Raw genomic sequence first — 142,404 nt, 5'->3', positions numbered from 1 at the left:
TCGTACGGATGTGATCTATACGTCGACGCAGCTGAGTACGAGGGCCGTCCGGCTATGGTAGCAGTAGCAGGAAGTGAAAACCAAGAGGTTAAAGCTACACTGTAAAAACAAAAACACCTTTTTGGGCATTTGTCTGATTCAAAACACACTTACACCCTGAGTCTAGGGTGTTCGTGCCATTGGAAATCACCTCTTGCATGCCAAAGGGGTGCTTTGGTTGGAGAATATGCCTTAGGGTGTTACGGGCAAGCAATATCACCTAACATGCTGGGGGTATATGGCTGCGTAACTTCGTAGCCTTTTATACACAAGCGGCGCTGCTAATATAACCCAACACCTGAATAAAGCACCAAAAGTAACGCTAAAATTGAAATTACACACGAATGCTTTCAAAAAATGAAACAGAAACTGAAACAAAATTTCACCGCCAGGAGGCCGCCGGTATGTATGAACGCTCTTTTCAAATTTCACAATATGGCCGTTAGCATTGTGGGGTGCGTTTCGACCACGTTTCAGCGAATGCTGAATGTGCTTCTTCGATTGTTTACCCTCGTGAAATGTGTTGCATTTCCCATGCATATGTGTTACAGAAGTGTGTACGCTTGTGAAGTGGCTTCTACATGTGGTGTTTAACGCAAACGGGCATTTATTGTGTCGGCAAGTGTCCGGGCTTCTTTTTGCTTTGCTCAGGCCGAAGGACTGCTGCACCGCTTTATGTTTGAGATGTTCGAAAGAAGAAGGCATGAACGATTTTTTTTTCTGCTTGACTAAGAGGTATATGCGGCGACTACATTGCATTCTCGCTGAAATCGCACTGGTTGGTTCGGTGCCGGTGATACGAAGGCGAACAGCGTACTTTGCGGCTGACGCAATCGTCTGTAAAGGTAAGCCTATTTTCACGCATATTGCGCTTTGTGGGAACAGTGTCCTACCGGATTGCTGCATTCTGTGTCTTTTTGTGCCGGAACGCTCCAGAATGTGCTGAAATGAAAACGTGAGACACGCGCTTGTTTTCACCTGGCTGCCAAAATGACATCGCACATGTGGTAGATGTCGCGGCGAGTTACGCAGATTTCGCGCAAGAACATGTCTCAACTTTCTTGAACAGAAATAATGTATGTGCTACGTTTCCTTGCATTTTGTACGCGCAGGAGGTTCACGAAACGATTTTGGTTTCTTGACAGTTTCATACTTGCGCTCAGTTCGCAACGACTTGGTTTTGTTCTACCGTTTCCGTTCGTGCGGCAAGGTCATGTTGGCGTATTACCTTAATTCTCCTAGCACTCTCGACTCCCCCCTCCTCCCTCCTCCCTTATCTCTTACACTTCGCGCTCGCTCTCCCGAAACCTCTTTCATGCTTCGTCATCTTTCACTCGGAGCGCTGCGACCCCCCCCCCCCCCCCCCCTTTTTTTTTTTTATTTACTCGGAGCATAGGCGCGCACCGTCCTGCTGCTCGGGGAGCGTCCTCCCGCAGCCCTTCTGTTTAAACGTTTTGTTCGAGGAGGCTATGTTCGTTCTCGGCGGCCGTTCAGCGCGGCACGGCTCTGCGCTCGTGCTCTCGGCATCGAAGTGCGCTGGCCGGCCGGCCTGGTTGCATAATAGTTTATTCCAAACTGCGTGAACTATATGCCATTATCATCAGCCTATGTTAACTTCCCCGCGTCTGGATTTGCCTTTTTTAATCACAATGGGAGCATTTTTCATTTTACGGGGACCATATTTTGCGGTTGCATGGAGTGTGAATTTGCATTTTTATTATGCTGCTTTTGTTATGGCGTTTACTTTCGCTCTCGAAGAATCATTTAGGTACGTATTTTATTTTCAGCAAGACTTCAATTAAGGCACTTGTACACGTGCTAAGTCAGCTGATGTGGTTCAAACCATTCAGTTTTCATTATTTTTGTGGTCACATTTCAACATAACTGTTTGACCGCATTACTTGATTTTTGTAGTGTCTTTAGACTAGAATAAATGGATATTCGATACTGATGCCTCAGCATTCAAGTAGAGGTCGACAGCTTGAATTCTGTGGCCAAATATTGTACAGGATGTTGCTATTACAGAGTTTGATTCTGACCAGATGTTTACATTTTTTTTGTCTTTTGCTTAAATGTACATATGAAGCGGTTATCATAGCCTTAGTCACATATGTTTACCTTCTTTGCTGATCACAGTGCGCATATTGCAGGCAAATTTGTGACTTACTGTTATTAAAAAATTTGTAATGTATGTGTTGAAAGCAGTTTACTGATTTAAAGGGTGCAGAAAACAATTTGACTTTCATATGCTAACGATGCATGTCTGTAGATTGTCTCTAAGAATTGAAGCCTACTTTTTAAAGCTTAGCGGGGACCCTTAGTTTAGAGATATATTACATATTTTATTGCCATTCAGCCGTGTGCCAAGTTGAGGGAAGGAGGATCATAATTTTTGCTTTGTTATTTTTTATATTAGACTTTCCTTAATATTGCTTGCAGTTTGGCCATGAGTGACAAAATACTGATGGTTTTTGCAGTTTTCTAACCTTAGTAAATATTTGTATTTGCTGTTTGCTAATGCCAGTTTTTTTTTTTTTTTTTTTTTTCAGATATGTACAAAGGCATCAATTGCCTTAGCTTTTGTACAATGATTTTTAATATTCTGCTACTTGAAACATTGAGTAAAATGAATTCTTTATGGCTAACATTCACACAAACTTGCAGTTCTTACGTGACGTCTACATGCTGATCAAGAAGGACGGCAAAGAGGCAGTTGAAATTGGCCTTAACAAGACATTTGTCTTGGTTCTGAAGGACACCATTCGTGCAAGAAAAAAGGACATTGCCCGGGTGCTCGAAGTATGTTCTGAGGGAATGCGTGAAAGGAGAAAGAAGCGTAAGTATTAAGCTGTTTCCTTCTGTTTGCTGCATGTGCTATCTAATTGGCAGTTTTTCGCTAAATGCCTACATTTTTGCCATTTTGCATTGCCTTATATATATACTAAAAACATGGCTGAGCATCAGAAAGAATAATAAAACCATAACTAGCCTGTGCATTTCTTCATATGTAAAAATTTTCGCATTAGCTAAATTTAAATTACCTATTGTTCTTCTCCATTGTAATGGTGCAGCCTTTTCGAATCTGTTCAACTAGTAGCAGCGAATTAGGTGATACCTGATACAAATCTTCACAAGCTTTGCTAATTTTTGCTGTCAGATGTTTGGCTTTCAGTTTGCGTGCCTCTACATGTTTTCAATTTTGTTTATTTGCCTTCCTAAATTAGACAATAAATTATCGCCTCAAAACTCGGCTATCTCTTTTTACCTGCAAGGAGGTACACCATTGTTGTGTTGCTTATTTCTATTGTAGATGTACAGACAGTATGCATTCTGCAACTCTTGGCAAACATTGGGAACCAGCCGGGAGCTCTGGATGTTGTTTGTATCATTTGTAAGTTTTATCTTTGTCATTTGAATATTCAGGAAGCCTACTTGAAACCGACATTATTAGCGAATTTTCTTTGTTTCTAAAATGGTTTACAGTCTAACTTGTAATATGTATTAGTGATTCATAATTCAAATAGAAATACTACACAAGTTTTCATCACAACTGTGAATTCTTTGCTGTGAAAGGATTATTTGCACTGTAAGTACAATCAAAAGCACTTTTAAAAGACTCCTGCCATCACATGCTTACCACGTCGTATTGCATACAAGAGTCACCTGATGAAGCACTGGTAATGTCAAGATTGGTGCAGTGTGCCATTTGACTAAGCACTCTGCTGCAGTGGACCAGCATTGCTTTATCAAATGGCTCTTGCAGGCAGCTTGGTGGGGTTTAGCATTTGCTGGAAAGGGGGTTGCTAGTTCCTAATATGTTCCTAATGTCTGGAATATATAATCTGAGACTGCTTCAAAAGAAATATTTGCCACATTGTCTTATCCTACAGGCTTCTGAAGGTGGGTAATGCAGTTTAATAGTTGTTTTAAAAAAATGCTGTAATTTGCTAGCCAAGTTTGAAATGATGTAATAATTTTAATTCTTCTGAGATTAGGTTTACCACATTGATTGGGAGAAAATAGTGCTGTGTTTCAAGGTTCATGCTGTATAAATATAATGCCTTCAACTACAGATGCTAACATTTCATGCATTAACCATGTGACACTGTCAAAGACATTCTCATTTATAGTAAACATTCTCAATAAATTCAAATTGTTATTTTTGCATTTCAAGTTAGTCAACATATTTTTAGTATTCGAACCTTTAGTATTTCAAAGTGCTCAGACTGCCTGCCGCTATAACCATTACAACTTCTTGAACACTTGAGCTTCCTGCCGCCTTTTGAGGCTCACCACTGATGTTCTGGATGCCTGTGCATACAATGTGCTATGCGTGGAAAATGTTTTAACATGCCATGCTTCAGTGTTGATATTTTTTAGAGCTTCTGCTGTTTGGTTGTTAGGTAATGCTCTGCTGTTGCACATGTAATTGTCGCTCAACTCAAAGTTCCAGTGTACACTTTCAATGAATAATGTGTGATGAAGTTTCAGAACTGCCACATAGAGCAGCGAGAACACTTTTTCCTTGTTACTAAACCTTAAATGTAAACACTTCAGGAAGCATTGCGATGACCTAGGGCTTGGCTGGTTCATACTTAGCACAAGAAGACGTGCAAAAGTTCAGAAATGCATTATGTGTTATGTATTACATGCACTGTTTTTTTTTTTGTACTGCCCCATCACTAAGTATGCTCTTTCCACGTTTTTTTTGTTTGGTTCTGCAGTATCTACTTGGCCAGTGCCTTCAATTGAGCCAGCTGTTATTATTTTAGTAGTAAACACCGTGCTCCAGAGCTGTTTATTGTTTATTTACATTTTTAACTATCGTAATAAGCATTCCAGTTCATGTGAAATGAAAAGTTCGTAGGGCAGCATAAAAGTTCTCTAACCCAGGTGCTTTTGATGAGTGTAGCCATTTTTGTTTGATAAAATAGCTTGCATAATCTAAAATTACCATGCAACAGCATGCTGCATGAATAAAAATGGGTTGACCTTATGTGCTCTCATTTATGACTTGATCAGACTGCTGGCTTTGTGCCTCCTGAACCAACCATAACAGCATACTCTGCATTGTTAATTGTGAGATAACCACCAGTGGTTTCCGATAGGGCCCTTCTCTAGCAAACTGCTGTACACTAAAGGGGCATTGGCGTATTCTAAATATAGAGTAGAAAATATGTTGAATTTTCTTTTTGCCAGGTGCAGTGCATATTTATACAGCTGCTCTGTTATGCACTTCTTTCACAATTTTATCAAGGAACAGGAAGAAAAGCCTGCCACGCCGTGCGTCGGATATACTGGGAGCAGCATCAAAGAAGCTGAAGAGCATTTCCCCTTCATTCAGCAGCGGAAGCTTCTTCGAGTCATCGACTCTACTTAGGGTATTGTTCCAATAATGGGTCGATTTTGGCTGTTCAATCTGACATATGACAAAGGGTCCGACAATTTGTGCTGCTTTATAGAGCACCTCTTTTTTGGGCGTCTGCGTGTCGAAGCCAAGATGCGCTGCACGACGCTTTATTTTATTGCTTAAGGCCGAATTTTATGCAAGCGCACGCGTTGACACTGACAAAGCATAGGATTAATATTGTGTACTGCGATTATTGTTGCATATGACTAAAAGTTTTGTTGTTGTTTTTTAAGAAATGTCACCATACTGCTGTGTTCATTGTTCGGTTCTGTTTTTGAAAAAAATTGTATACTTTGTTGTCTGCATTTGTTGGAACTGTTTTGCTTCTTTCATTTTTTTAGGTATTTACGTACATACCATGTATGTTTTTGCCCGTCTGCTAGGCTCTCGGTGGAGAGTGGCGGTATCGTTAAATAAATGAGGTTCCATAGCGCGCATCAATGAAGAAACAGAACCCAAGCGCCCCCCTGCCCCCCCCCCCCCCCCCCCTCCACCAGCACCCGAGCACCCACTAGCCCGAACCCTGACCCTTCTATGCCGAATAAAAGACTTCCAGTTTCCTTCTGTGTGACATTTTTTTGTAACATGCTTTGTGAATTTGAAAAAACAATCATACTGGCTTGGGCCATTCGAGATGTCAAAATAATGGCATGCAGCATCTCTTTACATGCTCATTTGGCATTACAGGTGGTTAAAAGGAATACCATTAAGCTTGATTGCAAATGTGCACATAGGAAAAGCATTAAGGAACGTGTAGTGGCAAAAGTAATTCCTAATTAGGGAATGCAATATATGGACGTTATCCGCACTGATTTTTATCAAGGGGTGTAAGGGTGCAATGCCACTGCTTCCACCCTGCAATAGGGTGTAAAGGTGATGAAAACACCCCAGTGCATTGGCCCCATAGAAGGGCGTTATGACCAACCGAAGCACCATCTTTGAGGGTGTACTGGCACTCTGAAGCCACTTTTTTTCAAGGGTGCATGGGTGTTAGTTATAGACATGCGAAAACACCTAATAAGGTGTTTTTGTTTTTACAGTGTAGCTGCTCTGTTCACACAAAATTTGCAGAAACGGCGGAATAAATGATTATAGCGCTCCTAATAACAGGCACAGAGGCAAACAAAAATAGCTGGTGGTTTAATTTTGCTTAAGCCTGGAGGGAAGCAAAAGCTTCATTACATATACATGGCTACGCTCACTGCAAAGCTTGGGTTAAGCACACTATGCGTTTATCCAAATTAAAGCCCGTTCTTCATCTGTCTGTTCGGCCCGCCGCCTTTTAGAGCGCAGCTCTTTGGCGTCCATTCCTGGGTTTCGCGTCGGCGTCGGCGTCGGCCTCGTAACCAGCTCCGCCCCCCTTTCATCCCCCCAGCTTTAGCAGCGACCGACTGATACCGCTGGATGCCGCTGATGCCGCTAGAGAGTCAAGATAACGTGACTGCATAGAACACCGTCGCCGCCATGCAGAAAGAGGAGGGGAGGGTCCCCCCCTGTTCCTGTGTGGCGGATAGGGTGCTCTTCAGTTGCCGACGCGCCGGTTATTTCACGCAGGCCCCGGCACGTCGACGAATATGTGACCACCTTCCCACGGCTAGACCTGGTTCTTGGCGCTGCGGAAGCGAGGGTATCATATTGTTTGCGTCGGCATCGGCGGCGTTGTCCCTGAAACCAACTCCGCAGCTGGGGTTGACTCACTATCGGCGTCAGCAGCATCAGTCAGTCGCTGCTATCTCTTCCCTCCTCCCTTTATCGCATTGTCCGCTTGCTGCGCGCGCTTCTGCCCCCATCGTTTGCCGCTGGGTGTACACGCCGCCCCCCCCCCCCCCCTCCCCCCTCTTCCTGCGAGTCTCCGGTTGTCGAAGCGCCGGCTCGAACTTAATTCCTTTCTTCGCTCCTCCTCCAATGCAACCCCTGTGCGGTGGCAATCAGAGAGCCAGATCGGTGGCGGCGGATCTGTATATGTGCACCGCCCGAGCCGAAATTGCCGCTGCCGTTCGCCACTGCGAAATTATCTGCCAGTTCTTTCTGAGCCATGAGCGAGACGAACCGGCGGCCGCGGCGGCGGCGGCGGCGGCTGCTGCTGCGGCTGCTGCTGCTGCTGCTGCTGCTGCTGCTGCTGCCGCCGCCGCCGCCGCCGCCGCCGCCGCTGCTGCTGCTGCTGCTGCTGCTGCCGCTGCCGCCGCCGCCGCCGCCGCCGCCGCCGCTGCTGCTGCTGCTGCTAAACGAGCTGCCAGAGCAGAGGCCCAGCGCCGTCGCCGCCACAATCCAGAGCAGTAAGCGAGGCTGAAGCAGAAGCTCATCGCCGCCGTCGAGAAGACCCTGCCGTTCGCACCGCCGAAGCGGAGGCTCATCGCCACCGTCGAGAGCAATCAGGTGTAAGCGAGACTGAAGCAGAAGCTCATCGCCGCCGCCGAGAAGGGAGTCTTTGTTAAAGGAATACGTGTGAAAAATAAAAAAAAAATTCTGTGATAGCGCATACATGTGTTGCTCGATTTCTTTGCCTCAATCTATCGAAAAGGTGAAACAGCTTATTTGCTGCGCTCAAATTTCGCATTAGGAAGTAACGTAATCGTCGGTAATTTTTTATGGCCTCATTCCGACATGCCTTCGCGTTCTGACGCGCTACTGTAGCAGGTTGTTCTTCCTCCTCCCTCTTGCGCAGTGTGTTGTAACCTAGGTAGGAGCCCGGGGGCTCCTATTTATATACGTATCGTCCCTATAGCGCCCTCTGCTTCCACGTCGCACTGACATCACCTCACGTGACCTTGACCTAGCTTGACAGTGGTAAAGTGCTCTAGAATAGAATATTCTAGAGCACTTTAACAGTGGTCACGGGCCACTAGGTGGCCTACGTGAAAACTCCCTCAAGGTGAAAACTAGTGAAAACTATGCATACCCGACGGCTCGAACTACCTGGCGACGTGACTTTGACCTTGACAGGGTCACGGGCTAATTTACTGAACTCCCCTGAATACCATCGCAGAGCGAATTACAGTTCTGTCTCTCCGGATATGACTTACCTTTCTGTTTAGGCCTATTTGGCTTCTTCAGTGCGATTAAGCCGTTGTCTTCATCTCTTTGTCAATGAATGTCTTCTTTTCCACCAAACGTTGAAGGTGTGTATCGACCGCTGGACAATATTCTGCCGTGCAGATGTTTTTCGTAAAGGCTTCCACTTCACCATTAACCCATTCCTCCATAAGCATGTAATAGCTAGGGTTACCTTCCTCCATCTGTCCCAGGATCGTGATCCTTGCGATAAAGAACCCCAGGTGGTCGAAATTTCCGGAGTCCTCCACAACGGCGTCTCTCATAGCCTGAGTTGCTTTGGGACGTTAAACACCACAAACCAGCCAACAAATTCGTATTTTGATCATGCACGCGTTTAAGCTTATCTCCAGAATAAGATGAAGTGATCGCTTCCCAGTTGCTGTTCGGTTGGTTGGTTGGTTCACAGGAAGGGAAAGGCGCAGTATCTGTCACACTTGCTCTGTGGACACCTGAACCGCGCCGTAAGGGAAGGGATGAAGGTGGGAGTGAAAGTGGAAAGAGAGAAGGAAGAGCCATAGTGGAGGGCTACGGAGTAATTTCGACCACCTGGGGATCTTTAACGTGCGCTGACATCGCACAGCACACGGACGACACTTCGTTTCGCCTCCATCGAAACGCAGCCGCCGAGGTCGGGTTCGAACCCGAGAACTCCGGACAGTAGTCGGGCGTCTTACCACTGCACCACCCCGCCGGTCAAACCCATGAAATCTCAAATCACGCAGGAAGCATATGGCCTGCTCAGCTCAGGAATTTCTTTATGAGGGAACCTTATATTGGCCGCCTGTCATTAGCAGGGCTGTAACAATCAATACGGATGTGCTCGTCGTTTCTCTTGGAAAGGGAGAATATTGATACAGCAGTGCGTAACGACCACGGTGGTAACGACTCAAAAGGGTCGTGTAGTACGGCACCGTATAATGTGTACACTGACGTAGCAATTAGCTGGTCATGCTGGTAAGTTACATACGTTTGGAGTTTAAAAGGTATTAGTTAGGGTTCTTGAATTAGTATAGGTGCCGTGGGTCCGATTCCTAAGATAGGAGAAGACAAGGAGCCGCGTGCTTTGTTTTGCATCCCCCGGCCAGCGCCTTCTCTTAGAGGAGACGCTGCCCCGACAATTCCATTGCCAAATATTTGCTCTATGTTCAACTAGCATGTCGAGTTCGCATCGGAGGGCTTGTCTACTTGAATTGTACGAGCAAATTTGGACATGTGGCTTTTAACCTAATTTTCCTTCCATAAGCGCAGAAATTGCTGTCTCCGTGTGTCGTTTGTTGCCAGCAATCTGCTCTCGAATTTCTTGGAATTGAACGCTTGCACAAATTGTAAACGCTTGAAACTCCTCCTTAAACGATCTGAGTTCGTGGATAATTTGTTAGTATACAGCCCGTCTAAGGCAAGCTGGGAGCTAGATACTATATGCTGCGTTTGGTTTGGTCTGATGAGTTACAGTACGTTATTTCATTAGTAGTGACTCGCTCTTGGCTTTGAATTGTTAATGCGCTGACCTGATTTTTACACTTACTGTCTCTTTTTTGAGTACTGCCAACTCTGTGTTTTCTGAATGGAGGACGAGGGGAGAAGAGGCTGCTCTGCAAAGCTCCTCGTCTAATCAGACAGCTGACTCGAAGACGCCTTCTTCGATACCCCAGTGACCTTGCAGATGTTCTTTTTTCTTTGTACGTTCGTTACCCGCCTCCACGCGACTAACGTGCTGGTTGTCCGGCGCCTTGAGCTCGAACGGGTGCGAAAACTGGGACGACATTGATGACGGCGACGCTCTCCGTTGCTGTGCAGGGTTCTTCCGTCTCGGCCTGCTCCTGCCTTCAAGTTTCGTCGTTGAGTCCGCCTTCGACGGCTTAGTACTAGAGTTCTTGTTTACGGAATATCTCCTTGCATTCCTTGGCATATAGGTCTTGTGCTTGTCCTTGCACAGCGCGAAGATGGGTGCGCACTCGTGTATCTCATCTCATCCTTTAAACGTGGCTTTCACGCGAAGGTACTTGCATTTATTTGGATAGATGGACTCCCCGGAATGTTCAGCTTGTGGCATCCCCGAAACTGTGGACCCTACATTATTGGTGTGCCCAGTGTTCGCGCGTGAAAGAAATGTTTCCTTGAAGCGTTTGGACAAGAGGCTTCTGTCGGAGGAATTGCTGCTGGGTGCTTGGCAGAACAAGGGGAAGGGTGTCCAGGCAGTGCGGGTTCTTTGCCACTTTTTGTGCGCCATTGGACTTGATTCGCGCTTGTAAAGCAAACTGTCGGCCTGTATACTTGTTCATAAGCATTCTTCCACATCGTCACCCATCATGATCCTCTTTCTTCTCTCTTTCCCCAGTGCAGAGCATCAGGCCATAAGTTAATCATTCCGATCAACCTCTCTGCTTTTCCTTTCAATAAATCCATCTATCTATCTGAACTCGGCGTTCCACTGACACGCGCACTGACATCGCTCAGCACACGGGCGTCTTTGCTTTTACCTCCATCGAACGCGGCCGCCACGCTCGAGTTCGAACTCGACGATTCAGGTTCAGTAGCCGAGCGTCCAAACCACTGAGCCGCGGGCCACGGCGGCCGGTGGATACCTTTTTAAGTTAGCCCCGCCCTGGTGGCGCAGTGGTTATGACGCCCGACAACTGTACCGTAGTACTCACTTCGAACCCGACCACCGGCTGCTGCGTTTCGATGGAGGCGAAACAGTGGCGTCCGGTACTGTGCGAGGTCAGTGCACGCTAAAGGATCCCAGATGATCGAAATTTCCGGGCTCTTCCACTACGGCGTCTCTCATAGCCTGAGTCACTTCGGGACGTTAAACCCTGCAAACCAGACCAGCATTTTTAAGTTAGTTTCAGTGGAAAGAAAGGCGCAGCATTTGTCTTCACTTACTGTCATTCAGATTCATCGAGGTGGTGGTGGTGGTGGTGACAAACATTTATTTACTCTTTGCACAAGGAGGTGTTTGGAACGAGGCCCTATTGGCCTAGGCCCTCACAAATCTAGGTGGTGCTCCTATTCCGGAGCCCCAATGGCGTCTAACGTAGCTCGCGCCCTGCGACCAAGGCCCGCTGGGCCTGTAGATCATGGCAGCTGAGCAGCAAAGCCTCCCAGGCCTCCCTAGAAGGGCGGGTAATGAATGATTGGGAACGGTGGGGATTGGATTGACAGGCCCAGACCATGTGGAAAACGTTCGAGAAGGTCGCTGCACACAGAAGGTCGCTGCATATATATATATATATATATATATATATATATATATATATATATATATATATATATATATATATATATATATATATATATATATATATATAAGCACATCAATTAAGGAGAAATGAGGGTGCTCGTTATAATACATGAAGGAAAGAAGCCAACAAGGAAAGAAGCCAACAGGTGGGTTCGGTTCCCACCATCGGCACGTTGTTTTTTCTTCTACTTTGTGTTTAATTATCTTTCCCCTAAACAGATTACATTGCTAATTTCTGTTATTATCCAAGTAAACATAAAAAAAAAAGACAAAGTACCATCCCCAACGCTTTCCTTGGCCTCGCCGACTGTTGGCTTCTTTCCTTCATATATATATATATATATATATATATATATATATATATATATATATATATATATATATATATATATATATGAGAGCAAGTAGTACGCGGACAGCTGTGGTCTGCTGGCCCCTTATCGATGGTGGCGCTTCTTGTAGTTTCCGATTTTGTCCCAGTGTAAAATACTACGGTATGTTTAATGACCATTGGAAAGTTAACAAGGGACTGTGGTGCTACTTTGCGTATGAATTTTGCTGCTTTTGTGGGCCTACATTGTGTCATGAGTGTGCTGCCACCGCTCTTGGGATGACATTAAGAAAAACAATTCTACAGGTTGAACTATACATATATACTTTACCAAAGTTTAATTAGCGCGTTAACCTATCGGCCGCTCGGCAACTGTCCTGTCTGGCTTCTCGTTGTTCGATGGTCTCGACAGCCTGTCTGCTTGACAGTCTCGGTAGATGGCGTATGTGTATGGCATATTTACCTAGGTTAAATTAAGGAGCGGCGCAAATAGGACTTGATAAATAAGACTATGGTTACTGCACAGCCCGAGAGTGCGTCGCAGTTTTACACGAGGCGTGACCGGCTACGGCGGTAGAATAATGTTTTCTTGCCTGGGCACGACGATGAAAATGTTCGGTGCACTGAGCAAGATGAAACAACGTGCGGGCGCGAGTACGTGGCGCCTACTGTAAAACGAATGAGGTCCAGGAATAACGCGAAATTGGAAAATGAACACACTGGTGCTAACGCTCTAACAAAGATGTATCAGTCAGTCTATGCTGCAAGGTCCGTATACAATTAAACTTGCATTGACAGTGTCTGTACAGTTCCTTGAAACATTGTGGGGTTTGTACGTAAGGTATACATAGCCCAACTTCGCAATCAAACGAGAGTATAAGAAATGAGGGGAATTGTAGCTGTAATAAACTCTGGCCAGCAGCCACATGTAGATAAGGAAAAATGCAAAAAAAAAAAAGGCTTGTAGTGAGCTCAGGCTAGTTGAAATTATTCTGCAGATCATCACCACAGTGAACCTTTACCCTGGAGAAAAAAATACAGCGCCTATTTACACCTTGTTTTTTTTTTTTTTTTTAGTCCACTTTAGTCATGTCCTCTGCTTTAACACATAGGGTAACAATTATTTGTCTCAATTAAAACAGGCGCTTAGCAAAGGCCTGCTTTTCCTATAGATGATCATTCTTTCCTATGTTACCATTTAGATAAGATCACAGAGTAGTGATTTTAAGAAAGGATAAAATCATCGTTTCCGTTTTTCGGCCTTTTAAAAGCATAACCAGCATAGCATGGCAAGAGTTGTTCGCTGCATATTAAAGTTGGCCAATATACCGTGTTGTATTGACAACGAATAGGTTACTTTACGTAGAAAATGAGTTCTGTGTTGGGTTTTGTGGCTTTCGTAATGTAGAAAAGTTGAAAAAGTGAGATACATATGTATTGATACCACCAGCAGTTTTTGCAGACAAACTTAAGCTAACTACAGGAGCGTGACTGTCGATATACCGTTTAACGTGGATTCCCGAGGTTGGTGAGGTATACTACACGGTATCTCAGCAATAGTTCACTGATAGGCATTTCTGATGGCTATGGGCTACAGCGCCATGCATTCATTTCCGTACTGTCCCTACGCTGATCGCGGGAATTTTCGGTTTTGACTCAAAGAACTATAGAGAATTGATTTTCGCTGAAAACAAAAAAATTGTTAGAATTATCCTTGTTACCCTTCTGAGTTTTCGGACCATAGGAAGTTCTCAGATCTTAAAGAAAAATAGATTACAGTAAACATATCGTGTATGCCCAAAGCAAGGGGAAGAAGCCTAAGCTCGGGCCCATGCATTTCTGAACGCCAGCCTGATCCTATCTCGATGCTTACAACAGTAGAGCCGGTTCCTGGCAATTGGACAGCTATCGACCACGTCCGGCAAATTGGGCGTCCAGTTGGTGCAGGTTTTTTTATTGTTCTGGCGTCAGAAAGCGCATGCTCTTCATGACTGCACCTTTCCTTGTCTCCAATCGTTTTTATCTTCCCCAAAGTGAATACAGAATGGGAAAGGATACGAAGGAACGTGATAGGACGAAGCGAATTATATCCTATTTTATTGTCCTTTATTTCCGAGCATATAGCTCATTTCGGGGGAGGGAGGGGACAGAAAAGGAAGTGTGCGTATAAAAGAGGGAATGAAAAAGCAAAACAGCTATATACGTAATTTTTGGAACAGAATAAGTAATACTGTTACGGACGAGGAAGAAGCTGGCAGTGGCGCGGGCAGCAGCACTCGCGCTAGGCCCACCGTGATTCATTATGCTGCTACAACGTGGCCTTGTGCAAGAGCAATTTCCATCATCATCATCATCATCAGCCTGATTATACCCACTGCAGGGCGAAGGTCTCTCCCGTATTTCTCCACTTAACCCGGTTCTGTGCGAGCTGCATCCACTTGACCCCTGCGAACTTCTTAATCTCATCCGCCCACCTAACTTTCTGCCGCCCCCTGCTACGCTTTCCTTCCCTTGGAATCCAGTTTGTTACCCTCAGCGACCATCGGTTATCCTCTCTTCGCACTACATGTCCTGCCCATGTCCATTTCTTCTTCTTAATTTCCACTAGAATGTCGGTAATTTGAGGTATTTCTCTGACCCACTCTGCACGCTTTCTATCTGTTAATGTTACCCCTACCATTTTTCGTTCCATAGCCCTCTGGGTTGTCCTCAACTTAAGTAGAACTATTTTGGTTAGCCTCCACGTTTCAGCCCCATAGGTGAGTACAGGCAAGATGCAACTGTTGTATACTTTCCTCTTGAGCGATACCGGTAAGCTGCTAGTCATAATCTGCGAGTACTACTTCTAGTATTTCGCTACCTAATGTAAACTGCTGTTCCTTCCCGAGGCTGTTGAACATTACCTTAGTCTTCTGCATATTGATTTTCAAGCCTACCTTTCTATTTTTTCTGTCTAGGTCGTCAATCATTATTTGCAGTTCATCCCCCGAGTTGCTTAGCAAGGCAATGTCATCCGCAAATCGCAGATTACTGAGGTATTCTCCATCTACACTTATCCCTAACTGCTCCCATTCCAAGTCTCTGAATACTTTCTCTAAACAAGCTGTGAATAGTACTGGGGAGATTGTGTCTCCTTGCCTAACACCTTTCTTTATGGGAATTTTGTTACTTTCTTTATGCAGAACTATGGTTGCTGTGCAGCCACTATATATATCTTCCAGCACTTTCACGTACGGCTCGTCTACCCCCTGATTTCGCAATGCCTGCATCACCGCCGAGGTTTCAACTGAGTCAAATGCTTTTTCGTAATCAATGAATGCTATGTATAAGGGCTGGTTATACTCCGAGCATTTTTCTATCACCTGATTGATGGTATGGATATGATCGATAGTAGAGCACCGTTTCCGGAACCCTGCTTGATCCTTTGCTTGATTGCAGTCTAAGGTTGTCCTGATTCTATTAGCGATTATCTTAGTAAATACCTTATACGTAACAGACAGTAAGCTGATTGGTCTGTAATTTTTAAGGTCCTTAGAGTCCCCTTTCTTGTGAATGAGGATAATGTTTGCATTCTTCCATGGTTCCGGTACCGTCGATGACACCAGGCACTGCGTATACAGGGTGGCCAGTTTTTCTAGCACGATATCCCCCCCGTCCTCCAGCAAATCTGTAGTTATCTGATCCTCTCCAGCTGATTTCCCCCTTTTCATAATTTCTAGTGCTTTCTTGACCTCGTCCTTCGTCACTGGTGGAACGTCTGACTGTTTTTCCCTACCGCCAATCTCATTACGGTCCTGACTACTTTGGCTGCTGTAGAGATCTGTATAGAACTTCTCGGCTACTTTGACTATCTTGTCCATATTAGTGATGACGTTGCCCGCCTTGTCCCTTATCGCATACATCTGGTTTTTGCCTATGCCCAATTTCTTCTTTACCGCTTTAAGGCTTCCCCCGTTCTTTACAGCATGCTCAATTTTCTCCATGTTATACTTCCTTATATCAGCCACCTTGCGTTTACTGATTAGCTTTGATATCTCGGCCAATTCGATCTGGTCTGTTCGATTGGAAGCTTTCATACTCTGGCATTTCTTAATCAAATCTTTCGTCTCCTTAGACAGCTTACCGGTATCCTCTCTATCTATCCTACCGCCTACTTCTACCGCGCACTCAGTAATGATATCTCTGAAATTATACTGTTCCTTGCCTCTAGGGTAATGTCGCCATCCTCAATTAGAGCTGAATACCTATTCTGTAGCGAGATCCTGAACTCTTCTGCCCTCCCCCTCACCGCTAATTCGTTGATGGGTTTCTTTTTTACTAATCTGTTGCGTTCTTTCTTCAGATTTAGGTTAATTCGGGACCTCACCATCCTGTGGTCACTGCTTCGCACTTTCCCGATTACCTCTACATCCTGCACAATGGCGGGGGTTGAACACATTATGAAGTCGCTTTCATTTTTAGTCTCTCCGTTAGGACTTTTCCATGTCCATTTCCGGTTCTTCCGTTTGCTGAAGAAGGTATTCATGATTCGTAAGTTATTGCGCTCTGTAAACTCAACTAGTAACTCCCCCCTGCTATTCCTAGAACCAGTGCCATAGTCACCTACTGCCTTGTCTCCTGCCTGTTTTTTCCCTACCTTGGCATTGAAGTCGCCCATTAGTACAGTATACTGCGTCTTTACTTTTCGCATTGCCGATTCTACATCTTCATAGAAGCTTTCAACTGCCTGGTCATCATAACTACATGTAGGTGCATAGGCCTGTTGTATATACCGCTTATTAAGCCTAATTACGATGCCTGCAACCCTCTCACTAATACTATAAAATTCATCTATATTACCCACTAGTATATACTTATTGACAAGGAAACCTACTCCTAGTTGTCGCCTCTCTGGTAAACCTCGATAACACAGTACATGCCCATCCTTCAGTACAGTATATGCCTCATTAGGCCTCCTAACCTCACTAAGCCCTATGACATCCCATTTCATGCCCTCTAGTTCCTCTAACAGCACTGCTAAACTAGCTTCACTAGCTAGGGTTCTAGCGTTAAACGTTGTCAGGGTCAGTTTCCAATGGCGGCCTGTCCAGCGGAGCCAGGCTTTCTTAGCATCCCCTGCTGCGTCACAGGTCTGACCGCCGCCGTGGTCAGTTGTTCCGCAGCCGCTGGTGACTGAGGGCCGGGGTTTTGTGGAGCTTATCATAGGAGGTTATCATAGGAGAGCAATTTCCGCCGCCCTCAAAATCTGCGTTGAGCTGGGCGGCCTCCCACTGGTTAGGGCTTGGGGAAGAGTTATGACGTGCACGACTACATAGCGTCCGTGTGGAGCTCTCCATGTAGTTCCTCGTTCGAGTGCATGCATACTTCCACTTGCCTAATAACCAATCCCTTAATTATGCGTCTGTCATCTCCGTCTCTTTATCTCACAAGGGCGACGCAGATACAACTTACGAATTAGAACACACGAATGGAGCCGAGAGACGTCGACACAAAGGAAAGCGTATAGGGAATTCTTTTTGTGCGTTCATCAGTGTGAAATATTAAAGTAATCGTGGAGATAATTGCCAAAAAGTAGACGAAGTAACCTCATGCCAGCGATGAGATCTGGAAGCCTCGATGTCATAGGTATACCACGAGGGTATAGTTACACACAGCTCCCACCCTCACTGTTAGATCAGGTTTCGCGTGACATTATAGCGGCAATGCACTACGTCTCACGTCCACCGCTATGGAGGAGCGTGGCGCTGGCGAACACTCTCCCGGATAGGTTGCGTGCAACATATATGCACAAGAAAGGAGAGGATTGAACAAATCCCAACGTACAGTTCAGTCCGTAGAGCACCGAACTTGAAATTCGTAGGTCGTGGGTTCGTATCGCACCGACGGAATGTGGCTGTTTTAATAATAAGCTATCTCCACGGTTACGTTAATATCCAACAATGATGAGCATACAAAAAGGATTCCCTACGCTTATGTTTGAGTCAGTGTCCTCCCATTATATGAATCTCCTAACAAAACCCACATTTTCCCTACATTTGTTTGCATATCCAAGCAAGAGCACGAATTTGCCTGCGTGGCCTAGGTGTAGCGCGCGTGAAAAAGGTTCCAAAGGTCCAGGCTTGGTTCCCATTATAGTGAACTAGAATACTATAGTTCCCATCTCACATTCTTAATGGCAGCCATTTTTGCCACGTCACGTGGTTCCATGACGTCACACAACCCGCCGAACAGTTTCTGATCATGTCACCTGCCGACTATGCCACTTGTTAGAGGATTGTTTTTCTTTTTCTCTCTTACCTCTTACGGTACCTCTAAGGGGCTTTATTAACAAAGAGCGATGCAGCCGACACAAGTGCTCCATCTGCCACGGTTGCAAAATACGCCGCCCCGAAGAGAGTAGCACAGCAGCGCCACCAGGCGCCATGATCACAGCGGTCTCACAAGCAAGGTGCCCATGTGCTGTGCGATGTCAGTGCATGTTAAAGAACCCCAGGTGGTCGAAATTCCCGGAGTCCTCCCCTACGGCGTCTCTCATAGCCTGAGTCGCTTTGGGACGTTAAACCCCACAAACCAAACCAAACCAAACCATACTCTCTTTCGTAATCCCTGCCACTGCTGTGCCGCCGTGCAGTGGTATACGTGTATAGAACTCGTCTCTCAGAATAAGAACTCTATCCGACACCCTGAACATATATCTTTCCACTTTTATTTAATGAATATTTGAGATTGGGAGGAAAACGCTAGTTCGAGAGCGACTGTGTCTGGAAAATAGAGTGACGCTGTTTTGGTACATAACGTGCACGTGCTTCTCTCAAATGTATCTCAATATGCCGAATGAAAACGCTTTATATATACGCTGAAAATTCTCCTCACAGAGTATACTGTAATCGTTCAGTGAGATTATTTTGTGTGTGTCGGCTATAGAGCCGTTAGGGGTGCAGCAGTTTGCGTAATTCCGACTGCGTGTTCGCCTTCCTTGCTTTTCGCTTTGTTCCTTTCTTTCTGCGTGTCCGTTGACGGCTTAACGGCTTCGTGGCACGCACTCAGTGCTGATAAGTAAGAAACCTCGTGAGCACCTATTTACCATTGGCTCCTTCAGTTTTAAAGAAAGGGAATCTGGAAATGTGGTTGACGCTGAGGGGACGGGGTATTTGGAGGGAACTCCGAGCATAATTGAACTCAAGCGCAGCCCTACAAGCCGAGCTGTCTCCGGGCTTGTACTACAGCCTCAGCGAGCGCCTACAACACAGTCTCACGACTTCAATATTTGCAGTTTTCTTTATATCGAGTGTCGTTAAAATGCACGATACCCTAAAGATGCATTTTCGATACCTATACTCCGATACTTTCATTTCCAGCACGCGGTGCCTAATACCGATACACAAAATGTATCTAAAAATAGTATCGAAAATACATGTGTCTTCGATACTTCCTATGACTGATACAATATGGTACCATCGAAATATTAAATGATTGTTACTTTTCAAGGCAAAAGCCTTTAATGCCTCATATTGTCGTTAGCAAATGTGTCCACGTTTTGGATGCATGATATATGGGCATATGCCCATCACCATTGAATCGATACTTAATCAATAGCAATCGGATGATATCGGAACATGATTTAAGGCATTTTCAAGATAATTTGATGATCATTTACGCCTAATAAAATAGTTAAGCAGATGTCCACAGGAACCCATGCATTTGGAGGTCATCGTAACTATCACTAACCATCACTTACTATTTAAGGGGCGTTTAATTAACACTAACCAGACATGAACTAGTACTCTGAAAGTGCAAGTCATGGTTAACTATCACTAACCAATAGTAATGGTTAGACGTTTCGAGACGTCCATAGCCGTCGCATGGTGACGCCATCGGCCGTGACGTCATGACCCCGCCGGGCGTTCGATCCACGCGTCCGCGCGGCGCTTTTTATTTGGCGCTTCCTCGAACGCCGCACTACAGAGCATATATAGAAATAGACGCAGTACAGCAGGCATCAGCGGCATTTAAAATTGGTTGACAGCAAAGAAAATGCGCAGTATCTATCACAATTCTAGACAAATCCAACCGGTTCCGCAGTCAGTGCCTAAGCAGCGCGGCGGGGAAGGCTTCCGTCTTGAAGCACTTTAGTGAGTCAAAGTGCCTCCTGAATTTTCAATGGGATAGCGTCAAACCCCGTTTCACCGAAAATACGGCGCCGGCGTTGATGTTATGAGCGAAAAATCAGGAGCACGGCGCTGTCAGGCGGTAGTTGGCAGCTGATAGGGTCACGCACTGACGAGTGACGATATATGGTTGCAGCGACCTGCCGCTCATCAATGAGCAGGAGGTGCCTCACTCGCTATAGGCAGCTACCTGATTTGCGTCGAAGCTGCAGCCGCGGACCTTGCCCTGGAACTAGCTAGCCACTACCTATCTTGGAACGTCCAACCCTTTTACGAGTACACAAAACAATTAACTCGGATTTTATTTCATTTAAATTGATTAGGAGGTGCGATCCTTTTTCTTCTCCCCTTCCCCTTCCCCACTGCAGAGTTGCAGGCCAGATTTTAATCATTCCGGTCAACTTTCAATAAACCCATCTATCTAGTGTTGCAGAAAGTTTGGCGAAGTGCGATTGGCTTGGCTTTTGGGGGAAATGAAAGGCGGCAATGTCTGTCTGTCTCACTCCTCTGTGGGCGCCGCCTACACTTACAATTAATTGCATTCGATTTGAGGTACATGCGTCATCGGTTCGAATTCCTATCGTATAACTACAATCGCCAACTTGACTAGAAGATGAATGCTAAATGAGAAGCGAAATACTATGACATTAACGCCGCACAGAGAACAGTTGCATCGCTATTTTAAAATGAATGGACATTATATTATTGCTGCCACTTTCGTTTCACACTTTCCTGTTCGCACTTCTCGTGCACGTCACTCAAGAGGCAAGTAAGACTCGCTCATATAGAATTAAGGTGTTGGTTTCCCCTAAGCTTCTGGCAGCGAAGCGATGGAAGTACGCCAGGTGCAGTGCCTTCTCTAGATTTTAGTTAGGCTGACTTCACTGCATGGTAGAGACGTGGCGTAAAAACTTTGAACACCGGCCGAAGCCCAGCCTAAAGCAATTCGAACGCTCATCTCCTCACACGGCCCGGCAGCACTGCCAGCAGAAACGTAGCCAGGAATCTGTTTCGAGAGAGGCCCAATGTGACTTGCCGCACTGGACGATATGTAGCGGGAGGGGGATGATGGAATGACATTCCCGAAAAGGGCGCTGCATAGATCAATGTAGAGGGTGCACTGGGTTTCTGGAAGAGAGTTATGTTTGCCCCTCATCGGAAGCCTGCCTGGATGCCAGCCCAAGGCTGTTGCGGCAGGACCGAGAAGTTGTTGAAGCCAGCCGTGAGAGAAGCGCCATATTCAGGTGCACCACGTCGTTAAATGTATTAGCTACTGGTGAAATTGTAATTCGATATACTACGCGGCGTTTCTGTATGTTTACAGCGAATTTTCAAGCGGACAATTTGTGTGTTCGATACTGGCAGTAATGCGAAGTACTTGGGTTCGCTAGAATAATATTATTTATCAATTTTTAAGATTAGAATCACATTTCATCGTAGCACAATGTAATTGTGTTTTGTTGACGATAGGCGATACTGAGATATACATTACAGGCGTTCAGACATAGCTCCTTCGTCTGGCTTGTCATGCGCGCGTGTAAAACTTGCTATCAATTGACGGCTCCCGTCGAATCTTAACTAAGCTACAGCAGAGTTCCGCCATAGTTTTTTTGTTCTTGGTCAATAATTTCGCAATCAAATTAGCATGTTTTTGACAAATCGCGCAGCTTACCTACTGCTCACATTCAGATAGTGAGGACGAAGAAGCAGAAAAAGCGCCAGGGCGTGCCGGCACGCGACGCACTGCCCAGAAGAAGAAGATCCTTGACAGAATCATCAAGCCCGGCGGCGCCGACAGCGACCGGGGCCACACACACTTCCCGACAAAGACGGTGTCCAAGAAGCAAGACAAAAAGATGGCGCTCCCACGATCGCCACAACCCAAAAAACGCTCCTCAAATCCACCGCAAACCTCGCGCCGATCGCTCTCTACACCGGCACCGAGTCCAAGCTACGAAGGACCCAACCCGACCACCTACCTGCCCATGGGCTACTTCATGCACTACGCGACCGCGCCTGGCGACCAACTACCGGTCCACTCGCCGACGCCTGGCGACTCTGCCAAGACAGCCAGCGCCAACCTGCGCCCAGCAACGCTGCCGCCGTTCTTCAAAACGCCACCACCGCCAGCTTTCCTGGGCCCAGCGCCTGTGTTGCTGAGTGCCTACCCAGCCATGGACCCCCGCTACGGACACTTAGAGGCCATTCCTGAGCAGAGGCTGAACAAAGCTCTGCTTGAGATCCTGAGCCGTGCCGCCGCTGCCTCCGACGAAGACGCCAGCAAGAAGAGAGAGTCACCCGCCAAACCAGGCGGATGTTGTCGTATGGTCTTCTTCATGACCACGGTAGCCCTTGCGCTAGTCGCAGGGGGACTGTTTTCCTTCTACATCGTCAGCGGCAAGCTCTCAGAGAGGGACCTATCTTTCCTCAATCTGACTCCCTTCGCCGTTAACCACGAAGACAAAAGGAAGTTGGCTGGAGCACCGAAGGAGGACCCAAGCCCTCACCCCACCACGCTGACCACCTCAAAGGACAAAACGCCCTCCACCGCAAGACCTGATGGCAAAGTGTTTTACCTGAATCCCAAGTGGACCGCTCCAGCGGAGGAGACGGAAACGACCCCGAAATTTAGACCGAAGGTTCCGCGCTGTCACACGCCTTTCTGTCGCAGCATGACTGAGCGCTTCAAATCAAGCCTGAACTGGACCATATCACCATGTGGAGACTTCTACGAATTCGTTTGCTCGTCGTGGAGGACAACGAAGAAAAGCGCGTTTTCACAAGATTCTCTGTACGCCGAAGAGGTCGAGAACAAGCTGAAAACTTCGCTTTTGGACTCTTTGGAGAAAGAAAACGAGTTGTACAAAGCTGGCGAGAAGCAAGACTACACTGAGAACTCCACATCACCGCTTCTTTATGCACAGACGCTTATAGATCTGTGCATGCATGACAACGACAATAAAAGTGACAGAGAAAAACAGACAGAGCAGACCGCACACTTGCGATCGCTTCTGACCACCGTCGGCTTGGAAAACTGGCCGTACCAAAACGATAGCGTCAGCAGGGCCGAGCTCTGGAGAACTGTCGTGCTTCTTTACAGACACCTTGGACTTACGACACTGGTTACGGTGTCGGTTGAAAAAGACCCAGAGAACGACACGGCGCTTGTGATATCAGTCGACGAGCCTGATATCGCAATCGGCTTATTTGGCACGAAGGATGTGTTTTTGCCCAGCTGGTACTCGCACGTGGTCCGAGGCACGATGAAGATGTTCAGTCCCTACAAGTACCTCAGCCAAGCGGAGAAGGTTCTTTCATTCTCTGAAAAGCTCGCGGAGATCACCAGTACACGAGGTGAGAGGAATTACGTGGAAGAAGCCAAGATTACCACCGTCCACAATCTTCCATCTTACGCGCAGTTCCTTGGTTTGCTCTTCGACGGCATAACCAACGTGAACGAAAGGACGAAGCTGCTTGTGAAAAATATGCGTTACCTGAAGGCATTGAGGACAGTACTCCACATGACAGAAAACCACGACCTTCTAAATTACTTGGGCTTTAGAGCCGTTCTTCACGTCTCGCCGCTAATGTTCAGTGAAGCTTTCATCGAATTGGCATCTGTGAGGATGCGCCAGCTGACAGGAAACAAGAAACTTGGCTGGCCCAGATGGAAGGCTTGTTTGAGGATGCTGGAAGACGCGATGCCTTTCGTTTACCAACGGGCTTTTTTTAAGGCCACAGATAAATTCCTCAGCGTTGAGCGGGTCACCGCGCTGCTGAACGACCTGAAGAGTACCGTGGTTCTGGCGGTGAGTAACTTCACCTGGATGGACGCTGCCGACAAGATAAAAGCCAGAAATATCCTATCAGACGTCGAATTCGAAGTGTTCTACCCGTCCTGGGTCAGGGAAGAAAATGGACAGGCATTCAACTCGCTCCTCCCGGCACTACCCAACGGCACCGATATAGAGCTGCTGAGCGCGTACTCAGACTTCGTCAGGAAGAAGACAGAAAGGAGGCTGTTGACCATTGTGGATGCCAGCTTCGCGCCATACCCAGAGTGGAAGGGTTCCATCTTCTCCACGTACCCGAAATTCGACTATGAGACCCGCTCTGTCTATGTCCCTGTCGCGCTGTTCAACTTCAGTGTTCCAGACACTGACGCGGGGCTTCTGTTCCAGACGCCACGAGTGGCGACTCGCATCATGACGGCCTTGGTGGCCTCGTTGCACCGAAACTCGTATCCACATCCGGAACTGCCAGTGATGCCCAACCCCACGGAGACATTGACGCTCACGACTAGATGTCTACAGTCTCAGTACAGAAGCATGTCCAACAACTTGCATGACGAGAAAGTCCGCTCCGTGGTCACCACGACCTACGACTTCCTCGACAACGTTGCCATGGAGCCCGCCGTGGCAGTGTTCTCAAAGTATGTGCTAGAAAGCGGCGTCGCAGTACAGCAGGAAATGTTGAACCTTCCGCTCAACTCTAAACAGCTCTTCCACGTCCTTTACACTGCCGACATGTGCGAGAGTGGATCATCGGAACAGCTTAGACAACAGTTCGCCGAAGACGCCATGACCCAGCCAAGGCTAAGAGTCGTGATCCCGCTTAGAAATACTCCATCTTTCGGTCAGGCCTGGAATTGTAGTCCGGAAGAGCCGATGAACCCGACACAGAAATGCAAACTTTTGGCGTGATGTGAAATTTCACTAACAGACTGCTGACTTTTTTCTCTTTTTGCTTTTATAAAGTGTGCTGCTGGGTGCAGGTAGTAATCGGTTCACTGTCCCAAAAGCAATGCAGGCATCTTTCTCTAAACGGGCACGAACGCAGCCAGGAGCGCGGGGAGCTGATGGCCATCCGCTTCTCACTCTGAAATCGCTCACTCTGAAATCGCGCTCTCCCTAACGCTTCTGGCAAGGCTCTCGTTTGGCATGCTCCACAAGCTTCGAAACGGTGCCCAAATGCGCTGTTTCAAAATACGCGTGCCATTAGGCACGTGTTCTTGTTAATGGCGGTTTTAAACGACACTTCATGGGGGATCGCGGGGCGGTCTCATTAGCAAAACATATTTTTAAAAGTATGGTGATAGAAAAACAAAGGGGCGCACAGGGAGGCGTCAGTGTTATCCATCAATGGAGAAGTTAACTGCCGCGATGACAGCGAAAAAAAATTTAAAGCGTCTTTTTAAATCCGTCCGTGTATTCCCGTTATTGCAGCTTCGGAGAGCCTTATTCGCGTGAGTCGTGTCCTTTAGTGTTTGTCTTGTTTTTGCGTTATGCTGCAATAATTGCGTTCCGCCGCATACGTTTCACACGTACGAGTCTCTACCACGCCGGCCATACGCGCCCGAAGCGGGCGCCAAGATGCAAAGACCAAAACCTGCACGACGGGTATCGTTCTCGGCACCGACACCAGATGCCCTCACTTGTCAGGCGCGACCTCTTTCTTTTTTCTTCATTTTTTTTCCTTCCCTCGCCTCGCGAGGATGTCAGTCGTTTTGATTGTTCCTCGCGATTTCAAAATGTAAAATTATTCGTTTGTTCCACGACGAGGGAGGAAGCGTCGGTAGCATGCCTGTCAGCAAGAAGTCTCGCTTAAAAGACCTCGGACCACTCGGATAGGCGGAGATGGCCACAGTAGCCAGGTGGGTAAACGAGAGCTTCCATTCTTTTCTAAGGCCGCTGGGGCCGCCGATCGTACGCCTGCTCCTCGACGCTGAGCCGCGCGCCGTATCATGCAGCTTCGCTTCGCTTACGAACAGAGAGAGCTTTTCGCGCTAGTTACTGGTTTGGCCTTAGCAAATAGAAGGCATACTGCAAAGCTAGAGAGGCATCAACGTCACGATCGCCTCCTGTTGTGCTGCGGATGCGGACGTGCTAATAGACACTGCCGCGATAGGTCGATGACATCATTAGAAGGCACTCGCGAGTCGCGGGAGAGCGTATCAACCCCGTGCGCGCTCTTGGAAGTAACCGCGCGACGTGGTTTTATCTTTGTCACCAGATATCACGCTCCTATCCATATCGTTCCACACCAAAACATTTGTTGCGTGGCCGTCATTTCTGTCACGCTCTCCTTTACAACATCTCGCGCGTAGAAAGTGAGCTTTTTATTGATATCTTTCCCTTGTCTTCGGAGCGTCCAGTTGACGCGAATGGTGCTAATGCGTGTTCTAATTGTCGCGCGAAGCGGCCTTTCGAGAGTAGTGTGAACAACGAGGTTTTGCAGCGTGGTTTCTTACTTGCTAAGTAGGCCGGCGCGCTGTTAGCGGCCGCGGGTAGCGGGCAGTTCTCATACAAGTTTTACTGGTTTACAAGGAGCTGGTTTCTGCCCCCTTTCTTTGCGCGTGCTCATGCGGCTCCGTGCGTACGTCGAAAACATCCGGAGCGTGGCTTCGTCGGCACATTTTTGTGTGTTCGCTAGCCTTGCTTAGCGCTTGCATGGTTTTTATGCGGCGCCGTTTCTTCATCGATGTCAACAAAGCTGCCTTTGTAGATGTGACTAGACCGCACGGAGCAGTAATTCTTTGTATGAGCAAGGAAATGAAAGCGCGTTGACTCGTGTGTCAGTTCGCTAAAGTCCTAGGCGCAGGACTTTGTACACGATCGTTATCAAACCCAGCGGGCGACCGGGCGCGCCGCACTTCCGCCGCGCGAGAGTCAATGCACCACCATCTGCTCTGCTTCAAGCAGCGGGCCATGGCAGCGCGCGACGTCGCACCGAAGGGAGGTTATGATTGGCTGCTGTAAAAGAGAAGCTCGATCTTCTCCGTTGGGCCGCGCTCTTCGAACGTCACGAGATCGATAATGAATCTGCCGGTGTCGGCGCCCTGGCCGCTAGCTGCCGCGATGTTGTGTCGTTGTATTTTGCTTCGTTTTGGCGGGAGACGACGTGTGTAGTGTACCACGTAGCGCATCAGCGAGCGTCTGCTGCTCTGCTTGGCTCTGGTCGCGCGGGCGCTTAAGCTGAGCGGACCGTGACCCCGTTTTCTACATTGCGTGATCATAATGGTTCTGTCGGACCGGGCTGGCCGGGCTGGGTTTAAACAAGGGCACCCGCCCCCCTTTTTTCTTTGCATTTTTGTTTCGTTTCGTCTGCCGTCCTTCTCTTTAATATTTGACTGCGTAATCCGCTGTGTGTGTCACGCAAGCCGGGTCATCTTTGTTTTAGCGTTCTCCGCTTGGGTTAGCTAGAAAAGTCTGCATGCGTCGTCGACGGCGTGCCTCGTTGCGCGTTGTTTATACACACACAGGGCGAGAGGGAGAGATAACATAGTAATTAGTATGCACAACAGAGTGTCAGGATGAAAGTGATGAAAACGCGAACGCGCGTGAATCTGTGGCTCGTCGAATGTCGTCGTGCGCAATAAAAATATACAAATAGCTATAGAGTAAAAGAGAAGAGAAGCAAGTGATGTAAAGTTGATGCTAGGCTATATGACGATTGATAAGACGTTCACAATATGGTATAGGGAGCTGATGGTGGCCTCGACGATTTAGTCAAGCGATGGAGTTAAGCACGTCGCAATGGTATACTGCTAAATTGTTTTTCGTAAAAACGAGAACTAGTATTTTGAAAAGTAATCGTCAACAACGTGTGCGGGAGGACCGAAAAATCATTAGACGAAGAAAACCTTACTTTCTAATCTCATCAGCCCCCGTTACGTTGCTTCTTTGACTTTCATTTTGATGATTTCCTTTTTCTGGCGCTTTATTGACCTTAAAAATGAAAAAAAAAAAATAAATAAAAGAAACATGCTTACCTTGCTATAGTGTGCACATTGCGCAAGTCAGCGCCATTATCAGCTGCTTGTGCGTTGTTGTTCGACTTTCATATCACTGGAACACCTCCGACATCGCCTGAGCCGATCGCGTCAGGTAGGTGAGATCGGCAGCTCGTCTCTTTCAGTTCGTGCTGTGGAAAGCAGCCAGAAAACAACGAATTACACCAGGAAGGAAAAAAGCGTGAGTGCTCTCGCATCACGCAGCTAGCGCCCATTCATCCATATGAATGTTAGCTGACACGCTTGAAGGCGAGTAATTATTTACGCGTTTTAACATCGCAAATGACCTGCTGGAGAAAAGTGAACATAAAGCTCACCTACAATCTTAGTGCATCCTCACCAGTCACGATTCAGAAATTAGGGGCTAAGCATATAGTCACGCGTATGGGGCAGCGCTAACGCCGCTCGTGGACGCGACAAGCATTTCGATTATACGCTCGGGCACCGAGCGCTTCGGCATATGCTTCGTGTGCATACCTGCTGGTGCGGCGGCCGTTCTTGTGACTTCAGGTATGTTTGGACAAATTTGAATTGGGCGCTCATATTTATTTCCGAATGCACGTTTAATTCACAAGTTATGTCCAGGATCAGATGGCTGGGAGAGCAAAATATATGCTGAGAGGTTCATTTGATGGGGGTAAAACGACGAGTGACATTGGAACACGTCATACCTTGCAATGTGATGACGTCATTTGATGACGCCACGGACGCAACAAAAGAGAAAACTCCCAAACGTGCGATCCTCCAAGGGGTCAGCTCCGCCGCGGTGGTGCAGTGGTTAGGGCTCTCGACTATACTGTGCCGAAGGATGTGGTATTGAATCCCGGCCGCGGCGCTCGCTTTTCGATGGAGGCGAAAAGCAAGGCGCCCGTGTGCTGTGGGATGTCAGTGCACTCCAAAGAACCTCAGATGGTGGAGATTTCCGGAGCCCTCCACTACGGCGTCTATCTCAGCCCGAGTCGCTTTGGGACGTTAAACTCCACAAACCAAACAAAACCTCCCAGGGGTCAAAGAATCGACGTGCGGTGGTGGATGTGTGCTATACGTCCAGAAAGTTTTCTTTCTGTGAGAGCGAAAGAATGTGTTGACAGGTTTATTTGAGAGGGTCACGTGATGAGTGAAATTGATCTGCGCTATACCTTGCAATGTAGTAACATCATTTGGCGATGCAACAGACAGCTGAGCGGACGCGACAAAAGTGAAAGGAAAGCTATCCCAAACTTGCGATACTCACGGGGGTCAAGGAATCGAGGTACTGTGGTCGCTGTGTGCGTACGACGCCCATGATAGTTTCTTGCTGTGAGAGCGAAAATGGCACTCCGTTCTTTCCGAAATTTTTGTTTTTAGTGGCGCATGGAAGCTAACGTCTGCGTGGCAGATGGTCAACGTGTGTGCGTTCCTCACTGTTGTCTTGGTTTATTTAACCAAACATATGCGGCTGGCGTGGATCGAAGCTCCGCTATGAATGGGTTTCATGAACGGAATTACACGTGCACAGTTTATGTACGGCGCGCGTGCCGAGCCGCTTGCTTTTTCTAACTGCTGGCGGCATGATCAAAAGCGAGCCGCCGAACTCTCCCCTTCTCTCTTTTACACACATGCACCGCATACGCCTTGTGGGAGGACCGGTCAACATACACATGCATGCATAGACTCGTTCACCCACGCAGCCGATACCAGACGCTGGCTTTAACGGGCACGTAGACGATGTAAACATATGACCGTATAACCGAAGGCGAAGCTTTAAACCCTTTCCGCCACCGCGGTAGGCAGCGTGTATGAGTCACGGCAGCGTTGGTCGGCCGGAGTTTGTAAACACCTCGGCCAACACGCAAAGAAGCCACACGGAGCTGCGCGAACGACCACGTGCCCGATACACGGACGCCTTCGCGCGCGTTCTGATGCGGTGAGTCCTCCGCGGTGTATGGCACCGCTCGGCAGCCACTTTGTATGTGTATACATACACCCTCCGGGGCCGGATTTTTTATTTTTTTTTTCTCCCGAGCTAGTACTTTTCTCCCCGGCTCCGCGTGTGCCATATAAAGCAACGTGGAGGGCAGGGATTTTCCGACGGAGGTTCCCCGGCGGTCGATATATCGGAGCATCAGTGCCCGGAGTGGTTAGGAACCAGGTCGAGGTGCCTCGTTTTCACGGGTGGGAAATTGTCCGCCTGGATTCAGTGTGTGTAAGCAAACGTTCAATGGTTATAAGCCGTAACCGCTGCGACTCAGCGTAAACAAACGGGAAAAAATGTTTTATTGCTTTTTTTTCCGCGCTCTGTAATTAATTCTGCGTAACAGACTCGCGATCGAGGTTTCCTCCTGCAAAGTGTCCGCAACGAATAACATTACTCATCAGGTGGCGTTGAAGAAAACACGACTAGAGAACGTGCACGTTTCCTGGAAGAAACGACGACGGGATGCGCCATATCGCCTCGGCACACTGTCATTTTCGTTCTTACCCGAGGACGCGTAGCGGCGACGCTGTCATTGACTCCGTCGCCTCGGTCATTTGGCTCCATTATGCAGTGTACGTCTGCGATATATGTGACCTTCTACGTACTCTCGCTGCCGTTTCTTTCCGTTTTGCTGTGTACGTGCCTTGCGCCATGTGTGCCGTATATTCACGCGTATTACATGCACCGGAAATTAAACTAAGGCAAATGTTGACCGAAAATATGGGTTGAGGGTTATGTGTTAATTTGGGGGGAAGGTTGGCTTCGTGGCAATGTGCGCCGCTTCTTGGAGCGTCTCAAATCCCAATCGCCATCGACTCACTGTGGTGCCGACGCATCTTCGAAGTGTAGCTGGCAATCATCTCTCGTGAGCTTCAAGTAATGTTTCATTAGCAGAAAGCTTTGTGTATGCGAAGGCGGCGAAATATTTTGCAGGGAAGACGAAGATGTGAAGAATGGCAGTAACAGCTATGACTGAATGTGCTCATACCGTGAGCATTGCAGCGGCACATGAAAATAAACTTCTATCGACAGACTGGGCTTCATTCGCGCGGTTTCGTTTATTTATTATTATTATTTTGAATTTAGTAGGGTGGTGATAATATAGAGAAATTGTGTTCCTTTCTTTTTTTCAAGTGAGGGTTCACATGAATTGTGCCGTTCACCGTTTATATGTAGCGGAGGGTAGTACGAGTGAAAATATGGTAAGCGCGAAAAGAAGAGGCCTGTCCTCAAAAATTGCGACCACGGTTCTTGCGTTTTTCGTCGTGCGTGTGTGTAGACTTGCTGATGTCATAACGGCGGTGTCACGGTGGACGCTTGGTGTAAGACTCGAATAAATTTGAAGCTGCATGGGGTCGTTGGCATGCGGGAGCCTGCCTCTGCCTACGTGTCGAGCAACATCGAGTTGTCAGTTTTCTCTCGTGGCCTCTTTTGTCTCCTCAAGGCTGGCGCGGTCGCTGAATTCACTCCCAAAGCAGGAAAACCGTCTAAAATGGTGGTCTCGACTTTTCTGCAGATTGTGACTCCACTCTTGGCATCGACGCGCACTTAGTCTCAGTTCATGCTTAAAATATTTTCTTTCTTGTACAAATGTGCGTTAGCGTGTAGTGAACCCTAAAAAGAAATGTTACATAGTCAGTATGCTAGGTCTGTGAAAGTTAATAAAAAAAAAAGAACAATAAATAAAAGGTGATCTACGAATTCTGAAAAGAAAACCGTTGTATGGAGCCTCAGCCATATGGCCCTTGGCTATTCGCCCGGAAAGTGCTTGACATTTTGGATACAATTAGTTCTAGGAAAATTAACGAATCGATCGACCAGTCAATCAATAGATTCAAAGGATAGAAAGATGTGCCCCAAACGTTCAACGAATATCCACATCAGGACATCCACTTTGGGTCATTTACTATACGTTCGATGGATATTCGAGCAAAGTTTTCGGAGCAAGGACCTTATCAGGATGACTCTTGAACATGATGTGTCGTCTGAGATGCTATGCTGGTCAACGTTACTAGATTATGTTTGGTGCTACGTTGGCACTGGCAGTACTCATGTAATGACAGGCCTATATTAAGTTTTAGACCGCATTGTCTTGCGGAGGGTATTTAGTTCCAGTAAAAGAGCACTAGCCGTAAACTAAGAGGATAGCGATGCATACGGCGGTGCTGCTGCCCTTAGTCGCTTTTTTTTTTTTTTTTTTTTTTTGCGTGGGTTAACAAGAGTTGCACTTTGATAAAGAGGCGGCTGATGGAAGGAAAGCCGTTACTAAGACTACTACCGGGGTAAATCCCTCCGAAAATAGGGGAAGTTGGCACAGTTCGTGGACTAACTGCCTTAAGTGCTGATGCGCGTGTGGCAAGACGAATGGATGAGAAGCACGTTCGATATATGGTGGCGTTCGACGTTGCGGCACTGCCGTCTAATCAACCAAGACGGCGTCGCCTTCTTTCCTACAGGTTTCCGAGGTGCTACACTCGCCACCACATGACACACGTGCGACAAATTATAAAGGGTGACAACCTATAGTGAGAATTCCCCGTTCCTCAAGGACACCAGATGAGACAAATCAGGGTCTTTTCTCGGTGCACAGGCAGCTCATAACATGCTGTTTTATTTTCCCTAGTCCCAGCGCACGCAGCTCGTTTGTCAGATGCACTTTTACTTGGTTTCTTCATTTCTTATGAATTCAACGTGACTTCCTATGGGTGGGGCATTGCGCCTTTGCTACGGCGGCCCCGCTGTAATTAAGTTGTGCTCTGCGCACAGGTTGTGAGGCAAGTACAGTCTTAGTCCCTTGGCACTGTAGGGGGCCTGAAAATCCACGTTAAAAAAAAAAAGAAAAGACTTTTCGGGTCTCATTGAGCTGCATACCTTAGGGCGTTTGATGAACTTTCACGCCACGGCATAGCGTTGGAGAGCGGCGCCTGAGCTATCTTCTGTTAGCGCTCAGTCCTTCTAACCAAGAGAACGCTTGTTCACTGGAACCTGGTTTTCTACCCTATTTGACATAAACGATAAACGAGATGTGTGCCCTGAGCGTGCTACGAGTGTATTGTCGCTGATCAACGCAGGGGCGTCCTGTACGTGATGCCGCCGCTTGAACCATCGGCCCCCCCGTGGACGCCCAACCTGGTGCCGTCGTCGCCACCGCCACCGCTGACGCCCGTCGGCTCGCCCAACGGCCGACAGCCACACGATGGGGCCAAGGCCGCCCTCTGCCGGCAACAGCAGAACGGCGGTGAGTGCTGCACTCTCCCCCTTTCCCCCGTTTCACCTTGACAGATAAGGGCGCGCGACATTTCGCGCAGTTATGAGCCAAAAATAGGACTAACTTGTACTGCTTAGTCTACTTGTAACGAACGGTGAATTCGTACGGAGACTATAGCTGTGGCTTACGCCCCTTCGTAGCTAGTCGCTAAACGGAATTGCGCTTGTTCTGTTTCGGGACTGATAGTTATGGCAATGCTGTCAGTCTTCTAATGACGAACACTTTGGTCGTTTGTTCCCTTCTGATTTAAGATTAGGCTGTGGGTGTTCACAAGTTAGAGGCCCATTCACACTTGGGGCTTGCAGAGGTTGTGCGACCGTTTGGTCGAAAAAGCGATGGAAGTAAACAGACGTTAGGCATACAGCTGGGTTCTTGTTGCTGGTGAAAAGTCAAGATTGACAAGTCCGAACGAGACCGATTCAGGGAAGCGGTCGCCATTGCGAGTGTGACAATCTGTAGAGCTGAGCCCTTGTCGTCGGTCGCTTGTCTTTCGTGACTCGCATGTGTCAATGGGCATTGTAAGCTTTGAGGGTAGGAATTCATAGCGGACACAGAATGCTTGGACGGGAGTGGATACCTCTTGTCTTAATTATTAAGGCGAAAGCCTTACTTGGCCATGTTTACGAAAACGTGTCCGCAAGGCGTGGAAGCAAAATGCAACGTGCGATATGACATCACATTATGATAGGACTGGTAATCATGAATGTGTATGTAAAGACAACTGATATATAAATGTCATGCCATGTTAGTCATTATAGTTTAGTCATGAGTCGTTGTGACCTGTCATGAATCAGTCAGATCGAAGGTCCAGTGTGCATGACTATAAAATCCATGACTTGTGTAAGTCAAAGTCATGATAATTGCCAGGGTCTAGTCATTACTCTAAAAAGTTTTGGAGCATGTCACTCAAAACGGCTGAGTTATGACACTCTAGGATCTTCTAAAAAGTAGACAACGAACATGTTTTCGCATTTCTCTAATGCAGATCTCTGCAGCGCACTCAAAGTTCTTTTATGCATGTATTCGCTTACAAGATGCTGCCAATATTAATCTCTGACTTTGGGCTGATGTTAAGTACAGTGAGGACATTAATTAATAAAATCATCAACCACTAAAGAAGTACAGTAAAAGGAACAAGCATAACAGCACAAAGATATAACACACCGCAGAAACAAAATTTGACGATACAGGTTCAAGAGAGAGTTTGACTGTCTAGCAAGAATTCAGCTGCGGTAATCAACAGCTGTTTGGGGTGGTTACTCTTGTAATGAAAGGTGCCTCTTCAGAAACTGCGTATCGAAAGGGAGAAAGATAACTTCCCCATGTACCGTACAGAGCGAATGAAAGAGAACTGCTTTAAGCACCTGAAGTAGGGGCGCTGTGTTAAGTAGGTGCTTTGCTTTGAGACATGAATTGTTCTGTGCTGGGGCCAGTATCAGTGGTCCACGCTAAAGGCGCTTGCCATGCTCTGCCCTATCCTCGTACTGACACTAGCAGACCTGCAGCGAAGACTAGCTGGTTGGTGCCGTTAATTCACTCCGCAGCAGATTCACTGCCACTGCATAAATCGGTTGTTGACGGGGCGGCGCACATAAAGAAATACAAAATACGAACACACAAAAAAGAACTCCTAAAATTAGCGCGCGACATGTTTGTTCACTCATTCTGCCCGCGAGCAAGTTTTAGCGGCACGAAGCTTCAGCCCAAGAACCAAGCAGAAAGCGCGGGGGTTGCGCAAGGCTCCAAATTAGGGTCATTTACAGCGGCGGCGCGACTCCTCGAGAGCCGGCATCCCGGATCGCCAGGAAGCGAGGGAATTCTGAGCAAGGCTGAGTTCCGTCGTCGCCAAATGCAACGACGACACAGTTTCTGTAATGGGGCACCAGTCGTACACACTCGAAAAAATTAATAATAAAAATAAAGAAGTTCCAAAATGAATGTGTGGGCTCTGAAATAGACACAGCGTGAGGCAACATCTCTGTGCGCGCCTGATGATGAAATCAGCGTTAAAATTAGGCGCCAGCTCGGAAGCGTGCTTGATCTCGGGGCACTTTTTTATGTCAATGAGAAAAAAAACAACAACTAGAAGAAACATGCGGACAGAACTAGCATTCATAGCGAAGCTTGGTGCTGCCTGTTTTCTTCCTCTAACGAAGCCCAGTGGGCACCGAATGACGGCTTCATTATCAGTTGGCAGAGCAGGGAAGTTAGCGAGTTTCGGTTAGTGTTATCTGGTACGTTTTGCTGTCACATTAAGAAATCGTCTGTGAGTATGACTATGTTGCAAGTGACGTAACTTTAACAGTTTGTATGATTTTTCTTGGCATACATGTGTTTGCGAGACCACACGCGTTTGCTAAAGCGTTTCGCTTTGAGAGGAGCGAAGTTGTAGAACGGGAGTCACGGGAGTGACCTCTGTTCACAGCTGTGTTAAGACTGGTTGATAACAAAATGAGTTAGCCGCAGCGGACGCCAAGGCTAGTTGTCTTTAGTTCCAAGTCAGCCAGAAACAGACTCACTCGGTTTTTGAAGTCTACAGCTTGCGTGGGCTCGTTCCGCATTCCTGTCTACCTCCTTATTTTCTTTTCATCTTACTCCACTACGCATTCGAGGGGCAAGCCATGCCTCAATATGAGACATACTCTTATTTGCACGTTTTAGTTCCGACACCTGAGACGCGGGCGCTTCGGTTCTCTAATATTGCGTGTCGTTTAGGTCACTTATGGTGCTAATGGTCTCCCATCGGCGTGTTAAAAACGATAGACAAATGTTTCGCGAGATCGCCTGCTATAGTGTTGGCGATTACACTGTTTGATTATGATGGTTTTAAAGAATGACAACAGACGGCAAATGTCCGCCTAGTTCAACAAGAGAAAATATGAGCTTTGTTGTAACACAAAATCCGACCACTGGCACTTTTGTTCCTGGGTATCTTTGTGTTGTGCTGCATATTTGTTTTATTAATAGTAGTAGTGAAGCGCAGCACGTTAAAACCCTGTGCAGTGCATACAGTATTGTAATGCGCTGTTATGTGTTTACGGAAACATATCTGCTCAGTAGAATATATTAGTGTGAAGTATAGAACTTCGTCATAAAAAAAAAAAAACATAAAAGTATTCGAGACAAGAAAAGTGATTATTACAAATATTGAATGCATCACTGTAAATAGAGTTATGGAAAGAACACGATTATAAAAGGCTGAACAGAAAACCCGTGAAATTGGCGAACCCGTGAAATAATTCAAGCGCACTTGCGTATAGTAACGTCAGTCATGCAGAACTGTGGAAGGTAGGAGAGTCGCTTTCAATTATAAAATATTCTTTCGTCCGGTGTAGAAGGATTTACAATTAACTCAAATTTGGGAAGTCTTGCTCACTGTTTACTCCTAAAGTTCTGACTTTAAGCAAAAGGTATCGCCTCTGTTACAATAAAATCGTGACATAATTATCTTTGTGTTCCTGAAATAGTACTCGTTCGTTCCCTTTCTCTGGAACATGTACTGTACAATGTTTTTTCTTTCATATCGTTTTTCTCCTAAATCTTTATGGAGCTGGTAACGTGCTTATATCTTTATTATAGCTTGCGTTGGACTTGTTATAGCGTTATTTATATGGTCGTGCTGTCATTTTTACCTCTTTCGCTAGATGTCTTTGCGAGAGGCACTCCATACATCAGGGAGAATACCCCCAATCCCCTCATTTCTTTCATTTTCTTACTCCAGTTGGCGGCATTTATTGTGACGAATCAGTTTATTATCTTCACGAATACAGATTAGCGTGGCGTTGTGAAATGAGCATGATACTGCGAACGAACGTCGAAGAGCAGATTCAGATTCACGAGAGCAGTCTTCGGGGGGCGAATCACTTTTGCGAGTAGCGGCGCCGTGCGAAAATGTGGCGCCGCCACCGGTGGGAAACGACACTTATACTGTAAGGATTCGTAGCCTATCAATTGCTTATAATATAGTAGTTTCTCCGTAGCCTCCATTCCATTTCTTCTTGTTTTGCGATCTCGTACGGCATGGTACAAGCGACCGTTCGTTTGGCCTGTAAAGCGTGCTTCTTGCATAGCTTAGGTGTATTGCGAAAAAACAAAAGTGAACCAATGAAGGGCAAGGTGCTCGTGGGACGGCGTTAATCTGAAATCCATTCTGGTTTTCTATTTTTTTTACGTCAATAACGCAAATATATTTTTATTACGTTATTATTCTGTCGATTAGAATAAATCTTGTTCCATTATTAACTAGAAAAAGTTTAAATCTAGTCACTCTTAAGGCCGAAATTATGCGATTTTTTGAGAAGTTCGTCGAATACAGAACCCAGGACTTGAGTTTGTAGATTGTATGTTGTACTTTATGTTTGTTAGGTAATTCATGCATAAACATCAATAATTAAGTAAATGTCATCGCATAAAGTATACATTATGATGTTAGTCCTATTCGTCTTTCTGTGGCGCACGATGGCCTTAGTTGCTTATGTGCCATAACAAACAAACAAACAAACAAACAAACAAACAAACAAACAAACAAACAAACAAACAAACAAACAAACAAACAAACAAACAAACAAACAAACAAACAAACAAACAAACAAACAATTTAATAGTGAGCATCTGTAACATCTAACACAGCTTTGTCTTCCTAGCTGCTGGCCACAAGAATGATAAAACTGTGTTCAAATATCAGCATTCAACATGTCTGGGCATTTTTAACTAAAACTGAGTGCCAAAATATAAATTATACTGGAAACAGCAGTAGTGGAAGCTCTGTTCACGGAAGAAAAATACAAAAAGCTAGAACAGTGTTAGTTGAAACAAGTGAATCGGCATCCAGAAAAATCAGTTCTTCGGTTCCATGCAGTCAGATACAGGCGTCCAAGCTACGCAAGCTACCTTGTCACTCATCGCTAATAACCTGTATTTAGAAAGCAGCTGGGGAAATACGCTTTAAAAATAATTAATCAGAGACCCCTAGTTCGGTGCTACCCCAAGTCCGGAGGTTCTTAATAAATAGAACATCTCGAGAAAATTGCGAATACTAAATAAAATTGTGGTGTTTCCACTGTGACGTTTCCATTGGGGTGCAGACAGTCGTTAAGAGGTAGTTAAAACTAGCATTTGAACAGAGTAAATACATGCACAGTATCGCGCTCTTTGTGGTGCTGGAAGATCCTAAACTGAAATGATAACTGAATATGCATGCCTCAGCCCTCAATTCAGGCCTTGTATATATTCTACAAAGTTGTGCATTATACGGTTGCAAGACTTCAGAGACAGATGCTGCCGAAGGCTCGGAATAACCGTTTCAGATCGGTGATGTTGTTTTACTTTGCATATGGACGAAGTTACTCGATCCCACTAACTTCTTCGATTGAAAAGCTTAAACTTAGTGACAATTCGATTATGTGAAATTAGAATGTGTATAATTGCGAGCAAGTGTAATGTGCAAGTGCCGAGTGACTGAGCTGAAGTGCATTGAAATAATCTGAAAAATTTTAGATGCCCTTTAAGCGGCCTTATTATTAATATTTTTTTTTTGCGCTGCTTTGTACAATAAATAAATTGCCGTTACTTATCTGTCATGGATATGCGAGCTTCCTCCATATTCACTTGCTGGCTTCCGTTAAGAGCACATTAGACTAGACGTCACGTGCCTCTTAAAGATCCCCTTCTTGGAACAGTCGTGGACATAGCTTGGTGGCCAGATGTGGAGAGCTGAGTCACGCGGAAAAAGAAATGTTTAGTCTGGCTAGTGTAACATCGTCGTCAGCTGCGGCATATACTTTGCTACAGCAGTTTTGTTAAAAGAGGTTGCCACTTTTACGGCCTAGAATTGGAAGTTTGTATATACACGAGGTTCTTCCGCGCGCCTTAATAGCACCAGGTGAAGAACAGAGAAGAAGTGCTGCGTGATGAAGAGAGGGTATAGCGCCGTGGTTTTGGCCCGGTTCTCTGGACTTACCCAACGGAACAGGGGGGCGGAAAGGTATCGTTAGTCGGGGCCATTTCTTTCCGCCTAGTTCTCGCCGAAGCTAAAAGCAGCCTTTCTGCTTCCCTCCCCGTATGCTGCCTCGTCGGGCACACGTTTCAGCAACGGATTTAACGGTCCCTTTCTGCTTGCCCCATTGAGCAACAACGCGGGCAGCGAGAACGTCGGAAATGGCTTCGAAAACAAACGAGCACACAACAGGCCAACTTCAGCCTCCGAATCCCCGTCCTCCTCTCTCCCGCTGGTTTGCATCTGCTCCCTCTCTCCAGCCCCCCTCCTCCCGTTGTTTCTAGATTTGTGCTCTTTCTTCGTACCTGACGTGGAAACAAAGAGAAACGGTTCAGACTCGGAGCTACTCACGGTCCTGAATCACTCTCGCCAAGCGTCCTGGGACGTGCGTGTGTTTTGCCTTCTAATCTCAGAACTACTGAGGAAATAGCGGGCGGCCTTTAAAAGCAGGAAAGGCGCCGAGGAGTTCGTATGATCTCCATTTATACCATGTCTACTATAAAGAAGTCGTTTTTTGGTAATCATCTGTATCGTAGATAAACCCAAAAAAGAACAGAAGCTGGATATAGAAACTGTGCGTCTCGTATGTTGCCCCTTAGCTACACCGTAATATCTCTCTTGGTTTTTCCAGCGATTAGTTTCTTTTATTTGTTGCAACGCATATTTTTTAATATGAACATATATTTTAGGAACGGGTGATTTTTCTGTTTCTTGGAATGAAGGAACATTTTAAAGCAGGACAAGTGTGGCCCGTGTCCGCGGGTGTCGCTACAGCACAACTGTTACACATATGGGCCGGCTGCGATGGCGTGGTACAAGTTATCTGTGATTTACAAGTGACTGCTGACGCCGATATCACAGAAAGAGCACATGACTTTTAAAAGCGGATAGATGCTGACTATAGTAAACCTTATTCAATACTTAGCATGATAATATGGTAGCGTTAAGTCGAGATTGTTAGGGCATTCTTCGCTACTTCAAATGTGCAATATGTTTTTAATGGAACGGTCCCAGTTCGAGGTCAAGTTGTAGAAGGCACTTAACTTAAAAATTAGGTGCAATTATCTACCTGCGACCTGTCTATGCAGAAAAGATTGAACAATATAAATGATGGAAATAGAGCATATTATTCAGCTCTTCCAAATCTCTGACTTAACGGGAGCCCTAAATCGTTCATAAAGGAGAATATATAGGGCAAGAGACGAGGCTACACTCACTCTCTGTAGGCATACAAAACGACATCTGAATACAGCTTGCTTCGCGCACATTAAGGAATAAAACGTAGACATAAGTACAGTGAAAACAGAAAAGAAAATCGGGATAACATGCTACGAAGCATTTTATGAAATAGCAGGGGAAGTATTGAATGCTGAAATGTACAGAAGATTCGTTCACGCAGCCATTGTCAGTTCTCTTTATGCGGAAGGCTTTTAGCAGCTCCCCCGAGATATTTTATGGACATCTTTGGCTGTAGGGCACTATAACTGAGAAATTTGCTGTCTTTGGCGTGGTGCAATGTTGCGAGGTGTCCACTTTCAGTGCGAAAAGCGTAGAGGGCGCTGACGGTCAGAGGAGTGTTGTCGCTTCGCTCACGGCTTGTAGTTGAAACACGTGCGGCGTATACTTCTCTACCTCGTTTTTCGCATTGTTTTCTATACCGCATCGCGTTGTTTTGTTTGCGATTGACCACTGGACTGCCATTACCCCTCTGTTACGAGCACAAAAAAAAAAAAAAATAAATAAATAACATAACATTCCGTCCCAGTTCGCTTTCTCGAATTTCGAAGTAAAGATCGGTTAGGTTGGATACATATCCGACCCTTTTAAGTAAATGTCTGTTATTTTCAGTCGTGTTGTAAAACACTTGGAACAGCAATTTGGTATGAAGTTTTGACGAGAAAACAGCGCTTCCAGTTTGAATTCACTTTTTCATTTTAGTGCATTCAGTTTTCTCCTCGCTGATACCGTCGCATCGCAAAGATTAGATGGAATTCCAAAATAACCGTTATGATACTTTTTTTTTTTTTTTTTGCATGTGATGCTGAATAAAAAATAGCTATAAAACCGGATTACAAATCTGTCGCAAGTACATACGCCTGGCTAGAGCTGTTCTCACTTTTGAGCAGGAACGGTATTTTTCAACGAGAGAAATTTGTTTCCACGATTTCGCTTATTAACCATTCACTATCTCATATGAGACCCTCCAGCTGACGCCGCGGTAGCTAATTGTTTTTAGCATTTGTAGCAGCTGTGTTTTGTAGTGCGTACGTCGTCCTCGTCACCGTTAGCTTGTCCGTGCTTATTGTGCCATCTCACTCTGTTTTCTGCGCTGTTGTGATTACAGGTAACCGTTTTCGGCGGGCTCTAATCTACTGTGCAGCTAGTTCTTTTCAAGTTCGTCGTTTATTTATGGTTATTCTGTAAATGAAAACGGTACGGACAACTAATTCGACGTGGAACAACGATGTGGAAAAGCAACGGAAGGCCTGCCCGGCCGGCTCCACTCCCGAGTGTTCTTAGTACAGCTTCCAGCGCTTTTTTGCATGCGCGAAGTGTAGCCCTTCCACTTTACCTTTCCTACCCTCTTTCCCGCTCACTTTCTTTTTAACCTAACCATTCTTGCGTACGTACGCGGAAGTGCCAGTAACGAAGACCTAAGGCAGCACTGGTCATTTTGGGCGGCGAAGACCACCACAGTGGCTCGCTTGTTCCGGCGTTGGTACAAGCAAACAACTCTCTCTCTCTACGAAAAAAACTCACGCGCCTGACTAATTCCCAAACGTCCGAGTTGTTAGTCAGCGTTCTCGCGCTCGGCCCGCCTTCCTGAAGGGTCCCCACTCAGCAACGGACCTTGCTATAACATGCTCGTGCACGGCACTACCGCACTTTCCAGGGCAGCCCAGCCGGCTCGTAAACCGTTGCGTACTCTTGGCTGCCGGAAACGGACTAAAACGGACCCACGTGGCGGCGAAGCCAGCGATGCTCTATCCTCGTGTACCCCGCAATGGCGGGCTACCGCAAACGCCGGCCGGTTCTTGCGCCGATTACTCACGCCGTCACAGTGTACGGGGCCGCTCGAAGCGGGCGTTCCCCCCGATCTGGACGTTCCTGGTGCTGCCGGCGGCGGGGCTAGCAAAATAAACGGTCGACGCTGGGTTTAAACCATTGCGCGGCCGAAGCCAGTGAGCCCGCCGCAGTGCGGTCTGCTCGTCTCCTGGCCGCCTGCGGGACCTTGCTCGAGCGGCCATGGGTGTTGGCGAGCGTCCTTAATTCTGATTGGTCGGAACCCGGAGTCCCTGGTTCGTTCGGAGTGAGCGAAAGGCCGGCGAGCGGATGGGAGAGGATGGAAGAGAGATTGCAGCTCTGCCGTTTAATTAGCAGACGAACGAGAAAAGTGCCACGATGAGTAATGGGTTGGCCGTTTTCGCGTACAGGAGACATATGCGGCTCCGTTCTTGGCTCGTCCAGGGTTGATGATATGAAGCGCGTTATTTTTGTTGGGAACCGGCGTGGTCGAGAGAGACAAAAAAAGGGAGAGTATAGGCGTGGCACTCATTTGTCCTTCTGGGCCAAATTGGGCGTAACGAGCTGAAGGAACGTTGCAGAAACAGTACCAGGCACTGCCGGTTTGCGCCTAACTTTAGCTGTCTGGCATATGTCCATATACTGTCGTGCTTTTTCCGCCCAGTCGTTTGCGCTGTAAACAAGCGTGATCAACTATAATCGTTTTCTTTCACTAAATTTTCGTAGGGTTCAGCCGAGCGACTGGGCCAGTGATGAGCACAATTGTGAGACATTCTTCCAGCGCACGCAAAAACATGGACAAAGGTAGACAAGACACACGAATGCCGGAATTCCATGCTGGAACGCTGGACGTCCGGCGTTCGTGTGTCTCCTAACATTGTCCCTGTTTTAGCGTGCGCTGGAAGAATGTCTCACAGTTGTGCTAGATACCTACTACCCCAGCTTTCTACGCCAACTGCCTATGCAGCTAAGTCATTTGATGCAAGAAGCAGAGATAACGACTGTGACGCAAGGGCCAGGACGCGATTGCTGCAGAGGTGACAAGGTGAATGCACACATTGCAATCGCTTCAAACACTTCGTTTATGTTAGAACGTCTGGTGCACGTCAGTACTACAGGTAGCTTCATCATCATCATCAGCCTGACTATATACCACTGCAGGGCGAATGCCTCTCCCATATTTCTCCAATTAATCCGGTTCTGTGCTAGCTGCATCCACTTGACCCCCTCCAACTTCTTAACCTCATCCACCCGCTTAACTTTCTGCCGGCCCCTGCTACGCTTTCCTTCCCTTGGAATCCAGTTTGTTACTCTAAGTGACCATCGGTTATCCTCTCTTCGCACTACATGTCTTGCCCATGACCGCTTCTTAATTTCCGCTAGAATGTCGGTAACTTGAGTTATTTCTCTGACCCACTCTGCACGCTTCCTATCTCTTAATGTTACCCCTACCATTTTTAGTTCCATAACCCTCTGGGACAGGTACTTAGAACAGGTTGTAACCGCAGATCCGGACCATGAAAAGGAAATAATAAGAAGAATAACATTGGGATGGATCGCATTTGGCAAACACTCACAGATTATGACTAGCCGCTTACCGGTATCGCTCAAGAGGAAAGTATACAACAGTTGCATCTTACCTGTACTCACCTATGGGGCTGAAACGTGGAGGCTAACCAAGAGGGTTTTACCTAAGTTGAGGACAGGTAGCTTGATTATCATCATAGGCATCAGATAGCGCTGCGTCCACAGCAGGACGAATGACTTTCCTATGCTATTGATATATTTCACAGTCCCATTTCCTCACCCGACCCTTCGGCACTTCAGAGCATTTTAGCGAAGCAAAAATAGCCTGTGCCCATGAGCGCTTCCTGGCCTCCGTCATATTCATTGAAGGACTGCTGTGCGCATCTTGCGCAAGAACATTGTAAGTGCATGTGCATATAATACATATATCCAGTGGGCTACGCAGCGGATTCCAGGTTGGTAAGTTCAATGGCGAATTTTGGAGCTGACAAAGCCCCCTGATGTACGCAACATTGGCGTCGGTGCTGTGAGACCTTTGCATCGGGCGAGGAGGTTGTCGAAACGCCTCCTCTCTGGACTGTTGCGAACCGGTTCCGCTGCCGCTTCCACCGTGCTGACGTCACGAGCCCACAACAGCCCAGCAAGCAATATGGTGACGCCCAAGGAGCTCTCGGTGGAATTGTGTTGAACGTCCCAAGTTCTCGGTGGGAATTTCGCTGCAACAATATATAACTTCGCAGACTTGGCGAAGTATGCCTAGGCCGCGACATATGCTCCTACCCGAGCGTCCCTCTTACAGCATCGGCCTTCAAAAGGCTGAAAAAGAAAGAGTAGACAATTTTGGCTAAAATTTCAGTAGCGTACGAAAGCGGTGTTTCACAGGTGTTGCTCATCTTTGGCCTAGCTTTGCACAATTGGTTGTATTGAGAAACATATTTGTCACCAATCAAATATCTTATTTTAGTGATTGGCTGCACACCTGCAGTGCCATGCTGTGGGATTTGCCATTGCCGCGGCAACGCGTTGATATGTAGCTGTTTCTATGCGGAGGTGCCAATAGTATTCCGCAGCTCCTCTGCATGGAAACAGCTGCATAGCAATGTGCAAAAATTCAGATTCGGCTATTAGTAAAAAAACAAAACAAAAAACAAAAAAAAAAAACAAAAACAGGTTATATGGGTGCCCGGTCACCAGGGGGTGGAGGGTGAACGAGACCGCTCACGCGGCTGCCCGAGCGTTCCTCCCCCGGGGTTCCGCTCAATCTTCCGGTTCTACCGAGGCAACCATACCAATCCCGTTCATAACCTGCGGGCATTACAAATGATTTATGCCTCTGCAGGAGGGCACTCCCGGGACCCGTCGAAGGTCTCGACAGATCTGAGGAGTGCCACCTTATACGGCTCTAAACCGGATGTTTTCTAAATCCCGCCATACTAAAACACGTGGACCCGACATTCACAGGTAGATTCAAATTCTGCAGGCAGTATGCTGACCTATAGCACATGGTGTGGACCTGCCAGCAAAATACAAAAATAAAAGTTATAAAACAGCCGACTAGAGAGGACTGGGAGGCGGCCCTGTCCAGCTCGGACATGGAGGCCCAGCGTGCCCTGGTCCAGAGAGCTCGGGCAACGGCGGCGGCCAATGGCGTCCCGGAATAGGGCCTGCCACTCAGCTCCACAACCACGCGCTCCTCCCTTCCCAAATCATTTCATTGTCAATAAATGTTTTCTCCTCCTCCTCTGTGCAGAGGTTAACCAGTCACAGTTGCTCCTCTCTATATCTATATACATGGAAAGTATGCATCTACGCACCTACGTCACAGGAGGCCATTTTGTGGTATATGTAGCACGGCGAAAGGCTGCAGGCATATCTAATCGCCTTTAGGCCTATTTAAGAGCTAACATGTCGTTTGTAAATTGTGCTAAAAGTTATTTGTCATGTTGGATGCAATTTTTTTTTTGTCTGCTTGTCACGCTAATTTATGTCCCTTTTTTGCTATGTAGCTATAGCCCTTCTCCCCTCTCGACTGCCGGGTACAGCTCGACAAGCCTTCTTGGGCCGATCCCTTACTTGTGTACTCCTTGGACGAATGCATCCGTTATTATTATTATTATTATTATTATTATTATTATTATTATTATTATTATTATTATTATTATTATTATTATTACAATCATCATCATCGATCATCATCATCGCTGAAGTTGTGCCCTGCATCACAAAACGGTACCCGTGGCATCACTTGAAATCCTCTTATAATCTCCGACTTGATTATTTTGCGCTCCTTGCCCTTCGCTTGTGTTGTGACGAATGGCTATAGCGCTGCATGATGCTTGGCATTGCGGCAAACAGCGAACATAAATTTCGACCAAGCGCCAGATATCTCATGCAAGGTCGGACACTTTGTTAACGGGCAGATGGAAGGAACGCCGTCATCATGGAGGAATTATCGGCTTGCATTGCACGGAAGAAAAAAAACGCGCGAAAAATAGAGTTACTTGAGCCTCATTCACGCAATTTCCTGCGTTGTAAAACCACAGCTCCGGTTTCGGGCACGTGACCGTGTTTTCGTGCGGAGAGGAAAAGAAAGCTGTGAACTCGATTTTGACGGAATATTCCCCGAAACACATTTCCCCGAGACGCGCGCCGGCGCTTTCTCAAAGAAAACATTTTTACGCTCCTGCCTAGTTTGTTTTCTCGTCTATCAGCTCCTGCTCGAGATAAGAAATAAAAAGCAAGGCTCGCAGGTGAGCGCAGCCAACAAGAGGCACGCCGGCTAAACGTTGTTTTCCCCCTCGGTGCACTCGTATGAAGAGGGGTATTTGTAATCTGCGTGCTTTCGCGCCCCCGCAACTCTGTGACGACATGTTTTCGAAAAGAACCAGTAGCTCATGTGCGCGCTTACACACTGATGCTGATGACGATTGCCATGAACCCTGTTTCTGGAGAAGCCGCGCCAACGTCCAGCGGCAACCTTGAGGACGGACACGGTCTGAAGGTCTTACTGTTAGAGTACCTGCTGTATTCCTATGTACTGGTCCAGGCTACAGGCTTGAAAAAGGATTCAGGCTTTAAGAACACGCAGTGAGGACGGAGAGAACAGAGTACGAGTGCTGCCACCAGCTGTATGCGGCCAACTTCGCGCTGCGTGGAGGTACCTATGCGGTTGAGGTAATTGGTAGATGCCTAGGAGTTGATAAAAGCCTTGGGATATACATATAGGCTTTGATGTGTGCTATGTGGAAGGGAATAGGTGTACAGAATGATTACACGAGGGCTGGATGCAAAGCTGTGGTGAGATAATTGGTGCATGGTTAGGCATTGGTACCCACCGAGGGGTTTAGTGCATGCTTCGGAAAAGAACATGCATAGGATTCACAAATGGAGTGAGGCGCACGGGCAGGAAGCATCGACAGTTTATTACATCGTCCGCATATAAAAGTCGAAAACGATCGGCGCATTTAGTTTTTCCTCGATCCCTCCTGACAGATTTGAGCGGATTATTGTGTGTATTGAAAACAGAAAAATAACCTCTTCCGCATTGTTGCTAATTAATTGCTGCTATATCGTCGGGGGCACTCTTACGAACAACCGATGTCTTGCACCATCATAGCCTCTTGAAACGCCAACAAAGCAGTTGATTTTCACTTAAGGGGTGCGAAGATTTCGAGCTTTAGTGGGCCCTGGGTAGGTATTTTTCTCCAGCGGATAATATTCTCTGCTTTTACACTGACGTTTCGTGGAACGCTGAAGATACGTTGTTTTTTCGACAGTTAAAACAGTTGGCATTGGTGCAGCGTTTCCCACTGTGGGTCGTGTTCCTTTGTTATGCCAGTCTCTTCCTCGGCAGGGGAGGCCAGACGAAAGGGACTCGAAGAAGGGCAGATGATGCGCGGACGGCAGCTGAACGGCTGCCGCGGCATGTAGAAGAAGAGGAACGCGGAGGCAAAGGCATCTGCTGGGGCGCGGGGGTGCGGGTGCTATTGCTGCCGCGTCCTCGTGGCAGACCTCTCCTTCAATGTGGTCGCTAGCGCCGTTTTGGCAGCTACACGCGAGGCCCGCTTCTTCGTGCGAGGCGCGCCGGCCGTCATCGCTCACGGCCGTTTTCGGAACCAACGCGGGATAAAGAGCAAAGTCCCCGCGGAAAAAGGTACCTTACGACGTTGGTCCTCGCGTCCCTTCGAAACGTCTTGGCGGCACGCGGAACGGGGGTGCAAGCAAGCTGGCACGCAGGGAGGAAGAAGCGGCAGCCACGTTGCTGCGTCACTTCGACTCTTTCGTTGTTTGCTCGTGGCGTCCTTTCCAACTGTCATAATAATACAGCTTGCGTGCTGTCACTTCATGGCCGGCATAAACATCGCGATCTGAATCCTCCGCTTCAAATAGCGGTTTACATACGCTTGCTTTTTCCCATTAGTTTTCCTCGAGGTCTTTCCCCCGCTCAAGTATAGCGCATACCCCAGATTGATTACGCTGATCACCAGGGATTAGGTAAGAGGAGGTGGTGAGACGAGAAAGACACGCCTTTACTTCCGTGAAAACTAAAGTATACATAGAATCAAAGGAGGCAGAAAAGAGCATAAAAAAAAATATGAAGGGAAGCAGAAAGAGAGAGGGACCAGGGGTTCCTCCTAAAAATAAGCCACAGCGAGGCCGTCGGCTGCTGCGGTGTGGTGAGGTCTCCGGGAGTTTGTCGGTTGGCCCGGTTTCCGAGAGAATCTGACCCTCCTCCTCGGCCCCAAAAGATGTATTTTTTCTTTACCTTATTTGATTTTCCGCTGTACCTTTTCCTTTTCCTTCTTCTCGTTGAATGTATAACAGCCAAACGCTCTCGTTCATTGCCATCCCTCCCTCATACGCCCCCACCAAGTCTTCTCCCAGGCGACTTGAGGAGGCCCCGCGAGCGATTCGCGGCTGCCGGGGCGCACGCGCCACATATTTTCTCTCCGCGTCCAACGCCACACACGGCGTTTGAGAGCCCGACAGAACCCCTCCGGTGAGCGGCACTGGCTGCTCGGACTTTCAGTCGAGTCGTCGAGCGCCGCGGATGCCCGCAAGCCATCCGGAACCGCCATCGGCATAGCCTTGTCGAGGGACGTGCTGAAGACCTGTGCCAATTGGGATTTTCATTGTGGCGCCAGGTTGGAGGCGTTTCGAAGGAGGCTGTTCCTGGCAGTGGACCACTTACTTTATCGACCTTATCTACGGCGTGTTCTTCGGCGCACTGGTTCTGAGTGTCTAAGACTTCGTCCGTCGACACTGCCGTACATCACCGTCGTCTTGTGTCTGCAGACGGGCTTGGCAGCACCGTATAGAGCACAGTAACAAAGGAACGGATGTGTTAAGCAGCATGTGACATGCATTTCAGCAAAGTGCGTCGCTCTGCGCAGCTTGAGAAATACATATGACATCTCTAGATCATCGAAGCCTTTTGACACTGTGTTTTACTGGCAAAGAATTTGAGGACCCTCACTCTTGCGGAAACGGTGGGGTCGGGCACCTGCTAAGACGGACCAAAGCGCTTTGCGCTAGCAAATTCGTTACTCCGTGACAATTGCTTCGAAGGTGGCACACGAAGCCTTGGTATACCGCCAACGATCTCCTTTGTCCGCTAGCCATCGACGTTGATTCCTCTGGAGACCTGAAGTGTTCTCGATTCCGACTTGGTCGCGAAGGCTGCGCGGAAGATTCGTTTTCAAACAACCGCTACGGGTGCAGTTAAGAGGACTTCTTGTCTTTCGTCGCCTCAGCGAGCTCGACGCACACAACGGCGACTTAAGTACCACCAGCTACACTGAAGATAGCGACCGCCGAAGCGGATCGGGGATCGTGCAACTGCGGCGCTGATCAAGAGGCTCTTTGTCTCCCGGAAGAAAGCGGGGAGGCGATGTCGTGATGACAAACGTGCGTCAGGCCGGGGACCGAGACGAACGATTGCGCATTTCGGAGGAGGACTTTTTGGCTCGCACCGCACGAAGCGGAGCTCGCCGGTTCATTCATCAGGTTTTCGGCGTTGTGGCGCAGGAGCAGCTTGCCGTTTTGGCACTGTGAACCGTCGATACTTCTCTCATAGAACCGTCTTTCTTCTAACTCGAAACGCGGACTGCTAAAAGCGACTCTCGGGGTAATAGCATGTGCGCCAGTTGCCCATGGAAAAGCAGCTCTGCCTCGTTGAGGAAGTTTAAGCTTCGAATCAGTCTTCGTAGTGCGCTGAGTGTGGTGTCTCGGAGAAGCCGTTGAGAAGAACAGAAAAACCGGCCTAACTCTAACGTGATTTTGATCATTGCCTTGTTCTGGTGAAGTGTGCTTGGTTGGCCACAGTCTCGAAGACGGACTAAGAGCTCGTGCGCGTTGCGGGTTTCTCATCTTGGTGGTGTGTATATCGGAGGTATAGCTCGCGAGATATCCCGCTGGTTTACCATTCACGATGAGGAGCACTAAGACGAGCTGCAAGCGTCCGCCGCCCTGCACCCGGCGTGTGATCAATCGCGAACTCAGCGTGGCGTCTTCCACGTCCAGCTACAAGAGGGCCAGCTTCAAAGGTGACATACGATTGGTATCTTGTTCGTCTTTGTGCAGCGCGTAAGACACAAGCAACGACGGAAATGGAGGTTATAATTGAACTCCAGTTCGTCAAATGTGTTTCGTGGTCGGTTTCATGGTCAATCAGCTTCTTTGCTGGCAGATTAACTGGCGGACAATGAAGACAGCGAGCGCGTGGAGTCGCATTTGATAAACGCAACCAGTGGAAATGTAATAGGGTTGACACGTAATCATTACTTCATCCTGACGCTACCTGCCATCGTGTCCATTCCCGTGTTGCTTCGAGTTTGTGCGCGAAAAAGGGTCAGGACATAACTATGACCAGTGTGAATTTCACTCTGCTCCATTTCATCCTCGGCGCTTACTGAGAAATCTCGTATTTCTTTTTGCGTTCTCAGTTATAATAACTTCCTTCGCAGCATTCTTTGTAAGCGACGGCTTCTTATCTCACCTAATTTTGCGTTGGTCACTTCCTGCTTGCATCGGTTTGATAAAAGTACACGGCTTGCAAAAACTCCCCCCTCCCTCCCCCCCCACACACACACATACACACACTCCCCAACTCTCCCCTTGCGGCAAAGTGGTAGTGGTAAAAACTAACTGGCTCTCGTCTCCCGAGTGCATGTTTATCAACGGTAAAAAGCGGTTAGCAATGGCCTTTATACTTTCCCGGTTGCTGTTCGCGTGCCAAAATAAGCGGCGGGTAGCTATATACTATTCGAGCTTGCCTTGTTGACTTTTCAACCGCGCCTTCCTATAACATTTAAGTATGGAGAACAAGATTACCTACGAAAACGTTTATGACGGCTGTTTAGTTCGAGGCCTGTAACTATCACTGTCCGCGAAGTGCTGCTTTTTAGGGCCCCGAACATTTCTTAGTCGTTAATCTTGAGATAAAGTAGTGGTGCTGGAAGTTGCTTGCCTAGATCTTGGCCTCATATGTCCTCTGTCTGTTGACGTCACAATCGCTGAACTGTGGGCTATCCGTAGACAGCCATGCATAGCATTAAAAAGGCTATTAAATTTTAAAAGCAAGGTGTCCGTGTTTTGTGCGTTCACCGCGCACTTAAAAGAACCCCAGGTGGACGAAATGTCCGAAACCCTCCACTACGGCGTCTCTCATAGCCTGAGCCGATTTGGGGTGTCGAACTCTATGGACCAAGCTAACATTGGTTTCCCCTCATACAGCGAAGAAATGATAGGGACAGTTCTACAGCTGTTGCTGTCCATTCCGAAGACGTTCCCTCGATAACCGCGGGCATTTAGCAGAGGAGGCACTTCTCCCGTCCTTTGTTTGTTATAGGGCTTCTCGGCACCTCACTTGACCCGTCACCTTGTCAAACATCCAACGTGTACATCACGAGCAACAAGACTTGAACGGGGGAAGGTGGGGGGGGGGGGGGGGGGGGTGTCGTTGAAGCGTGCTGCGAAGAAAAATAGGTTCTGACGGGATGGGGGTCCGCGATTTATTTATTTACGCAAACGTCACGGCTGGATTGGTTTTCCCACCGCCTCAGCCGCTCCATTCTGTTCTGCTAGTCTCAACATTTTTACTGCTGTCTTTCCTTGCGCAGTGTCCTAGTTTCCCATCGCGCCGCCTTTCACGTTGTAAAGGACACTCGTGATTGTGATGTATGTAATGATGACGACGTTGATGAAGATGGTGATGATGATGATGATGATGATGTATTATTTCTTCTCATTCTATGCCCTCTGCAGGGTCTCATGCATCGTTCGCGATGGACGACGAACCAGAGCCCTCGGCGCCCCCGCTCGAGCTCATGGATAAAGTGGACGGATACGAACAGGCCTCCTTCGACGCCGGTCAGTGTCACGGAGCGCGCTCATTCGCGCATGCGCACGTCTGTGCGCGTTTCGCCATGTATCGGGATATAATATAGTCTGCGTTTCGTCTGCTTTGTGTCGGCGTTGGGCCGGCGTATCTAATATCGCTGGCTACGCTAACGTGCGATCGCTCGCACTGATCGATCTTTATGTGACGTGCTAGAACTTGAAAGGTAGAAGTGAGGGCTGGTTATTTTTTTCGTGTTAAGAAAACTGCTAAAAGGATCAAATACAGTTGCGGAACGCAGACGCCGTGTTTGTCTAGTTTCGTGTCTCGGCCTCTGCACTGTCGCGAGAGAGAGCTATGTATAGTAATGATTTTCTGCGCGTAGTAATATAAAAGAAAATAACGAATGAATTTAAGAAACAGAGAAAGTTATTAGCAATAAGAAACTTACGACGCAGCAGCGGAAAGGGTCATTCTGTGGTCAGTCCCAAGCTGTCACCGTTAATATGACTCGCTTGCATGCTGATATACAGGAATACTCCAATGCAAGATGCCATGCGGAAAGATCCTATACAGACCGCATAAAGACACGATTCACATGCTTCATTTATATTCCGCTGAATAAAATTGCCGCCAAGGGCAGAAAGGGTAGAAATTGAATACAGTGGAAATACAATGGTCGCATTCTCTCGGACCTCGACTGGACATTTGTGTACAGCAGACGCACTGACGCATATTGCTTTTCATTGACAATGCTGACATCCACGCGCGGACGCAATACCAGCAGAGTTATACTCATTGCGTCACAATCGAAGGCTCTCGACGTTGGCTTTTGTCAAACTCTGCGTATATGTATGAGCGACGGAACGCCGCATATCTGCGAGCAATGCCAAATGCAGAGGCTGACATCAGTATACGCTTTTCCTCGCTTCGACTACTGCTCGTTGCGCTGGTGAATGAGACTTCAGCCTACAAAATACGACTGCATGCGGTCGATACTAGAGAAGACAGACACACGTACGCCCTTGCCCTCCCTTCCCCCTCCCCCTTCCCCATCCTCCTTCCCAAATTGAATAGGATGGATGGATGGATGGAATATAGGAGCGTCCCCTTTGAAACGGGGTGGTAGCAGTAGCTATCATGCTCATTTTTCTCCCTATATCTTAATTATTGTTTTAGATTGGTTACCTATACCATCATTCTATTTATTGAATTTTTGTTTCTACATTACTAGCATTATGTCACTTTTCTGCTTTTAAGCCACCAATCTTCCAGTCGTTTTTTTGCTAGCTTTCACCGCCGGTTTATTCACCCGGCCACTGGTATCTCTAAACCCCTGAGCTTCAGGAAGAGTGACTGCGCCTGCATCAACTTCCGGATGGATACCAGTACATTCGAGTATAATATGGTCAATTGTTTCACTGGAGTTACCACATACAGCACATGCGTCATCTTCATTGTTAAATTTCTTTTTGTAGCTGCGTGTTCTAAGGCACCCTGATCTAGTTTCAAAACGTAGGGCACTGCCTCTTGAGTTACCAAGGAAAGCTTCCTTCCTGATCTGCCTTTTCCACTTTCGGTATAATTCCACACTCTGTTTCTTTTCCATCGAATCGAATTTATTCTATTCCATTTATCCATTTTCATCAAATTTTTCCAATAAGTGGATGTAGCCAGTGCCCTCTGGGCTCATAGTTCGTACCAGCTGAAGACAAATTACACTTACCTCCGTTACGTGCTCTGAAGCACAATATGACTGAACTGCGCGATTTTGATTGGCTTCATTCGTTCAGAGGCAACCAAGCGTATAATGTTCAGCGTGACTCGGTTCTAGACGAGCATCTGTTTAAACCGTATATTCTGAGACTGCTGGGCGCCATTGTTCTCAATTTTGTTTTTTACTTACTTTGATCGACATATTTCAGCAAACCGTATGCATTTCTTTCTCATGCCCGCGCACCTGGCGTCCATTTTTCTTTTTCGCTGCGAAAATTATTGCCCAAGAAGCGCATTCGGAAAAGCAGTAGTAACGGACATGCATAGAATACGAAGCGTATATTGCTGAAAATTAGATTCTTGCCAAGTTAGCGCGCGTTATTACAGCACGACAGAGTGCACCGTCACGGAGCTACTGTTATGAACCTTAACGTATGGTTCTACTTCGTGTCGGTCTGATCTATAGTTTTTTCTCGCAGTTCAAGGAGATGGGACAGTAATTGCGCACGCGTTTTCGTCGTGCGCCAGCATGTAGGTGGAGTCTTCCTCGTCTATTGTGTAGCCACGTTACGGTCGTTATATATGTTCTTCGACTGAAAACGATGATACCTTATCCTTTGGCCCTCAGGTATCCTCTGTTTCACGCGCCTGCAAAGATGACACCACCGCGCTGTAAGAGTTCTGATATGACCGCAGCTGCCGGCAAGGTGACAATATTCTTCCCCTGTATATCACACGTGCACGAGTTGGCGGCCACGTGGTGAAATGGGGCCTCGGTGACGCGCACACGGACTGCATGCGCCACATACGTCATTCCAAGTCAAGGTTGTCTCCGAGTGGTGCGTCCCGCGACACTTACACTTGCTGCCATGGTTAACCGGACTTCCATTATCCGTGTCGTCTACGGCGCGTGAAACTCTACGTGGAGTATATTGTTCTATGCGGCGACCCTGTTCATAGCGCACGACGGTTTAGCCTGCCAGGTTCTATCGATTCCTTTCATAACTACAGTGTCTTCATTGAAAGGCGGAGCTGCAGGTATTCAAAAAGCTTCCACAATAAAACTCATTGCATCCACCTAGGCAATTGTAGAGGCTGTACGCTACGAAGCGGCGATGAAACATTTCTCCAAGCTTTCTATTCTAGTCAAGCTGCGAGAAGGAAGATTTTACTATAGACACCCTGTCTTTTTCATCTATTGCACGGCGACAACACGAACATTAATATTGTTATTGGTGGATCAGATTCAGCCCGTACGCTTTTAAACCACTGCACCGAACTATTGCTAGAACGAGGCGTGAAGAACAATAGAGGCTGACGAACCAACGTAAGGAAAAGCGAAATCAAGGAGAAGGTCCGACTCGTTTTAGGAGAGACACAGGATACCCGAATTTACCGTATTACCCGTGCACCCCTTCGACAGTCCTAATAATTGCTTCCGGTGTACATAGCATCAGTCCCGTCGTTCTTCTTTAGAAATAAAAACAGAGAGGAGGAGAAGAAAGCACCCTTTGTTATCGGAATCGCGCCGGTCGGGAAACAATGAGGAGAGGCCGGGCGGCACGCGCACAACAGTCACGGTGGCGCAAGCTATTGCAGCGCTTTAGTTTTTGCTTTGATTCGACACTTTTGAAGACGGCGACAACGCGCGCTCGTTCGCTGCTTGTCGTCCCCCCTCTCCTCTCCGTCCTTCCCTCTGTCGTCATGTTTAAGGTGATCACGTGTCCGACGCGCTTGGTTTGAAGGCAAGCGCCGTGCGTCCTCGCAGCGAAGGAGACAGTAAGAAGAAAAACGCGATGCATGAGAGATGAGCGGAAAATAAAGGAAGGAAAAATTGGGGGGGGGGGGGGGGGGGGGCGAAATCTGCGTTCGTTTATTTCGCCCGATCGACCGACCGACTCACGCGCCGGACGGTCTCCTGGAAAAGGAGCGGCCGGGTGTGAGTTGTATAGATAGACTGCGCCACGCTCTAGTCCTACATATCACAGGTTGATAACGGGAGCCTGCGCGAGAATGGCTCAGACGAGCATCTTCTTCGAGCCCGTAGAGTTCGGCAAACGCAAGCCGCCCGTCGTAGTGACGGTGGAACCGTGCGTCTTCGGCTTCGGTGAGCGCTCGACCACTTGGAACGACATCCGCGCTTGCGATTTTGCTGCTGCTGCTGCTTCGCGCATAGCTTTTTGCGGTCCGGGGAGCGGAGAAAACTTGGTCATATTTTCTTTTTCTTTTTTTTTTTCTCTCGCACAGTTTATCTTGCCTTGTTTCCCGCCTCACCTTTTAGTTCTATGCACATTTGCATGCTGGACGTCACATGTGTGTCGCCAACTGATTTCATGATGTCTAGCTGGAGCTCTGGATTTGTGAGCCGAGTTTACTTCATATAAAGCAATTAGCGTTATGACGGTTGTAAACTCCTTCCATACACCTGGAGCGTTATACGTAAATACATAATGAAGTTTTTGTCAAAGATCACATGTAATCTCATTTCCCTGCACTATCGTGTCACGTGACAGCCCCTTCCCACCAAAAATAAATAAAAGTGCGTACTTAGTTTATGTTAGGAACAGTTTCGTTGCCGTACTTTTGCGCTTAGTTACTGATGATATTTTCGTGCGCAGAAAGCCTTACGTAGCCTTACGTTTCAGCAAGCTATACAGGTTTAGCATAGTCGAAGAATGCGTAGCGGATGCTTACCTACTGCGCATGGGCAATGACGCGTCCTCCTCCTTCGAACATCTTATTGGTGTAGAACGGCAACGAATCGCCATAAGACTTGGCTAAACCTCTCTATACAAGTGCATTAGAAAGTACTCTGTTAAAAGAGTATGAAACTTCCATATTTTATCACTAATTCTAAAGTACAGAAACACCCTCGATTATAATGTAGAGTTTAGCACCACGCTTCACCCAGCTGGTACGGTGTACGACGTCCGCGCTCGTACGTCTCGGCGGTGCTACAACTCTCAGATTACCTGATCACCTCAAAGTACTACACCTGCTTCGTTAAGCGAGTTTGGAGTTCATGCGTTCTCGATGTGTGCTCTGTTCGCAGTGGACGTCCCACCTCCCTATGCGCCCTCGACACCGAAAGAAGAGGATACTCCTAAGCGAGCGCCGCTACCATGGTAGGTTTATCTACCCACGGCATTTCTCGCCGCGCGTGACTGACTTAGCTCTACGTGCGCTCTCCTCCTGCATGATTTATCGAACACTTCCACATGATCAATACCTGCAGCTTTTCAGCTTTCGTCAACGGAAAAGTGCCAGCCAGTACTCGAGCATGGGGCAGGAACCGGGAGGTCAACGAAAAGCAGCTGTGAAAAGGAAATTGATAGATGTAACGTCGAGATCGTCGAGAGACAGGAAGAGAGCTTAAACGGTCAGGTATCAATGGTGAAAAAATTCGTACCACAAAATGAACGTAGACACAAGCGTAAGGAACAAATAAGGGACGGGAGCCTGTCCTGTCATGTTTGTTCCTTACGCTTGTGCCTACGTTCCTTCTGTGATACGATTTTTTCCACCATGGATAGCAACCAACTAGCCCATACCAGCCTGCTTTTGGGTCAGGTATCAACCGCCACTTAACGATATCCTAGTATAAATATTAGAAATAGGCAATCTAGAAGCAGGTCTCGTAATGGTAAGACAACGTAATCGATCGTTCTTCAAAGTAACAGAATGGATTCGCAGAGAACCGGAGTGTAGTGGGAGGCGGCGGAACGTCACGTGAAGGAGATTGGGAAGTTAATGGAGGATGGGGAGGCCGTATCTGTAGCAGAACAGGTGGCGTGGGGTTGATGGGCAGGTCTTTTTTACTACAGCGGAAATTTTTTAACTGCTGCTTGTTAGGACGGTGGTGATTACAAAATGTACCCTTATTTCCACATTAAACGGAGCTTTGTCCAGGCTCTGCGTTAGGAGTGGAGGTTAGGGAGCGACGGCGCGGGTGGTATTTGAGACCCTACATCGGGTCGACCCAAAGCACGTAACGCCTGTGCGATTAACTTGTGCACGTGCGAGTAGGCCGAATTCCGACACGTCCGCCGGCATTACAGCCTGCAATGCGACGGTTTTGCTCCATTTTTGTGTGGAGAGGAGAACAGCTAACAGCATCAGAATATATATTACGTCTTATTATCAACGCTTCGGCGAAACCTCCAGATTTTTTTCGCCGCAAGCGGAGGCCGTTGGAGCCTTACCGATGAGTGCAAGCTAAATAAACTCTATCTGCGCACTTCTCTTATAGGAGAGAACGGGGCAGAGATCACTGACCGCAAGTAATTTCCTGGCAGGGATATGTAAACACGGCACGCAGTTGGCGTGAGATCGCAGTTCCCCTTCTTGGCGCGAAGAGCACGATCAATGGCCCGCGTGAACACGGGTTCGCACACACAAGCGCGGAGCAGGCGAAACAGCCGCTGAGGGATTTACGTGTCAACAGCGCATCTGCCTCCACGAGCGGAACGTTTCCGCCTCTTTTCTCAAAACTGCAGCACATTACTCCTGCACACAGGGGAACGTTCTTGCCGCTGCTTCTCTAGCTGGAGTGTCCGAATAGAAGCAACGTTCTCACTTACGCCGGGATACATTGTTGCCCGCTGCAGGTCCTAACGAAGGCGATGTATGCGCGCTTCCAATCCAAATAACTTCAGAGCCATTGCAATAAAAACAAAAAAGGCAGCTGTAGTGTTTAATTAGCGGGGCGGAGGTGATCTTTTTTTTTTTGCTAATTTGTGCACATAGTCGTTCTATAGCTCGGCTGGCCACCGGGGCAAACTTCAAGCGAACTCGGTTTCAACTTCGTGATAGTTGTGTGCACACAAACATACAAAAAAGCCGTAATGTGATTTTACGGTGAATCTAGACACGCGTGAAGGCCATAAACGGTTATTGTAAGAGCACTGGAGCAAATTGGTTTCATCGCAAATGCAAGACACGATAACATTATCGTACATATATAACCAGTGCATGCCACAGCACCTATCCATATGCCTTCTCGACGAATGGTTCCCCTTGCACAGTGAGTGTGAGGATGGTGCCCGTGTTCGCAGCACTCCGCAGGTGACGGAGCAAGAGGCCCGGCAAGCCTTAACCAAGCACGTGGCCAAGCACTGCTGCTACGGAAAGGCGTGCGCGCGAGACATGGCCATCACCAAGATCGACCACACGTCCGCCTTCCACGTGAGTGCTGACTCCCCTGCTCGTCTCTATATGAAAACTAAATACCGGCTTCAGGCTATCGTCGCGCCATTTTTGGGGCAAACTGGGCCACTCACTTTCCCGCTTCTCTCCGGACATATAACTGCCGAGGAGTTAAGGATAAGCACGTGTCTCAACGCCGGTCTTGCCGTTACATTATTATGGCGAAGAAGAAAGAGAAGAGAGAAAAACACTTTATTTAAAATGTCTTCATAGGTTCATCAGTGTTTGCAGGATCTGCGCGCTCGCGAGATGTGCCCGCGAGATTCCGCGGGAATCCTCGGGATATAGACGGGGCTCTTTGTGATCTTTTAAGGAAAAAAAAATTATCCTCCTCAAGGAATCGAACTCCTTCCCCTCCCATCATCATTGGGAACGTAGGGGCACAGCGACGACGCGTTGAACATGGTCTTCGGGAGGGCTGGGGAGAGCGCTTGGCGCACGCCATCTGCCGGCAACTGTAAAGACCAAGCGCAGCAACGAGCGCGCGCCATCGCCGCCGAGTGGAGATGCTCACCTCGAATTCGGCATGGAAGAAGCACTGCAGTGCTTCACACATATCTGATCAGCGGGGATCTGGCAAATAAACACTACACTAGAATCAGCCCCCAAGATTTCGCCTTATCGCTCTTAAAGAGTCTTAAGTGCCCCAGGATTTTTTTTTTTTTCACTGTTTCTCTAACTCCAAGTATGAGAGAGAAGGAAGTTTTAGTTATAGTTTTTGTTAATAATTTGCCTTAAAGATTTCATTAATGTGCCTTTTCAAGTTCGATTCAACGAGTAAAAATCAATTCGCGCCGTGAGTGCGAGAAAAACTGCTCCCTTTATTGTTGCTCGCATCTGTATAGATGCCAGGAAGCATTTTCGCTCCTAACCAAGCCGGTAAACCGAGAGATAGCTCCGCTACTATATGGGGAGTGCGCACTGGCAGCCATTTGGTGGTCGATGGTCGACTCGCTGGTCGATCAACAGGGGAATATTCGAGGGAACGGCGCTTGTCCGCTTGGCGCCTGGCAGCGTCGGTAGCTTATATCGAGCCTGAAAAACGCAAGCCGGAGCAGGTTTTTGGGCGCCGTTAATCGACCGTTGACATATCGACCACGCGTGCTTTCGGCAGCTCCGTGCGCCGGACAGAGCGCCGCTGCTAGGCGTACGGATGGTGCGCGAAATGACTCCGCGGGCGACAGTCGTTTGGAGCGTGGCGGTTGTTGCGTTTGTTTTGTGGGAAGCGCAGATGCGGACACAAGATGCGGTAGCAGCAAATAGACCGTTGCACAGACTTGGTTTACTTTATTTCCTTTGTGCACGCAGATATGTTTGTACTTGATGCCCTTGATGTGGCTGATCAATAGAGAGACATGAAAAACGATTTAGTGCTAGAAGAGGTGGAGAAACCGGCTAGCGAGACACGTATCAGGCCTAGCTGGCCGCCTAGTTCATACTGGTAGAAGAGGGTGGGAGGAAGATAGAAGGTGATGCTGCAATGAAATTAGCTATATGGTCGAGGCACGTGTTCAAGGTGTAATGAATGCGACCACGGTCTCCATTTATGGAAGCTATCTTTGTGCGCATGTCCTCAGGAAACGACCTGGCCTCATACGTAGTCGGCGCTAACTTGCGTCGTCCGTGTAATAATACGCATTATCAGTTTGCAATTCTACTTTTTTTTTTTTTTCGTTTCACGCGTCACTACATTCTAACTATTCGTGCGCTCGCCGTATAAGGGATGTTTTAGAGGACTGGACGTTTGAGTCCTCTGCATGACGTGCCCTTGTCCTGTACTGTAGGGTGTCCAAACGTTTTGACCAGCAAGAGAACCGGATTGGAGATTTAGAAAAGCAACTAGGGCAGGAAAATAAACAAATACACATTAACAAAACTGTATACTGTAGTACTAAACAATGACCGATGTCAGGTGTAAATGACTATTATTGCTTTGCTTTTAACTTATCGAGTCAACTTATTGGGCAATATACATAACGTTCAGCATAATTATACATAATTGCATATGAATACATGTACATATTAATACATGTAGAAATTGGACGTTACGTGTAGTCAATTAAATAAAAAATAGAATACGTCAAACAAAACAGCTCAAGAGGGAGGTGGTAAGGACGACCTATCGCGCGAAGTCATTCGTTTCCGCTATCCCTGTCTTCAGTTATGACGTTTGCTCATCACATTTCTTTTACATGAATCCGACAGGAAGTATTTAGTCAGGCGACAAGATATGCAAAGAGACCCTAATGAAGTACAAGGTTTTTCTTAGCTGCTGATTCCTGATTTATTCCTTACTTACTTATAATCCCATTACCAGGCGTAAAATAGATTAAATGACATCTGTGGAGGGGGCCTGGCGAGTCAAACTTAGGCGGGCTAACATGGCCCGGCCCAGCGGTCGCTTACTCGACCCGCAGGGGTTTGCGTGAGACCTACCGTCCAATTAAGGCGAGCCGACTACGTGAACCCAACGTTGTCGAGTTCGTGCAAACGTCCGGCAAGATGAGAGATGACGGACACGAACTCTTACACCATATCCCTATGCTGTGAGGGCCACTGCCTTCGCCCAGAAAAGGGGGAGGGTCCGCGAGGCGCCTGCCGCGCCTGCTGTTGGCGCGCTGTTTAAGTGGTCGCGTTGCCGCGGCCGAGGGCCGAAGGCCCGACAGCTGCCATTTCATGTATGTTGGCGAGAGACATTTCACCTCTCCCTATAGGAATTTGTTAGCATCCCACGCCTCTAACAGCGAGACAGCGCATCCCGTCCTCATTTAAGCCCAGACAGTCAGGCGTTCACCGTTAGAAATTCGAGGCGTTCATGCCAAGGTTGCAGGTGCGAAGCGTGGTAATTAGTGAACTAAAGATAGACACAGCTGGGCTTACGTGACTGCTGACGAGCCGGAGAGGATTGTTCGTTAAAGCCCCGGTGCAATGCGTACAGTCGTGAGCAAAAGTGGTATACAACACTGAGCCAGTGACAGAGCTCGGGAAAACTTCGTGAAAATGCCGCCTAGCTACAGCGCATGTGGATAAAATGGGCCAGTGCCACTATTGTTCCGATCACAGATAGCTGTTGCTAGATGAAGTTGGCGTGCAGTTTTCGCGAGCTCCGCCACCGGCTGAGTGTTGTATACCACTTTTGCTCACGACCGTACGCTAGAGAAGGCCTTGGGCTTGCTGAGCGCTGGGGGCCAGACATCATTGTGGGTTGTGTCCCGCCTCGGGTCGGTCGGGTTGACTCCGCAAGCTGAACTCTGCGCCCGATAGGAACCCAAGCAGCGAGCATTTCAATATGTTCGTTCACTTTGCACGCTTCCTGTGTTTGTTGTATTTATGTCTCTTCCTTATAGTTATAAGCGGTTTTTTTGAGAATTGGTAGTTGGTGCCTGTACTGACCTTTTGCGTGTTCTCGTCCTCGTTTTCTTGCACCGTTTCCTTTCATTAGCGATGTTTCTTCACAAACTAGTCAAATCAAAATACTGTTTTAGGGTTGGTGGGTGCATCGGAAAGATATAATAACACTCCTACCTGACATCTCAAACGAGGTTACGAGAGCATTCAACTTGAAACGCTTTCTTTTTTCTTTTTTCGTGACACTATCGAAGTTGCGTAAACGTGAAGTTCGCGTATTCTTCTCCGCTTTCCAGTACACCTTGGAGACGTTCACCGAGAAGCGGCAAACAGCCTGGTGCTTCGAACCGTACACAGGTGAGTGACACTTGCCGCCCTGTTCGAAACACAAATTGGTTAAAGGTACGGAAGGGGAGGACGCCAAAATTCTACCGATTTAGCAAAAAGGTGGGAGCGCACGGAACGGACAGCTAAGTGCAGACGACGAACAGTAACTTCTCATGCGCGTATGGCACTTGGCCGGCGGCTTTGTTTTAAACGTCATTGGACGAATGTCAGCGGCGTATTTTTTCTTTTCTTTTTTTTTTTTTCACTTAATTTTTTCTATCGCCGCAGCCAGCGCCCTAAGATGGCTACTGTTGTTGTGCAGGGGGACCGGTGGACGGCCCCGCGGCGGGCCCCGCTCCGGGCCCCTGGGACGTGTCGGTGCCCCCTCCGACGCCGTTCCAGTGCCAGACGACCTCGGTCGAAGTGCCCCACACGGCCTCGGTCAAGACTTGCCACACCTGCGGCGGCGTCGGACGGAAGCGCTGCGCCACCTGCAATGGGAACGGATACGTACGTCCCTACTCTCTCTCTCCGACTGCACGTCCAAATCCTCGCTGTAAAACTCGAAAGGCACAGTCCCACATCGCTGTTTTTAATCGTGTATATGAGATTCAAAAAAATTTAAAACAAAAGTCAAAATCTACACGTGCACTGCTGTCATTCGCTGGAGGTTATGTACAGGGTCGTCTACTTCTAACTGAAACATGGTCTTCAAAACACTGCGTCCGACTCGGCCACATATGGAAGCGAAGCGATGTACACACAGAGAGATCTGGCTGTGGTACTCCGCATAGCCTGCCATTTAGCCTCAATGCACTGCCATTTCGGAAGCAATGGCGTTTGGAAGACTCAAATCGTGTTTCAGATAGAAATGCGCGCTCCTGTGTATGGTAGCATTTTCCTGGTGGGCTCTGTCGTTAAATATCGGTGACATTGTGCAAGAATTTTTTTTTTTTCTGAGCCGCCCTTGACTGTCGCAGGTGGTTTGACAGTCAGCTAACCTCCCAGATTTAGACCAATCAAATGACGAATTTTGCCGTTTGGACTTGCTAGTATAGTTTCGAAATCGGTATGGCCACAAAGCGCCCTTATATTCAAGAAACATTCAAAAGCTTAACAGACGCTGGAAGAAGGGAGAAAGAGGGAGGGAAAAAGCTTACCCTTTTTTTTTTCGTCTTTCTTTGCCACTGGTGGCACCCTCAGGAGCAGTGCAACTACTGCCAGGGCGACGGCCAGAAGCGAAGTCTATCAGGCGACCACGATCGATGTTTCCAGTGTCACGGCATGGGTCGGATGCGGTGAGTCTTTCTTTCTTTCTTTCTTTCTTTCTTTCTTTTCTTTCTTTCTTTCTTTCTTTCTTTCTTTCTTTCTTTCTTTCTTTCTTTCTTTCTTTCTTTCTTTTCTTTCTTTCTTTCTTTCTTTCTTTCTTTCTTTCTTTCTTTCTTTCTTTCTTTCTTTCTTTCTTTCTTTCTTTCTTTCTTTCTTTCTTTCTTTCTTTCTTTCTTTCTTTCTTTCTTTCTTTCTTTCTTTCTTTCTTTCTTTCTTTCTTTCTTTCTTTCTTTCTTTCTTTCTTTCTTTCTTTCTTTCTTTCTTTCTTTCTTTCTTTCTTTCTTTCTTTCTTTCTTTCTTTCTTTCTTTCTTTCTTTCTTTCTTTCTTTCTTTCTTTCTTTCTTTCTTTCTTTCTTTCTTTCTTTCTTGGAAAATAATGCGCTTTTGAACAAGGAAACCTCGCATGCCAGTGTACTCTGGCCATTCGTATTAAGCGAAAAATTACCTGGCATTTTTTCCCCTCGCTTCAGCTGTTGGAAATGCAACGGTGACGGCGTGGCCCCATGTCGGGCCTGTTCAGGGACCGGCCAGATCAAGTGCTACATCAAGCTCACGGTGGTGTGGTAAGTGTCCGGCGGCAATGCTCTACGGTTGGCGTATGATAAATAACGTTAGCGCGCGTCTTTTAGCGTGGAGATCGAATCAGTGATGATTACCCCTGAAGGCTCACTTCTTACCATGTCTGATGCATGTGTGCATGTCTAATGTTAGGACATAAGCTTTTGAAGACCTGAAATTCGTACCGTGCTTGGAGCACATATACTGCGTTTTTATTTCCATGAAGAAATGTTTGTCAGTGTATTTGTAGAGGCAATAATTACAGATTTTAAGGCGAAAGCTAGCCTTACTTATCCGATTACAAGAAAAGACGACGGCTTGTTTGTTGCACCCCAGAGATGGCTCTAAGAGTACGTCATCAAGCAGCCGTGTGACGCTAAGGCTATATAATGTCGAACAATCATGACACAGACGCATCTGCGACCCACGCCACCGCCCCTTCAGACAACAATGTAAAGATCAATCGTCTACATATAAAGTATACACATCACTGGCTGACCTCCACGTATAGCGGTAGTTTTCCCGACATGCGTATCAAAATTGTCATTCAACCATTCCTCGTGCAACGTTCCGGGTGACGTAATACTTGTTCTCTTATAGAGTACACATCTGCTAGTTGAGTTGGAGTAAAGTTCACGACAGATATTCGAATCGAAGACATATGTACTCCTGTTGTATGACTTCAAACAGAGGTTTCGACAAAACCGCTTGAAGCACATGATAACTACACCGAGTACGTAAACACAAGCAACGAATGCTATGCCAGCAGAAAGAGCTTAAATTAGCACATGTCGAAAATCTCACACGAAAACATTTTACCCGCGGCTTTCACTTTCCTACAAGTAAGGAGTCTTAAGCGTCTCTGTCGAATTTTATTGCGGCAACATATAGCCTTCTGGCACCCCCGACGATGCATCCTCGTGTTGAAAATTAAAGTTGGCCTGGGACGTTGGAGTACCCCGTGATAATGGATTTTTTTTTTTTTTCTGCTGAAAAGCGGACCATTTACAAGCTACAAAGATTGAAAGTAAGATTCATTAATACAGATGTCGATGCCAGAGGTATTTCCGCTAACAAGCGGCGGTGTGTTGACAATTTATTATTATTATTATCTTTTAGAACTAATTCCTGCAGGCTATAGGCTATACAGACACCCACTTCGTTCAAGTTTCAACACGGCAATCACGGTACGGGCGTCAAAAATTTGAATTTAGTGGCGGGAAATTTTCCGAGTACTTTTTTTTCGGCATGCGTCTTTTGCCGCCAGACAAGATTTAACAGAGGGAGAAAGAGGCATGTATAGAATAGAGTTTTACTAATAGCAAATAGGAATTGATGCCAATGTCCCTCTGACTCTTCTACACTGCTATACGGCATTACTCTCCAAGCAAAGGATGAAAACAACAGTTACCATATTCCATGGATGGCTCATCTGTCCATTTGCTGGTACAGAGACGGTAAAGCGATCGCTTTCAAAGGGCTTCTGGCAGCGCGCCCGAACAGATCTGCCGGGCTGTATACGCGGTAATGGCGAGGCTCGTGCTCTGCCTGTGCAGGTCGACCAAGACGGATGACCACGTGGTCGAGCACTCCTTTGTCCCGGACGACCAGATAAAGTTTGTCTCGGGCCAGTTAGTCTTCGAAGAGCAGAACTCGAGGGTAAGTGCTTGCGCAGTCTCCCATATATGCTATAATATTTTGTACCTGGCATCCTGCGCTAAATAGCTTAGCTGTGGTAAGGCGCGAGGCGTGGCAAAAACGGAGTAAGTTTCTTAGGTTTCTTAGTGAAAAGAAAAAAACAAACAAACAATTGGTGAAGGAAGAGTGGCTCGACGCCCTTTGCTTGGCAAATATATACAAAAAATGCCTGCAGTTAGCCAAGGGAAGGATTTCTAGTTACCTGCGCGAAATGCGCATGCCTGTTGCAAAAAAAAAATAATAATAGTATAGAAAAAATCAATAAACTGTCGAGCGCTCTTACTGTCCTCGGAGTCAAGCGAACTGGATATCTGCCGTGTTTCCGAGATGTTGCTGAAGGGAGGGGTTTGCAAGTTCGCGCTATACTGAGGAGAAAACCGGACGATAACTGTGCGAGTTACAGCGCATCGCAGAAGGAAGTGCATATTTTGAGAAAATACCGCAGATTGAAAAGATAACAGCGATTCGTGTTGGCGATGGACAGACGGAGGCATCAACTATCTTCTTTGTTTAGCAAGCCATATGCTCTTTCACAATTGAATATTTTAACGCCATTTTTGTATCATATTCTACCTTTTTTATTTTTTTTTCGCCATGTAAAAGACTTTTCACTAGTGAATGTAAATCCACCCCAAGGTTTTGTTACGACTTTAATGAGTTGTTTCTTTATTGCTGTAGGTGCAAGGCGTTATCATTTTGAGCTTCGCGTTTCGGGGCGACTGTTTCAGAGGCTCGAATAGTTTGCACGAGTGACCGCACTCGAGAGTAGCATGTAGCGCTCCGGGCTCTTGTCCGTGCACGGTGCACGCGTGTAATATATCCAGTGTTATATGGTAGGTTTAAACCAGGCGCCGCCGATGACTGCCACACGTACAAGATCGTGAGCTGTTAGGGTGAACATGCGAGCGCGTAGCCGCGACCTTTCCAGAGCGACGGCGGCCTCGGTGCATGGCCATGCACCGAAGCATGCGAAGACATACATGAAGGTCGATCATGTTCTATAATTCACCTCGATGCGTGGCTGTGTCGAACGCCCTCCAGGCATCAATACAGTTGTTCTTGTGCTCTTTTCGTGAGGAGTTCCTCGTCGCTCTATATCTCCTCGACTGCCTGTTAACCTAATGGAAAAGATAAATGTATCGATGGCGTACGTACTGCACAGAGGACATATGTTGGGCCAGACAGCAACAGCGCATGCGCAGTTATCAGTGTAGACGATGCCTCCTCCCGTTTTCTCGGTGCAGCGGATTGACGACGAATAGCTTGGATAGAATATTAATCACCATTCGGAAACATTACCTGCGTTAATACTGGGCGAAAAAAAAAAAATAAACAGTGGCTGAGCTCAACTAGGACAGAATATACAGCGGAAGCTCGGCTTGGCGCTTTTGTTGCTCCGCGTCTTGACGCCACCGCTTCACGATACGTTCTTCCCGCTCTTCCGACGTCTTGCGCGCACGCTTAGCCTTTCGTGTTTCATTTGTACGCTGTCGGGCGTCCTCACGCCAAGCAAAGATTTGCGGATCGTCCGACGCAGCTTCTCGCAGTCTACGAAGATGCTGCACACTGCACGCGCTCTCACCGTCCGCTTCTTCATCCATGGCGCACACGCTCAGGCTTATATGTTCAGCTGGTTCAGCTGCACAGTTAACCACGAGGCACCACGAGGTCATACGGAGTCAGACGCGATGAACGAGGCTTAGCGCAGCTTAGGGGACCGGCGAATGGTTTGCGCATGCGCAGTGAGGTTGCATAACGAGGCACGTGACGTCACAAGTCGGCGCAGCTTGCGTTGGGCGCAGGGGTGGAGAGCGGCGCAGCGCGGAACCACCGTAGGCGGAACCCCCGTGGAACTGTGCAGTTGGTTGCCATAGTTACGGCGTATGCGCAGTTATGGCCTATGGCAGACACAGCGAAACACGCTTCTGCTAGCCTAGTGTAGCTTTCGCTACAAAACTGACTGCACTGTTGAGGAGATCGAAGATGAAATTTCAATATACCTTAACGCAAAGTAGGCGGCGTTTGATTATTATTATTATATATATATATATATATATATATATATATATATATATATATATATATATATATATATATATATATATATTTTAGGGCGGATGACACGGCCGATCTCTCGGCGAGTCGGAGACACGGAAACGATGCCCGCTTAGACAGCCAATCATACTGCCCCTTGCATACGGCGTCACAATAATGTTCAGCACTTTCATTCCATAATGGCGCCCTACCCTCCAAATACATGGCGCGCCCGATTCATCTAGTCAGATGGAGCGCGAAAAGTGTAGCTTGCGCTTATGAAGTTTCTGCGGGCGACTGCTTCACCCAAGTGTACTGGGGAATATGCGAATTGAGCTGCGCTCCGTATTCGTTCAACTCGGCAGCACAGATTGCGCTGCTATGATCCTATTTCGACGGCACTTGCCCATGGAAATGGTGTATGTGAAAACGCTGGACGGAGCGTGAACACCGAGTAGTTCACCCTGACTGGACTCAGTTACCGGAATTCTTAAATGGCGTCGCTGCATGTAGCTTGTCACGACATGTATTTCCGCGTTCTGGCTAAAAATTACATGAAATCGTGGGATGCTTGCCTCTAGGTAGATTTTGTATTCCTTTCAGTGTCCATTCAAGTGCCCTAATAGCAACGTGCTCTTCCGCGTGTTCTCTTCATCCCCGCAGATCTGGCCGATCAACCACTTTCCAGACATGACGGTCAACATGGCATCTGTACAACTGGTGCAGAAACACGCGTCTGCTTTCAAGTCGGAAAAAATCCTCATGCAGGTAAGCCGATGTGCCGCAGAATTTTCGTTTGTTGAAGTCGGTAACCAATGTAGCATCCCCGTATCGACTTTCGTTTCTCTTCAGTCGTGTGTTGTGCCTTGTCTGCTGTTTTAGTAGAGTTATTGTACCACATTTTTCACCGCGGCATCACCGCCGCAGTCGAGACGCCGATATCAAGTGTTGCTGTGCACAACCCGAATTTGCTGTTGTGAAATGTGCGAGTAGTTCGGGCATCAATGTTCGTCTGTTGGAGATCGCAATGTAATGCCCCGCCGCGGTAGTGCAGTGCTTAAGATGTCCGACCACTGTCCCAGAGTACTCAGGCTCGATCTCGACCGCCGGCGGCTGCTTCGATGGAGACGAGACGAAGAGGAAAATTTTGGCGAAAGGTGGTCCAATTGGGAATGCAGGCTTTCGTTGTGGGGCGCTTCTGGGGGCGTGTGCAAACGGTTGTGTTGAGGATACAGTGGTCGCTACCGAGGGCTTCCTCGGTGTTGATCCAGTTTGCGTGTCTTATGTTGCAAGTGAAGGTGACGAGTGAAGGTGAGGTCCGGGCATGTGTATCGGGTCACCGAGTTGCCTGCGCGGGTGGGAAATGCTGGGTCGGTGTGGAGGGTGAGGCCCAATGTGGACGCCAGTTCTGCCAGCATTCGTCCACGCACTTCCTCCTTACGATAGCTCCATAGCTGGCTAGGGGCGTTGAAGTCACCCACAATCAGCAGGGGATCGCGGCCCGCCTCTTTAAGCGCACGACTAAAGAGACCCGCGAGGTCAATTTAACACGAATGTCACAGATCAGGGCTACACGACCTGGTCCCAATCAGTTATGGCTTACCTTCACTCCCACGAGAAACAAATACAGCTCACAGAGGTAGTTACGGAAGTGGACAACCACCTCCTACATCTCTGCGAAGCACGCCGTCAGAAACACAACAAGAAGCTCAAAGCGCGCATTGCGGATCTCGCCCGGCAGGCAGCAGAGTACGCGGCCCAACTCGCTGACTCCAACTGGGTGGACCGTTGCAACACGGCGGCGAGGCAAATGTCGAGCCGCAGCACGTGGCGGCTCTTTTGAGCCCTCATCAATCCAACGCAGACACGCACTGAAACGCAGAAACACCTACACAAAGCCATACACTCATTTCAAGGAAACACTATGCAGCTGGCAGTGGCGCTACGCGATCATTACATGTGCACAATACGGACAACCTCCGACCCATCTCTCTCACCTCGTGTGTGGGCAAATTGATGGAGACGATGGTGCGGGATCGGCTGTACCTTAACAACACAACACTTTCGCGTCATCATGTTCGGATTTCGCCCACACAGATCCACACAGGATGCCCTGCTCTAACTCGACCGCGAAATACCGAACCCCATCACATGCACAAGAAATGGCAAAATCGTCCTCGCCCTGGATCTCAAAGGAGCGTTCGACAACGTAACACACGAGGTCATACTCACGCATTTGAGCCAAACGCACTGTGGTACGAACACTTTCAACTACATCAAACAATTTCTCACAGACAGACTGTCTTATATCCGAATACAGGATCAAGAACACGGACCATTTTTGCTCGGCACGAGGAGCATTCCGCCAAGCGCAGTGCTGTCCCCTCTGCTATTCAACGTTGCAATGATGCGCTTACCTGCTCTGTTGGGTGCGGTCGAAGGGGTGCAGCACGCTCTGTACGCCGACGACATCACCCTCTGGGCCACGCAAGGGCATCTGGGGTACATGGAGACCAGCCTGCAAACGGCTGCTTGCATAGTGGACCGCTATGGCCGCGGCTGTGGTCTCCAGTGCTCACCCCAGAAATCTGAATTCGTGCATCTGCGCCCCCTCGCGCTCATGCTCGACTCAAATCAATCTCTCCTTGCAAAGCGGTCCTATTCAAGAAACTAAGAAAATCAGAGTTATTGAACTGTTTATACACAACCAGCGAAGATGCGACACGATACTCTCCAAGCTCCGGCAGGTGGCGGACCAGGTGGGTAGCATGGTCCGCCGGGTTTCGAACAAGCGCGGTGGGTTACGATGCAAGGACGCCTTGCGGCTGGCGAACGCATTCGTGACCAGTCGAATCTTGTATTCTACTCCCTACCTCCACTTGCGGAAACAAGAGGAGGATACTCTCGAAGTTATCCTCCGTAAAATCATGGACCGAGCACTGGACCTCCCAGTCTCCACCTCTACCAGCCGTCTCATGGCGCTGGGTGTGGTGAATACTTTCAAGGAGCTTTGGGAGGCCCACCTCACCAATCAGTACACGCGTCCGACAAAGGAAGAGTCGGGTCGCCGTCTTCTTGCCCGACATCACATCCAACATACCAAACTCACAGAGGAGAGATGTCGCATTCCAGAAAAATGGAGACGCGTCCTCCACGTGCGGCTTCTCCCTGCCGACATGTCCAAAGAGGACCATGGTGGGCGCCTGGCGCGGGCGGAAGCCTTGGGCCGCAACTATGGAAGCAAACCAGGAGTTTTTTCGTGGACGTCTCCGACCCGAACCCTAGGAGGTAGTACACAGCCGCGGTCATCCACAAGGGCACAACAGTAGACGGCCTTACTTTCAAGGCCCAGTAACCAACCCACGCAGAACAGGTTGTCATCGCCCTCGCAGCCTCTGATTCCTCCTCCAAATACATAATAACCGACTCGTGAGGGGCTTGCCGGAACGTCCAGCAAGGGTGGGCTGCTCCCCTAGTTTACCGCATCTACCAAAATTGTCGACATTCGGATCCCGCGTACAGATCTCTCGTTTGGGTTCCAGGTCATTAAGGTCTCCAAGGGAATGAGGCAGCCGATGCCGCCGCCCGCGCGCTCTCTCTCCGGGCATTTCCCACGTGACCCGACGAGGACCAGGATTGCGATTTCAGCCCAGCTTACAAATTTAAAGAAATATGTGAATATTACAGAACCACTTACCAAACTCTTCCCATCCCGTGCAAAGGGCTGGGGAAGGCTAACGAGCGGGTGCTCCTGCGCCTGCTAACCAATACAATGTTGTGCCCGGCTACTCTCAAACATTTTGATCCCCAATTTGACGGGCTGTGCTCGCACTGTGGGGAGGTGTCTGACACCTACCACATGGTGTGGGCCTGCCAGAAAATCCATCCTTGCCCTTTATCCCCAACCCCACCCGAGAAAACTAGGAGGCGACCTTGTCCGGCTGCTCCGCCCTCGAGACTCAGCGCGCCCGGACTACGCCAAACGCCAATGTAGTACCTGTCTAGGCATCCCACCTAGTGAATATACCTCTCTGTAAATATAACAATAAATGTTTTCACCACCACCACCCCAGGAAGAGGCGTCCGTGTGCTGTGCGATGCCAGTGCAGGTTAATAATCCCCAGGTTGTCAAAATTACTACGAAGCCTTTCACTACGGCTCTTCTTTCTTTCCACTTTCACTCCTCTTTCTCCCTTCCATTACGGCTCGGTCAGGTGCCCATGGAAACAAATGTAACATATACTGCGTCTTTCATTTCCTATGAACCAATTAATATTGTTGTTTTTACGAAACCTTCTGGACCAAAGAAGGCGTTCGAATAGGGAAATGAATATGCATTTAAAAAGGAATATTTTCACAGCAGTAGAGCTGGTTATGGCGCATGACGCAGTAAGGACTGGAAGTATCCGGATAGTTATTAACAATTCATCAGATCTCCTAGCATTGTAGGTGAGCGTTATAGCGTTATAGAATTATAGTGCACTTATTTAATAAATGCACAAAAAATGGCTATAAGAGGGCTTTCCCACTGCACGAAGCGGATTCAATATCCTAACAACAAATCTCCGATCCATCAAACAAAGGTGTGGCCCAGAACCCTTCACTGAAGCGACCGCCCCCCCCCCCCCCCCCCTTTCAGACAGAAAAACCGAGCAGTAATTGCGTCTATTTGGAGCTTCTTTTTTTTTTTTTTAGACGTGACCTGAAACCTGGATATGAAGACTTTTTTTTTTTCTCTCCCATTTTTCGCTTTCACCGAAATACGGCTGTATGCTCATTTCCCGCGACCTCTCGTAACAACGCCCCGAACATCAATCTGAGCGACCCAATGGGGACTCGAGGTCGAAACGGGAAGAACGAAGGGGAGGAGGGTGACTATAGGCCAGCTGAAAGCCGTTTACACGTACGAAAGTATCTATGGATGCTTGCCATAACCCCACTCAGCCAACTCGGCGCGATTGGAGCGTGAAAAAAAAAAAAAATGCTCATTAATTGTATTACCACGGCTCTTTTCGTTTTCGCTCCCTTCGCGTGCCCAGGACGCTTTTGGCTGCGCGCTCGCTCAGCGCGACCTTGACGCTGGCGGTCGTCGTGAGGCGTGTCGAAGCGAGCGTGGCCGCGGGCCAGTCCCGGCGTACACACGGTTATCGTGCATGTAAACACGCGGCCGCAGCGCCGGTCCTTTTTTTTTTTCTTTTATTCTGGTGCGCTCGTGCGTGTGAGCGAACGAGCGTGGCTTAATCGCGTCCTGTTGCAGTGCGAACGAGCGCGTGTCGTGTCCCCGCGCGTAGAGCGATAGCGAGGGTGGAGGCGCAAGCATGGTCTTCTTGGTTGCATGCGTTCGCATTAATTATACGCTTGCGCGCTTTGGGATCCTGTAATTGAATGAACTGTGCGCGATACAAATCGGTGATAACCATATGTCTACTGAAAGTCCAAGATAAAAAAAAAAAAGATGGATGCTGTGCAGAATGCATATTGTCCTAAAAAAAGTTGCTCATGAACACCGTGGCAAAAGCTATTCATAATGCTTCGATGACAATTTTAATTATAAGCCACTGCTTCTAGGGAAAGCGCCGCGGTGGCTCAGTGGTTACGGCATTCGATTGCTGTGCCTAAGAGCGCGGGAGCGAATCCGAACCGCCGCAGCCATTTTTAGATGAAGGCGAAAAGCAAGGTGCCCGTGTGCTGTGCGATGTCTGTGCACGTTTACCGGTGCAGGTGGTCGAAATTTCCGGAGCCCTCCACTACGGCGTCTCTCGTAGCCTGAATTGATTTAGGACGTTAAGCCCTACAAAGCCAACCAAACAGGTTATAGGGACAAATGTTAAGCGAAGGGGCGACGGCACTGCCCTCCCAACGACGCATTTTTAATAGAGAAACCACTTTTTCTTTTTTTGCTAAGTTGAGACCGAGTAGAAAATTTTGCATCTGGTATCAGCAAAGTGCCGCTGCACGACAGTTTCGACTTCCTCCTCGTTCGCCTTTCGCTCACGATTATATTACAGTAATCGGCAAAGCTTGCTAATAACGGCAGGTGCCAGCACATGAAACTGCGCGAAGCTATTACGTTGCTTAGGGGTGCTTTTGATATAATTTATTTTTCTAGTCCCTTGGCTGCACCTGCATGGACGCCAATCGCGCACGGTTATTCTCTCGTCGCAAGTTTTGTAACATCCGCTGCGCCCCGCCGTGGTGGTGCAGTGGTTAGGGCGCTCGATACTGTGTCCGAGGATACGGGATCGAATCCCGGCCGTGGCGGCCGCTTTTAGATGATGGTGAAAAGTAAAGCGCCCGTGTGCTGTGCGATGGCAGTGCGCGTTAAAAAAAATCCCAGATGGTCGAAATTTCCAGAGCCCTCCACTACGGCATCTCTCATAGCCCCAGTCACTTTTGGGACGTAAAACCCCACTCCTGCAAAAAAAAAAAAAAAAAAAAAAAAAAAAAAAAAAAAAAAAAAAAAGAAAAAAAGAAAAGGTTGCCAGCATTAGGGAGCGCGCGCATGCGAAAAGATTTCATCAATTCGCTTGCGTGACCGCGAAAACAACATGGCAGAATTTCTTCCACGACTGTGGGACAGTTTTCATGGTCTACATAGTTTTAAAATGACAGAACTGCATTAAGGGCTGTTAGCCCATTTAGAATTTGTCGGCAGGGTGGGGCCTTCTGTTGTTTGCCTATTTTAAGCATACTGTCAGGTGGCGGTGACAATGCCGCAGGTGACAAATGGACAGACCATGTGTAGCACTGAAATCAACTCTTTATTGGGTTGACTTGCGCCCGCAAGAGAACTAAACAACTTGGAGGCGGCGATAGCAGCAAAAACACTCGCTGGTCGTCTAACTATGAATACTCGCTGCGCTCATCAGTGGTCAATTTAAAGTCTACGAAGACGCAACCTCGAACATTGTGTAAGCACATGCGAGTGGCTGCAACCATTCGAGATACTTCTCGACACATCTTGTGTGGCAAATAAAATGTTAAAGCCGCGCTCGGCAGCTTGAGCTTGCACAAACACACGGTACAAATTACTCGCAGTGTTGCCTAGATTATTTTCTTCGTTAAAATCAAAATTATCAGGCGGTACGCCTGCGTCTGCTGGCAGCAACAAATAAAGATTACAGTATATCGCGGCATTACGATGCTTTTAGCACCCATTCCCTACGAGCCCAGGTAAGCATTGTACGAGCCTGGAGAAGAGTATGAAGCCAAGCATGTCGGAAATGCTGTCAAACCCGGTTATTTAAAGCTCTAGTGGTATCGCTCAGTAGTTCGGTACTATATTGATAATTTGATTTATAAGAAACTGTAATGTACATGATGTTCCAACTAAAAACTGCGACGAGCCTGAAGCCCGTTTCCGTTCACGGTCACCTATCATATCCTGCAGTATTTTTTACCGAAGTTAATAAATCAGTGCAGACTAATTAGTTATCCTTCTTTTTGTTGGCTTGAAGAAGAAAGTGTCAATGCAAAAGTTGCAGATCTCCTTAAAAATTGGATTTCTACTTCGTTTCTGTCAAGCTACGATTTGGGTGGCTTTATTTATTGACCTTCAAACAAAGCTGTCACGTGAGCAGCTGTTACCTTAAATCATTTTCCCAGTGCGCACAAAAAGGTTCACCGGAGAGATCGCTGCAAAGAAAAATTACGAGGGACTTCAGCAACTAAAACAGTGAAAGGCGAACGCCTGAGTGCCGCATTCTGCTACGCAACTGCCACTGATTTGTAATTAATTAGTCATTAATTAAGGAGCCATTAATTAGCGAATGAAATAACAAGTTAGTCATTAGGCAGTTAATTATTAATTAATAATTAGTATTGGTCATGGATTAGCATATGGCCATATAAGGCACGCATTCGCGCATACTGTGGTGGTGCTCTGTGATTGGTCGATACCTCTATGACGTCATCCCGCCTCGGCCAATCAGAGCCGCCGCAAAGGCGGGACACATTTTGTCCACGACAGTATAAGCCATTAAAGGCTTTCGCCTTAAAAGCGGATTTCGTTATCTAGGATGCGTCTAAGGACTGGCGTCGCTGTGACCATGTCACCAGGAAGCTATTCTCTTTTTTTAATTATTTCGCGAGGTATCGTTTTCGTCAGGTAAAAAAATACTTGACGCAAATGCTATAGCTTAATGAGATAAACGTAGCTACCTGTGTTTCGGAAACTGCAACTTTTGCACTGACATTTTGTTCCTCAGAATAAATATAATTGCATAACTGTTAGTCTTTACTAATTAACTTTCGCGAACAAAAAGATAACAGACTATATGCTGAGCGACTGTGAAGAATTCTTAGTTGGTTTTCCTGGGTTACGACTTAGTGACAGGGCTCACCTTATTCTTTAAAACCTTGGTTACATTTAGTTGGAACACTCTGTATAAGCGTGCCTGTAATCTAGAAGCAAGAATATACACTGCACCCTCCCTACAGCATCGCACTTGTTGCAGAGTCATGCCGCCCTCCAACCTGCTGGGAGCGTACCGTTCGCGAGGGTGTGCGTATTCTAACCTGCTTCCCGGTGCTTTAAAGCTGAAGGCCTATTATATGTCGAATCCAGAATATTATTGATAAAATAACCGTCTATTGAAATGAAGGTACATCTGCATCCTGCAATTCCTTCAGCATTGAAGCATGCGAATGCCGCCGCTAGGCCCCAGTTAGGCGTGATTGTGATGATGCGGTTGTGGCACTAGTATTGAATAGCTAAAATTCGATTTAACGAAGTTTAGGAGAGCCGCGAAATATTTCGTTAAAGCTTCGTTAAATCGAGGGAGGCATTTCTCGGTCACTTAATGCGATATAATCGATTATGTCGCGGCATCAAGGAAGTGTCGCGGCATCATATTTGGGTAGCGTAAATCCGCTCAAAATGAAATCATGTTTTGAAAGGGCGTAACAGCGCAACATAAACGAAGGTCTAGGGAAGCTGTACATATTGTTACGTCATCTTTAAATACAATGCCAACTTCGTTAAAGCAGGAACTTCGTTAAATCGAGGGAGGCATTTCTCGGTCACTTAATGCGATATAATCGATTATGTCGCGGCATCAATGAAGTGTCGCGGCATCATATTTGGGAAGCGTAAATCCGCTCAAAATGAAATCGTGTTTTGAAAGGGCGTAACAGCGCAACATAAACGAAGGTCCAGGGAAGCTGTACTGTTACGTCATCTTTAAATACAATGCCAACTTCGTTAAAGCAGGAACTTCGTTAAATCGAGGGAGGCATTTCTCGGCCACCTAGTGCGATATAATCGATTATTATATGGTGCTGCGGCATCATATTTGGGAAGCGTAAATGCGCTTAAAATGAAATCGTGTTTTGAAAGGGCGTAACAGCGCAACATAAACGAAGGTTCAGGAAGCTGTACTGTTACGTCATCTTTAAATACAATGCCAACTTGTCCACTATATGCTATTAATTGCTACAATAAAATTGCGTATTGCGCAACCACCGACACCGACAGCGCGTATAAAAAGAAGCAACGAAAATTTTACTTCGCCAAGAAGGGTCCCAGGGGACTATAATTTTTTTTTTCCCAGCAAAGACGTCGCTGATCTTTGCTTTCTTGCGGTTTGTAAGCAACATCTGCTCGGATTTTTCGTGTGTTCTTCCCTCATGTGTTCCAGCAAACTGTCGCAGCAGATTGAGGGCAACCATAATTTGTCCCGGTGTTCGCATGTGACAGAGCTGCCGACACCGGGTCGAGGGGCTGGCTTTTTACCGCTGGCGAAATTTCGTGAATGAAAATCAATATACCTCGTGTTTTGAACTGCGCAGTTTGCAAAAGAGGAGCGTAGTTGCTGCACGACGTTACCGTTGGCTTGCAGTCAATACATTCTTGAGCGTTTTGTACAAAATAGACCAAAAATGGACTTTTTCACCGTCATTCTCAGCAAAACGTTCGTTAAATCAGGACGGCTAGCGGAATTAATTTCGTTATTTGGAGTTGCTCAAAGCATTGAACCATATGGGCGTCTGACGGGGAATCGGGATATATTCGTTAACTTGAGACTTTCGTTAAATCCAGTTTTGACTAACTCTGGTTGGGGTGTGGCATATGTGACGATATGGTATGGTGTGTATAGTATAACGTCCTAAAAAGACATCGGCATGAGGGACGCCGTAGTGGAGGGCTGCGAAGATTTCGACCAAATGGGGTTATTTAACGTGCACTAACATCGCACAGTACACGGGTGCGTTCGGTTTCAGCGCGGCCGGAGTCGAACCCATGTACTTGAGAGCAGCAGTCAAACGCCCTCTAACCATTGGACCACTGCGGCAAGGCGACGAAGCATGGAAGATGAGTACAATTAAAACTCGATTTAACGAAGTTGAGGGGAGCCGCGAAATCTTTCGTTAAATCGGGAACTTCGTTAAATTGAAGGAGGTATTTATCAGTCGCTTATTTCGATACTGTCAACTATTATATTTTGTCGCGGCATCAAGGAAGTATCGCGGCATCTAATTGCGAAACGTAAATGCGCTAAAAAAAAATGAAATCGGGTTTTGAAAGGGCGTAACAACCAACTTAAACGAAGGCCCAGGGGAGCTGTACTGTTGCGTCAGCTTGCCCACTATGCTATGTTGCTACAATGAAATTTCGGCCCGTACAACCACCGACACCGACAGCGCGTATGAATAGTAGCAATGAAATTTTTACTTGGACAAGAAGGGTCCTAGGGGATTAAATTTCTTTCCTAGCAAAGACGTCGTTGATCTTTGCTTGCTTGCGGTTTGTAAGCACCATCTGCTCGGATTTTTCGTGCGTTTTCCCCTCATGTTTTCCGGCAAACTGTCGCAGCAGATTAAGAGCAACCAGAATTTGTCCCGGTGTTGGCACGCGGTATCACTGCCGACACCGGGTGAACTGGCCGGCTGTCTAGCGCTTGCGAAATCTCGTGAATTAAAATCAGTATAACTCGCGTTTCGCACTGCGCTGTTTGGCAGAAGCGGGACGTAGTTGCTGCACGATGCCACCGCTGGCTCGCAGTCAATACATTCTTGAGCGTTTTGTACAAAATAGACCAAAGATAGACTTTTTCACCTTCATTTTTCAGCAAAAAGTAATGAACATTACATTCTTGAGCGTTTTGTACAAAATAGACAAAAAAAAAACTTTTTCACCTTCATTTTTCAGCAAAAGGTTCGTTAAATAGGGACGGATAGCGAAATTAGTTTCGTTATTTCGAGTTACTCGAAGCATTGGAACATGAGCGTTTGAGGGGGAATGGGGATACCTTCGTTAAATCTAGTTTTGACTGTATATGAGGTCGAAGGCCTCCATGAAGCACGTATCATGTTCACCTCGTCACTTGGTTTCGCAGCGGTGGCAACAACTGTGCTTAACCGACACGCGTGCGCGCACAAAATGTTACCGAAAAGTGTCGTATAGAAGCGCAGGGGAGTAGCGGAAGGCGAAGTAGTTGTCCGATATACTGTGCGGCTTTGCACGAGATTTTCATTGTTTTACACAGGATTTTCTGCGGGGTATTCTGTGTGTTCGATATAGGCAACGATTCGAAATATCTGATCTACACCGCATCGTGATGTTTTCGGTCCGGACGAAAAGCAGCAGAAAAACATTCACAGAACGGTACACATCTAGCTGTAGTGTGAGAAACGAATAATTTCAGAAAACCGTAACCCGCTGAGCAGCTGGAACCGAAGCGACTGTCCCTTGGCTGCCTTGACTTGCCGATTCATTCGCTTACCTTCACCCTCAGCGGATGGAAACTACAGGGTTTTGCAGCCGCTTTGCTGCTGATGCCCACACCGACGGGTCTGCTCACTTACCTCGCTGGAATTGCTACTGCCCCCGTGCCTTTAAGACTTCCATTTGGCGGGCTACGCGTTCTCACTGTTTACCGAGATCTCGCCGCATCAAGTTATTGCTCCCTCACGGCCGCGGCTCCTTCCATGACATTTCAGCGACAACCACCAGAAATGCTGCAGCAAGATGGCATATGTTGGTCAAGTTGGACGTTGTTCTCCGGAACTTGATCAAACGTAAAGTGTGCTAGAGAAAGAACACACACCCGAGAAAGAACGACACAGGACATGCGCTACCTTCAGAACGCTTGTGTCCTTTTCTGTAGCGCTCGACACATTTCGTGCAGCATTTTCAATATCGGATATATTGCTTGTGAGGTATGTTTAATACTGCAGTTTAATAGTTGCCAAGGCGCGTTGCAGTCATGTGATGCACGACGTCATTCCATGCAAGCCAACTATAGCGTATTGTGATGGTGGTGGTTAAAACACTTACTAATAAATAGTTACAGAGAGGTGATTGGGTTAGAGCCTTAGCGGACTCCTCCCCTCACAATACTAGGTGGAGCCCCTATTCCGGGACCCCATTGGCAAGCAACGCCGCCCGCGTCCGTTGAACCAAGGCCTTTTGAGCCTTGAGGTGTTGACAGCCGAGCAGGGTCGCCTCCCAGTCATCTCTGGTGGGATTGGGGTTGGGGGGAATGGATGGGTTGATCGCTGCGCTTGAACTCATGAGTCAAATTCTTGGTGGGGACACTTGAGGAGGGGGGGGGGGGGGGGCAGTCATATTTGAACCTGGAGAGAAAATGGCGCCTTGCGGAAAACCACGTGACACCTTCTGTCCTCTTCAGGAAAGCAAGCAGAGCCTGCCTTGTGTTCTGGACAGCACACGAGATACTTCATATCATTACACAAGCTCAAGAGGAACACATCTGTGAAAACGAAGATTCTTTGAAGCAGTAGTGGTGGTGGTGGTGGTGGTGGCAACAACATTTATACAATATTTACAAGGAGGTATGTTTGGCGCGGAGCCTTAAGGGCCTCGGCTTTACAAATACTAGGTGGAGTCCCTAGTCAGGGACCCCATTATCGGTTGCCGCCGCCCCGCGTTAAAGCCCTTTGGGCCTGTAGGTCGGAGCAGCTGAGTATGGTCGCCTCCCAGTCCTACCGGGAAAGGTTATGGATGGGTTTTGTTGGCAGGCCCATACCATGTGGTAGGTGTCAGCCACCTCCCCACAGCACTGGCACTGGCCAGTGAATTGGGTGTCAAAATGTTGAAGTACTGCCGGGCACAGCATCGCGTGTTGGTGAAGATGCGCAGGAGCAGCCTCTAGTTCGCTTTTCCCAACATTTGCAGGGGTTAGGGTATTTGCGATGCGAGTTTTGATAGAAAGTTACAATGTCTTTGAATGTGTAGGCCGGATTGGAATCGATTTCCTCAGCTGGTTCGAGTCCCGAGGAAACTGACCGGAGAGAAACTTTATTTGTCAGCGATGATTTAGATGTTTTTCGCCTTGGGTGCATTCAGCTGCTCCAGGTGGTCGGCAGTCCAAGTCTGTCAGCGACCTCTTGCGCTCTTGCCGAGGCCCGGGACTGGACGTCTGGGTCCCGGCTGGCGAGAACAGCTTTCCAGTGTTCCAGCAAGGGAGATAGTACTAGATCTGCCGGAGGCGGATCCTCCGCGCAGTCCCAGATTATATGGTCTAAGGTGGCAGGCTCGCCGCACAGTTGACAGTACGGATTTACTATGTCGGGAAAGATTTTGGCATACGCCCAGGGGTTTGGCTGCGACCGCTTTCTCTCCGGGCATCAGGAAGGGGATGCCCGGAGAGAAAGCGCGCGGGCGGCTGCGTCAGCTGCCTCGTTCCCTACAAGATCCTGGTGGCCAGGAGCCTAGACGAAATATCGGCACGCGGGTTTCGTGTCCCGACTGTAATTTTGATGTATTCTGTAGGCTAAAGGGGTGGTCCACCCTTACTCGACGTTCCGATAAGCCGCTCGTGAGTCGGTGATGATATATTTAGAGGTGTGGTCTGAGGCGTGGCAAGTGCAATGGCTACCTCTTCAACATGCGTTATAGATATGGCCTTGAAGGTAAGACCATCGACCGTGTTGCCGCTGTGAACGACTGCGGCCGTATACCAGCCACCCGGATGGGGGCCCGAGGCATCCACGTAGAATACGCCTGATTTGTTGCCATAAAGGCGGGTCAAGGCTTCCGCCCGCTCCAGGCGCGACCCATCATGGTCGTCTCGTGACATATTGGCAGGGAGAGGCCGCACTCTGAGGGCGCGTCTCCAGAGTTAGGGGATGCGAAACCTCTCCTTTGTGAGCTATTTGTGTTGAATGTTTAGCCGGGCAAGAAGGCTGCGACCGGACACTATGTGAGACGGGTATATCAGGTTTCCTTCCATATTCGACTGGCAGGTTATTAATAATAATAATAATTGGTTCACAGGAAGGGAAAGGCACACCATCTGTCACACATGTTTCTGTGGACACCTGAATCGCGCCGTAAGAGGAGGGAGGTAGATAGAACTGAAAGTGGAAAGAGAGAAAGAGGAGCCGTAGTGGAGGGCTACCGAGTAATTTCGGCCACCTGGGGATCTTAACATGCGCGGGTGACCGATTCTGGCCCTACGGGGCTGTGACTGGTAGCAACTGGTAGGTCACTGCCGCTTGCGGCGGGGGCTAGCCTGCCACCGCATTTTTATCTGTTGTAGGCCGTCATTGCACCCTCTACTGTTTCGGCGGTGGATGATGGCTGTTGCGACGCGCGTCTTTCTCTCCCTCTTCTTTTCCTTTCTTCTCTATTTTCTCTTCTTTCCGCACGAGGCGAAGTACTGTGCCGGAGTACCCGCGTTCGAACCCGACCTCGGCGGCTGCGTTTCGATGGAGGCGAAACGAAGAGGCGTCCGTGTGCTGTGCGATGTCAGCGCACGTTAAAGATCCCCAGATGGACAAAATTACTCCGTAACCCTCCACTACGGCTCCTCTTTCTCTCTTTCCACTTTCACTCCCACCTTCCTCCCTTCCCTTACGGCGCGGTTGAGGTGTCCACAGAAAACAAGTGAGACAGTTACCGTGCCCTTCCCTTCCTATAATTCAATCAATCAATCTCTTAGTACTCGATTCGGGAATGCTCTTAGTAGGCAGCGGAGGTGGCTCAGCTACCGAGCCAGTAGCAGGCCCGTGCATTTTGTTTTCCTTCTTCCTTCAGCCACAACAACATCGCACAGCACAGACGCAACGGCAGATTTGAATCCCAACAGTGCACGATCGATTGATTCCCCCCCCCCCCCCCCCTTCCCCCAGAAGGCTTACTGCTACAGTGCTTGCTCAAGCCGGCCCGCTTGTCACGGGGTTGCAAGTGTCGAAACGTCGAGCTACACACTCCAGCTGGCCCGAAGGAGCAGAAAGAAGTCTTGTTTGTGCAGTTTGTTCTCCCGTCGATGAGCGTCAGCCGCCGGGTGCGCGACGAATGAAGGGTCGCAAGCGGCGCACTGTGGGCATGCTTTGTTCGTGTCTCACTGCGCGGCTTGGCCTTTGCTCGCCTCGGTGGCACTGTGCCATGGTAAACACAGCGGGCGCTCAGTCGAGCGTGGGTGCCCAGGAAGACGTGCCGTGAATGATGGGCGTTCTTTAACTAGCAGCGACCGACCGACAGTTTATTGACCGACTGCTGCTTCCTTCTCTCTCATCATCGCTATGTGCACCGTGAGACAGCTGCTTGTTCGCGCGTTTTGCATCCCCTCCCTTCTAATTATCCTTTTTGTTCATTCTGCGTGTATCGCTTCGTTCTGACATGCCCTGAATACGGGCGTATGACGGACGCCAGCTGCCGACCTCCTTCATCGTAGTCGTAGCTCTATCTCTCTCTCTCTCTCACACACACACACACACACACACACACACACACACACACACACACACACACACACACACGCACGCACGCACGCACACACACACACACACACACACACACACACACACACACACACACACACACACACACACACACACACACACACACACACACACACACACACACACACACACACACACACACACACACACACACACACACACACACACACACACACACACACACACACACACACACACACACACACACACACACACACACACACACACACACACACACTAGTCCAAATCCCCACTTCCGGGTTGTTGGGGAAGGAGTGACTACTAAGGGTAGAAGTGGCAGTCATTTTCCTCGTCGTCAATGAGGAAAATTTGTTACGAAATTACAGGAGTGCCTTCTGAAAAAGTTGACGGTCGTGCGGGAAGACGAGTGTAGGGGAAACACTGCTTCCGTGGCTTCCGAAGTAGCCATATTGTGCTAATTCACTGACGTCCCGGGTGGTCGACTGGTGATCATAGATATGCGTAGAGAATGCTTGCGATCCAATCCCTGAAATTTTTGCGAATTACTGACCTAGGCCTAAAAAAAAAAAAAAGAGAGACAAGACGCGGGTTGAAGAGGAAGACGACACACCTGCGCCTCAATTGCGATGTCTCGGAACCTGGCTCAGCGTTGTCAGTTGTTTTGCAGCCGCTTTGTTCGCCTCGATCCAGAACCAGCTGATGACGCGTTGTCCTTCTTGCAGTAGCTGCACATCATGAACAGTGTCGATAGTGTTCCTGGAACCCTCGGTGAAAAAATTTGACGAAGTTTTACATGCACTTGCTTTGCCGAGTTCACGAGAAGTCGCACCAGTCATACGGTGAGGAAGGTTTCATGACTCTTGCTTGAGTCTGAAGTTGGCAGAAAGCACATTTGTGCCTGATTCCTCCTTAGGTTGTGTTTTCGTGCAATGTCGTGTAGATCTAAGTATGTCATCCAGTCGGTCGGCCCGGCAGAGGGCCTTCTAGAGTAGGGAAAGGTGTGAATAGAATGTAGTATAACCAAGTTATTCTCTATTCGACGTGAAGGATCCAGAGTCTATAGTGCCTATCATTTTTCTTTTTCTTTCCTTGTTTGTTCTTCATTCCCTTCTCCTTCGGGCCAATATGCCTGAAGGGCTGTAGAAGAAGCGAATTGCCAAAAAAGGTATAATTGAATTGTAAAGCATCGTTTGTAGAGCTGCCTGCGCAGCGCGAATTGAAGAAGGGGCGCTTCAACAAGTTGAAGTGACGATGTGTTTTCCGAAACAGCGGTACTTCGGCGAAACGTTACCGAACGCTACGCACGGACTCCGCAGCAAGACTAATGTGGGTCACTGAACAAATGCTGGCCAGCCCTGCACTGTTTCTGGCAGAGCGGTTTCTTCGTTTTACTCCGCAAAAGGAGTACTATACCGTATTGAAAATGTGGCAATTGGGGGTACGTGCAAATTTCAGCACTGAAATCTACATGAATCAATTGTCGTGTGTCTGTCGGAAACGTTCACCATGGGGACACTTGGGCCAGTACCGTAAAAAGCTGTGATGCTTCCTGAGCCATTGTGCTTTGTATAGAACACACTTTACACCCGAAATGCACGTAAGAATGACATTACAGACTTCAGCAGATACACTCAAGACTGCATACCTGGCTCCGTTTAGCTCATGGGGTTTAACGTCACTAAAGCGACTCAGGCTATGAGAGAAGAAGTAGTGGAGGGCTCCGGAAATTTCAATCATATGGGTTTTTTTAACGTCCACTGGCATCGCACAACACACAGGTGCCTATAGCTTTTCGCCTCCGGCCGCCGCACCCTGGATTCGATTGCGCATTCTTTGGGCACAGCAGTTGAACTCCCTAACTACTGCGCCACCGTGGCCGACCAAGATTGAATACCTGCATGAATGCAGAAGCATTACAGTCTCGAGGGTGAAATACTTTCGAGTAATATGTTTGTGACATGTAATAAAGTTCCTTCTGCTGGAGTTTGGCGTGTGTGTGACGTGCGAGTGAAAGATGCGAGAGGTGGTATGATACGGGCGCCTGCTCCCTCCGACGCTCCCCCCCCCCCCCCCCCCCCCCCTTCTTACTTTCCCACTCGGCGCACGTTGTCCGCCCTTCATCTGTGCCGAGGCCATCTGCAGTCATATTTCTCTACCGGCCACGGTGGCTCAGTGGTCAGGACGGTCGGTTAATGAACCCGAACTCCCGTTTCGATGGGAGCGTAACGCAAAAGGTGCCCCTGCGCTGCGTAATGTCAGTGCACGTTAGAGATTATCAGGTGGTCGAAATTATCCACTACTGCACCTCTGTCTTCTTTCCATCTCTACCCTCGCGGCATGGTTCGGGTGGCCATAGAGAAGCGAGTCAAACATTGCGCCTTCTGTTTTCTTTGAAACAAATTTTGATTATGGGTTAGGCGTTGAACGCCCCAAAGCGACTCAGGCTATGAGAGAAGCCATAGTGGAGGGCTCCGGAAATTTCGACCACCTGGGGCTCTTTAACGTGCACAGATATCGCACAGCACACGGGCGCCTTGCTTTTCGCCTCCATCGAAAAGCGGCCGCCGCGGCCGGGATTCGACCCCGCATCCTTGGGCACATAAGTCGAGTGCCGTTACCACTGCGTCAGCACGACGGGGCACAAATTTTCGTTTTCCCTCACGAGACCTCTCCGGCTGTTTCCTCCTACTGCGGTCGCTTCCGTCTCCACTTCAGAGAGCCATAGAAATGGCAAGGAGTGGGGGGGGGGGGGGGGGGATTTTTTTTTTTTGCACGAAGACGCCAACTGCAACTACCGGTTCCGGTATCCTCGTAAAGGAAAGCATAATGTTTTCGCCTCAATATACTTCTGCTGCCGAAAGTACATGCTACACGAAAGTAATAAAAATAATATGCCTCACACCCAAAAGTACAGCTATCTTAAGTCCGATTGAAGTACCCTATTTCTGAGAGGACAGTAGCTGCGGCGGGGTTTAACGGTGGTGAGAACTTGTCCCGCGCGCTTTCTAACGGCACTGGGCCTTCTCGTGGTTTATCTGCACGGCATAAAGATGGCCATTTTTTGGCACTAATTTCTGGCTAAAGGTAAATAATTTATGCGCAGTCGCTATTGCTCTAACTTATAAGACTGCTGCTCACTGAGCTGATGCCAGTGCTGGATTAGTATTTGCTTCCGAACAGTCGCTTTATACTTTTGATCGTTTTATATTTTTACAGCCTGTGACGCAGTTGTACATGTCACCGTACACCAAGCCTCGATATCACATTAGATTTTTGCCACTCGCTCTTTTTTCCCCTGCGTATGCCCAAGCGGCTTACTCAGGAAGGCATAATTTTTTTTTTTTTGTTAATTGTGCTTTTAGGGCCAGAGGCAACAATATGTGCGTAGTACACAGTACTACGCAAGAGTGAAATTTATGGACGTGATAACGGTTTCTCTCTACACAGTATCATTTAATATCTGAACAATTAGATATAGTATGCAGTAAAAAAAAATGTGTAATCTGCATTTCGTTACAGAGGCAGCGGGTGCGTGTGATCCCCGTGTCGACGGTGTACTACGAGTGGCGATCGCACGTGGGCACCTTCAGCGTGTTCGGCCACGAGAAGAAAGCGTACGCGCCGGACTACCCGCAGACGTGCTGCTGCGGGTGCACCATCCTCTGAACGGCGCCCAGCGGCCGACGCCACTTCTTCCACGTGCGCAGCTAGCGAATACGAGTGTGCATATCTGCCGCGCACGTTTCGTTTTCACTCGGCGTAAGGAAAGGGACGAATGGTGTTACCTGAGCCTGGGCTTTCTGTTCACGGAAGTTGGTATCGATGAGTTCTCTTTTCTATTCGGGAAGAGAATTTGTTGTATTGCTGAGCGAGGGTGTCAGCTATGGCGATGCGGATACTTGCAGCGATCGATAAGCTCGTAATTTATATCTAGGAGGGCTAAGTAAAAGTTACGCGGCGCTCTTTTTGATGCCATTTCCTGAACTGCGAAACCAAAGCGCACTTCCCTGTGCTTGGTTGAACGCCTACGCCACACAAACGTCACGTCCTTCCGCGCCCCCTTTCGGGAGCTTGACAAAGTTCTCACGGGTCTGCGGCCATTGTTGAGGCCAAGAGGAAAACAAACCTCTGATTGCCCGGGATGGAGAAGCGCTTCTATCAGTTGTCATCCTTTGTCGACTAGCTGCCAGGCACGTGTTCCGCGGTTTACGACGTGCAGTCGAATTACTGGAAGGGTACGCGCGGTTAGTCCTAGCTACGGCACCCAAACTGCCCGCCAGGTAATTTTGTTTTTGTTCCTTGGATCTAGGAGAAAATGTGCTTGCAAAATATACACGACGCGATGCTGTTTCATACCGAATACGACAAGCAATTCCCACTTAATTGCAACTGTTCTTTAAAAGCAGCGGCCATTACAGTTGTTTCGGTTTTATTACGGAGCGGTTCGCGTCTGGCTGAGGCTTCCTGTGTCTATGGACATGTGGTCTTCTCTTTGTGTAAATAGTAGTGAGCTCAGACCGCGGCACAATACACAAAATATGGTTGTGGACGTTAAGGCTTTTCGCCTCTGTCAGCTACAGCATGGTGTTCCATCGCGCATTCTCGATATGCTGTCGTTTCATCGTCATTCCTGCCTGAAACATTCTCTCCAACTCTGCGCCATCGGATGTCATAAACCTGTCGACCTCTCCTTTCGTCCTTCAATAAATTAGGAAAGTGACTTCGGCAGCGCAAAGGCGGCGAGCGTCTTCACTCAGGCGTACCGCACGGTCGCCGGGCTCATCTGACCATCATCGCAGCTTCTCGGCTCGCGCGAGTGCCTCGCGAAATCGCACTTGCGTCTCCCACCGCCGCGAGCCAATGGAGCGCGAAATACACACCTCCAAAGTGGAAGCACGCGCGTGTGAAGGAACTTCCTTCCAATGAACCCGCCCGCGTCGGACGAGAAGGCCTTCGCGTCGCCCGGCCTCCTGCAAGGACTGCCGTGTACTTCGTTTTCTGATAGACTCCCCCACTGTTGCCATTCCCGTTCTCGTCCCTCCAAAAAGAAAGAAAAAAAATCACATTTCAAGTGCCACCGCTTAGTACGAGCGGCTTCGTCTTTTTTTTTTTCGGCAAACTCGTAATGCTTCTTCGGCTCCTGGGGTGGGAACCATCGCGTCGAGTCTAAAACATTCTTCGTTCCCACCGCTTCGGCGGCTATTTTACTTTGTTTCTTGCATGCGTTGCTTCTCTTCTCGACCGATCTAGACGCAGGAGGGTGTGTGATGAATGTCCGGGACGTGCCAAGAACGCGCTGCACGCGGCGATGGCACGCCACAGCGCGGGGTCGCGCACGCGGCGTCTATTTCGGCACGCCACCACGGACAGTACCACACAGAGGCTTGCTGCACACGCCGTTTGAAATCATAACTTTAATAACGCCCATCTGGGGTGGAGGTCGCGATAGATTTCCTGGTCGTCAGTCACCACACTACGGTGTACAGCGCCGATGGATACAATAGCTTACCGGGGTTTTGGAGGCGCTTGCAATCTTCATTGACAGAATGCCCCCCTGTATGTTGGCTTGCCAGAGGACAGGTCTAGGGAAACGATGCTCAGTCTGTGACTGCACGCTTCCTTTTAGGTCTTGCAAGTCTTGCACACGGTTTGAGCTTTATGAGCATGGATGAGAAGAGCTACCATGGTATCACAGTGGAGTGTATACAAAAGGGTCTTGCAGGTTGAGGCCACACCCTTGTTTCTTATAGCGAATGAAATCAAATCGAAAAATTTACATTTAAGGTTATCTGTTGAATTTGCTGACAGTGAACATCCTCGCGAATGCAGCTTCGACTCGCTGACTTGAGTGTGTGCGGCTGTTATGCGATAGCAAACACTAAAAAGTGCTGTCTGAAGCGTGGTTTTGTTGTGCTCGCAAAGGTAGAGCATCATTACTACCAGCATAAATGCAATGACTTGAGGTTGTTTTCACAGTAATACTGTTAACGAGTTAGCATCTCACTTTGAACACTCATTTCACAACAAATCAAGTCGCTGCTATATGAGTAACGTAATGTTTGCAGATGTTCAATTATGCAGCACTCTCGATGAAATCAGTGGTATAGCAGCATTATTGGCAGAGCAGTTGTTCATCTAAATTTGCCCATCGGACGCGGTAATAATCAACTGAACAAAACAGCCTGTAAAGTTATTGTCACACGTTCATCACCAGACAAAGTAATGTGTCACTTAAGTTTCTCTCAGGTTGGCATCAGTCATGAAGTGCGTACGACTTTCTCTATTTGTGCGGGTATTGTATATTTGTCTGAATTTATGCATTGAGGTAACAAAGTGTTGCGTCTTGCAAGCAAGACCTGAGTTTCCCAGAGTTTTTTTTGCTCAGTGACTGCTTGATTATGAAAGTGTGCTCGATATTCTGTTGCCGAGACTTATTTCGACGAGCTTTTACGATAGTGATGTAGCCTGTTCTCACATTGTTGTAATATATGCTCTACGCTGGGCGTTTTTCTTTCTCATTCAAAATGCTCGTTGTCAGGCAACACATGTGATGTTATGATTGTCATTGCTGTACATTGTCCGCAGGGTGTTGCATGCTGGATAAGTGTTGTGTTCGAGATTGTGCATGTCCCTCCGTGACACTGCAGTGGATCCGGTGTATGAGAAGGATGCAGGTGAAAGCCTGCATGGCAGCACTGTTGTTAGAAGGAACTACATAATGTATGTTGTTCTGTAGATAGCAGATCACAGATACTCTCACCATGAATGTGTTTCAGAAATTGCTGTAAGAGTGTCACTGGTGTAAGTGTGTGTATATGGATACCGATTATTCGCAAGGGCAGTTGCAGTGTACAGTTGAAGGGCCGTGTTCGACGTTACCAGCAAGCAGATAAGCAGAACAATACCAGCCGGGTTGAGGTAACCAGCATTAACTATGTGCATTATGCTGCTTGCCCAAGTTGTCAGCAGCTGGTTAGTATCATGTTAATGCTGCACACACACGGTGTGGTCTCAACAGCATCCTCCATAACCAAGAGCATCAATGCAAAGACAGCAATACTAATTGGGCACTAGGAGGCGCATGCCAGTCTCCAGCATCATGTTCCTCGTTTGTGCTTTTTATGTAAAGTGGAAGTGCAGAAAAAGAGCAGCTCGCTACACTGCGTGCAAACAATGGCCCAACGGGACCAAATACATGTGCTCCTGTCTTTAATTCGCTGTGCACTGTCGTGCTCTCAACTTCCCCCCTAAAGTGCACGTTGCGGTGCAATACGCTGGAGCGAGGTCCAATCAGTTGATGCGTACTCCATTGTACCAGTCTCGCACACGACATGTATTTATGGTCGTGACTAACTCCTAAGGTGTTTAAGTTAAGAAAATCGGATCAAGGCAACTTCATAGGCAGAGTCATGAATTTATGCCCCGGGAAAATTTGTTGAATGCTTATGAAAAAGTAATACCTAATGCTCTATTACACTCCTCGAAACTCAGACGAAGCCTCACTCACATCTCCTGAGCACTATCAGGTAGCAAGAGAGCTATTACACACATGCTGCTGATAGCAAGGGCAAGGGAGTCCAATACTCAGCACACAACACTCAAAAATACTTGGGTAAGGCATGTGGTGCGTAGGGGATATGTGGGGTTTATTACTCTGATGCGACTTAAGCTACAAGGAATGCCATAGTGGAGGGCTTCAAATTTTCGACCACCTGGGGACCTAAAATGTGCACCAACACTAAAGCACATGGGTGCTTTTTGCATTTCACGCTCATCAAAATTCAGCCTCAGTAGTCAGCTTCAAACCTAGGTACTGCAACTCAGTAGTTGAGCGCTCTAACCACTGAGCCATAGCAGCATGTTATAAGGCAGTCGTGCATCTGTTCATCTCCGAGGCGACAATATTGGCAGTAACTACATATGTGCAATAAAGCTTTTACACCTAGCACAAATTGTCTGGGAGTCAGGTCAGCTCTAAAGAGCAGTAAAGTTTAGCTCGTGCTTACACTTCGAGATGTGCAAAACAAGATTGTGGCGATGGCACTCCAGGCATGGATGCACAATCAACGCTAGTGGTATATATCTGTTCACAAGTAGTGTGAAAGTCCAAGTGCATCATGCATGTAGCATAGAATATCAAAACTGACAAACTGCGTTATGAAAACTGATGCTACTGCACCATGTTAGATTGCAAAAACTGCACCGAGACGAGGCAATGTTTGCACATTCACCAAAGTGTAAAACCTCAAGCTTGCAAAGCTAAGATGAAAACAGTCGAGTGGCAGTGATTTCAAACTTTTTCTATGTGCATATTGGATGCTTGTTCTGACTGAGAGAAAAGCCTTCATCCTGGCTTGTTTTCACTGAACTACCGGGCACTGCGGGAATGCCTTGCATGTTTGGTTGTTATGAAAACAGGAAAAGTGGCAGACCTCACAAACATTCAAGATCTACAATTAGGAATCCCTAGATGCCCACTTAAAAAAACCCATGAACTTTTGATAGATCAGCAAATAACGAGCTTAGTTTGCGGTGTATTGCAGCAAACAAGTTCTTGGGAGCAGCTCTGCATTTGGCTTGACACAGAAGTTCCCAAACTCAAAAAGGCATGTGTCTCACAAAAATATCACATGTAGCTAAAGAGCGAATGCGAGGTGACTAAGGTTGCAATATGTTAAAAAAAAAAAAAAAAAAGTTGATGAGCTGCAAATGTTTCACTAAAATTTCGATTCAGTTGGCACATGCGCATAGACATGTATTGGGCGATACAGTTGAATCCTGGACTTTAGAGTCAGACCTGTGAAGTATGCATGGTAATGTGAGTCACTGTCTTGTTGCTACAACTAACCACTGCCAAATGGACTGAAAGCAAGACTTAGGAAAAGCTAGCTATGACACAAAGAGCAAGCACTAGGGAAGCAAAACTTACTGCAATCAGCTTTGGATAAAGAAAGAAACATTGCTTCACTTCTTGCCTTGCTGGAGGCACTGTTTCTAGCTATAATAAAAAAGACATTGCTAATGCCTTGACGCTGTTTAGCTAGGAATAAGATTCCCGCCGGCTGGGTACAAGCTGCTGCTGCTGCTGTACACAAAAACGTGCTCTCCCATTACACGCAAGAGTGGACGAGCAGCACATTGCATATTTGCCCTTCAGTCCTCTCAGCTGTATCAATCAACCTGGCAATATGTTACATGCATACCTATTCCTTTAATCATTTTCCTTTGTTCCTTTCCAGATCGAAGGAAGTCTATATACGGTATGCTACGTTTCACTATATGAACATGTGTCTTATGTTTGTAATGTCAAGAGCTGTTGCAAATGTCAGTAAATTTTATTTAAATCTTAAGAAGTTTTGCTAAATGCACACATGCACACTGCAAAAGGGACCAGAGTGCTGTGCGATATTTTCACCAAAGTGCACTACACGGAAGTGCAGGACGGCAATATTAAAGAAATTTTAAAGTAAGGAAGCAACAATGCAGGTTAATAAGGCTGTACTAGTACAAACTCCAAATTACTTTCAACCTGCACACAAATCATGGTGCACTAGCAGTTTTATACTTCGCCTACATGAAAATCTAGCCGCAGTGACTAGGATTTAAACACTAAATTCTTCCCATAAGCTAACTGGCATGGCCACTGAACTATAACTGCAAGAAAAGTGTAATGTTGTTCATACTGCTTGAAGACATTCATAAAAATCATGATGGCCAGTTTGATGACAGAGTACGTAAGCACACATTTTGTGCCTTTCTTGCCACGAAACTTTTGTCATATTCACTCATGTATAGGAAAGGGGGGGGGGGGGGGGGAGGGGAAGGAGGAGAAAATCTCTTGCAGCTGGATATCATTCTCTTCCCTTCTTTCACCTGCTTTGTGGTACAGTTCAGGTGCCCATTAAATGACCGCACCTTTCGTTTCCCTGCAACAACCTCCATCTCCTCTAGTCTAAAGCAACAAACAGAATTACACACTGACAACACGAGTCAGCAATAATAATTGAATGACTTGCACTGCGCAATGTACTGCCATATACAACAAACTTTCATATCAAGAAAAAAGAAGACAACTCACTCCATTACAAAAGGACATCAGAAACACCAGTGGTTTTCTTTATTCTCGACAAACGAGAAAACGGACAGGATGAAGCGAGAGAAATGTGAGCATGTGTGGCGAGTCTATGCCTGAAGCTTTGCCTTAGCACTGTAGGCAAAGTACCAGAGTAGCGCTGCAGCCAACCCAGCCACAAATTCACTCTGGATCCAAGGGCCAAGGTAGGTGCCCTGGGTAAAATATGGGAAACCAGATTGTGAGTCCCAACGACAAATGGGGGAATGTGTAACGAATGATTAGCACATTGTGCGCATGCTTCATGTAAGGTGACAGGACTGGCTTACTCTGCGAATACAGTGAACTCTTATTGATCGAAACTTGCTTTTTTAAAATTCCAATTATTCCAATTGCTACTTTGGTTATAAAACAACAGGTAGATCAAAAGGCTTCTCTTGTTTTGAACAATGCACATATAATTTGAACTAAAGTCTGTCCCCCTTGAGTTCACGATTAACCAGTCGAACAGAAAAGGAACCCTAAGCTCCCTAAAAGGGACACTAAGGGGTCTCGTCCGGGTCACCAGTCGGGAATCGTTGCAGAGCACAAGAACAAGCAACCGGCATGGCATGCGTTTAGAGATGTCATGCTTATGCACACAGCATGCGTGGCCCAACTCTGTTCTTTTCTTTTAGCTGGCACCAAGGCGCTACCCGTGAGCTAACCTCCGTGGTACAGCATAGAAGGGTGCTACAACTTAAGCTCCCCCTTTATCGTTTGGTTTGGTTTGTGGGACTTACAGCCCTAAGTGACTCAGGCTATAAGAGACGCCGAGTGGAGGACTCTGGAAATTTCGACCACCTGGGGTTCTTCGACGTGCACTGACATCGCACATCACATGGGCACCTTGGCTTTCACCTCCACCGAAAAGCGGCCGCCGAGGCCGGGACTTGATCCAGTATCCTTCGGAACAGTAGCCGAGCGCCATAACCACTGCGCCACCCTGGCGGGGCCCACATTTATGGGTATGACGGGATACCGTACATGTAGTCTGCTCACTTGATTACCAACCCCTTAATTAGTGCCTCTAATATACTACACATTCTTATTGCCAAACAGCACTAAGTTACCATGTTATTTAGCTAACAGTCGTAAGCATGAGAGCCATTGAGCAGGTGGCGAGGTTAACTGCATCCAACTTTTCTTAATAAAAGTTGGTTTTATGGTTCTCTCTGGCTATGTTAACACACACCTGGCAGCAAGAAACACATTTAATGTCTGATTAAAAAAAATGGATTTAAGAACTTTTCTTTCACTCGATTCAAGCTAATAATGCAGAGCGTGAACCATATGTAAGTGAATGGCCATTTGGCCAAGCCTCTGGGATCCGAGCACAAGAAACTACCTCCACAACCGGAGGCTGCTTGCGAAGATGGCCAGTGGCGGTGACACCTGTATCTCACTATTTGACCAATCCTAAGTTCCAAATACTTTGTCTGCAGTGAAAGCATAACCATGGCCGCTTGATGGAAGCGCACTAGGTGCGGCCTGCTACGTCGCCCGAAACCGGCTAGAGGCGCCTACTTCCAGTCGCCACCGCTGCGGCGCCACCGTTCGGGAACAGCTGCGCGCGGAGAGCTGCGCCTGGCTGCGCTTTGAGGGAGGCGTCGGCGTGGTAGAAGCGTTTTATTTTAAGGATATAAGAGCTCCGCTTCATACAGTTTGGCAACAAGAATTAGTCTATACTGCCATGTCTAGTGTGACCATGTCAGCACTTAGCGCTTGCTCGGCAAGGATGTATACTGGAGTGTACCCCGAAAAACTTATAGTCACGGTGGTTCAAGGCCACTCGAATGGAGAGCTCGCATTACTGTGATGTTTCATCGAATCCAGTTGTTCGTCGCATTAAAATGTGACCCGGCTGTGAACAATTCGAAGCTGTTCTGCAGCCATGGTAGCCTAATGCATAACCACTTAACTATGTCGCGAATTCCGTGTGTCATTTTCATACCATTTACTCATTCCTGCATACAGCTTTTATACACAAATTGATGTCAACCTGTTCTAAGCTGCCAGCGCTATCCAATAAAAAAATGTCCTACTATGAGCAACCTCTGTGAAAATGCGACATGTAACCAACCTTTCTATCTCATTGTGACAAATTTTACGGTGAAAATATCAAGATGTTTATTAGGGGTAATCTAGATGATAACCTGGGATCTTCTACTCAGTTGGAGACCTTAAACATTGTACGCCAGAACGCTATCTGTCATGGCTTCCCGCATTTTGCATGACCGGACAAAGTAAGCACGCTTGATAGAGCCGGTCTGCCTCAAGGTGCTACGTATATGCGCCGAAAGTTTTTATTACTATCTTTATTGGCTGCTCGCAAACCCATACAATTTTGCTGGTTCGTAATTTTTAATGGAAGAACGCGCATCAAGTGTTGCTGTTGTGAAACTCATGTTCACGCATCAAAGCGCAACTGCAGCCGAGATTCAGCAAGTAGCCGAGTACGCTTATTTAATGGCCACACAAAAAAAGGAAGAAAATTACCAATCGCAGACGGAAAACTTTTCTTGGGAGAGGTATGCCATAGCCATACAGATCGCTCCACTGTTGAGTTGACATTTCCAGCCCAGCTCGCTATCAGCGGGGGCAGCAACTTAACGATATCTTGCATAGCGCCTTAGCATGGGCACGATCATTGTTTTTATAGATTAGCTGCAGGTACTGTGTACAATGAGAAAACAGTGATGAAACCAAAAGTTTACACAGCTTGCTTATACTTCACCGGACCTCTTCAGACTTCATCATCCTGTTAATGAAGATGCTCGTAAGCTGACAAAGCTTGATTACTTCCTTTGCAGGGTACATCAAGCCTGCATTGTCCTTGGTTTTCATTAACCTGTAACTGGTCCAGTTGACTATATTTCCTGCAACAGGCTCTTGCTCGACTGACATGTCGCCTCAAAACCATTACCAAATATCGCATAATTTAAGCAACAACCTGGTAGTGATAAACAAAACTTGGGGTTCTTAAGTCTCCTTGAGAAGCCTCGTTAGAGTGCCCGCACTTTGCTACCTGCTTATTCACCGTATCCCGTAATTGCTGCCTCTGTCACATATCATTAGAATACAGCCTTAAGCCACCGCATTATATGAAATAGCACCCTACACATAGCTATATAAAGCCCCTCTTTACCGAAGCCGTACGAACGTGCCCTATAAGAGTATAGTGTGCCTGACTTGGCATCTAAGGGTCCCGCTTTCAATAATTCCCATTTCATCCTTACATCTTATTGACTCTCTCTGGTTTGGCAGCTCCTGCCACATTGAACATGTCAAGTGTTCTCATTGAGCCAAAGGCGTCTGGCCATATCACCAACTAAAGTGCCTCTTACCAGAGAGGTTTTTCTCCGACTGTTCGCCGACAGAGCGGGCGCAGGATTTTCTGTCGAACGTGGCTTTTCATTTTATCGCATCGGCTCAAACAGTCTCAACAGTATAAATAAATGTATGCACAGGCTCCTTTACTTGCAAGGCCACTCAGACTAGAGCGACAAAATTTAGAACAAATTGCATGCTTATATAAAAAAAACACTTCGTAGCTTTTTCTGATATGTCCTCGCAACATAACCTGCGAGAAAAGCTTCTGGTGCTACTTCATAGTGTTTATTTGCTTCATAACACATCGTTAAAAATCCTAGTTCACTGGCCAGCTCCCTGGTAACTAAATAGGTTAAACAACGTGACGGGAACACAGGAAAAGAGGACGACACAACTACCACGGTTGGGCCGTCTTCTTCTCCTGTGTTCCCGTCACGTTGTTTGCACGGTTAACCTATAATTAATCACCAACAAGTCCAATCTGCTGTCCCTTGTAGCAAATTCAATGGCAGCTGATAGGGCATTATGCTTCAGCATCTGAACTTTTTAACCTCAGCGCCGCTTTCATTTCAGAGGAAGCGAGTGCATTTTCACTCCTCGCTGCTGTCTTTGCCTGAAGCGAGCTCAGCAGATAAACTTAAAGGGTCTCTTAGATGTCTCTTAAGCGCACGAAAGCCTACCCTTCTTCTATCATTTGCCTCTCATCGTTTGCCACAGTTCGTCATTTCAAGTCGTCGTTTGATATATTGGTCATTTCTCAGTCATGATGAGTCTGCCTGCGTAGTCATTGTAGCCCTTATCACTCATAACTAAGCCGGTTACTCATTTAGAATCAGCAGTGGTCATTACATGTCGTTTCACATATTGGTCATTTCGTAGTCATTAACAGTAATGATGAGACATGCCTAGCTATTATAGTCATTACCACACATCGCTAAGCACTTTTACTCATTTCTAATCAATTGCGGTCAATACATGTCGTAGAGTGATATACTGGTCATTACAAATCATTTTAGTCATTATTAACCCTTATTAGTCATTAGCATTAGTCATTACCTCTATCAATGTCGATAACTTTTGTTGATTATCTATCACCACCAATCATTTTCATTCTTAATCTCCCTCCTTGCACGTCCGCTTTTGCGACTAGAACACCAGTGCACAGATGCGACGCACAGATAACAGGCACAGCTTCTGCGCATAGATTTTCGCTCCATGAGCATAGAACGACTTTCGCCTTAAAAAACAAACGCATCCAGTCTCAACGTTAACGTGCTTGCACACGCGCACACAAAATGTTTGCGTTTACCACGCAGACGCGAGGCGAATGCGCCCAGAACGGAAGCAAACAGCACGCTCAGAGCCGGCGACCCTGGCGGCGACGTGTCCCCGAACAGCGGCGCCCTCAGCAGAAATAGCGGGCGCAACTGTAAACTCCCCAAGGACGCGCTTGCCCATTGACGACGGCGCGATGCAACAGGCTGCACCCAGTGCGCTTCCATCGAGCGGCCGTGGCATAACCTTTGTCATTGCAGCACAGTGATAATATCTAATACCGGCCAATTTCAACTTGACCTCGTGTCTGTTTATTGCAGTGCTCAACAAAGATCAAATTATGGGGATGCTTAATTCACTTTTAGAGTGGAATATGATATCATTAGAAGCATTGCTGCTGCTGCAGGCTTTTTTAAGTAGCATTCACGGAAGGTTGCGGACCCAAGCTACTACCCTTGGCATCTGTTAATGGTCTCATGAAGTCATATACTTTGGCATCTGTCAGAGCTCCTGCCAACTCGGCCATTTCACACAGTGTCGTGACGTCCCCCTGCCAATGGGGGACTTCCTTTTCACTCCTTTGCCACCTGCAGCCATAGCAACTGGATAGCGTTAAAGGCCCCATCCCCCCAAATCCAGCATCGGCAATGCGAGAAAATAACCATGGGCATGGCTCTTGCAGGTTACAAGTGGATCATTGGGTTTTGTGACTCGATGAGACTACACAGCAGGGTTGAACTAGCCGGTGCTGCCAACTCGCGCTTTGCCACTGAAATGGGAGGGTAAGATCAGAATCCAGCCTTTCTAGGCTCTTGGAACCCAAGGTATGCTCCATTTCACAAGATGCTTGCAACACTATGAAGGGCGAGAAGAGCCTGGGCCAATCAGGATAATGCGCACAATGTGACTGTGTTCCTATCATATTCTTACAGATGGTCGATAGGTGTTTAGTGTAGCCGCATCATCTTGATTGGCTGAGGTCTCCCTTACCTTTCGTAGCGCTGCAAGCTGCTCGTGAAATGGAGCATACACACGCTGCCTTAGGACGTGCAGGTACGATCATGTGGCTTCGTTGAGGCGGTGCTTTACATCTATAAGGGGTGGCCTGCCATACAGTATGGTATCTTACGCCTGCGCAACAATGAGTATGAGTGGGATAACAAGAGGCACTAATTAAAATATTTTTGAACGAGTCGTTAGCAAAGTAAGTGCGTGCAAATGAGGATCCGCGAGGAAGGTTGGCAAATGGGAGCCATTAACACTGTTGTGTCATACCCTTGAAGGAGCAGATTAAGTGTACCACAATTTTTAAAATTTAATTATTTGATTGTGACAGGTGGATGTTGCCTGATGGTTTTATAATGCCACTTATTGAAGGATGCTAAGTTTCCCTTCCAAATCCTGAAGCTTCCAATGTTTTCGCATAAATTTGTTCACTTGATTGTGGTAAGCAGTTTATGATGCCACTGTTCCAAGGAACGGAGGTTTTCTTTCCCAATGGGGCCTGTAATGTTCTCACATTAAAATAAAATATGCAGATGCCTGTAGCAGAGCCATCTGCTGAAAATGTAGCCAGTTACAGGAACTTCGCAATGGTATGTGCTCTCTTTACAAACAGACAAAAAAACATTTTACAGAAGCTTTACAGAGGATGGTCACAGGGCAGTCTAACCATGTTCTTATAGATTCTTGAGGAAACTGCAGCGAATGCAAGAAAAACAGTGACCTATAAGTACCTATAAGTGAGCTGGGTAGCAGTGACTGCCTTTTGTGTCATTAACGACTACAAAGAGGTACTGCATGAAGCGACTTTTTCCTGAGTTATCTTCCAAGAATCAACTGGAAAATGAAAAGCAATGAAGATGCAAGAAATTCCATATACTGCTTATCTCTCTTTACTAGAATGAGGCCTAGAGAAATGCGGTAAAACCTAGAAATGTGACCCCACAGAAGATGTATCCAGTAAACTATCGAATTCGTATAATGCCTCCGTAAACCAAACTTAGCAAATGTGTCGCCATCCTCAATATTCACAAAGGCACAAGTCCAAGCAGGCTATCCCACCAAAGGTGGCCTCTGCACTATGAGTACAGCTCGGCACCATGCTAGGTGGCTCACTTGCACTCATGGCATGAGAAAATGCAGAGACAAAGTAGCCACAGTACAAGGAGGTGGCTGAATATCCATGTAGTACCCGGACAATCTGCAAAGCTGCAATGCAGTTTTACCAAAGCTCCCATGTTTTGTTCACTTTGGAAGATATGGATGCAGATGATTGAAATGTTATCAGTAGAGATGGCATACTTCATTCCGAGCATTAAGTCCCACCACGGCCAATTGCCTCGTGGTTCAATTCCACAACGTATCACACAGCCCTCCCAGGCTAACAAAGACAGACTTGAAAAAACACTCCAGTGAAATCTTTAGCATCAATTTCCTGTGCAAATCTACGAAGTAGCCACAAGGCACAGCAAAGGCCTGGAGTGTTGTCGAGGGGCAGATGCACCAGACAGGTAGCACCGATACTAAAGAATGTTATTTTGTCACTTCATCACTTCGCTAGCACTGTTAGCAAACAATGATCAGTCCCAACCCTACTACTGCTCATCATTCACCTGATGCTCTACAGGGCTTTCCTTTTTTTTTTCTTTCCCTCACCGATCATGTGCAGGCAAGCACTGAAGTTGCCACCTTTGGGAGCGTTTGGGCAAAGCTTACTTCCATGAAAGGTCAGAAAACATGCCGTTTGAGTACTTACTGGATGATTAACGTTGATTGTGAAAAGTGGTGTCACGCCTTGGACACTCTCTCCCGTTCGTTGGGCCTAAAAGGGGCAAGAACACATAATCAGCATAAAATATATAAAAAGTATGCATGCTGCCTCATTTAAGAATCTGTGACCCAATTTTCGTTGTACCTTTCGCAGAGCACCGTAGCCTTCTTCATCATACACCCTGATGAGATAGTCCCCAGAGTGTGCCTTGTTCAGTTCTTCTGTCCAGCTCACTTGATAATCATTGGTCTCTGTAGACTTGATCACAGGGACAATCTTGCCTTTCACGTCCGCATACAATGGGACATTCTGGAACCAAACATGCAATGGTTAATTAATGGATGTTTATGTAATAAGCCACACAATAAACACACATGTTGTAAAAAGATCTGTCCTATAATTTCCATTCCCTTCCACTTTTTACCATGCAGTGAAATCTGAGACAGGCATTTCATAGCAACAGCAATTAAATGCTTTTTCCTGGATTCTGCGGTGGTGAAGTGGTGGTGGCGGTACAAGTACTAGTAGTAGCAGTTGGCATAACCGAAGGGTGGTTGACATGAAACTCCTACAAAGGGTTGCTACGATGGGAGGAGGAGGGTTACTGTAACGAAACGAAATGTGCAACTGGACGTTAGTATTAAGAGTGTATTTCCTACCAAAGCGTCTACCTTATTTTGCAGCGACTGCTGTTAAGCATCCATTCCCTAGGCTTTGTGTCACTGTGGTAGTAGTAGTTATGGTTGTTATAATTGTAGAAAACTGCGGGGAGAGATCTCTAACCCCCCCCCCCCCCCCCCCCCACACACACACACACATTACACTTAAATTCTTTACATCAGTACAGTCGCCGATCGATATTTCGGATGCCCAATTCTCCAGACCTGCCTGAAAATCCGGACCTTGCCATGGCACTGCCACGCACTCCATAGAGTCAATGTATAACACTGACCGATATTTCGGAAGTTTGAAATCTTTCTCGTTCACTTTTCCGGACTTTTTCTTTCGATTCGCGACTCAAGAGCTGCCGAAAACGCGAACAACGCCGGTGTCATTTCGCTTTTCTGGCTGCTGTTATTTTGGTTTCCTGCAACCTCGAACCCATGTGTCATATCATTCGATCGGAACCTCGCACACGACTATCGTGAACTAGAATATTCTAGTACACTATACACATGACCTACTCCTCACATACCCGGTGTAGCCTCGACAGCAGGCACCACTTGCGCCATGCCGACTGCTGCCCTGTCCCTCCAGTCCACGACCTACTAGTGCCAGTTCTGCCGTGCTGCCGTTGTGCACAGTCGTCAGTCGCCGCGGTCGCCATTCACGTGTTGCGTGTTGTGCTGTTTACATCGCCGCATCAACTACCGGACACTAATGCCCGGCGTTATCTGGAAATGCATGCACCTCTATCGGTCACGCGTGCTTAGTAGCATGGTGTTATGCATGGACAGCGGCAAAACCAACAGTGTCGACTGGTTGTCTGCACTCGGCATGCTTTCCAATGCACGGAATGCGGTGACCGAGGAGACACTGTGGAATTGCTTCCGCCACGCTGGTTTCGCGATCAGAGATTAAGTGTCATCGTCATTCGATGATAGTGCCAGTGAATCCCATCAGCCATCTTCGTTTGCTGACCTCATCGAGAACTTGCGCGCTGCAGGAGCCGTTCCCATGGAAGTGATGCTGGAGCAGTTTGCTAATGCTTACAGCGAGCTATGCGCTGAACTCACTGACGACGAAATTGTTCACCAGGTGCTCCGACAGTGAAGAGCCAGAGGCTGTGCTGCCAGCTAGCAGTGAACTAACCCGAGCTCCGATGGTGCTTTCGGCTGTGTACAGCGAGAACGTCACCTTTGCCGACGTGCAAGCCGACTTAATTGTACCGCAACAGAACGCCCCGCAGAGGCATATTGACCACATTTTCAAGCCGCTCGCAAAATAAAGTGACTTTTTTTGCGTGAATTCGTTTTTTCAGACTGCCTGATTTTCTGGACGCTATCTCAGCCCCTTGAGGGTCTGAAAAATCGGTCGGCGACTGTATATCATGATAACATACCCACAGCTGTCAGTGAGTGTTATATTACATGGCAGTAACCACCCCATGAGCTTTTTTGCTATTAGCTCACATCAATTTGCAACAGCTGTGACCATCATCAAACTCAACAAGGCATGACAAAAAACAAAAACAACACAAAAAAGCCAGCAAAAAGAAAGTACAATACTTGTTTTTATTATAGCATTTAAAACATTAAATCTACAGCAAGCCTGTAAAGCTGTTACCTCTTGAGCTGTTAAATTGAATTTTTTCTCTCACTTGTTTCGATTTCAACACCCAGGCGATGGCTATGATGTCAAAGTTGCATTTAGGTCGCGTGAGGGAAAAATGAAAAACAAATGCAATATATAATCACTCCTGCATTGTTTTGATTCACTAAAAAACTACAAAGATGGCCTCTGGCCTCACGAGCCTCAACTCTGGCCTCAAGAGCCAGAGTTGCCGAGTGAAGAAGCAGCGATTATATATCGCAGTTTTAGCACAACAGCGTTGAAGGCCTTACTCTCCAGAAAGTCCAGCACCAACAATATGGGGAAAAAATCACAGGCATCGCCCCAGCAGGTGGTAGTTGGCAAGTGAAACTGCCATGCACTGACTGGTCATTTGGTAGCGCAACGTCGCAAGACAACAGGGCATAGGCAAGTTGGGATTCGCTTCGTCACTGAAATGGGAGGCTGGGATTGGAATCCACCCTTCTGGGACCCTTGAATCTCAATTCACACACATTGCCCCTAAAGGAAAGAAGCCAACAGTTGGCGAGGCCAAGGAAAGCATTGGGGATTGTAATTTATGCCTTATTTTTATTTTACTTCGATAATCACATAAATTAGTAATGTAAACTGTTGAGGGGAAAGATAATTGAACGCAAAGTGGAAGAAAAAATGTGCCGATGGTGGGAACCGAACCCACGACCTCCGAATATCGCGTCCGGTGCTCTTCCAACTGAGCTACATCGGCCGCTGTCCCCCCTGCTGCTTTCTTGGGTATTAATGTTGTCTGTATACGAACCTTGAGAGTGTTCACACTCTCAAGGTTCGTATACAGACAACATGCAGCTTCATGATGCATACATTGACCTCTCTCCTGCATCAATGCTGAAAGTAACATCCAGTCACAGTGAACACATTAAACTGAAAAAGATTCATGGAAACTTGAATGTGTTACATGCTGTTTTTGCAAAGTAGATTCCCTAAAAATCTCCTTTTCGTATAATATAGGTTGAAGGTTAACATTTATGCTTATGCAGCCCATGATACATTGTTCATAATGCTGGATGCACTGCAGTTCGGTATCTCAAACAAAGCGAAAACTCAAGGCACATAGAATTTCAGGGCTCATGTCCCAGAAGATCAATAAACCTTTAAGATAGCTAGTTCCAGTGGAGAGTAGCGCTTGTCCCTAGTGTTTTTTGATCGCGCTACAAGCATCTCGAATGAACTGCCCCACAAGATTCCTACCGGCAGAATGAGTTTCATGCAAAGTGTGGTTTGGTTTATACTTGTCCAAAAGCAACTCGGGTTGAGGGACGCCATAGTGCAGGGCTCCTAAATTTACAACCACTGGTGGTTTTCTAACGTTCACTGATATCGTCGCACAGCACACAAGAAGTTAGCTCTTCACCTCCATCACAAAGCGGCCACCGTAGCTGGGATTGAATCCGCATCTTGGGGGTTCAGCAGTCGAGTGCCCTAATATCCGCTGAGCCACTGCGGCGGGTTTTCACAAAAAGGAGAAGATATTCACAGAGGGTTACCTGAACATTCTCCCGGCACCTGAGGTGGAATTCGGCAATGAATGCGATGTTTGCGACGATGAGTCCATCAGTGGTGGTGTAAACCTTCGGTGTCACCTCGGGGTTGTCACACGTTTTACCTGCCAGACACCGCACAAGGAAAAGTAAAGCGGTTTTAAATTCCGTGCATTGTGTGGAACAAGCGTGCCCTGGGCCGTCAAAAAAAAAAAAAGCTTTTTTGGATTTCGATGAAGTGCAAGGCAAATATGATATAACTAGGGGTTGGACGTTTCGGTTTAAACCTAAAAACACCGATAAAAGTACGCCGAAAGCATTTTTGAAAGGTTCGGTTTAAACCGAAAAAGGTCAGTACTTTTTCATGCTCACCGTGAACTCTCGAAGATGGGAGAAAATTACAGCAGTGTTCAATACATGGGCATGATGTGATATAGTGGGATCGTTGGTTTAAGTACAGCGGATGACGGTTTTGAGGCATTGTTCATGGCCTCACAAATGAAGAAAGAATGGCAGCCGTGCTTCCCGACCCTCATAAACATATCAAGCGTCTGAGGAGGGGCGCCTGCAGCAAGGCAGGCACTTCGAGGGGCGAAGGACAGAGGAGGCGGCGGTTGCCCTCGCCATGTCTACTACTCGAGCCACCGCCATCTTTAGACTCTAAATCTGCCATGCGGAACTTCGCCCGTGGTTGGATCTCTGGCCCAGCCTTCCGGTTCCTCACCTCCCTCTTCCACCCGGACACCCTATTCAATTAATATGGGTGCCCGCTCATACGTGTCACCCAGGCAACAAAGCAGCTCACTCTTCTGCTCGAGGATACTTCAACCTAGCAGCGGCTGCCACCGCCTGAGGAGATGCTCGCGAGTGCATGATATTGTATCACGAAACCTCTATCCATTATCGTGATCAAGGAACCATCTAACCTCCTCCTCATAAATCTCTGACTAAGCTACAACAGGTGACATGGCGGCAGCTTCAGTCCCGTACATTCCCATCCCCTGCTTTCTTAGCTCTGATCCATCCAGGACTGTTCTTGCTACAGTACACCCTGTGCAGGGCATCTAAAGCTTATCTTGAACACATTATGATCAAATGCTCGGAATTCTACCCTCCAGCCACTTGGCAACTCTCCGACCTCGGACTATAAGAGGCTGCAGTGTCCAGCTCTGACCTGGCCGTTCAAAAGCGGCTGACGGACTGTCTTTGGGAGTCGCTGGGGAGCACCAGCTTCCGACCACAACACGTAGCCAAGAGCCGACCAGTCATTAGGATGTAATCACTTAAGGCTCCCAAGATTGCATAAAGTATTTGACCACCACCACCAGAGCATTTGCAGCGCAAGTGCTTCCAGGAAATTGTGAAGACCAGAACTAGCCAGTTTCTTGTCACGTGACACTTCTCAGACACAAGCCGTGAGAAGCGCATTTGTTTTTTAAGTGATTTGGTCGATGAAAAAAATTTGATCTTAATATTTCAGCTACTCCTGTGTCTAACCTGTGCATTTATGTTTTACATATGCGTTTTGTCATAACGCTAAATTTAACATTTTCTTCCAGGAGCTTCGCTGTATATATAACCAACTGTACAAATAATAAAAGAGCATAAACAACATGCAAAAATAATCGAAAATCAACACTGTCACTTGTAACTGTAGTACATGGATGCCTGTTATCTCACCGAAAAAAAAAAAAGGAAAAAGAACGCTCTTTCTTCGGCACAAAATAATATTAACCGAAAAAAAAAAGGCATTGGTGTTTGCAAATAATCACCGTAAAAAATCAGCCGATTTCTCTGAAAATAAAAACCGAAAACTCCAACCCCTAGATATAACTCAGGTACGGCCACGAGAGTATAAAGATGTGTAGTTTATCTGAAAGTAAGAGATTACTACCGTGACTTTCAATGACATTTTAGTGTTGCTCTCTTTGGCATCAGATATCAGTCTAACTGGACACTATCTGAAAGGCAAGTAACGCTAACCAACTTAGATCGAGCTGAAAGCTTCTGGAACGAAAGGAGTGACCTACAGCTCCGCTACAGGAATAGCTACATATTCAGGCTAATTACGGTACAGGGAAACGACAACGCTTTGGCTCTGGAGTTCGTGAGAGCTTCATATTAGCACTCTGATCATGATAAAATTTCTGGCAAGACTCGCAATGACAGTGGGCCTTCGGTCAAGACGCGAGCGCGATGCTAAACCGGCGAACGAATCCCAAGCCTCTCAGTATTTTGAACTAAACAAGAACGTCAGGTATACACATACTTAAAGAACATGTATGATGTACAGCATTATTAGACACAAGATTGACAAAGCAAAAGTAACACTTACCATAGCAATGTCCAACGAAAACCAAAAGCAGAGCGGCGACAACACACCTCATCGCTGCCATGTTGCTGAAGAGGGGGAGAACACGTGTAATGACGTGGTGGCGCACTCTCACACGCAGCACATTCAAGAGAATAGAAACGGACCAGTTATTCAATCATATCGCATAAAATTTGCAAAATAAAACAAACATACAATTTTTTATTAATTTATACGCGCAATATGTGCCACGTTAGGCTCTCCACTACTTAATTTTAACCGCAAAACTTGTAAAATCTTGTTGCACCCTGTTCAGAGAAGGCGCTGCATAACATGTGACTTGGCGCAGTAATAAACCCTTCTGGTTCTTATCTCATTTTCTATAAGCTTTAACTTTAGTCTCTAAAGAGAAAATTTTCTAGTAAATTAAAGGCACTGTTTTAAGTTGCTTGACGCGACCAAAATATAAAACATGAGTAACGGAGTAACCGGAGTAGAGTAACCGAGAACTACGACGGCGCTAAGCGCCCTCTGACAGCCTACAGTAGCACTGTCGCAACTGTTACTAAAATCTTATTCAAAGTGAGAGGGAGGCGTCGATCTGTGTGGGACGGCGCGATATCAGCGGAGCTTATGGATTCCGCATAAGCGCTACAAAAATACGCATCAAAACACGCAGAGCCGGACTGGTCGTCGGGCGCGCCTGCCGTTTTGACAGGTAACGTAACCGAGCGTAGCACAATCACTGCGGATGCGCGGCTTCGGTGGTTTCGGGCTGGAAGAACAATTGAATATGGCAATTTGTTTTATTTTTTCCCGCCCATTTGCGCGCAGGGCAGTGGAGGAGCGAGAGGAGAAGTGAGGTAGCGGCTGGTGCGAGGAGACTCGGGGCGGCGGGCAGCCAGCGGGCATCGGAGTTCCCAGGTTGATCGTTTTCAGGTAATCCCGTCCCCGCTGCTTCAACCGCGGCTAATTAGTCGCGCAGGCTTTGACTGCTGTGGAGGTGCCGGTCGGGTCGACTTTAGCACCCTGTGAACGGTCTTTTGCGGAATGTGTCGGTCCGCATTTAGACACCGAAGATCGATATGTATCTCCGCCCGTGGTCTTCCAAACGCGATGTAGCAGCGCGGTTGAGTTGTCGGGTGTCAATTTCGACAATGTGGAATGCAGCTGTGTCACGTGCAAGTCACGAGCAGCCGTTTTCGTAGGCGGCAAAGTTTTCGCAGCTTTAGCGCGGATTTTTCTCGCTGTGACGTAACTTGAGGGAGCGGCGCTTTCTGTTCAGGCAAGCGGGCGAAAGCACGCTCGCTCTCAAACGTTGCGGTTTGTGTGGTTGCAGAGGCTGCGTGCCGCATTCAGGAATCTCCGTCTGTGGCGGTGAAATCACGGCAGCGGCTGTTTTCGTCAAGGTAGCTGCACGCAGCTGCAGGTTTGGCCTCGAGGACATGACCGCTCGCGAAGCAATCGCGTGGGCGATGTTTTTATTCTGCCACGGAAGCTATCGATTCGTCGTACTGTGTGGTGAACGGGCTTGTATATCGGCATGATCTTGTGTCACTAAGTGCGGGAGGGACAGGTAGCTGTGCAGAATACGTGAGCCGCAGTGAGGTATCGTTGTTTTTTCCTGTTTGTAATTTTATAGCCTGACGAGCCCGAATGCCCGTTGGTTTCGTGCACGTAATTGCAATGCGGTGTGGTTTCCGCCCATTGTGTTCAAAGAAAGTAAATATAGAAGTCGATATTAAGTTTTTTTTCTCCCCTTTTTTGTTATAGACCAGCGATGGACCTTAATTTCAGAGTTCTGAAAGAACCCAGAGGGTTCATGAGAGTCCTGCAATTCGTAAGTACAAGGAACACCTTTGCCTATTTGCATGAGTACAGTATTTCCGTCTACGCTAATGTTTGCCTAGGTGATGTAGTGTTGTGATAATGTAAGATCGATGATATTTGGGTCAACATAGCTTGTGCATGGAAAATAAGAAGTAAATATGCAAACTATCTACAAATCATTTGCACTGAGGGTATATCTTAGCACTAAGTAATACAAAAACAGAGGTGAAATTTGGACATGTTGCTAATTATGCTGCAGTGCACAGACAATGCTTTGGATTAGATACATGGCTTAGTTAAGATGGCTGTGTTCTAAAGTGTTATGTAAGCAATAAGATCGAAGTTAGCAAAGGGTGCCCAAGCTAACTTTAGCCAAGGGTTAAATAATGGAACATTTAAGGTAGTAGAAACCACTTGAATACAGCTGCCAGTTGCACCACAGGGGATTTTTATTTTGCAATTAACTAATTATTAACTCATTAATATCCAACCACTTAATTAATGCATTATTTTCTCGAGTAATAATATCTAAAGCTAACAAATAATGGCATAAGGCACTAAAGCTGAATGTGAGCCCTGCTAGCATTTCCTTAATGCTGCTGCTTACTGGCTACATGAACCAGTTTCAAATACTTCTTTAGTGCTTTAAATACTGAATAACAGTCATTGTCACGGAGTGTAGGCAAGTTTTCTGCTTCGTGATGTAGCATAGAAGTTTGAGTGCTAATGTCATGAGTACTCTGACCATAAACCATAAGAATATTTATCTTTGGGCTTTTTAGCAAGGTAAACTGGCCTGCAAGCCTTACACCGAGTAAAACTAGTTGATTTGTGGCACTTCCTAAGTGTGGCAATCCCCAATTGCTGCTTGCATAACATTGTTTGTTTGCTCATTTCTTCAAAGAGGAACATTCTCATTTAATGAATTATCATTAAGAATGTGAGTAGAAATAAAGATTGGCTGTTCACTTCATATGCAGGTGTTTTCCATATTTGCGTTTGCAACCACATCTGGATTTGGGACCACATCAGTTTTTTCGGTGACATGTGATGGGTCACCCCCTTTCAAAGTCAATGTCCAGTTTGGTTATCCATTCAGGTGAGTGTGAAGTAATGAAAAAACAGCATTTGAATATGCATAGTAGTGGTAATGTAGTTAAGGCTCCTTCCCATCAATCAGACTGCTGATATTAGAAAATGAAATTTTAGCTTTTAGCAGTTGTGCTATGTTTAATCTATTTTTGTTTTTACCTTGCTTGTTCTGCGCTAGCTAGCTGTATTTTTAACATTTGTGAGGAAATGTGCTTTTGTTTCCTTAGTCAGTTCTACTGTAGAGCACTTATGTGCTTCCAGCCAATAATTGTGCGACTGCTTGCCTGTGGTAATTCCCAATGCTTTGACCTGTGGTAAACATAATGTTTGTCACACCCATTGTTGAGGAAAATTAGACTATTGTAAAGAAAAAAAAAAGAATTGCTATACCACAGTTATGTATCAGGTTCTATTGTCAGTTACTAGTCAAGAACACAGTTGGGGGGGGGCAAATACCTTCAAAGGAGTCTTTTCAACAAGCCGCGTGAGTTCTCAACGCTATTCCGCTGTATTTTGCACAGAATGCATTCTTTTCTATTCTGGATCACTCGTGCGAGAAAGTGCAGTTGTAGTTTTGTCACGCATCATACTGTTCCTAAAGGAAGGGAATGTTTGACACTTATTTCCACTTTGATAATATTTACTTAATTTATTTAACAAAATGTACAGACACCTTAAAAGTCTATTGTTTGGTGCATAGCAAATTGAGCCTCTTATATTCCAAAGACGGGTCACAACATCGCAACAGTTAGAACAATAAAATAATTTATTTGGTGCGAAGTTACACAGTTTCGTGGCAACCATGTTTATAATTTGGGGGCTTTGCAAAAGCAATTACTCTGTTCTTTTTGCTTGCAGGATGTCCTACTTCCCTTTCCAAGTGCCCCGAACTTGCCCCATCACACCTGATGACCGCTTGGAGACCATTGAACTGCCCTTCAACTTTGCCAGCAACGCAGAGTTCTTTGTGGCCACAGGCGTGCTGTCATTTCTCTACTGTGTGGGCATTCTTGGTATTTACCTCTTCTCTAGCAAGATGTATGCAGAGAACCAGACTGTCCCCATTGTGGTGAGTAGCTTTGATGTTCAGAAAAATTACCTTGCTTAGAAGGTGCAAAAAAAATTTACCCTGTGCAGACTATGAAAATGTCAGTTGTTTTCATTTAAGCTTGGAGATGTACGAAGGGATAATGAAAAGTTTCAGAACTAACTCTGTTTACAAACATGTGGTATATTTATCTCTCTAAATTTACTCACTATCACCTTCAGAATAACTCCATTGCACAGCAGTAAAATGTTCCCTTTTTTTTTTTTTTGTTCCTGGAATGTGCCCTCAAAGTCTTCTGTTGAAGTGCATTAAGCAGCATCTGGGATTTGTGCTTGATCTTTGTAATGGTGTATGACCATTGAGCTAAGTCTTAATCTTTCTTCAGCAGCTAAATCTGGCAAGGAAGGTGTGTATGAAAATGAGATGATACTTTGGGCGATGAACCCATGCATGAGAATCTTAGTTTTGCTCTTTCTTTCTCAGAGCTCTTGAATATTACCAGCTGCGAAACTTCATACACGGCACATATATAAAAAAATAGCAGTCCAAGTTAGTGAAAATTCAGGTGTTCACATGGATTGTGGTGACGCTGAACTTTTTTTTCCCTGTGGTTTTGACGGGGTGCGGCCCTTACACGAAGCCAGCATTCTCCCGTTAAATTTTCCAACTACAGTGTATCCCTGATTATGCATCCATTTTTTATACGATGACACATATATTTTCGAAAATTAGCACACCTGCTGAGAATCTTTTGATAGTGCCTGAAAGTATGGATTGTACGCCCTGTGCCGGTGCGACTATTAGTGCCAGTTAACTACTCGGAGTAAAACAGGTATACTTAGCGCTAGTTAGACCCCTGTATTACTTGCAAATGTCATGTAATCCTAAATTAAGGTCCTCCTGACAGCTTTGCTGGCTGTTTAGAGCTATGCTGAACGTTTACAACCCACGGCTGTTCGTGTGGCGTGAAAGTCTGCCAAACAGATACAGTATCAAAACTTTATATATGTCCAAGAGAAATTAAGATTTGAAAGACTTAACAAAATAAGTGCTTTTCAGATGGCAAGAGTGATAGTAGGCAGTAGGTTTTATAGGTTGCTCCTAAGTGGTGTTAGCGTTCGCAAAAATCCGAAAAGTAGCTACTAGAACTAGTCTCTTCTTGAAGCAGAGTTTCCTACTGGTATGACGTAGGTGCATAATTGCAACTGTTGTAATGCACATGGTCAGAATAGCAACAGTTGCACAGCAGCCGTCTACACAGGACGACATCTTTTGAAAAACTGACTTTATGAAGGGCGGGGCTTGTGACTGCGTGCAGCCTTGTGCTGCTATCTGTTGGCATGTTGCAAACCTTGGCTTGAAACTTTTTGGTTCCACCTTGTATGTTAGTTTGCTCATATTGTTCCAGAAGTGGCTCGTTTTAATATATTTATCAAAGGAAAGTAAAGTGCTGGAAGCGAGAGGTGAACAGGACCTGTTGGAAAACTGTTAACTGTACTAAAGATCCTAATGGAAAAGTAGTTAAATTTCTGTGTCCATACTGTTACATCGGTGCGTGATGGAAAAGTTTTGAATCTTCTGATGTAATTATTGCATACAACACTGAGTGCTTGCGTGCAGTTCTGGCTTTTTTAGCAGTACAGAATTCATCTCAATTTGCTGATTTCAATTGCGCACTATTCACAGCTTTCTTCAAGAATCTGCCAGGCTTTTACATTATAGGGAGCATTAACTAAATTATCGCCGCAACCCCTCACTCCATGTGTTTAACTGGAAGTCTCTTGCCCTAAATTTGTAAATTGCCATCTTCCATCTCTCATACATTTTCTTGTTTTCTGAATTCCTGGAGGCAAGCAGGGAAAGTAAGCGGCCGAGTGCAGCAGAACCTGCAGTTGCAGTTCTCACCTGCACAAGGTGTTCAATTTTACAATCACTGCGGGCCTACGAATGCATCTAAACTACCTTCACCCAGGCCCTATTGCAAATACTGCTCAAGGTCACCTTATTTTGTTTTGCAGACAGGCTGTTTCCACCACATCAGTTTCTTTGCACATACCAGGCAGTCCTGGGTAAATAGGACTTTGTGTTTCTTTCTTTTATGAGACACAATTCAACTGTTAGCTTGGCTTTCACCATTTCATTTCAAGCTCTAGCAAGGTCAGAGGTTTAGTAAAGGGGTTCTGGTATGAGCCTGACTTTCGTGGTAACAAAAAATGGAAATGTAGCCGGTGCTTTCGCTTTGCAGGACTTGGGCCTGACGGCATTGCTGTCGCTTTTCTGGTTTGCGGGCTCCTGTGCCTGGGCTCAGGGAGTGCGCGATGTGAAGTATTACATGAGTCCCGACAACATCCGCAAGTGGCCTGCCATAGACATCTGCAGGGGCGACGACAAGGCCTTCTGCTCGTTTGAGTCCAGTGGGAGCTACGCCACCCTCAATGTTTCTCTGGTAAGCAAAGAGTGGAACCTGGCAGGCTGTGTACCAGCCTGAAAGAAACGCCAGTGGTCTCTAGGCTTTGGAAATGCTGTTCTTGATGGCCATGGCTTTGTTGTGGGTATGTGTTGAGCTTATAGCCATTTTACGGTTCAGCCTTGATAATTGGTAAAATCTGCTGCTTACTTCGTAACGTTCAAATCTTGGCATTTCGCCTGGTGGCATGCTTGCCTCCAAAACTACTTTGTAGGTAACAGGAAGAACCTTTATTTGCAGCAAAAATGGTTCTTCATTTTCACTCTTTTTTTTTTTGCTGTTATCAATTTTTTTACACGCTATTCCTGCGCTCACTGGTATTACTCATACTGAGACTTCATGAACTTCCTTAGCAGGGACGGTGTCAGAGTGTAAAAAAACAAACCCTCGAAGCAGAGTCAATTCAATCCCAGAAAATTCTTGTAGGAAGTGAATATGGAACCTCGTAACTATCGCCACAGCCATGTGTTTTAGTGCCAGTCTCTTGCGCTATGCATTGCCGTCGTCTTCGTCAACTCCTAAACACACTTCAAACCATCAGCTGACAAGCCTAGACACAAGCTTTTGCACATTTTCTTAGTTTAACTGCGGGCTTAAAACCCTACCACACTTTCTGGAGGAAAGGGGTTCGGAAAGGAGTGAAAGAAGGAACGAAGAAGAGTTGTTGGCACTAGTAGCAATTCTAATTTTTCTTTTCTTTTTGTAAACATTATTTTCTGCAGATAACCTGTGTTTTCGTTTAGTGATGTACTGCAGTACTATTCCTCTGTATCCTGAAGTCGTTTTGAATCAACTTCAGCATTTTTGTCTGTGTTGTGCAGGCAGTTGTATTACTAGTAATTAATGAACAAATGGTCTTAATTTAAAGTGTGCTTGCAGAAGGAAGCGCTATTTCCCTTAAAAAAAAGTGATGAAAGGTAAATGTAACAGAGCTGCCAGATAAAAAAAAAAAAATGTGGAAGTTCCTATTTTTAAAATCTCTTATGTTATTCGGTTTGGGAGAAGCATCGCATGATCTTCATGTTGACAGCAGGGATTGGGACTGCTTCTTAACCATCATGGCAGCCTGAGTGTGATGCTTTTTCAAGTTTGTGCATAGTATTGCATTATTATTCTCACATGCAGTGCAGAAACACACTGAACCAAATAACTGCATGGGCAAATTCTTCATAATAAATAACTTTGCTAATCCGAGACTACCGCAGTCTCGCCATATGCTTGGCTTCTGCACTGGTATTATTACAGTAAATCCTCATTGATAAGTTTTCGAAAAAAAATGCTAGGAAAAATGCATCATCCGGGAAAACGTATGATCTGAATTGCCTAATATATTAAAAAGTTAACTGCTGAATGAGGTACACAGACATTTAGAATTGAGATTTTCATTGCATAATGGTGTAAATTAGCATTTATAGACATAAAGTATGCACAGCTCCTTTTTAGCTCTCGCAGAATTCAGTTCGTACTTGTGTTTTCCTAAGCATTGAAGAGATTTAGCAACAGATCTGATTCGTAGAAGGAATGACGAGCCGAGATTGCCTCCTTGGTATTTTTTTTTTTCTGGATGCTTCGCCCCCTTACACCAGTGACACGTGGAGAAGCCATCACGATGGCTTAGTCGCTGCGCTTTCACTTATTCCCCTCGCATGATGACCCCCTCCCTCCCTTACCTTTTGCCAATGAGAATTTGAAAAAAAAAAAAAAAAAGGATAAAAGAAAAAGCTTTCGTTAGCGCGTCCATACGGTCCGCTTCGTCACCGTCGCATTCACCGTGAACTTCTTCGCACTGTGCCAAGATGCTGCGCAGCAATAACGTCAAGGTGCGTTTACCTTTTCACGTTAGCTATAGCGGGAAAAAGGGGGGGCTCGTTTGCACTGGAATTCGGAATATTGCAAATGCCTTTTGAAGCGAAGTGAACGATGCTAAAAGAGCCAGCGTCATGATTGCGACTGACCGCATGCTTTCATTGATGACTTATGGGTGGAAGGATGGACGATCGCCGCAAAAAAAAAAAAAGGAAAAAAATTCTCGGGTTATTGTTTTTCACTTGGAAGCCCGCAGCGCCCGTCCAACGTCATAGCTTTTCATGGGCGTTGGCTGGGACTGCGCCGACAGAAATACTTAACCATATTTCCAAAATAATGGGGGTCGAATTAATGAGTATTTAGCTGCAAGCTTAGGAGGTTGCGCGGAAGAGAAGAGCAGATAGCCGCCGTCACGGCCTCCGCACCGGCCATGACGCCATTTCGAATTAACGAGCTTTCACTGGTTGTAGTTATCAAATGGTTCATCCCTATGCCCCCAAGGCACCGCAAAAGAAGCCACCGCGTTCCTCCTCTTGGAGTCATGTTTCCATGAAAATGGACGCCTCGCGTTTGTTAGCTCAGTGGCTTCCTTTGATGCTTTGCCCCGTTGCACCTGTGCACTGCAGGAAAGCAACTGTAGCGGGGGAGCGCCGCTGATCAGTTTTTTGTAGTGGCACAAGAAAACGTACACTCGCCAAGTACTGAAAAAAAGAAAAAAGTTTACAACACGACGTTTTGGGTCCTTTGTTGAAACTTTTTTTTTTTTTTTTTTTTCCAGTACTTGGCGCGTGTACATTTTCTTCTGCCACTATGTTCGCCCTTTGCCAGACAGGTTTCTGTCGAACCCTTGACTATGATCAGTTTTTCACGTCCCGAGCGCTTGTTAGGTTATGTCCGGTTGATCGCACACATATTATACGACCATAGTTTGTCAAAATTTGTAACATAGTAACCAGGAAATCGTGTTTTCCGGGAACGTATTAACCGGAAGAAAAATAGTGTAGTCTGTGGGAGCTATTCTACTGCCCGCGATTTTGAACTTATTAAACAGGAAATCGTATGAACCGGGAATGTATCAATGAGGTTCTACTGTAATTGAATGTGACTGTTGGTATCCTGCTAGTGATGCCGGGTTCTGTGGATGTCAGAGATGCTAACCGTTTGGCTAAAACCGGCTTTCGGAAATTGAATTTGGCCAACGTTGGGCAAAAAGCCCAATGCTTACTGATGTTGAAGTTGCAAATACATGTTCTTTGAATGGGAAGTTATGAAAACTAGAATACCGTATAAACGTGCACTTTTTTTTTTCCAGATTTGGGAGCCAATTTTATGGGTGCGGCCCATACATGCGACATACGAAAAAAAATTTTGTTTAAAAAGTAAATACAGACCAATCAGTGAATGTGCGGCATTTATTTACCATTCAATCGTCACTCGCAAATTCTTCCGAGCTGGTGCTGTGCTCTGGTGCATGTTCACCCTACAAGTCGTTGTCTTCAGTCCTGTCTAAACTGTTTGAAATCCCGGTCACCTTGAAACTATAGGATACAATGTCCGTAGACACGGAGTTCCACGCAGACAAAACCCAGCCAAGCAAAGTCGCGAGCGGCTGTATTATTTTACTGTGTACCAGTGTCTGCACTTCCATTTCTTTTGCCAATAGGATTCCCATTTTTTGTATTTCCTCTTGAGATAGCTGTGCTTTCTTAGCTTCTCTATGTTCTCTGGACACACTCCGTCTTCGTTCGATTTTCTGTTTAATTTCATTATTCCACCAGCTTCGAGGAGTCTCCTACCTTTCCATCAATTTGACTCTTTTACTTGTTGGATTTTTGTACGGATGATTTGTGCTAACTTATTATAATCCCATTCCTCTATGAGGTGTTTCTCTATCGTTTACTCAATGCTCGATGCTATTAGCTCTATTTGTTTGTTGGTTAAATTTGCGTTTGTTTTTCGCACTTCCTGGTTTTTACTTTCGACCAGGTGTCCCATCTGCAGGCTAATACATTTATGATCACTTCCCACACTGTACGTGCCTTCCTCATCTATTTCCATCCTCGCGAACTCAATGTAGATGCCTGATGACATCAAGTAGTAATCAATGGTCGTTTTCCTATTCTGGAATTCCCACGTGATCTGGCCTTCACATTTCCATTCTCTATTCACAATGACTAGGTTAAACTGCTCACGGATTGCTAGCATTAACTTCTCGTTGCCACCGGTGTATCCATCCAGATTCTCAATGTGTCCATTCATATCACTCAATAAAATTATCTCAGCCCCGTCTCCAAACTGATATCTTCACGGAGACATTTAACTAGATCCCTGTTTTCCTGTTTGCATTTTTCCCCTGTTCATAAATAGGCTACCCCTAGCCATACCTTTTTACCTGCTATCGTTCCTGAAACCCAGACATGTTCTTTGCAAGCTGGTTTTACCCTTTGCCAATTGGTCCTTAGGTGTATCAGCATACCAACCCCACCACTCTTCTTTTCCGTTGTTGTTTCGTTGCACACTTCCCGGACATAGCCTTCTATACCCGGTGGTTCTTCCAGGTCCCTGAGGTGTGTCTCGCACATAGCATATATTGCACAGAGTTCACCATCTCTTAAATGCTGTTCTATTTCTAACCACTTCGCCCTCCTTCTACCGCCTTGCATGTTTATGAAATGAATAATGGAGAATAATGGAGTTAAATTTATTTTTCTTAGCTTTCTTCTGGTCGGTTGGTTGGAGTTCTCCAGCCTGCCATTTTTTGCTTCACTGTGACACCCTACACTCGGAACTCTTGCGGACTTCCTAAAACCTGCAACTTCGGGCGCCATCCATGGGCAGCATCTCGAAGCTCCTGTGCGCGTGTATTTTGAAGGCTATTCCCGCGTGGGTCATGGAAAGTTTGGGCGAGACCCTTACACGAATTTCAAAAAAAAATATTTGCTTCGGGGAATATGGGGTGCGGCCCATACATGGGTGTGGCCCTTAGTACTTAGTTACAGCGAGTATATTCAATCTTGAATATGAATCTATAGTACATGAAGCCTGAACCTATTGTACCCTCGGTAGCGACATGCTTCCTGTAAGGACGTGCAGCCCAACAGCATGCTGTCAGTGCACTGCTCGCCATGAGTGTGGCGACTCGAGAAGCGTACGTGCACGCACTCGCGCGCCGATTGTTGCCTTGATTATGCGTTGAAAAGAGGGCGCCTCCCCATGCTGCTTCGTGGGTGCGACTGCGTTAATCTAAATATTTATTAGGTACAGCTCAGAGTATCGGAGCTTGCACTGCCCACACCTCTCGTCTCTTGGCTTGTGACGCAAGTGCCGTTGGGGTTCACATGAAAGCTACTGTTCACAGTGCTTTGGGAAAGTTACCGCTGGTCATAAGAGGTCTAATTTCGTTACTGGCACACTACAAACACAATGTTAACTTGTGTATTATTATGGTACAGTTGATTTCTGTGCCGCCTACAGCAACGAAGTAGGGCTATGGAAAAGTCCCAACAAGGCTAGCGTCACTGCATGACAGCCGGTGCACCGAACTTCAGCTTCTCTGTGCGACAGTGGTGTTGCCGAAAACCAGTACGCCAGACTGGAGGCCCCTTACAGTCGGACTCGGTGTTCACCTCGTCATGCTGTTTTACAGCGCTAGCACTGCCCGCAAGTGCCCAAGGCTGCACAACTTTTGGCTGGCTGACTGCTGGGACATCAGTGGCGGCTTGGATTCTAGAGCAAAATAATGAGAGCTTTTAAGCGCAGTTTTCATGCTTCGTCACTGAATAACCGCTCAGCTTTTTATTTTTATGCTTATTTTTATTTTAGACAAGACCTTCATACTTCTGCGTTCTTATTGACTTAGCTGGGGCTAAGTTGGTGAAGAAGGCGCACAATATTTGCACTTCATGTTCATACTACAGGGAGCTCTGAGAAGGCTAGACAGATCTTTACTGTTTTAATGGTAATATTTATGAAGTCCTTGCCAAGACTAAATTCACTGCCACAGCAGTGACGATTAGCGGCATTGATTCTTTGCCAACGCGTGAATACCAAGATTTTGTTTTTTCTTTTTCAGATCTTGGGCTTCTTCAACGTTCTCCTTTGGCTGGCGGGCTGCTGGTTTGTCTACAAGGAAACCAGCTTCCATGGACAGCGCCAGCCACCACCAGTGGGCGGGGCAGTGCCACCGTTCCCGCAGTCGAATGCCCAGTACCCGCCGCAGTCACCCCCGCCCATCCAGAGCCCCACCTTTGGAACGCAATACTGAACACCACTCACCCTGTTGACCAGCACACCTTGGCAAAATCCCTAGGCTAAACACAGGTTGTGCACAATGAGTTGAGCATATAGAGTGCATGGGGGTAGATGGATTTTGTCATAGAACACTGAGCTAGCTGGGCAAGCAGCTGTAATTTATTTTCATATTAGAAGCGAAGCGTTATTTGCTTTTTCTTCTTCTTCTTTTTTTTTTTTTTGTGTGCCAGAGCACAATTTTCACCTGCTTGGCTGTCTCCAAAATGAGGTGCTGATTGCGATGGAAAAAAAAGGCACCTTAGGGCATGCTCTATTTAAAGGTACGACATGAAGTGGCTTTACAATGCAATTCAGTTACCTTTTCTAAAGGTGATACCTCAGTTCCAAAACTTCACCTCTTTTCATCGTGGTAAAATGCCATGCGCCATTTGCTAAACTTGCATTGTGTAGTGAGAAGACCTCAGCTCTCAGTAAATTAGAGGGAGGGGGTCGGGGGGGGTCACTAAGCTATGCTGAGTAGAAGAAACAGCTCTGTTCCGTGGCCAAACACTGCGTTTGGAGAAATCGTGCATGCCCCCTTCTGCTGCTCATTTGGCTCCGAGGTTTCTGGTGTGCTGGTCATCATACCCTGTTGCGTTACCTCTGCAGTTTACCTTCTTTTTCTCCCATAACATTTGAGCAAACTGAAACGAGAGTTTAATTTTTCTTGAGTGGCCATGTATTAGATGGCAGGTGTTTACAACACCATTTTTAATTTTTTTTACAAGCTACAGCCCCTTTTTTGCATATGAATTTCTCTGCATTTTCACGTATAATTCAAATGGTGCGGAAAAGTAGCACGTGCTGTTCGTACCTAAAATGCCAGACGTGCACAGGCAGGAGGCACGTTAGACAGTAGTGCACCTGTCTTGTAAGCGTTACGTTTGTGTCCTCTTGCTGTTCACTTACAGAATGTGTTCAACTTTTGCAGCTCTACTCTTGTAGAACTGCAACCTCCTCTTGTTTGATGGGCAATGCCCAACACTAGCTCCTTTTAATCTCTATTTTCATTCAGCTGATGTGTTGTCTGCATGCCCTATCAGTTCGACATAACGAGGGATGAATCTGTCAAGCTTCAGCATGGCTATGACTTATGCTGCAAGCGTAGTGTAGTGAATGCCCAGATGAATCTTAATGCGGCCGCCGCTGCAGATCTTATTTTGTTCCTTGTTGCTCCATTATAACAGGCAGAAATTCATTTGCTTCAGTCTATCTCTGTTCAAATCTTGATGTTGATGCTTCACAGTTGCACTTAAGGCTTGCCCTCTTTCTTGCCTACTTATGACGTTGCTGATTCAGCCAGCTGAGCGGATGCACATCTGTGCTTTCGGTAGACATCGTCGGTTCATTTTGTGCGTCTCCGTTTTTCGTTTTTCCTTGTGTGCAACATAGCAATACGGAGCAAGATCGTACAAGGGAGCTTCATGGGCTTTGTCTCTTCAGCCATTTTAGGTCGCTAGCATGGTTCGGGGCGAGCGCAGAGCTAAATTTGGAACTGTAGATGGATTGGCTTGTGGCGTGGACCTAGCAAGTACCTTATCATATATATATGTGTGTGCATGTATGTATGCATTGGCTCGCACCAGGGTGTACTGTTCGATTCTAGTGCATAGGCGGTCGTCTGGACTGCCTGAAATGCCGCTGCACTCATGAACGAGTATATTATTCACCTGTGCAAAAAGGGTCGGTTGTTTCCTGATATTGAGTCACTGGTTGTTAGGGATAGGTTGAAGGCGAGGAGTGCGTTACAGGTCCGATTTCATTTTCAGTGGGGAGCTCGGGAAATCTCAATGGCGGCACAGCTTTCTTTTGACCGGTGATTTTTCTGCTGTAGATTTTATGAACAGAGCTGTTGGAACTTGACTTTTTTTTTTTCTCAGTGTTCTAACATGAGCTGTAGAGGTATATAGAGATTATCTTTTATTGGTTGTGATCACCTTGTTTATGCATTTTGACTTAACTTTTTGTTTCTCTGTGTTCTAACATGAGCAGTAGAGTATATAGAGATTATCTTTTATTGGTTGTGATCACCCTGTTTATGCATTTCTCTTGAGCTTTGAATGCAGTCTATAAGTGACGAGAACTATGCTGCAATCCATTTGTTTACTTTACACTAACCTCAGTGCTGTTGTGCTTACTTTGTGGAACTATAACTGGGATGCAGTGAGCTATATTACACATTTTTTTTAATGATAATTTATTTACTGCCCTCTTTTTTTTTGTGGTTACATTTTATAGTACACTTCAGCATACACTTCTTATGGGTGAGTAGGCAGATCAGCAGGAAACTATCATGCAAACGTGCGTTTTACAAATCTAGAGTTAACGGTGGCGCAAAATATTATTTGGATACAACATTTACTTTGTGTATCCCATCTTCTTTTTTTTTTCATGTTAAACACTTTAGTTTATTTAGTGGGATGCCTTTTGCATGTCACTACCACTCTAAAGGTTAAAAGGCCCCTTCTGATTACAAGCACCGAATTCTGCATGAATTTTTTACATAGGCAATGTCTACTGGTCTTCTCAGCTACCTTTTTTTTACGGGTAGTGATCATCTCTTTATATATTTCAGTTCCATCACATAATTAAGAAAGCTTCTTGGCGTATCTGATAACCCTTGTTCTCAGTCGTGTATTTAGACAAGAAGCTTGTTTACTTAACCTGCATTTGCTTATGTTTACTTAATCTGTGCAACAAGTGTTCACGGTGGTGACCTCTATTGATGCGCACATTGCCGTTTTCCCACATTGCTCCATACTAGAATGCTTTTGCATGTAGTATAGACATTTTTGATTCCATTAGAGTTTTTTTAGTGCTATAAACGAGAGGCCAGCACATTTTTGTTGCACGAATGAAGTGTGTATTTTGGTACAAAAACATTCCTCTCTCTCTTTTTTTTTTTTCTTTCTTTTTTTTGCACCCGCTCAGTGTGAAGCTTGCAAGAAATTTTACCAGTGTAGTATCGGAGATGGCAAGCTGCACTTGGTAGCCAAGGTGTAGCTTGGATTGTGACAAGCTGTATTTTGTTTTTACACATTATGTTGACACATTTAGCAGCCATTTGCAGTTACTCATCAACAGACATTCTTGAACTAATTGAAATTTGTTTAGTACAGAACCTTGTGGTTCTTTTTTTTTTTTTTTTTTTTTTTTTTTTTATGATGCATATTTCATGCCAGGCACTGTTTTGATGCTGTGCGCACATGTCAAGATAAGACCAGTGCAGAGCTGGTTTTATTAAGGCTGCCCATTAGTATTCTTTTTTAATTATTATTTACTGTCCCCTTTTCCTGTGGTTACATTTTATACCACACTTCAGCATGTACTGCTTATTTGCGAGTAAAAAGATCAGTAGGTAAATACCATGCAAACATGCATTTTACAAGCTACTGAAACAAAAGCTAATGGTGAAGCGAAACAATGTTTGGATACAATATTTAGTTTGTATATCCAATCTTCTTGCTTTCTTTTTCCATGTTAAACACTTTAGTTTATTTACTGGGATGCCTTTTGCATGTCACTACCACTCTAAACGTTACCACTCTTTACTAACTACTACCACTCTAAAGGTTAAAAGGCCCCTTCTGATTACAAGCACCAAATACCGCATGAATGTTTTACGTTAGCAACGTATACTGGTCTTTCCAGCTACCTTCTTTTACGGGTTGTGATCATCTATTTATGCATTTCATTTCACATAATTAAGAAAGCTTCATGGCCTATCTAATAACCCTTCGTCTCAGTTGTGTATTTAGACAAGAAGCTTGTCTACTTAACTGCATTTACTTATATTTACTTAATCTGTGCAACAGGAGTGTTCACGGTGGCGACCTCAGACATTTTTTGCTGCCATTCAAATTTTTCGAGTGCTTGCTTTGTGCAGCAGCGCCTTAGCGCCCACAGCACTTAATTGCAGATACTCACCGGCACATTTTCGTTGCATTGATGAAAGTGTATTTTGGTACAAAAACATTCCATTTTATTATTTTTTTTCAAGTGTGCAACGTGCAAGAAATTCTACTAGTGTAGTTTCAGTGTTGTCAAGCTGCACTTGGTAGTCAAGGCACAGCTTGGCTTATGACAAGCGTTTTGTTTTTACATGTTAAATACATATTTAGCGGCCAGTTGCAGTTACTGACACATTTTTGAACTAGTTCAAATATGTTTAGTACAAAACATTGCAGTTCTTTCTTTTTTTATCATGGTGCATATTTCATGCCAGGCACTGTTTTGTGCGCTTGAGCACCCAGGACTATTTGGTTTGAAATCAGCTGTGTTTGTTGCTTGGTGCATGTCTTAAGATAAGACCGCTGCAGGGCAGATTTTATTAAGGCTGCCTATTAGTCTGCTGTTCGGCACATTCAACATATTGCAGTGAGAGAGCACCAAGTAGTCCTATGTAATCCTTCTGTCACCCTTAATTGTGATGATAGACGATACTTGATAAAAAAAAAAAAAACTGTTGTGAGCGTTTTGCTGATGTGTGACTTTGCATACTTTTGCATTGGTGATGGGTCTACAGTGTATGGTGGTACTAGTATATCTTTAGCAGTCTGTTGCAGCTTACTGATGTGGATTTTTGCAAAGGAAAAACATTCCATTCTTCACTTAGTTTTTTGCTCTGGATGTGTTACAAGAGAGTAGCCCCACATTTTCATATGCTCCTCTAGTACTTGTGCACTACTTGTCTTCACTTACTATGAGAGGCAGGTATTTGTAGTTTGCTGTTTTGCTTTGTGTGGTTATTAATTGTCAGCAGTGAATAAATGGGACAAAATGAATGCTGGGTTTATTAGTCATTTGACAGGCTTCAAGGATGTGACTGTTTGCAGAGATGAATAATTTGTCACGTGCAAGGGTTAACTGAATGTGTGCTGAAAGCATACTTTGCATTGCGAGAGATCAGTACAGGGCTGGTTTCACAGAGGCCTGTTAGTGTACCGTTTTTTATTACACATTGTACATTCCATTGGGAAAGTGTTGACTATTGTATAATTTCCACCATATCTTTACTTACACATAGCACAGCAATGACTAAAGAGATTGCACATTTTAAGAACGAAAACAAGTGACAAATTTTGTTGCCTGAGGAGAACCCTTATGCATTGTTAGCATGCATAAGTAAAGAGTGCATCCTTTTTCGCTTGGATGGCTTTTGAAGTGCTCGTCTTTGAGAGTGCAATGAAGGTGCTTGTGTTCTTTGATGCACTTGTTTCGAAGTCCAAAATGTGGTGCCATGTGTGTGAAAATTGTACAAACTAGGCACGCTTGTACTTTGGTGTTCTTCCCTGTGTGAATAGAGAGAAGGGCCAGCAATAAGCAGCAGCTAGTGTGGGCTGATGTGCACGTTAACCCAGCAGTCTTGTAGCATGGCTTTGCTGGTGTTATAGAATTAAGGAGCTAGACTTGCACCTTTGTGTATATCTTGTTCCAGCAGCAGATTGCAGTGCACTATTGTGACAGAGTAAATAAATGCAAAGCATGCCAGCTGCGGTACGCTTTGCACAGTCTCTGCACTGGGCATGGATGTATTCAAACCCCCTTTTCAACTTCAAACTCTAGGGAACGGGCATTTTGTTGACAGGATGGCTTCATTTCTTTTTCACTGAACACAACTTTTTTTTTTTTTTTTTTTTTTTTTTTGTAGGGGCAAAAATAGTTTATTGGCAGAAATGTTGTCATGACTGCCGCGTACAAAGTAATTGCAAAGTTGTTTTTGAAGGTACAAAGATATCACTTTCTTGGAGGCGTACCTTAATTTTACCAGTAAAAGACGTGCTGTCTAGTGAGGACAACACTAACAAATTATTGTGGAATTTCGGCAAGTTTCCTGGTTAAAGACTGTGCACATTTCCTGGAAACTAACGCAGTGTTAACTTTTTCTGTCAGTGTCATGCTCATGCACTATTTTTTTTTTTAACTCTCATTGTCATCTAGATGCTCTACATGGACACTGCACTAGCTATATTCAAGGCCCTATAAGTAATGTAAAACACTGCTTGTTATGGTCACAATTCAGGACGTTGCTTTTTTTCTTTTTTTTTTTTTTGTGACATAACAGCAGTAAAAAACCCAGTCCCAAGCATGATGTATCTGCTATATTATTAAAACAAGCAAAACACCCTGTTAGGCAGAACACATAAGGCTATTGCTGTTTAGAAGCTGTGGTACTTAGTGTTGTTGTGTAAAAGAATGCTTGTGAGTGTGCTTGTGACCAACGAATGACTGAAGAAAGCAGAAAAATAAGGTATACATATAAGGCACCGCTCGCGGAGTGTAAAGTGTTCCAGAGGACTAAGATAACCACACTCGACTACTTAATGCACCATGCAATGTTAGAATCTGCAGCTATTTTTCTGTCTTAGCATAGAAAATCATTTCCCAGGTACATGGCCAGCCACGCTGAGTGTAGTCAGTGAGGTGTGTGGATGCTGCCCATAAACTGTGGACAGTGTGCTGGCAATATGCGAACACATGCTATCTGCACACTGCATTTTTGTTTGTCACTTCTTTATAAAGTTCCTGCGTCGACCTTTTCAAAGGGACGTCAAACAAAACAATGTGGCGGGTGGACAGCGTGTGCTCTCTGCACACTGCGTGGACATATTTTTTTGTTCAAGTCCGCCTTGGAAAGGTCCGCAGAAGCGATCCAAGCACGGTCCTGCTGCTACACTGCATTGTCGGAGTGGAAGGGACCCTTTTGAGCAAAAAGCCACCGCTTACTGCCATACTTGCAGCACATTGTGCAACACAACTAGAACCTGTGTGTGCAGGCTTGCATTTTGGAGCATTTGTGTGCTCTATGTGCAGAAACACATGACGCGCTGCTGCAACGCATGCTTGCCATTTTGCTTTGGGGCAAGAAGCTCGTGTGTGTTTCTCTCCGCTGCTTTTGTGTGTTTGTGAGTGCTGTTGTTCCTTGAATTCTTTTCTGAGTTTGTACTACTACTCTGCTCACAAGCATGACTCGTGTAGGGCACACCAGTCGCGACACCTGCCACTCTTGCGTGTCACTAAGAGTGCACTGCCAGCTCTTTGGCTACACCTTGCATGTCTGCTGTCGTCTCTGCCATTGTGGTGCGCTAACATGCTACGGGCCGCCAGGAGCAAAGCCCCAACAAGCTGTGCTGGCCCTCTCCACCTGAAGGCGACTAGTTCCAATCGACTGACCATGATGTTATCAAAGTCCTACCGTGCTTCCATTATGCCTTGCCTAATCTTTGTCACTTTTACGTTCTGACAAATCTGTGGTGAGGTTCAGTGGGACAAGTTGTGGTGTTGCTTGGTTGTTTAAATATTTGTTTTGCTGAATCTCTTTATTGCTTCAAGACTGTTGGATGTTGATATGCTACAGTGGCATTTGTCTGTCACATACACAACTAATTTGAGTTCATTAAATAGCAGTCGCAAATTGTGACTGCAACACCATTGGCATTGAAGAGTACCTATTGCTGTTCGTGACACCATTTAATAGAGTAACTAAAGTGTTCACAGAATGACTTGACTTGTCTGGTCAGTGAAGGGAAACCAGTTACTTTTTGTGTATGTGATGGGGGCATAACACAAATACTGTACATTACTCTACTTTGTTGTTGGACCCTTCAAGATAAGCACATGTGCTCGACGAGCATTACTAACTTTAACCATGTTTACTGGTAAACATGCAAGAGGTGGCAATACCTGCTTGCAAGCGCAGTTTGAGCAGCTGGAGTCAAATGGAATGGGCTTACTGGATGCAACTATTTGGTCAATGACATTTAACGGATGTCAAGCAAGGTGGTGTCACAAGCAAAAAAAAAAATGCAAAAATAAAAAGTTTGAACACTGGTTTTTGTATGTGGCACAACGTAACATCTTGCTAGTTTGTTAGGTGTTTTTCTGTTCTGTGAAGTTCGACTGATCTTGGGCTCCCTTCGTGGTAGGGGAATGTCCCTCTCCTCGAGGAGACTCAGGAGAGCAACTCTTTCCATGGAGAGGTGTTGTAAAGAGTAGGTTGCGTTTTTGTTGAAGGTTATTGCTCTCCACCAGATGTCAATGGAAAGCAACTTGCTTTCACAGAGGTGTGTGGCAACATCTGAAAGGAACTTGTTTCCATGTAGCGTTGTGCAGTAGTAAATTGTGTTCCTGCTGAAGATGACAATGGAGAGTGGCTTGTTTGCATTGAGAAGGGTTGCCCTCCTCCAGGGGACAAAAGGGAACAACTTGTGTTTTTACGCATACTTTTGCAGTGCGTAGGGTAGATGGCCCTGTGCCTGCAAATGTTTGTTCTTGTCATTGTGGTCTTTTTTGTGTGTGTATTGCTTTAGTTGGCATTTGCGTCATATGTGAATGGCAATCTATTGGGTGTGCCACTACACGGCATGCGTACATAGCCTACACAGAATGTGTGCCGCGTGTCTGTCGTGAGTGCGAGTGCCATAGAAAAGAGCAAGTACTGCATGCTGCTCGTCCTTTCTTGTGAAACCTCCCATGCGTGACCATTGTTCAAAGCTGTCTCAGAGGAACCTGTTACTGTTGACACTCTTGACAGATGTACATAGTACATAATGTAAATGTCCAAGAGAGTATATTACTGGAAATAAAGCTTCAAAACGTGGACTGTGGTGGCGTGTTTTGTGAATTTCTTGCACTAGCCTTCTAAGCAGCATTTAAGGGGCACTATAAGTTGGAAGCGTTAATGGGTTCTAGTTCTCTAAGTAACAATGTGCTCTGTGGCATACTTAGCAAGCACTGTGAAACAATTTCGGTGTTTCGAGGTTTACCAACATTCACCGAATTGTCGGTAAATTTTTATTTTATTTTTTTTTTTTCATTTTGGGCATGGTCTCAATAGAACACTCGCAGATCACTGCTCACGACGTGACTGCATCTCTGGAAAATATGTTTTTCATAACTGCGCAGTTTCCTTATTTCTTTCAGGAGTGCTCATCATGTTTTATATTTTGTGCTCTCTCCAGTGTGTCCTTCAATAAAAACCGCTCCTCGTTTAACATCACCAATGATATGCTTTTAGCATTCGTCACTAGATGGCACCACAATGTTTTTAATTCCTTAGATGAAGCAATGACCACAGCCCACTAAAGCTAACAGCCTTGAATGTGAAAACTGAAAAAGGCACTACTCAATACAAAAATGTAGTTACTATCTGGCGTGTGAGATAATTTTTTTTTAGATGTCCTTTTTGTCGATGCTGAATCATTGCAGGCACTGCTCATGATTTGCAGCATCAGACTGCATAAAAAAGGGTGGTGCACTGATAAAAAAAAATTAGCTGTGAATATTTTCTATGGTGTTTCTTAAAATTAGCTGTGAATATTTTCTATGGTGTTTCTTACAAAACTGCTATGGAATCGAACACTTTACACAGAAAGCTGTCCCTTGTGCCCAAAAAATTTAAAGCCAGAATTCCAGTGTTCCGTTCCTCATTTCTGCTTCGGCACATCATCGCAACTACGCGTTTGAGGTGTCCACGAAGAAGTAAGATAGCTTTGCAAATGTTTGTCTAGCTTCCACTATGTGTTCACAACATGTTTGAGGTGTTCAAGAAGTTTGACCTGTGTGCCTTTTCTGTTTTGCGTTACAAAACTGGAGTGAAGGAAGACAGGCTGGGCCACAAAACTGTTGACAATTTTCTTGCTAGGAGCAGGATGGCTTTCACACTTAAAGCGTTACAGACGAGGACAAAGAAAGGTGAAGGTGGGACATGCTGTATAGTTTTTTTTTTTTTTTTTTTTTATGATGCAAAAGTATACCTACTTTGCCATGTAATCATTCTGTTAAAATGGATTAGTGGCCTCGATTGCAGCAAAATGGCCAAATGCTGAAGTTACTCCAGAGTGAGACAATGTGCTTTTTGTGCACTGATTGGCTAAGCGTTTTGTGGGCCGAACTGCATTTGCGCCTCGATTAGAAGTGCTTTTAGTAAAAAAAATCTAATTCCATAGTTTGTCTTCAGAAAACAACATGGATATGGAAGAGTTATCAACAGGTAAACACTGAGTTCTGACTGGAATCAAAAACAAAAGGTATAAGCACAGGTACAAAACCCATATCAAGGTGACTGGAAGTGATCTCCCACTGTGTCACGGTACACTTTGCTTGCAACCTTGCATTCAGGAGCACAAGTCGCCTTCGCAATTTATCAACTTCACTGTTTAACTGTTCAAGGGTTCCAGTTAGCCTTCAAGACAAAACCAATAATTAAAGACAGAAAGCTCCTCCCTAATGAACTATATCTTGCTACTTACGTGCAATTGACAAAGTGGGGAATTAGAATGCAAAAATAGAGAAATGGTCATACAACAGATACTAGTTAAATAAAAGTGCTTGATTGTACACTAAATTAACTTTATATTTAAATGCATATCAAAACCTATTTATACTAAAGAATGACAGAATGCACTTTTCATGCTCAAGGTGGCAGCCAAAGCCTGCCTTGCTTCGCACAGGTACAAAGCTTGAGTTCGCAATACAAAAATTCACTTTTTTTTTGGCAAGCTCCTAAAACACAGCACACGACACCCATAGCAATCATCACAATGTACTTGCAGTTGCTGTCTTTGTCTTCTTGGGTGGGTTAACCCACTGAAAAAAGTTGCATCGAGCATTGGTGTCTGACGAATGGCCCTCAGGTCGTGGGCAAACAAAAAACTGTCGACCGAGGTTGGGCCCTGGTTTTTTTACTGTTCTGAGGAGACAGCGTTCATTGTGACCTTTGCAAAGAGGGGCCACAGGGGGGCCCTTAAGTAGGCACTTCCAAGCATGTGCAAGATTTGAACCACTCGCAAAGTTCTGCACAGCACTGCCCTGCTCAGGTTGTGAACTGTCACTCACACTTTCTGACTGCGAATATGTCACATCCATGGCAGCAAGCATCTCATTACTCTCTTTCACCTTGCTATCATTCGCAATGGTTGTACCTGATCTGTTGGAATTAGGCTGGCTCACTTCAGTCTTCTTCCTCTCTCCATTTTGAACAACAAAAAAGCCCTTCAACGTAGACTGTCCACTTTTGGAAACCTTCAACTTCTTTGCTGGCTGCCTCTTGTCTTCAACACACATTTTGGGCAGAGCTTCAGGAGACTGCATTGTGCCATCAGTGGAGACAGTGCGTCCTTTGCAGAGAAATCCAGCTATACTTTGCTGACGACCTGAAAACTCGGGCCAGTGCCTTGTGGAACATGATGGGCAATGAGGCGAGGACAAAGGTGCACATTCAAAGCTGGCCTTGACTGGGCAGTGATCAGAGCCAAGCACATCGGGCAAGATATCACTACTGCTTAGGAAGGGCAGCAGTGCATCGCTACAGAGTATGTAGTCAATGCGTGTGCCATAGTTGGTCTGGCGGGCACCAAGCCGTGTGTTCCAGCAAGTGAAAGCCTTCTCTGCAACTGGGTGAAGGGTCCTGAACGTGTCATGAAAGCAGGGCCTGTCAGATTCACCTGCACAAATTGTAACACATTTGAACGCTACGGCAAAAGATGCAAAAGATGGCACAAAGAAATAACACAAGATGCGATGAAACAGGAAGCCTTGCAGTTGACCAGCACATTATTTTGTGACCTATGGTCTATTTAAATGTGAAATGCAAAATGGCAATGATACATGCTGGTGCCTCATGCCTCTGATGTCATATAAGTTCTGGTTCATATGGTGTGTGAAATGCTGTAAATGAGGCCTACGGCATAGTTCTAACTCTGCCATAACTTCCATATTTATTTATTCCAGTGCCTACATATCATCCTGGTGGGCATAACAGTACAGTACTTAAGTTTTATCTTGCCAGTATTCAGACATGGGGCTGAAACTCTGAGAGAAATAAAAATGGTTGAGAATAAATAGACCAAAGTGCACCATGCTAGGGAAAATAATACAAGAGTAACATTGAAAAACAAGGGAGCAATGTGAACTGAGAACAGATTCAAATTTGCGATGTTATGCAAGAATTCAAGAGGACAAAATGTATGTTGGTGAGACATAAAATGTGGCAAACAGATAGCCAATATTCTATTAAGGTGACAGTGTGAATTTTGAGAGAAGAAAAAAAGTTAAGGAGCATGTTGTCAAATGTGCAGAAATTGGAGTGATGAAATTCATGTCTGCTGTGATATGGATAAGACACAAGACAAAGTGAGAGAATATCAAAAGAGGCTTTGTTCCATAGCGAATGCAACTCAGCTACTGCTGATGACAATACCTTCTGCTGATTCTTGCTCATGTGTACCATCCTGATCAATGAGTAACTTGCTCAGCCACTGGCGTCCGGGATTTGAATAGAAGTCCTGCACACACAAAATGTCTATGTGCATAAATCCTGCCTTTTTGCATGCTATCTTTCCAATTACCTCATCTTCTGATGGATCACAGTGGTCGATCTTGTGGTGCGAGGTGTTCAGGTCCCCCAATATGATCACTTCTCTGCATGTGCATTTTCCAATAAATTCATGTGTTATACTTAGCAAGTGACAGCAGCATGTAACAGGCTGGACCAAAACTCACATTCCACTTGCTAGCAATGCCCTTGCACGGAGTTCAAGCAATCTGTAAAAATCTAACTTCATCTGACCCCGCTCAGGTCTTTCAGGATCAGCACGTGGGCAGTAGACATTGATGACTGCCAACCTCTTGACTTCTTCGCCAAACCTAAACACAAACAAGCAAATCACGCAATCCATGACAGCAGCTGAACATCATAACTTTCCTGCTAGTCATGCCTAACAGAAGACGTTTTGTTATCTTAAAATCCTTATCGATGTGCCATCTGAAAGCTGAACAGATGAATAAGAAAACCTTGCCAACATTAATATCTTACTGCCTTGATTGCTCTCTACAAACGAATGATGCGTCAGGTGCTTGTACTCTTATAAGAAATCAGGTGGACTTAACAGGGCAGCAGGGGTCTCTAACTGCTGAAGGGCAAACAGAATGCACATTATAGGACTTTCCCCAAGGGCTCACAGATAAGTGTTGGTTTGTACAATGTAAATATATGTGCGATTTAAGAGGGCCATTTTCAAGAAAGTTTTCAAAGCATCGAAACTTACACAACTTGGTTCACACTTGGTTGGTTTGTACAATGTAAACATATGTGCCATTTTCAAGAAAATTTTTAAAGCATCGAAACTTACACAACTTTATGCAACGTCAAGACAGCACGTCCCTCGCCGTCAACTGTGCTGAGAAATTTGCTGTCGAAGGCGGAATCATCACCGTAACAACCCACGTTATCACAACTCTGCGGACTAGACCAAGCACTGGTCAATCCTTCCTCAGCAGCAAAAGGACGACAGCTGTCTTTGCAGAACGTTGCCACTCCTGAGTAACCACTTTGGTAACGCGGGAACGAAAAGTAGGAGTTGTAGCCGTCAACAATCGCCCACTTTTCCTCCAGAACGCACCCTGTGAAAAAAGCGACGGGTGTATTGCTTGACGTAGATCCAGCGGGAAAGAAATTCGGCCCGGCTAACGAGCTTACTCACTGAGGTACTCGTAAAAACATCGTTAGAGTGTTTTACACACACAAGTGCAGATATGGAGATGAAAATTATAAACTGAACAAAGCCCATGGCATAGAAAAGTGAGCACGGTGTAGATGTCAAAGTAGACATTTCCTTACGTGTAGCTTTTGTTTCTTGAAAGCAAATTATATCCGCGTCAAGGTCACACAAGACGTCTTTCATACTAGTCTTCAGGGACCGAAGTCCATTAATATTCCAAGTTAAAATTTTCATTTCACATTTAACGAAGCGATCGCAAAGCAGTTTAAAAACACTTTTGCGCGCTCACCACGACAGGATTAGAATGGCTTGGCTCGCTTGGTTACTGACTTGCTGTCTTCTTTTAAGATGGGCAGGTAGACGGATACTAGCAGCGGCTTACCCTTTGTATCGAACCATGTATCGAACACTACCAGTATGGTTAGTGGCGGTTACCAGCACAAAAAGGCCCCAGGCCATCCTTATGAATAAAGATTTATGCATGAATGAGTGACGATGAATACTTCACCATCACCATGGTGCGAGATTAGTGAGCGACAGAAGAGGTCACCGAGTTCTTTGCAGCAGCGACAGTCGCCTCAGCAACGTAGACCGAAGATCATCTTGGAAAAAAACAGCGCAAAAAAAAAAAAAAAGAGGAAGAGAGACACACACGCGTTTGCTTCTCTTCTTTCATCCCCCCCCCCCCCCTCTCAATTTTTTTATTGCACTGTTTTCTTTTTCTTTCAAGATCATCTATGGGCCTAGTGCGCTGGTATGGAGGCGCCACTGCTCCGGAACAAGTAACGCCACCTCCCGCCGGCGCGCCCATATGTGGTATGTCTGCTCGTCGAAGAGAGGCGGTGGAGTGAATGCGAAGTCTACTCTTCTCGGCAGAAACCTTGTGAGAAGAAAACTTTTGTCGGTCATTTCCTGCCTCGTGTCACACGCGTACATAACAGACACATGTACCATGTGTGCGTGTTGAAAAATAAACCGAAAACAAAGCGAAGAAAGCCGCTACCCATTCATGCCGCCTGGGAGAAGGCCGCCGGCGCTTTGGGCGCAGCGCATCGTCGGCGCGCGAGCGCTTCTGCTGGCGGCTCTACGGTTTCTTTTTTTTTTTTTTTCCTTTGAAGTAGGAATTCGGAACCCGAACAATATGGCACTTTGAAAGTAAAGACATAAATAAAACAAAAACCAAGCCAGTGTGCAATGCGCAGCACTGGCTTTTCCCCTCGGTGGCAGTGTATGTGGAAACGGCATGCTAGACCCCCCAGAAGCGACAGCCGAGAGCTGGGCTCCGTTGGTCAATAGAAAGGCTCTTTAAAAAAAAATCACGTTTTCCCCAGGACGGGACGAGCAGGCTGTATATGGAGATGTACCCTAAGGCTTCGGGCCTTGCGTGCACGTGCTTTTTCGGCGCTCGGCAGTTCTACCGTAGTTTTTTATTTTCTACTCGATGCGTCGAAATAAGTGGTGACGGTTCAGTGCGTGGAAAAACAGCCATAGCTGAGCAAGCTCCACAGCGCGTGCTGTTCGGGGGATCAGAAACTGTACGAAGCCAGCACGTGCGTGGAGTGCGCGGGGAACTTCACAGTGCAGAAGGGCCCTCGGATATCTTCAGAAAATGCGCTAATGAAATGAAAACCGCCTTCTACGACGTCAGCTTGGAGGTAAGTTTTATTCGGCCCTTTCGGCGTCTCTTCACCACATATGTAATTCATTTTTTTTTGTATGTAGTTGTTGCAAACCCACGCAATATCACGGATGCCAGTTGCATCTGCAAGGCCGGGTGCCACTATTAACGATGCGACACATCGCTCTCGTATGATTTCCAAGGAAACCGCATAAAAAACAACTTGATTTTCGATTTCCTCCCGACGGTTTTTTTTTTTTTTGATAACTATTATGACACCCATAAACACAACAGCAGATCGAGCTGTTAGTTTAAAAGGACGTTTTCTCTTTGCGGGGAGCCATGAACGTGTGTCAAGTCAGAAAGCGCGCACTCCTGCAATGTGCTTCGCTCTCCATGTCGTGCTTCTACGTCTTTTACGTCAGGCTAGGCTTCCCAAAAGCGAGCACCGAGAACAGCTGGAAACTATCATTAGGAAGTCGTTAGAAAAAAAAAAAAAGCTCTCGTTGGGCAGGAAGGCTCCGCGCTCTCTACAACACAGGCTGTGTCCGAAGACCTGCCAGCGCTGGTTACAACTGTTAGAGCTCGAGTTGGGTCCAGAAGTAAAAAAAAAAAAAAAAGGCCCGTTTTTTTTTGTGTGTGTGTGTTTTTCGCGTGTTGCGCGCTCGATACAAACAAGCGATCGCTCGTGCATTCTTGAAAGAAACCTAGCGTCAAGTACTGTAAAAAAAAAAAAAAAGAAAAGTGGGAAATGCGCAGCCGAAACGAAAAGCAATGGGTGCGATATGAGATTCGAAATGACTAAGTAAGTACAGGCCCTTGTTTTAGTCGCTGTTTATTTTTTATTCTTACGGGGAACCAAAAAGAAATCGGAACACAGCGTCGGCGCTACCCACGGTTGCGGATCCAGACAGCCACCTTTTACAGCGGCGCCTCCCAGACGGCGCCACATGTTCGGCCAAAGCTGCAGCGCACCAGGCCCATAACCAACTTGCCAGCAACACACCTTGATGCCGAGGATCTTGGTACTCCCCTGATGGGGCTGGGACAGGTAGGTCACCGTCGCTTGCGGCGGGGGCTAGCCTGCCACAGAATTTTTATCTGTTGTAGGCCGTCATTGCACCCGCCACCGTTTCGGTGGAGGACGACGGCTGTTGTTGCGGCGCGCGCCTTTCTCTCCCTCTCCCTCTTCCTTTTCTTTCTTTATTTTCTCTTCTGTCTGCACGAGGCAGCTGAGGTGGCTCAGCTGCAGAGCCAGTAGCAGGTCCGTGCATTTTCTTTTCCTTCTTCCTACAGCCACAACAACCTTGATGCCGAAGAAATATAGCCACTGCATTAGCTTTCAGGGATGGAAGCTTAGGCCATGAAGGAAGGAAAACACTATATTTTTTCCTTCCTAAATGGCGTAGGCACAATAATTACCCTCTCCAAGATTGCAACCCAAATTACAGCAAAGGTCTACTTTTCATTAGCCGCAGGGCTAATAAAAAAAAAGCCTAAGAGTAAGCAGAATAAAAGTTACTTGGGTCTCGGCATGCGAGGGAAATGGGGAGAACGAGAAGGCGAACCCATATGTCCGATTAGTCCGAGCTCTAGCAAACCTGGTGGAATCGCGGGGAGTTTCTTGGAGTCCCCTGTAAACAATACTTATATATCCGTGAGGCGCGGAAACTACCCTGCACCTCACCCTGACCTTACCAGAAAACAGGCCAGAAACCTAAGCAGAGCCCAAACTGGCCGCTTTGGACTCCCATTCTTTGGTCGAAAATTACTAAACAAAAAATCGATCCGAATTGCTTACATTGCGGTCTCAAAGCAACAGAACACTTCTTATATGGGACTGTAAGAAAAATTCACCAACAAGGAACGTACTACAGCAGCCTCACGGAGGGCTGAGGAGGAGGAGGAGGAAAAACATTTATTATATAAACTTCCTTTTCTTCCTGAGTGGAGCCCTCAGTCCAGGGCTCCATGTGCCGCCTCAATCCTGCAGCCCTGCCAGAACAGCTCCGCCGGAACAGCTGTCGCTGGTCTTGCGGGTTGTTGCGAATAAAACGGTCTCAGAAAGAATAAATACAAATCAGTCCATAAGCCCATGGGCCACGGCAATCCTCTCGGCCCGCTCGATTAGCCGGCGTTGTTCGGCCAGCTCCGTGCGGAACAAGGCATCTTCCCAAGATGAGAGGGTGGGGTGAGGTACAGGTGGAATGCCGCCGGGTGGCTTTGGGCAGGCCCAAACAGAATGATATAGTGTAGGTCGGTGTTGTTGGCAGGTGGGGCATTTATCTGGGTAGCGGTTGGGGAAGAACAAATGTTTGTGGTACAAATTTGTATACGTGTGAGTCTGCAGTTGACAGCTTCGGCCTTGGTTAGTGTTGGGTGCGGCGGTGGCAGAGTTCTTCTTTGTGTACGGTAATATAGTGCAATGTGGGTGTAAGACTGTAGAACTGTGCTGGCGTCCTCTGTGTCTACTTCCCCCTCCGCTTCCGTCGACAGCGCCCGGAAGGTTGCTGCTCGGGCGAGCGCGTGCGCACTCTCGTTGCCAGGAAGGGAGGAGTGACCAGGAGTCCAACAATTTTACCAATGGGAAAGGTATCATAGTTTATAGGTGAGAGAACGCGTGAAGCCTCGAAAGATAATGTATTCTTCGCGAAGGCGCGACACGCAGCTTGTGAATCTGTGATTATTGTGTATGTCGGACTGGTGGGATGTTTGTAACATGTGTCCATGTGGTGTTTGAAGGCGAGTGCTACCGCTATGGCAGTCTCCTCAGCCGTCGTGCTCGAGTTCCTGCCACGAACGGAGCCCGTAATCTTAATTGAGCCGTTGGCGTCCGTAACAGCTAGTGCCATAGCGTCTGTGCCCGATGGATATCTCGCCGCGTCGACATATAAAACAGTTTGGACACCTCTGTACTGGCGCAGGAGTGCCTTGACTCTAGCGGTCCTACGACCAGTGTGGAGTGCGGGGTCCATATTCTTTGGGACTGGCGCGACCCTGATCTTAGCTGCCAGTTTGGGCGAGATGGCATGGTACCTCTGTTGCAGCGGTGTTGTCGGCTCCGGGTAGCCTAGTCTACGGAGAACAGTCCGGCCCACTCTAGTGTCTCGAAGGCGCGTGAGTTGGCCATTCCTTTGGGCTTCTATCAGCTCCTTCTGCGGTGTTGTGGAGGCCAAGCTGAAGCAGGCGATGCGTCGAGGTGTACGGGGGAAGTCCGAGGGCTGTCTTTACTGCCGATCGTAGAAAGATGTTCAGATGATTGAGTTCAGTTCGACTGAACTTGTGATAAGGGGCGTGAAACGTCATACGGCTGATTAATAGCGCCTGCACGATTCGCATGGTATCCCTTTCCTTGAGTCTCCCACGTCTGTTGGAAATACGGCGGATCAAGTGCGCCACCTGCGCGAATTGCTCCTTCAGCAGCTGTATAGTGTAGGTCGCTCTGCCGTTGCTCTGCAGATACAGGCCCAGTACCCTTAGTCGATCCACTCTAGGGACGGGAATTCCTTCGAGATGCAAGTCGATTTCCCGGTCGACTGCTTGGGTCCTCGCTCGTGCACGAATCACAAGCAGTTCTGATTTCTCAGCCGTGCATGTAAGCCCGCGCTTAGTTGCGTACTGCTGTGTCATCTCAATTGCTTCTTGAAGGCTGTCTTGGATGTGGCCGTCAGAGCCTTTGGTGATCCATAACGTGATGTCGTCAGCATAGAGCGCATGATGCAGATCAGGAATTCTTGACAGCAGCGGAGGAAGTCCTGCCATCGCCACCTTCAACAATGTGGGCGACAACACCGAACCCTGTGGGGTGCCTCGACCAGTGAGACGTATCGGTTCAGAGCGAACGTCTCCGATACCCAGGGTAGCAGTTCGATCCATGAGGAAAGCCCTAACGTAATCATAAGTTCGTTGACCACAATATGAACTCGCTAGTCCCTCTAAGGTGACATCGTGCGATACGTTGTCAAGGGCCCCCTTGAGGTCTAAGGCCAGGACAGCACGGGCCTGGGTCCTGCCGGGATGATCTATCACTTCCTCTTTAAGCTGAAGGTGAACATCCTGAGTAGAGAGATGCGGTTGGAACCTGAACATGGTGTCAGGGAAGAAGATGTTGGTTTCCAAGTGTGGGTGCAGCCGCCGGAGCACTACATGCTCCATCAGTTTCCCAACACACGACGTCAAGGATATGGGTCGAAGATTCTGAAGGGCGAGCTGCTTGCCTGGTTTCGGAATTAAATTTATGTCAGCATGACGCCATTCTTGCGGGAGTGTACCGGTCTTCCATACATCATTATAATAACTGGTCAAGGCAGTTATTGATTCGTCGTCAAGGTTCTGGAGCATCTTATATGTAATACCGTCCGCCCCAGGGGCAGTGCTCTTTCTCAGGCTCGCGAGTACTGCTCGAACCTCTGATTCTGTGATGTCCTCATCCAGGGGTGAATACTCATTTTGATGAGGGTAGTTTCTATATTGCGGTCTGGGACCCGTCAGTATATAGCGCGCCTCCAGGGCATGCAGCAGTGCAGTGCTATCTTTCGCTTCCTTATGGAGGAGTTTGGCAACCGCTTTAGAGGTTTCCTCTCTGGTTTTGGATGGGTCGAGAAGGCCTCGGAGGAGTGACCACGTTTTGGCCGTTCCGAGTGTTCCCTGCAGCCTTGTGCAGAGCCTGTGCCAGTTGGAACTCGTGAGCTCTTCCGCATAGCGCTCTGCCGCAATTGTAATTTCCGCTATACGTTTCCGTAGCTTGCGACTGTGCCGCTGCTTCCGCCATCTTCGGACAAGTCCTCTTCGAGCTTCCCACAGATGGAGGAGGTGCGGGTCGATCTCAGGTGCCTTTTCTGTGGCCTTCACTACAGAGATGGCGTTCTTTAAATCCATCTGAAGCTGTCTCACCCATTCAGCCAAAGGGAGTCGCTCGCCTTCTTTCAAAGCAAGTCTTTGTTTTCGGAAGGCGTCCCAGTCCGTGAGGCGCAGCTGACGAACAGACACGCGGCCCACTCGCACTTGCATCGCCGTCTCAAGGATAAAATGATCACTGCCCAGAGACTCTTCTAGGTTGGTCCACGTGCACGGATGTTGCATGCGAACTAGTGTCAGGTCCGGGCTAGTGTCCCGGTTCACGCTGTTGCCCATACGGGTGGGATGGTCGGTTTCAGTCAAAAGAGTCAGTTGGGTGCGGACAATAGCTAGGGCCAAGTTACGGTCCTTGGGAGTTTCGGTTTTGTAGCCCCACGAAGGATGGGACGCGTTGAAATCACCCATAATTAGTAAAGAGTTCTCACGTGGCTTCACAATCTTGAGGGCGTCATGAAAGAGCTCTTCAAATACGTCCCTCTTGCCCTTTTTGGGAGGACTGTAAACATTCAACACAAATACACTGCCATGGCCTCTTTCTCTAGACAGGAGCTCGAGCAAAACGTGTGAAATGTGTGAGTGTTGTGTCATTGAGCAATCAATCGCGGTCATATCATTGTTAACCAAAATGGCTACCCGTGGTGTTTCGTAGGGATCCAATATTTGTTGCGTGAATGTTGAATATCCTGTGAATTAGTGGCGTAACTACATGAGGTAGTAACGCCACTAATGACATCAAAGGTCAATGTCAGGGTGACCAGTAGTGGTCAGTGATCACGTGATTGCTATGGCCATACAAAACCAGACATAGCAAGGCTTGGTGTGCAGTTCGTTTCTTGGAGGGCGATAACATCTGGTTTGCGTCCGCGAGACTCTACGAGTTGCCGCAGACCTGCCTTTTTCTGACGAAAGCCTCTGGAATTCCACTGCCATGCAACCATGGTAGAAGCCGGCGGTGCACTTTTTGACTGTTGTTTGTGCTTGAGGTGTCCCGCCATAATTAGTCCGGGCGCGAACACGGGCTACCTTATCCTTTAAAACTGAGCACGTTCCGTGGCCAGCAGGATGGTTCGAAATTTGCCCGGCTTCACGGCATGCGGCGCAACAAACAGCGGAGTCCCGCACACGTACACTGCAAGATGTGACTCCCTGAGGCTCCCGAGGAAGGCAGACAAGAACACACAAGCGACATTATGCTTGCTGACCAGTTGGGAGAGGTCACTTTTTATTAGGGGCCACTAATTCCACCCTATTGATCTTTCTGATCAATATTTGATCTGATCAATATTTGAACTATTGATCTTTCTGATCAATAGTTCCTCACTCCCAGAGACAGCGGCGACCTGGCCAAATTAGGATCATGCACACTATCAGAACTTTATCTCCACTGAGATAAAGACTACTTTGGTTGAATGGATGTTAAAAGGAGCTCAGCCGTGCCCGTGTGACAGCAGTATAACTGCACTGCGAAAGGCAAGGGCGACCCAGCTGGCGCTCCTCACGCACCCCGAAGAGACGGGGGTGACAGCAGGAGTGCAGTTGCCTGTTATAGTACAGTTATAGTGCGCAAGGGAGATTGGCGGCCGGGCCTCGTGCGCTGCAGGTTATAAAGACAACAAAGCTTCTGTTTATACATACATACATACATACATACATACATACATACATACATACATACATACATACATACATACATACATACATACATACATACATACATACATACATACATACATACATACATACATACATACATACATACATACATACATACATACATACATACATACATACATACATACATACATACATACATACATACATACATACATACATACCGTATTTTCACGTATCTAAGACCTCCCTCTTCTCACACACAAAAAAATTAAATACGTTAGCATGCAATTAAGCACCCCTGGGTGCTGGGTGGTCCAGGAGCAGGTGGCTGCGGATGACGTCCCTCGCCACGTCTAGAGGACCCACCGCAGTGCTGATGGGGGTGGCAGGGTTGTGGGCAGCCATAGCCATGGTGTCAGCAGCATCGTTGCCAGCCACTCCGGTGTAGCCTGACACTCAGCAGATGGTAAGGGCAGTACCTCCTGTCTGATGGCGGTCAGCCGCGAGGCCAAGCCATACACCATGGGGGAGGCACCGTCAGGCCTCTGCAGCCTGCAGGAGCTCGAGAGCGGAGCGGGAGTCAGTGAGAAGTGCCGCCTTCCGGATGTCCGCCCGCTCT

At 46.6% G+C, this 142,404-nt stretch overlaps 5 protein-coding genes and 1 long non-coding RNA gene across 8 annotated transcripts; 4 read left to right on the top strand and 2 right to left on the bottom strand.

Annotated features, from left to right (window-relative positions):
• Positions 1 to 2,713: 2,713 nt before the first annotated feature.
• LOC146208602 (uncharacterized) lies at positions 2,714 to 5,828 on the top strand. Its single transcript, XR_014703394.1, has 3 exons — positions 2,714 to 2,875; positions 3,350 to 3,430; positions 5,297 to 5,828. It is a non-coding gene; the product is annotated as an uncharacterized LOC146208602 (long non-coding RNA).
• A 16,274-nt stretch (positions 5,829 to 22,102) lies between these two features.
• LOC146208601 (neprilysin-1-like) lies at positions 22,103 to 24,949 on the top strand. Its single transcript, XM_084578948.1, has one exon. The coding sequence runs from the start codon at positions 22,103 to 22,105 to the stop codon at positions 24,947 to 24,949; it is 2,847 nt and encodes a 948-aa protein (XP_084435074.1).
• A 781-nt stretch (positions 24,950 to 25,730) lies between these two features.
• Positions 25,731 to 93,405, top strand: LOC146208600 (protein SSUH2 homolog). The gene is made up of 12 exons (XM_084595264.1): positions 25,731 to 25,899; positions 33,067 to 33,233; positions 52,075 to 52,179; positions 56,916 to 56,988; positions 58,918 to 59,047; positions 62,713 to 62,773; positions 63,066 to 63,253; positions 63,947 to 64,041; positions 64,543 to 64,635; positions 66,187 to 66,289; positions 69,026 to 69,130; positions 87,572 to 93,405. The coding sequence occupies exons 1-12, from the start codon at positions 25,883 to 25,885 to the stop codon at positions 87,716 to 87,718; spliced, it is 1,284 nt and encodes a 427-aa protein (XP_084451390.1). The 5' UTR covers positions 25,731 to 25,882; the 3' UTR covers positions 87,719 to 93,405.
• Positions 93,406 to 94,134: 729 nt separating this feature from the next.
• Positions 94,135 to 107,825, bottom strand: Tapdelta (Translocon-associated protein delta). Its single transcript, XM_084595276.1, has 5 exons — positions 107,689 to 107,825; positions 105,360 to 105,478; positions 101,689 to 101,853; positions 101,530 to 101,595; positions 94,135 to 94,339 (listed from the first exon to the last, which is right to left on the bottom strand). The coding sequence occupies exons 1-5, from the start codon at positions 107,747 to 107,749 to the stop codon at positions 94,235 to 94,237; spliced, it is 516 nt and encodes a 171-aa protein (XP_084451402.1). The 5' UTR covers positions 107,750 to 107,825; the 3' UTR covers positions 94,135 to 94,234.
• A 420-nt stretch (positions 107,826 to 108,245) lies between these two features.
• LOC146208598 (synaptophysin-like protein 2) lies at positions 108,246 to 128,803 on the top strand. Of its 2 annotated transcripts, XM_084595253.1 has the most exons (7): positions 108,246 to 108,382; positions 108,499 to 108,603; positions 109,438 to 109,504; positions 110,475 to 110,593; positions 111,445 to 111,655; positions 113,880 to 114,080; positions 119,980 to 128,803. In XM_084595253.1, exons 3-7 carry the CDS (start codon positions 109,445 to 109,447, stop codon positions 120,169 to 120,171), a joined length of 783 nt encoding a protein of 260 aa, XP_084451379.1. In that variant the 5' UTR covers positions 108,246 to 108,382; positions 108,499 to 108,603; positions 109,438 to 109,444; the 3' UTR covers positions 120,172 to 128,803. The 2 variants fall into 2 exon arrangements, with proteins under 2 accessions (XP_084451379.1, XP_084451380.1); XM_084595254.1 differs by lacking the exons at positions 108,246 to 108,382; positions 108,499 to 108,603 and adding an exon at positions 108,874 to 109,272.
• A 1,799-nt stretch (positions 128,804 to 130,602) lies between these two features.
• LOC146208597 (DNA-(apurinic or apyrimidinic site) endonuclease 2-like) lies at positions 130,603 to 133,979 on the bottom strand. 2 transcript variants are annotated; one of them, XM_084595241.1, is made up of 6 exons: positions 133,816 to 133,979; positions 133,328 to 133,598; positions 132,699 to 132,842; positions 132,545 to 132,617; positions 132,397 to 132,481; positions 130,603 to 131,641 (listed from the first exon to the last, which is right to left on the bottom strand). In XM_084595241.1, exons 1-6 carry the CDS (start codon positions 133,928 to 133,930, stop codon positions 130,734 to 130,736), a joined length of 1,596 nt encoding a protein of 531 aa, XP_084451367.1. In that variant the 5' UTR covers positions 133,931 to 133,979; the 3' UTR covers positions 130,603 to 130,733. The 2 variants fall into 2 exon arrangements, with proteins under 2 accessions (XP_084451367.1, XP_084451373.1); XM_084595247.1 differs by lacking the exon at positions 133,328 to 133,598 and having other exon boundaries at positions 133,816 to 133,951.
• Between the last annotated feature and the right edge of the window lie 8,425 nt (positions 133,980 to 142,404).

The sequence above is a fragment of the Amblyomma maculatum genome, chromosome 1, assembly GCF_055883805.1.
Source record: "Amblyomma maculatum isolate TAMU_Amacu chromosome 1, ASM5588380v1, whole genome shotgun sequence".
In the NCBI taxonomy this organism is placed as follows: Eukaryota; Metazoa; Arthropoda; class Arachnida; order Ixodida; family Ixodidae; genus Amblyomma; species Amblyomma maculatum.
Note: the sequence above shows the minus strand (reverse complement) of the source record. Positions and strands in the feature narration are given on the sequence as shown.

What these genes read in the sequence shown, in the direction of transcription:
- LOC146208601 (XM_084578948.1), top strand. Translation starts at nt 22,103, where the DNA reads ATGGCGCTCCCACGATCGCCACAACCCAAAAAACGCTCCTCAAATCCA.
- LOC146208600 (XM_084595264.1), top strand. An exon ending in CCTGCAATGGGAACGGATAC is followed by an intron (nt 63,254 to 63,946) that starts GTACGTCCCTAC and finishes TGGCACCCTCAG; the next exon opens with GAGCAGTGCAACTACTGCCA. An exon ending in TCGAAGAGCAGAACTCGAGG is followed by an intron (nt 66,290 to 69,025) that starts GTAAGTGCTTGC and finishes TCATCCCCGCAG; the next exon opens with ATCTGGCCGATCAACCACTT.
- LOC146208598 (XM_084595253.1), top strand. Translation starts at nt 109,445, where the DNA reads ATGGACCTTAATTTCAGAGTTCTGAAAGAACCCAGAGGGTTCATGAGA. An exon ending in TCATGAGAGTCCTGCAATTC is followed by an intron (nt 109,505 to 110,474) that starts GTAAGTACAAGG and finishes CTTCATATGCAG; the next exon opens with GTGTTTTCCATATTTGCGTT. An exon ending in CCACCCTCAATGTTTCTCTG is followed by an intron (nt 114,081 to 119,979) that starts GTAAGCAAAGAG and finishes TTTCTTTTTCAG; the next exon opens with ATCTTGGGCTTCTTCAACGT.
- Tapdelta (XM_084595276.1), bottom strand. Translation starts at nt 107,749, where the DNA reads ATGGCAGCGATGAGGTGTGTTGTCGCCGCTCTGCTTTTGGTTTTCGTT. An exon ending in TTTCGTTGGACATTGCTATG is followed by an intron (nt 105,479 to 107,688) that starts GTAAGTGTTACT and finishes GGTGTCTGGCAG; the next exon opens with GTAAAACGTGTGACAACCCC. An exon ending in CAATCAACGTTAATCATCCA is followed by an intron (nt 94,340 to 101,529) that starts GTAAGTACTCAA and finishes TATTTTACCCAG; the next exon opens with GGCACCTACCTTGGCCCTTG.
- LOC146208597 (XM_084595241.1), bottom strand. Translation starts at nt 133,930, where the DNA reads ATGAAAATTTTAACTTGGAATATTAATGGACTTCGGTCCCTGAAGACT. An exon ending in GCATTGCTAGCAAGTGGAAT is followed by an intron (nt 132,618 to 132,698) that starts GTGAGTTTTGGT and finishes ATGCACATGCAG; the next exon opens with AGAAGTGATCATATTGGGGG. An exon ending in TGAGCAAGAATCAGCAGAAG is followed by an intron (nt 131,642 to 132,396) that starts GTATTGTCATCA and finishes CAATTTGTGCAG; the next exon opens with GTGAATCTGACAGGCCCTGC.